This window comes from Oryza sativa, chromosome 7, assembly GCF_034140825.1.
Source record: "Oryza sativa Japonica Group chromosome 7, ASM3414082v1".
In the NCBI taxonomy this organism is placed as follows: domain Eukaryota; kingdom Viridiplantae; phylum Streptophyta; class Magnoliopsida; order Poales; family Poaceae; genus Oryza; species Oryza sativa.
In genome coordinates, this window is record NC_089041.1 from 21,317,908 (window position 1) to 21,422,238 (window position 104,331).

The window sequence follows — 104,331 nt, forward strand, 5'->3', positions numbered from 1 at the left end:
GTTCCATTATGTCAAAGAAAGTTGGAGGAAAGTACATCTCAAGATGACATAGGGTTCTCACAAGTTCTGCCTGTAGTTCATCTAGTCCCTCGGGGTCAATGATCTTCTGGCCGATTGCATGGAAGAAGGAACACAACCGCTGGATCGTGTGTCGCACCTTAGGAGGCAAAATATTCCTTATTGCAACGGGCAACAGCTGTGTGATAAGAACGTGGCAATCATGCGACTTCATTCCAACCAACTTAAGATCTTGCAGTGAAACAAGCCTACTGATTCTTGATGAGTAACCAGATGGAACCTTTATACCACTCAAACATGTTAGCAAATCAATCTTCTCTTCTTTCGAGAGAGTGTAGCAGGCTGGAGGAAGGTAAACCCTGCCGAATTCCGTGGTTATGGGATGTAGCTCCGACCGAACACCCATATCTTCCAGATCTCGTCGGGCGTTGAGACCATCCTTTGTAGTACCTGGGTTAAGCAGTAATCCCATTAAACTCTCGCATACATTCTTCTCGACATGCATCAAATCTATGCAGTGGCGAACTTCAAGATCCTTCCAGTATGGTAGTCTCCAAAATATTGACTTCTTTTTCCACATGCTCCTCTCTTTTGTCTTTTGTTTTTCCACATGCTCCTCTGTTTTTTCCTTCGATGTGCTCTTCTCTTTTCGCTTTCCAACTTTCCTCTTTTTTCCAAACTCGTTGGTTATTCCCATCACTAAGTTGTGCACCTCTGTCCCTGTTAGCTCTGTCGGGGGTCCGGCTGTATCTCTGTGTCCATTGAAATTCTTTCTCATATTCCTATACGGGTGATACCTTGGGAGAAATCTCCTGTGACCCATGTAGACCGTCTTGTGTGAATGCTTCAACCATTTGCTTCTTGTTTCCTCCATACACTCCGAACACGCCCATTTCCCTTTCACAGTTTGGCCAGAAAGGTTGCCAAGGGCCGGATAATCGTTGATGGTACAAAACAGCATCGCATGGAGGTTGAAATACTCTTGTGCATATGCGTCCCATGTTCGTGTGCCCTCATTCCATAGCCTTTCGAAGTCATCGATTATCGGTTCAAGGAACACATCGATATCGTTGCCAGGTTGTCTCGGTCCTTGAATGAGCATGGCAAGCATAATGTACTTTCTTTTGAAACACAACCAGGGAGGAAGGTTATAGTTAACAAGCAGAACTGGCCATGTACTGTGACGACTGCTCAAATCACCAAAAGGATTAATGCCGTCCGTACACATTGCGAAACGCATGTTTCTTGGGTCATTTGAGAATTCCTGGTAAATCCTATCGATTGTCCTCCACTGTACTGAATCTGCTGGGTGCCTCAGCATAGTATCGACTTTCCGTTCTTCGGCATGCCAGCGCACAAGCTTAGCTTGTTCCTTGTTCGCAAACATTCTCTTCATGCGCTCCGCAATTGGGAGATACCACACCACCTTTGCTGGGCCTCCCCTCTTTGACTTACTTCCTTCACCTTCACTCTTTGCTCGTTTGTATCTTGATGCCCCACAGATAGGGCAGACATCCAAGTCAGCGTATTCCTTGTAATACAAAATGCAGTCGTTCGGACATGCATGAATTCTTCTGACCTCCAGGCCCAACGGACATAATACTTGCTTCGCTTCATATGTCGTCTGAGGTAAATTGTTCCCCTCTGGCAACAGATCCTTTAACAGCTCAAGGAGTTCTGTAAAACTCTTGTCCGACCAGCCATTACTAGCCTTAAGCTTCATGAGTTCCAACACGCATGACAACTTGCTGTGCTTCGACTTGCATCCATCATACAACGGCATCTGGCAATCTTCCACCAACTTACTAAACTTCTCATAATCTCTGTCGTTGTCCTCTGCGTCTTCAATGTCATGCAACATTGTAGATAGACATTGAGTGTCTAAATCTATGGTCTCTCCACCTAAAGGAGAAGGTACGAACATGCCTTCTCGAGCTGCGGCGGTGTTCTCTACATCCTGATCCAACACTTCTTCAGCTGCGACATCAGGCGCCTCTTGCTCTCCATGCTTGGTCCAGCAGGTATATTTCTTCATGAATCCATTCATTATCAAATGAGCATGCACTTCATCCTTGTCTTCGATCATCTGTTCATTCTTACAGTCCCTACATGGGCACAACATGTGCATGCTCATCCTACTTTTTCTGTCATTATCCGCAAATGTGACAAATTCAGTGACCCCCTCTCTATACTCGGTAGACGAACGATGCGCATAGTACATCCATCTACGATCCATCTGAAATCAACAACATACGAAGAAAAATAAATGATGATCGATATGTTGAGAATGAATGGAGAATAATGTGTTTTTTACCTTGAATTTTAGCAAAAAAATCGCCCCCCTTGCCCTCCCAACCGATGTGTGAGCAGTACAATGGTCGGGATGGAAAGCAGTTGGCAGTTTGGGGGTATTTATAGAGCCAACACACCTCAAACGGGTTAGATAAAAAAAGCCCGTCAAAGGTATTGCTCATACCTTTGACGGGCTTGTATTCAACGGCCCGTCACTGGTATCATCTCACCTGTGACGGGCCAGAAATTAAAGCCGTCACAGGTGGCGGCCCATCACCTCTGACGGCTTCTAATGTATTGGCCCGTCACAGGTGAGGGGATACCAGTGACGGGTTGGATTAAAAACTCGTCACTGGTATACCTCTGACGGGTTTTCCTTTCGGCCCGTCACAGGTGAGGGGATACTTGTGACGGGCCGCGGCCAGATGCCTCACCGGTGACTGCATCCCGTATAACCCGTCAAAGGTAATGGTCACTACTGACCAATTCGTTTGCCCGTCACAGGTATCCCGTCAGAGGTGTGAGGATCTGGCGTAGTGAACTTTAGTGACAAAACTATCAGTTTGCTGCCACATTAGCGACATGTTTCAATTTGTTGCAACAATAGCGTGAGAAATTATCACAAAACTACAACTTTTACGTTATATGCTGCTACAATACATATATGCCGCACTGTTGCAGCATATAACGTAAAAGTTATAGTCTTGTGATAATTTTGCACGCTATTGTTGCAGCAAACTGAAATATGTCGCTAATGTTGTAACAAATTGATAGTTTTTCCACTAAAGTTACAATTTTCTAAAATTTACTCATTTTAAATTCTTTACCATCAAAATTCAAACCGCTCAATCATATTATTTGCATGCATCGAGACGATACAGCCGAAGAGATGATTATTTTTGTTATCTTTGCGTTAGTGGTGATTTTTCCTTATATTTTTGCTTGAGGGAGTATAGATATATTCATTGTTACTGCTCTTTATGGAGGTTAGTACTCAACGGTCAAAGTTAACAACTAACCCAAGTAATCTACCGTGGATTAATCATAGTAAACCATAACCACTGAACTGGAGCAGCCTGTACCACTACCACTGCTACCACTGAACTACTCCGCTTGCTGCCGCCGCCGCGGCCACCGACGCCCTCGACGACGACGACGGCGGCCACCGTCCGCCGATCCACCAGTGCGGCGGGGCTGTGCAGGGGCGGTTCGCTCGCAACAGCTCGTACGAAGGCACGAAGCCAACCTGCGGCATGTCGCCGCCGCGCTGCCAGCCATGGTGGCGAACGGATCCTCCACCTCAAATCGCTCCAGCTGCGTCGGCATCCTCGCTGGCGTGCGGCCGGACCAGATCTCCGCGTCGGCCTTCTGCTGCGACTCGTCGGAGCCGGCGTACTCCGACTGCGGCGCCTGCGTCGCCATGGCGTTCCGGTACGCGCGGTGGCTGTGCGGGTACAGCAGGCGCGCCATGGTCGACCTCGGCGCCTGCCGCGTCGGCTACCACGACGTCGAACGCATGGAGCGGGAGATGCGCGCCGTGTCAGCCGTTCGCCGTGAGTGATCTATTTGTTACTCCCTCCATCCTAAAATATAAATTTTTAGCATAGTAAAAAGTCAAATATTTTTAGCTTTAATTATTAATAGTAAAAAAATAAAAAAGATCAATTATGTAAAATTAATGTTACTAGATTTGTCATTGGACAACTATCATAATATGTAACTCTTTTTATTTAAAACATATTATTTTTATAGATATTGCTGGTCTTTTTTTTCGAACAGTCAGGCTGTTGACGACGTTTTATATAAAAAGAAGGTGTCTGGTTTTTAGGAGAAAACGAGACCAAACCTTACAATGCGCAGTTAATTAGGGGTAGATATTGCAAGTCAAAGTATCATCTTGGAGACCGTGTTAGAGAAAAAAATACTTATATTTTGGACGGAGGGAATAGCTCGATAAATTTTTGTCTTTTGATTATACTGTGATTTTGTTCGCCTTCCTTTATTGATTCAGAATTTCAGGTAGACTCTGCATCATCCGAATCAGCATTTTTCTTCTTCTTTTATTTTTTTCAGATACTTCACCTTGGTGGAAAATTGTTTCGATCTATGATTTCCCTGTGATGGTGGTGTTCGAAGTGATCGGAATAGCCTGTGTTCTGTTCATTTTCCTCCAGGAATGGGGAGACGGTAGAAGGAGAAGAACCCAGGCCAATCGGCTGCCATAGGTGGAGGTTCAGTTCAGGTATATTTCATCTGGTTTTGTTAATTCGAAAAGTTGTTACAAATATCATAGAATACTCCAACTTGGTTAAATGCAAATATAATGTAGACAAACCAGAGTTCTTGGAGATCTTGGTCGGACTCTTCACTGGTATTCAAATTCCATTTGGTACAGGGTTGTCAACTTCTGTCTGTAGCCGCGGTTGATCGTAGACCACAGAACAAGCAAAATCCAGTTGCCCAAAAGAAAAGGGCACATTTCTACACAAGATGTAGATGCAGTTTTCGTGTCTAAGACTGTTCATTCAGAAATTAATAGGGATATTTTCTCTTGCTCTTCTGATTGATCAAATGGAAAGGATGATACTGATGTAATATTGGAGAGTGCGAACTGATAAATGTGCATATACTGAGATAAAAGTTTTCAGGAAAAAGTGCGCACTACGAACAAACGTGGAACTAAATAGCAGTACCCGAAATTGTGTCTGCCTGTCTTGCTACCTAGTACTATGGTTTACTTTTGAAGCTTTATTCCTATATAATACTGCCCTCCATTTCACATTATATGTCATTTTATCTTTTTTCTAAATCAAATTTAATACAGTTTGACCAAATTTATAAAAAATATATTAGCATTTTCAACATAAGACAAATATATCATCATAATATATCAAATGTTTAATTCAATGAAACTAATCTGGTATTTTAGATATTGCTAAATTTTTCACTAAACTTAGCCAAATTTAATAAAACTTAGGAAGAAAATCTAAACGACTTATAATATGAAATAAAATGGATGAAGTATTTGATTCCACAAAGAATAAAACCCTGTTTAGATCCCACTCTAAAATTTTTCACGCTGTCACATCGAACATTTGAATACCTACATGAAGTATTAAATATAGGTAAAAAAATAAATAATTGCACAGATTGCGACTAATTTGCGAGACGAATCTTTTAAGCCTAATTGCTCCATGATTTGATAATGTGGTGCTACAGGAAATATTTGCTAATAATGGATTAATTAGGTTTAATAAATTCATCTCGCGATTTACTGACGGATTCTGTAATTAGTTTTTTTATTAGTGCCCAAATACCCCATACGACACTTTATATAATACCCGATATGACACGCAAGTACTTTACACCTCTATATCTGAACACCCTAACTAATACACCCGTGAGGGTTTCTGCCTATTTTGAGACCTTCCCAACACTTGGGAGGAAAAGATAATGGTCGATACTGTGGCCCCTAAAGTTAAATTAAATATATATATATATATATATATATATTGTATCTTTATTTGGGGCCATGCATTATCGTGGGGCTTGTACCTGACGTCCTGACCTGAGAAGTGAGAAGTCTCATCGCATACACACTATCGTGACATCGACAGACGCAAATCGAATGATCCAGACTAGCGATCGTAGTGTTCATCTGGATTTTTCACAATTGGGTCATTTTGAAAAATTTATTTTATAAATAGACTCTAAAATAATTTATTCTAAAAATAATTTTTTTAGGCGCCAGAGTCGCTAGCGCTGTCGTCCAACGGGCAGGGACGAAGCTATGTTGTCCCGAGGGGGTTCCTAGGAACCCGGCTAGGAAAGTAAAATTAGTGATTAATACCCCCTAATGACCATGTGGGCACCCCCCTTGCCTCACGTATGTGTACCCCCAGACTGAAAGTTAAGCCACAGAGGCGTAAAGCCCAGCGCGTGCACTGCAGATCACCAGGCCGAACAGGTGCTACTAGGAAGGTTTCAAATTTTCAATGCACTAATGTGTTCATAGCAAGGCTTCTGATGGATTAGATCATACTACCTAAAATAGTAAAATTAAGGACTATTTATCAATGTTGTATAGGTGATTTTTTTGGGATTTTTTTTTATAAAAGAAGTGGACGATAGAACAAGCCAACAGTGAAGGAATATATATAATATATCTAGGCTTGCCTTACTGTTTAACAAACATTAAAAAAATTAAATATTGAGTCATAAATAGTAGAAGGTAATGTATGATGTATCTATTTGACATGATTAGTTCATAAGCTTTTTTAGTTGAGAGCTAACATGGAGGTTGGGGCAATGTATTTTAGTTTTGCTGGTATAATGCATTCACTCATATTGGTCAGTACAGTATTTTTATCATTGCACTCCTCTTTTGATACAATTGGCATCACATATTGATTTCATTTTTTAATATTTGATGGGAGGCGCAATTATTTAGTATAATATATCACTTGAAAATTCTATATGGTTCGATGGGTATGAACACATGATTGAGTGGTGCACCCCCCCTTCAATTCTCTCTAGCTCCGCCACTGCCAACGGGTCGGCGCTGAGGTGGTAGGGAGAACGCGCCTATGTGGCTGCCCCCCAGGCATTTTTTCCTCTCTAGTGTAGAGGAGAAATATATGCATCCTTTATTATTATTATTATTATTATTATTATTATTATTATTATTATTATAATATATTTTTTTCACACTTAGGAGCGCACAAGAATCAACCGTAGAAACATTAAACTTAAATGGACGAAATATGCGACTTGTAGAATTTTTCAAAGCTATATCGAAAAGCCCCTTCCTGCTCTTCGTTGTTTTAGTTTTTCATAAAGTCAAAAAAATAGATTAGATTTCGAACAATCTTAGCTTTTTCTTACATGAAAAAAAGTTAGGGTTTGTGTTTTATTTGTTACATTTGGGTATCATTTTTTAAAACATGCATAATTTTCTCATACGGACTCGGAATCAGGCAAATAATACATCCACTGACATCTATAGAAAAAGTTACATCCGATTCTCCCCGATTCGTCGGGTTAGGCAAAATTAGAACCTCCAAATTCCACTTGCAATATTATGTTTTCGAGACGAGAAGCTTTTCGGTAGAGCTTTGGAAAATTCTACATGTCACATATTTCATCTATTTGAGTTTAATTTTTCTATGATTGGTTCTCATGTGCTATATCAAAAGAAAAATAAAAAAAAATTGGGGGGAGGACGCCAGCTACATTGGCGCTCTCCCCCTGCTACCCTAGCGCCGACCCGCTACGGTGGCAGGAGGCTGGCGCCCTCCCGTTGGACGACAGTGCCAATGACTCTGGCGCCCAAAAAAGACTATTTCCGGGGATAAGTTGTTTCTTAGATCTATTTACGAAATAAGTTTTTCAAAAGAATGAAATCGTAAAAAATCCAATAGCGTTCATCATACGATCGATCGCTGCATTTACCGAGTCCGGCAATGGACAACGTTCCAATTGGAGCCTGTCACATCACTTGACTATTATTGTGTGGAGATTATGGGTACCCCATACCCACACGGCATGGTTATCCGACTAGTTATATGGGATAACTTATATCTATGAAATATGTAACAGATCATGACTTGGGTATTACGTTTCCCTGTATATTATGGAACGGCCTAAAGTCCTGGCTTGATAAGATTGTAAAGTAGATTTAGGAAACCGATACCGTGTTGGTTAAGGTTTCTATCTTGTAATCCTGCCCCCATCCTATATAAGGTGGGCAGGAGGCCCTTTAGGGGGCATGAGATACAACTAGATCGTCAAATCAATACACACCCGGCGGATTCAAATCCCCAAACAGGAGTAGGGTATTACCTCTCATTGAGAGGGCCTGAACCTGTCTAAATCCTTTGTCTCCGCATCCATCCACTTTTAGGGCTCGTGCGCTACCCCTTTTATTATTGCCGAATTCATGTTTCGACAGTTGGCGCGCCAGGTAGGGGTGCGTCGAGTTTCTATCGACAAGTGCGATGGAATCAACTTTATCGGTCGCCGGCTTCGTCTTCGTTTTGGGAGTTTTCGCTTCCTCGTCGTCGACAATTTCGACAAGCTCTTACTCTTTGACTCGGATTCAAACCAGTCAAGACAGTTTCAATCTACTATGGCTGCCACCACCTTCACTTCCGTCTTCCCCAGGATCTTCTTGGACTTCATCACTGCTGCCGAAAATCCGACATGCTCCAATTAGTCGGCTAAGAGATCACTCGCCAATTAAAGCAATCAAGCAAGATACAAGACTGGACAGCCATGGAGTTTTTTCTTTTCTCTAGATCAGCCGTGGAGATATACAATCAAAAGGATGACTAGGTCATTACATGCAAAGCTGACACCATGCAAGCCATATGCCAGGAGATACATTGATCCGTCGCCGTCAACACAATCTTCTGATCAAATCAATCTAAAGATTTCCTGCATGTTTTGTTATCGGCTACGACTTCCGAGTCCTCCATTGGCTGAACTCGCAGCGCCAGAGGGCCCTCGTTTCCTTGTCAAGATGTATATGCCTGCCTGTTAATTACTATCATGTCAGATCGGAATAGGAGCTGACCGAGCAGCATGAGTGCATCGCATCTCGTATCAGGCGTGCATGAGTAGATTCAAATTCAGACTCGCTGATTAATGGATGTTTTAATCCACTCGGACTCAGCATCAATTCTTCCAATTTAATAAAGACATATGGTTATGGGCACACAGCAAGCTATATCAGCACTCGGCAAACATAGGCTCCAAGTCCTTTTTCCAAGACGCGGGATACATAATAGGTTGGTCAACTGCATTAATATTGCTAGGCGTCATCTTCTTCGCCCACGGCCGTGCCGACTGGTTTTTTAACCATCACGGCTGGTGGACTCCGCCACCGTTGATGGGCCTCATCGTCTTCACCGACCAGGCACCTTCGCCACCTTTGATTGGTGTTTTCGCCTATACGGTTGGCGGACTCCGCCGTCGTTGATGGGCCTCGTCATCTATACCACCGGCTTGCTTTTGCCGCCGCCGACAGGTGTTTTCATCGCTATTGAGATGGACTGCTTCGTTCCCACATCGGCTACTTCTGCTGTCACCAAGGGAATACGATAAAGCTAAGTCATCATTTATTTTATTCTTTATATGATATTTTTCCTTTTCCTCTGCCTCACTACACCAATTGGCCTTCCATTGAGTAGTGAGTCGGGGGCTACAGATGTTATATCATATTTTTCATAACATTTATCTTGATTGCTTGCGACATAATCTGAGTACAAAAGTACCTATCGGGTTATGGAGTTCTATCTTCCTATGCTTTCCGTTTGGTTTGCCAATGGATGATTGACTTTGGGCCGATTCCTAGCACCCGGGAGCTTGTTGGATGGACCGAGTAACGCAAGGTGCTAAGTATTATTCGGAATAAATCAAAAGCATAGAGATGAGATAATTTTTTTTTTGCTCTTAATAATTGCAAAAGTACCCGAGTAGTAAATTCTGATCCGTGAAACTTTGTTCCATTAATGACGAACTCATGTCACTCATATGCATGTTTGGGAAGTGCCTAGGCCGACTCCCGATGCTTGGGGACTATGATTAGTCGGGCAGAGTGTTTAAACGTAAGGAGTCATCTGCTCGGGGAAATCAAAATTGACAAGAGGAGAAATACATATTTATAAATATTTTAAAATACTTGCATTTTTCTCGAGTATTATATTTACATCAGATACTACTCATCCTATATGTTTGTTCTGCAGGATCCAAATCCAGATATGCATAAAAGGGATTCATGGCTTTAAGCTTATCTCTTACACTGCAGGAATGGATCAGTCAGAACATCACCACCGGCTTGCCGTCGCCGCCGTCGACTGGTGTCTCCGCCTGCACGGCTGGCCTATTATGCCACCGTTGTTGGGCGTCTACGTCTTCACCGATCGGCCGCCTCGTCCGCCGCCGACTGGTGTTTCCGCCTGCACGGCTGGCCTATTATGCCGCCGTTGTTAGGCGTCTACGTCTTCACCGACCGGCTTGCCTTCGCCGTCGTCGACTGGTGTCTCCGCCTGCACGGCTGGCCTATTATGCCACCGTTGTTGGGCGTCTACGTCTTCACTGACCGGCCGCCTCGTCCGCCGCCGACTGGTGTTTCCGCCTGCACGGTTGGCCTATTATGCCGCCGTTGTTGGGCGTCTATGTCTTCACCGACCGGCTTGCCCTCGTCCGCCGCCGACTGGTGTTTCCGCCTGCACGGCTGGCCTGTTATGACACCAACTGATGCTATCTTCTTCACGGCCGGCTACGTCGCCGTCACCACTAATAGGCGTCATCATATTCAAACGCAAGCTGTCTACGTCTGCTGCCGACTAGTTTATTCACTTCCATGGCTGCATGATTCTGCCAGTGTTGATTGGCCTTATCTTCTTCACCGCCGGTCATCTCGTCTGCTGTTGACTAGTGCCCTCGTCTCTACGTCTGGTTTATACCACTACCACTACTGATGGACATCATCGTCTTCCGTCGCCGACTGGTTATGCCGCCGCCGACTGGTGCTTTTATCTTCACAACTGCGCGTCTTCACTACCGGTTTGCTTCTGTTGACGCCGACTCGTGTTCACTTCATCACGGCAATGCAACTTTGTCATCATGGTAGAGCGACTTCATCTTTATTATCTTCGGCACCGGCAAACTCTATTGCTGCTACTTCGCAAGTTTCGCTACTTCACCAACCACGACGTCTTTGTGAATCTCGACATCTCGGCATGCGATGCCGTGTTATTTTACTACAACAAGTGGCTCTCCAATATTCAGGATTTCTACTTGGACATCTTCAACACATATCTTCAATCAAGCAATAACTATTCGACGACAAGAAGCTACAGTTCTCGACTCTATGTTCAGTTGTTTCCCAACTAATCAAAGAGTCGGGGGCTATACAAATACAAGGCTCAAAATTTGACAAATTTTATGTCAAGCTGAAGAAATCAATTAATCAGCCAACGAGTCAACTCCAGGAGTCATTATCTTCATCTTTGCTTCGGAGCAGACATTCTACTTCAACAACTTCAAATATTTCGGTTTAGACGAGTTGGGCAACAACATCAACTCTCCTCCAAGTAAAGCATCTACAACAGCTATAACATTAATTTGATAGATTATTGTCACTGACATCATCACCAGCACCTCTGCTTCATCGACCCTGACATCTCCGCTGTTGCTAATGGATGATTATGTTTTCGCCGACTTATTATTTCACCTTCACGGTTGACCTACTATGCAAACGCTGATGAGCGTCTTTGTCATTATCATTGGTTGCTACACTGCTATTGACTGGATCATCGACATCGTCATCTTCATCATGTCGGTTGCGTTTGTCATCGTCAACTATTTTCTTCATCTTCATGATTGGTGGATTTCGTCATCGCATTTGATCTGCCTCGTCTGTCACCGACTGATTATTTCGCTGCCATGGCTACACAACTTTATCGCTGGGCGCCTTCATCTTCATTGTTAGTTGATCTGTTTGCCGCCGACTGGTTTCTTCGCCTCCATGGCTATGCGACTTCAGTACTTTTGATTGGTATCACTATCTTCACTACCACCAATATTTTTGCCACCTCTGGTGGGCAATATTATCTCTATATTGGTCGTCTTGTCTCTATGCCAACTGCGTCAGCTACCATCGATGGACAATTGTGACTACAAAGAAGGACAAGCTATATGCTCAGAGGCTTACTAGTTCAAACACAAGTATCATACCTTCAATTTGGACTTGTTCCGGTTACATGCAACATGAATTCATGATCATGGGTCTATTTTCTATGCTCAAAGACTGGACTATTTATTATTCTCCGTAAGGGTTATCAACCGAATACTTGCGCCAGTCGGGATTCAATTTTTATATCTATTTTGGAGTATCCCATAAGGGATAATCACTCAGATCAGAAGCTATTCATATGAGCTACGCTTGGTCTATATTACCCGGAAGATTTATTACTCGGGAGCATGTTACATGCGTCATCCTTTAAAGGGTGTCGAGGGCATATGTTTTGGCCTAGGCCTAATATGTCTGCAGCCCATATTTTCAGGTGTGGCCTGTCACGTTCTTTTAGGGACTTAGGCATCTTTTTGCTTAGGCAAAAGTGCGCGTGATTATGTGCCCAATACCTTAAAATCCTTTTATACCGCAGTTACTCAACTTTTTAGGAGTTGGTACAATGCATTTTAAAAGGTGCCAAACAGTAATGCTTTATATAGCTGCCCGCTGACTTTTTTATATAAGTCAAGGTGCTGTTTGGGTTCATAAAGCAATTGATTGGATACAATATCATTGTTTTTTGCCACGTAAGTGTACACTTTTATTGACCAATATTATGGCTTGGGCTGATTATATATTTTGGTCATTTTCTAGGCGGTTGGTAAATCCTTTATGAGTTTATTTACTCGGATTTTACACCACATATGCCATATATTTTCAGGTGTGGTGAAACCATGTGTCTTTAGGGACTTAAGCACATCTGTTAAAGCAGTGTGCGCATGGCGTATGCCCAATACTTTGGAAATTTCTTTATTCACAACATACAAGCTTCTTTATAGCTGTTTTGCTATGTGAATTTTCAATAATGTAGTCGACTTTAAGTTACACGCATCATATTTTACAAAGCAGTCGGTATATCACTTGGATCATATTATTCAGGGATTCACACATCATATGCTATTATCGAAACCACTCGGTTGGTTAGATTATTTATTCCTTGACTATATGTTTGGTTTGTTCAATTAACCACATAGTCGGGGGCTACACCTATTAGGTGCATCTAGTCGATGCACCTGACTTTATTTTTCAGCCCTCCACAGTCTTCAGATTTGGTAAAAGTACTCGGGAAGTCATGGCAAAGATGATTGAAGCACTCGGCTTTGGAGTAATCTAGTTCGAGAGAAGATTATCTTTTCGACTGTGAAGGTCTCAGGGGCTACTGTGGAGATTATGGGTACCCCATACCCACACGGCATGGTTATCCGACTAGTTATATGGGATAACTTATATCTATGAAATATGTAACAGATCATGACTTGGGTATTACGTTTCCCTGTATATTATGGAACGGCCTAAAGTCCTGGCTTGATAAGATTGTAAAGTAGATTTAGGAAACCGATACCGTGTTGGTTAAGGTTTCTATCTTGTAATCCTGCCCCCCATCCTATATAAGGTGGGCAGGAGGCCCTCTAGGGGGCATGAGACACAACTAGATCGTCAGATCAATACACACCCGGCGGATTCAAATCCCCAAACAGGAGTAGGGTATTACCTCTCATTGAGAGGGCCTGAACCTGTCTAAATCATTTGTCTCCGCATCCATCCACTTTTAGGGCTCGTGCGCTACCCCCTTTTATTATTGCCGAATTCATGTTTCGGCACATTGTTTGCCGTGATGGAAGCGCACTGGATATTATTGCTGAGGATAATGGTATAATGATGTATCCCATTCGAAATACTTATATGTATCATGCGATTCCTAGGTATCGACGTATAATATCTTTTAAGATATTATCCCGTCTAAACATGATAGTGTTGTATAGGTGCTAATGATATTAGTATTAAGGACCTATTTTATTTACAAATAGGACTTCAATGCCAATAACATGGCACTGAGAGCTATATGTAAATATTTTTATATTACAAGTAAATCCTTTTTTAATTAAAAATATTCCTTTCACGAATAGGCTCTCGACACTACTTATTGCTGTCTAGCCTATCTATTTATAAAATAAGTTTTTGTAAATAAAAATCTAAAATATAAAAAATCCCCATTGTTTGCCCTCACGCCGGCCATGCAATGGTCGTCACGGCAGCTTGACGTGGGCCCACCAGCATTTATGCCTGGGTCCCATGATGTCAGGATCGACGACAGCGCAACATAGACGAGTCAAGCAAGCTCCACTCGAGTCAACCAAGGGCCCACCGCTCATCTATCATCTCTTCTCCATTTATCCCTCTTTGCTCGCCGACCACCTCCACCCTCGCGCCATGGCCACGCCACGTGGCCATCTCCCCGCCTGCGTCGCCGCCGTCGCGGCGGCGGCGGCGCTCCTAACCTCCCTCCTACCGCCGCCCGTCGCGGGCCAGCCCCTCGGCAACTTCTGCGGCGACAGCGGCAACTACACGGCGAACAGCACCTACCAGGGCAACATCCGGAGCATCTCCGCCACCCTCCCCAAGAACGCCTCCTCGTCCCGCACGCTCTTCGCCACCGCCACCCTCGGCGCCGTCCCGGACATCGTCTACGCGCTCGCGCTCTGCCGCGGCGACACCGCCAACGCCACCGCCTGCGCCGGCTGCGTCGCCGCCGCGTTCCAGGACGCGCAGCAGCTCTGCCCCTACAACAAGGACGCCACCGTCTTCTACGACGCCTGCGCGCTCCGCTTCTCCAACCAGAACTTCCTCGCCTCCACCAACGGCGACAACAAGTTCCTCATCCTCATGAACACGCAGAACGTGTCCGCGCCGGCCAAGGTGTTCGACGCCGCCGTGGGCGTCCTCATCAACGCCACCGCCGACTACGCGGCGGCGAACTCGTCCAGGCGGTTCGGCACGGGGGAGGAAGGGTTCAACGGCAGCAAGATTTACGGGCTGGCGCAGTGCACGCCGGACATGGCGACGGCCACCTGCCGGAGCTGCCTGGGGGGAATCGTCGGGATGATGCCCAAGTATTTCAGCGGGAAGCAGGGCGGCAGGGTTCTCGGACTGCGGTGCAACTACAGGTACGAGATATATCCTTTCTTCGACGGGGTCTCGCTGCTGCAGCTCCCGGCGGCATCACTGGGAGCGCCGCCGGCGCCATCTCCGGCGGCCGTAAACGTCACGCCGCCGGCCACCACCACCGGTACCAGACGACGAGGTGAGTTGGGTGAAACTGATATACGAAGTAGATCTCATTTCAACAATGCGATATGCTAAACTCAAAAGGGGGGAAAACAGTATCCTGATATCCTAAATGGCCTGAATTTTGTGTTGGTCACGGACAGAGGATCAGTCCATGCATGTGTGCAGCAATTTTAGTTCGATGGGTTTGAATAGAAGTGGTGTTTGATTTCACCGTAGGAATTTGAAACGATATTTGATTCGGTACCTAAGTATGCTATCAGCAATCTAATTATCGATTGGTCCACAGTTCCACAACACTGTTATTGGCTTTGAGTCGGTCCACATGAAGAAACTGAATCGTCCAAATACAGAAAAAAAATTTATTTTTTTGGCAAAATTTGTCCAAATTCTACCTGTTTTTGTCGATAACCGTTCCATTGTCGTGGCTATTGAAAAAACCTCTAGGGACCTGTTTTTGGTGAAAATGGCATTTGTAAACCTCGAGTTGTCCATCGTGACTGATTCCTAGCCATAGAAGTTGTTGTAGAGGCAGGGCCAGTCCTATGATTTTGAGGGCCCTAGGCAAACTCATCACGATGGACCCTCTAAGGTATATATAAAATTTTATGATATATATATATATATATGCTAATTTTACTTGCAAAACAAAAACAAAAACATCCATATATTAAATTTAACATGTATGGTAATTATCAAGAAATAAAATCGATCAAAATAACAATATATTTGTAACTTGGAACTAATATCATTATTCATTAACTTAATGAAGAATAGAACCCCATCATATCCATTGCTTCCCATGAAAAGATACTTCTTTGGGCATTTCTTGATGCAAAATCATCAAGAACGGTATTAAGATCAATAGTGTTCAAGATATCCTTCTCGATTGAGCGCATAGCCAAGCCATTTAACCTTTCTTGTGACATAGTTGATCTCAAATAGTTCTTCAACAACTTCAATTTTTGAGAAACTTCTTTCAGCTGAAACTACAGTCACAGGTACAGTTAAAAGAATTCGATAGGCAGCTGAAACATTTGTATAGCAATCTGCATCCATAACAAACTTTAAAATCTCAGGCGCGGAGACATCGAAGAATCTGGTAAACTCACTTGCAACACCTTTAATTCTGAATAAAAATCATTGATCTCAACATCGGATGAGGTACTCGACTACTAGAATTAGATGCCCCCCCCTACTACTAGAATTAGATGCCCCCCCCCCCTAACATGGCCCCCCACCATCATGGGCCCCCGGCGGTCGCTTCGGCTGCATAGGGCTAGGGCCGGCCCTGTGTAGAGGTTACGAACTCGTCTTTCTTTTTGAAGTTAGATTAGTCTTTCATGATTTGTTTTTTAGTACGAACAACTTAATTTGGAAGAAAATATTTTCTTTGTCATTTTGTGGACTGGTCTGATGTTCACATCTTTAATCGCATGAATCTATGAGTTTCCTTTTAGACTAGTCATATACCAGATGTTTCCATGATCAATTTTGCTAATGATCAATTTTGCTAAACGTTTGTCGCGTGATTTCTCGTCTGAAATTTGACGTTTTTCTGGCCGTCGGATTGTGCGTCTAGATTGGTGGTGGATTTAGCGCTATGAGGCCACGTGGGGAGCCACGTGGGCCGGTCTGGTCCGAATTTTCTGGCCATTTTCTAGCTGTTACGGCGTATTTCTCACTCTCTCTCTCTCTCCCGCCTTCCTTCTCGCTCTCTCTTTCATGCGCTTTCTTTTCTCATTCTCTCTCTCCCTTTCTTTCGATTTTCTATGTAAAAATTGATTTCTTTAACCATTGAAAAAATAAGACAACTAAAAATAAAAAAATAAAAATAAAATTACAGTCCTATATAACTAAAATTACAATTGTAAATTTAGTTGATATAACACGTAAGTGCACTGTAATTTTGATAAAAATATCGTGTAAGTAAATATGCATTTTTTATTTTCTTTAAAATATAAAATTACACTCCTACATAACTAAAATTACATTTGTAAATTTAATTGATATGGCATGTAAGTGCATTGTAATTCTGATTAAAAATACTGTGTAAGTGAATATGTATTTGTTATTTTTTTAAAAACATATAAAATTACAGTCCTATATAACTAAAATTACATTTGTAAATTCAGTTAATATGACATGTAAGTGCACTGTATTTTTATAACAATATTGTGTAAGTAAATATGCATTTGTTATTTTCTTTAAAATATAAAATTATAGATCTATGTAACTAAAATTACATTTGTAAATTCAGTTGATATGATATGTAAGTGCACTGTAATTTTGATAAAAATAATGTGTAAGTAAATATGTATTTGTCATTTTCTTTTGTAGTCCATGCAGTTTCTTTTTTAAGAAGATCAATTCTATGATCCTTGAGGAGGTACCATGAAGTACAAAAAATTTAGTGTAAAATTTGGTACGTACTGTGAGGTACCAAATTTACAATAAAAAATTGATACCTCCTAAAGGATCGTAAAATTGCTCCTTTAAGAATGGTTAGTGTAAGTTTTCAAAAAAAAAAAGATGGTTAGTGTATACTGGTTAATGATGTCAAAATTATTTATACTTGTGTTTCTGTCTTATGTCTTACATTAATTGATGCATTCCGTTTACGGGATGAACAGGGAACACCACTGGTAGGGTTTTAGCCATTGCATTGCCTATAGTCGCTGCAATACTGGCTGCTGTAGTAATTTGCTTTTATATCTGGAAGAGGAAGACGGAACGAGCAAGAAAGCCATCAATAGCAGGTAAGTTCCTGTAGTTCATTCAAATTCCATTAATTTCCAGTACGTGTTCTCAATACACTTGAAATGGCAAAATTAAGTTTTTGTCTATGCAGTGACTTCATTCTCATACAAAAGCAAGAATTCCATTAATGCATTACACCATTATTGTTGTATTTTTTTTCTGAAACAATAGATCCAACAGACCCAGCGGACATAGAAAGTATTGATTCACTTATTCTTAGTATATCAACTTTACGAGTGGCAACAAACAACTTTGATGACAGCAATAAACTTGGCGAAGGAGGTTTTGGTGCGGTTTATAAGGTGCTAATTATACCATTCCATTTTAGTTTTTATATTCAATACTTTACAGTTTCAGCCAGTAAAAATTCTCTATCTGTACAGGGAGTCCTCCCTAGTGATCAAGAAATAGCAGTGAAAAGGCTATCGCAAAGTTCTCGACAAGGGATAGAGGAGTTGAAAAATGAGCTTGTTTTGGTTGCTAAGCTTCAACACAAGAATTTGGTTAGACTCCTTGGTGTTTGCTTGGAAGAACATGAAAAATTACTTGTGTATGAATACATGCCTAACAAAAGCCTCGACACAATTCTGTTTGGTGGGTACTCTTCAGCCTTTTCAACAGTGAATCAATAACTGAAACTTTTTTATGTATAATTTTGAAGTTTTTTCTTCTATGTGACAGATCCTGATAGAAGCAATGTGCTGGATTGGTGGAAAAGATTAAAGATAGTCAATGCGATCGCTCGAGGCTTACAATATCTTCACGAAGATTCTCAGCTGAAGATAATTCACCGGGACCTAAAAGCAAGTAATGTTCTGTTAGATTCCGATTTTAATCCTAAGATTTCAGATTTTGGCTTAGCAAGGCTATTTGGGAATGATCAATCACAAGACGTCACGAACCGTGTTGTCGGAACATAGTAAGTTCTGATGATATTATTGGCTACTAATATATTCGGTAGTACACATTAGTCCTTGACATAACAGAATTTCTCACTGCAGTGGATACATGGCCCCTGAGTACGCTATGCGCGGGCATTACTCCATCAAATCAGATGTTTTCAGCTTTGGCGTTCTGATTTTAGAAATCGTCACGGGAAGGAAAAACAATGTCTCCTACGACTCCGAGCAATCGGTTGATCTCTTAACTTTAGTGAGTACCTCAGGAGAGATCAGCTATATATTACAAACTCTACACCCAAGTAATGTTTTGTATTAATATCAGAGCATTTACATTACCTATCAAAATATGCAGGTGTGGGAGCACTGGTTGGCAGGAACAGTTGTGGAGCTTGCGGATTCATCCATGGCGGGGCATTGTCCTGGAGACCAGATCTTGAAGTGCGTCCACATCGGACTCCTGTGTGTTCAAGAAGACCCCACGGAGAGGCCAATGATGTCGATGGTGAATGTGATGCTTAGCAGCAGCACCGTGTCTTTACAAGCTCCATCTAGGCCGGCATTTTGCATCCAAAAGAGTAGTGTCAACTCAGATTCGTACTCGGAGCCATTCCGTGGAGCTAATCAGTCCACAGTATAGTTGGCCATAAGGCCCGAGGCCCGAAGGCCCGGCCCACGGCACGCCTTTTTGGCCCGGCCCAAGCACGGCACGGCCCGACTTGGGTCGGGCCCGTGCTGGCCCGGCCCGACTGTCGGGCCGTGCCTGGGCCTCCCCACCGGCACGCTGGGCTGGCCCGGCACGGTCGGGCCGGCCCGGCACGATGGGCCGGTAGGCCAGGCCCGGTACATAAAGTACAGGGACTAAAAATAGACATATAAATGTAACTGTCTAAAGAATAGGGACCTTAAATAGACTTATTTTAGCTATTTATATACCCCAGCCCAAAGAAGAGGGAGGTAAAATAGACTTTTTGTAGCTGTACATATGTCACAGCCCAATAGGAGGGAGGAAATTTAGACTTATTCTGAGGAAAAGCACGATGGCCCATCGTGCCTTCGGGCCGGCCCGGCACGGCCCGAGGCGTGTTGGGCCGTGCCTGGGCCGTGAGTGCGGCACGTGGGCTGGCACGGCACGGCCCGGTGCGTCGGTCGGGCCGTGCCGGCCCGACAAGTCTCGGCCCAGGCACGGCCGGGCCTGGGCCGTGCCGTGCCGGGCGGCCCACATGGCCAACTATAGTCCACAGATAGATCGCCTATGTCACCAAATGAGGTTTCGATCACTGAGCTTGAGCCAAGATAAATCCAATGTGATGCTGAATTCATATTGTACCCTTTTTGTTTTGCAAAAAAAAAAAAAAAATGCTGATGTAGGGAAAGACCTACTTCGGCTGTGTTTGGAACTCCAAGTTCCCAACCCCTCTCCCTCGTTTTCCGCGCGCACGCTTTTCAAACTGCTAAACGGTGTATTTTTTGTAAAAAGTTTCTATACGAAAGTTGCTTAAAAAAATTCAAATTAATCCATTTTTTAAAAAGAAATTAGCTGATTCTTAATTAATCACGTGCTAATGGACCGCTCCGTTTTCCGTGAGGGGAGATTGGGTTCCCATCCCTGCTATCCGAACACAGCCGATCATATGTATTATTACACCATCAGACTTCAAAGAAATATTAGCTATGATCCACATATAGTAGGGCACGGTAATATAATATGTATACTAGCAAAATGATAGTATAAGCAGATAATTGTAAGTTGTAACCCTCTGTATGTTACTTCACATACGCATACTCATTCCTGAAGGGTTATTTACATACTTCCTCCGTCATATATTATAAGACGTTTTGGTATCTTCATATCTCATCTAAGTATGAATTTAGACACATATATAAAGCACAAATTCATTGTAGCTCTTTGTAACGCTCCGCTTTTCGTGAGTCGTTAAAAACTAATTCGGCAAAATCCTAATTGCGAAAATTTTCGTTCTTTGTGTGCGAGTCTAAGTTGTGCCAAGGATCTCAATTTAATCCCGTTGTTCCCTCTCATCGAAACCAAAATCCTCCACCTCCAAATTCCTTTTCCGATTCGAGTCTCTGAAATCAAATTCTGAAATTCAAATCCTTCCTTTGAATCCTCGCCAAATACTTCTACGAATCCAGAATTATTCAAATCCCGCCTCGAATCCTTTCCTTGACTCCACCCTATGTTCCCGAGAACAAATACCCAAGTATTCCTTTTGAATCCTTTCCATGACTTCTCCTTGAATCCCCCTTGATATATCCCCAAACCCTCGAGTTCGAATATCAAATTTGAATTCGAGTCCAAACCCTAAAATCTCTCCAATTCTATCCAAATCAGTTTTCTCTGTAAAAGTCTACTTTACCTCCCTGTATTTTGGATGGACCGATTTCCTCTCCCTCAGCCCACCTCCCTCCCTCAGCCGCCTTCCCCCTTCCCACGTGCGCCGCACATGAGCCGCTCGGGAGAGAGAGCTCTCTCTCCTTCTCTCTCGGTTTTCTCTCTATCTCTCTCCCTCTCGTTCTCTCTGTTTCTCTCTCTCTCCCTCTCCCCGGCGTCGATTTCCCGCCGCCGCCGTTTGAATCCGACCACGCCCTCACGTCCGCGCGCGCGCTCGCGCGTGGCCGACCGCCCGGTCGCCGCCGCGTCGGCCCTGCCGCGCCTGCGCCGCGCAGCCGCCCGGCCCCGCTCGCCTTTAGCCGTCATCGCCGCTGTCATCGCTCGGCCCCGATGCCCCCATGCCGCATCCTTCCAAAACCAAGAGACAGAGCTCGTGCTCCTCTCCCTCGTTCTCTCTTTCTCCTTCCTCCCAAAGTGGCAAGGGAGCCAAGCTCTTTTCCCTCCCCTTTTTGCCTTTTTCCCCGACCACAGCCGCTGTCACCACCTGCCGCTCCTTGACCGCAAGCGCCGCGCCAGCCGAAGAAGCTTGACCACCAATGTCGGTTTCCCTCCTCCAAACCGACCTCTCCTCCTCGCCTATAAAGCCCGCGCCCTCCCCTCTCGTTTCGTCTTCGCCTCGCTCGAACCACCCGCGCCATTGTTGCCAGCCGCTAGCTGCTCGCCCCGCGACTGCCTCCTCGCTGCCGCGCTGTGCCAATGGCCGCGTGAGCCTCGGCGTCGGCCTCGTCAAGCTCGGTGCCGCACTGCCGTGGCCAAGAGCGTGTGCATGCACACATCATCCTTTCGGCCTCGTTGCCTCCCTCCTTGCCCGGCCGCGCCCTCTCGGTGCCGCGCCTCCCCGCCGTCGCGACCGCCTCGTCACGACTCCCTCTGCGTCGCCAACGCCGCTCCTCCCTCGCCGGTGAGCTCCCCCACCGTATTCCTCCTCCTGCCGCACAATGCGCCGCGCGCCTCGCCGTTGCTCTGTTTCAGCCGCCGCGCGCAGTCGCGCGCCGTCGTCGGGCCCCAGCTCATCGACCACCCTCACCGACACCGTCCTTGAGCTCCCTAGGGTCTCCCCAAACCGTTCCCTAGCAATGCCGTCACCCGCCATAGGCTTGTCACCATCGCCGCTCGCTCCCGGAGGCCGCCGCTCGTCGCCAGATCTCCACGGCGTCGCTCTGCCCCATCCGACGCCGGAGATGAACTCCTTGAACCCCGGAGATACTCCCACCACCTTGAATTTAATCCTTGTCGCCCCTCCGCCGTTTCCCCTTTTTCTCGCCGCCAGCGTGCGTCGCCGCAATCCGCCGCCTCTGGCCTCTTTCCGGCGAATCCGATCCGGTGGCTCACTTCCTCTCGTCCGTCCCATCGTTCCGGTGTACTCCCTCTCTCTCGAATCGTCGCGATGAGCTCCGGTGAACTCGGCCGCCGTCCGCCGTCCATCTCGGCCGCCCCTTCTTCCTCCTCCCGCCGGCCCGCGTGGCTGCCACGTAGGCGCCACGTCGGCGCCACCTCGGCTTTGACCGAGCCGAGCCGGTCAGCCGCCTCCTTCCTTCCCCCCCTCCCGTGCGCGCGGTCCACGGTGCGCCAACCGGCTGCATGTGGGCCCGCTGCCATCCGATCCACCCGGCGCACCGCCCGCACACCGCACCCACCAAACCCTAGCAACACACCCGCGTGCGCTCTCCCCACCGTGAACCTTGCCGCCGACATGTGGGCCCCACCCGGGACCCCGCGAGGTGCACCCGGTCCACCGGACCGCTCCCTCCCCCTTCCGCGCGCCCTAATGGGCCGCCTTTCCCGCGACCGCGCCGGCCCAAATGGCTTGGCCGAGCCTCCTTCGACCCTTGGGCCGCGTCCTTGCCGCCCGAAAAAGTCTAATATACATCCCTCCATCCTTTTCTTTTTCAGTGATTTAATAAATCCTTTTTCCTTTGTCCCATAAATCAATTCCTTGTTCCAAAATTCCATAAACCATTTCCTTTGGTCCCACATGACAGTGACTGTCAATAATATTCTTGGGAATATTATTTCTACAAATCCCATAAACCATTTCTCGTATTCTAGAAAATTCCGATAAATCATTTCCTTGACCAGAAAATCCAAATCAAACTTCCAAAATTCATATCTTCCCAACCGCTCTTCCGATTGACTCCGTTCCACTTCCAGTAATTCCGTAAAATTGAGATCTATTTAATGGCACTATTAATTAGGCTAAATAGGATCTTTCTTTTGGGTCTTGTGTAGGTTTTCAATTGTTTGCGTATAGCTGCGGTTATCGGATTTTCGTCGATCGCGGGTTTTCTCGAAGATTCGTGAAGCTTCGTGAAGACCTTGAGCAAGGCAAGTCACCCTTTGACCAATTGCTCCTATAATTGGAAAATCATTATTATTTTGTTGGTAACTTGCATTATTAGAATCACACACTTAACTTGCTTGGCCTCGGTTTGCGTGCCAAACCGACGGACCTACCCAGTAGTCGCACTAATTTCCGTAGGTCGTACTACCCTGATTCCTTGTCGCTCCACCCTTGTGGTACCTCGGTATTCGTGCTCTCTGAGCGCGTATACCAAATATCCCACATACACCGTTGCTTGTCAAAAACTTGGGAAATGGGTTTGTGAAGCCTTCGAAACCCGACATGTGGTGTCGGTGTGTTTGAAAATAAAATGAATTGTGAAAACTCGCGATGCGGGGGTTGTGCCTATGTGGCACTGTCCCGTATTCGCATATAAGGACCGATTCCTGTGGGAAACTCATCGAACATAATCAAAGTGCAACCACAAGGTGGAATGGGACACCCTGGCTAAGTAGCTAGTCGGTTCAGGGAAACCTCGCATGCCAATAGTTGGGAACGCCGGGGCGGGGTCGGTTGGAGCCAAACCGGGTTCCTGGTAAGGCAAGAACGCGAAGCTTGCCAGATTACCGATCGAGGTGGTTGGAGTTTGATTTGTGTATGCCTAAAATGGCCTATATTTATGTGAGGATTTGATCCTTCTATGTGGCATGAGGTATCCCTGGGTCGGCTTGGGAAAGGCTTTGTCGCGAACCTCTGACACCGGCCAGTGTCTAGAGTAAGTTCGTGTCTTGTGGGTAAAGTGTACCCCTCTGCAGAGGTTAACAAACTGTTCGAACAGCCGTGCCCACGGTCATGGGCGGATGTGAGGTGGTTCCCGTTGCGTAGATTTGTTTGCCTGTGCTTTGTGAAAAGTTGTTGTGGTGTGGGAATCGTAACCAGAATCAGCCTATGTGGCAGATGGATGACCTGAGTGGTCAGAAACGAATCTGTGTGATTCAGGATGTCTGTGGGCATCATAGACTAGGCTTCCCGAGTGGAAGCGGATTGTTGTGCTGCTGGGCAGCTGGACTCTGGGAGTCCGAGAAAATGAAAAAGGCTCTGGGAGCCGATTAACCAAGTGAAATGGCTCTGGGAGCCGAGAAGTAATGATCCGACCCGGGAGGTCGGTACATTACCAATTGAGTTGTTGAAAAGCATCTCTTAAAGTCGAATCGAGACGCAAGTCTCTTTTCGCCCAAACATAGAAAGAAATAAATCACTTAGTGATTTCAAAATGATTTCAAACAAAAGATTTGCAAAACAACCTTGCCTCTCTTCCAAGCTTGCATTAAACACCTAAATTCCCGTGACTTGCTGAGTACGAAAGTACTCACCCTTGCTCTATAAATATATATATAGTTCCCCCGCCCTGAAGAGAAGATAAGGTGAAGTGAAGATTAGGGTTTCGTCCTGGTTCCCAGCCGTCGCCTGTGGTGTTGGGTGTTAGACCGTTGGTTCCGCTGCTGCTGCTGCTGTTGGTGCTTCCTCGTCCGCGTCGTCGGTTGTATTCTCGGGCTGTCTGAGCTGCAACCTAAGTTAAGGTAAATAAGTCCTCTATTTATTTTAAGGATTGCTATGATTCATATTTGTCACCGTGGGTACCAGCACTATGTCCTGGGACTGGTACCGAGATCGCGGTTTCGTAGGAAGCGGTTCGCGCCGTTTTCCCTACGACACGCTCCTGTCAGGTGCCGTTGTACGGCGGTATCAGATTGGGGTGTGACACTCTTTCTAAACCCTAGAGAGACAGAAGGGGAATAGGTAAGGCTAGATGGTTTTTTTCTTTTCTTTTCTTTCTTTTTTTTTTTTGCTAGGATGACCGAAAGAAGTCATTCAAATATTATTAAGATAGAGGGAAAAAGGGTTACAATAAGGTTTTTCATCGAGGAAGGATATACACCAAAACACATGCCCCGACACCACACGCTGCAAAAACACAAACTATAGAGCGGAAAGCTAGATGGCTTTCCACTTATTCTATTCCTGTCTCTACAGGATTCTTGGTTTTTTTTTTAACTTTTAATTGCTTATTTAATTCAAGATATTCTACGGGATTTCGCTGTTTAGTTTTTTTAAGGGACTTTAATTACTTATTTAATTCTATATGTTGCTAAATTAGTTTGGGTTAAGAATTCAAGTCTGTTCAGATTGTAGCTAAAATAAATCTTACCAAATTTTGACAATTTGACAATATTGCTAAGTTTTGGTAGAATTTCTTATATATTTACCATTATATATTTACCAGAGTTTAGTAAGAAACTAAATGGATACACATATTTGACAACTTAAAAAAATTGTATAGTTTGAAATGACTTCAATTTGAACAACCCCTTCATGACGAAAATTTAGCACGCTTTCATTGTAGTGTCAAAATTCGTTGGAATATTGTAGGTAGTCAGCGTGTTCATATATAGACGTCATGTCTATTTCATTAAACCTCGTCCTTTCTTTCATTCCGGATCAAAGGATATTGTGAACACATGTACTACCGTTTATATAATCATATTCTTTGTCGTCTGACCCGGATCAAAAAACCATCTCCATCATTTACAAAAAAGATTACGCGGGGATAATCGATCACTACCAACTCTCATCTCAACTCATGGCGATGCACCCGTGCACCACTACGCTCCTCCTCGCCTTCCTCGCCGTCGCGCTACCCGGTGGTGCCAAGGCATGGCATTTCTGCGGCAGCAGCGGCGACGTCTTCGCGCCGAGGAGCACGTACCAGTCCAACCTCGCGCTCCTCTCCGCCGGCCTCGCCAAGAACGCCTCCGCCTCCCCGGCCCTCTTCGCCGCCGGCGGGGTCGGCGACCCGCCGGACACGGTCTACGGCCTCGCGCTCTGCCGCGGCGACACCACGAACGCCACCGCCTGCGGCGCGTGCGTCGCCGCCGCGTTCCAGGACGGGCAGCAGCTGTGCGCGTACGCCAGGGAGGCCACCGTGTTCTACGACCCCTGCTACCTCCGCTTCTCCGGCAGGAACTTCCTCGCCGCCGACGGCGACAACTTCGCGGCCTACTTCAGCAAGGTGCGGAACGTGACCGCGCCGGCGGAGGTGTTCGACGCCGCCGTGGTCGCGCTCCTCAACGCCACCGCGGACCACGCGGCGGCGAGCTCGCCCAGGCGGTTCGCCACGGGCGTGGAGGCGTTCCGCGGCTGGGGCGTCCGCGACATCTACGCGCTGGTGCAGTGCACGCCGGACATGTCGCCGGCCGGCTGCCGGAGCTGCCTGGCCGGCATAATCTCGTGGGTGAACGATCCCGACTACTTCAGCGGGAGCCCGACCGGGAGGGTTCTTGGGGTGCGGTGCAACTACTGGTACGACGTGCATCCGTTCTTCCCGGGAAGCCCACTGCTGCGTCTCGACGCGCCGGCGTTTGATGTATCGCCGCCGGCGCCATCACCCGCTCCGGTGGCGGCGGACACGACACCACCGGCGGACAGAGCAGGTGAGTTTTTTTTTGTTCTTTTTTTTTTTGACAGTTGATAGAGATCTAAAATTTTTTTCTTATACTTTCTCTGTTTCACAATGTAAGTCATTCTAGCATTTCCCGCATTCATATATATGTCTAGATTCATTATCATCAATATGAATACGGAAAATGCTAAAATGACTTATATTGTGAAACGGAGGAAGTGGTTAGCTACCAAGAAATTCTTAATATCTCCGGCTCTCTAGATTTGAAGGTCGGCCGACGGAATAACTAAATTGACCGCCAAGGGCATTTTGTTTTCTTGTAGTGTCAGTGACAAAATGGTTTACATCTCAAGTTAGTCTCTGCCGTGCCGTCAACCCTGGATGGATTATATGATTGTGACCGTATATCGTATTTAGAGTTTATGTTCAATAAAACATGCAATTATAGAAATATGGTGGACTCTTTAATCTTTACTCCTACTTATAATACTGTAGTTTAGATAAAACAAAAGGCTATATCAATTACAAACTGGAGTATTTACTAATTTTTATATCCGAATTTTGAGCAAAAAAAAAAGACATAAAAGTGCTAATTATAAGCCTCCAAAGTCCAATATGAGGACAACCCTATATTTATTAATCTTTAATTTTGAAATATTAAATTGAAACCCCAACACTAATTACTTATGATTAATTCCAAAACTCCAAAATATTAAATAAAACACAAAAAAACACAGAAACTATATTACTAGGATGGATTATAAAATCAGTATTTTATTTTATTCTATAATTTGAAATTAATAATTGACAGGTAGTAACTGCTGTAGACTATTCTTTCCATCTAGTAATTCAATATGATTCAAAATGTAGTCACCATATGATTAAAATTTTAATTTGTACATTATTTCCTCTGTTTCGAAAGAGAAGGCACATTTTATTTTGTTAGGACAAGTTTTTGACCAACAATACTTTATTATAATATATTTAGGTGACACAAAATTGAATTTATTATATTCGTATTCGAAAGTACTTAGTTATCATTATGCTTTTATAATATGTATCACATAAGATATCCTAATAGAGCAATTGTTGATCAAAATTTTGTCCTGCCGAAACAAAATATGTTTTTATATTTTGATATGAAGGGAGTACTAATACCAATAACCTGTGGAGCGCATAGTTTAGCGACTAGCGAGTAACTGAAGAGTCATTTTTTCATAACATAAGTTATGTGGTATACACATTTCTCTGTTTTTTTTTAAAATGTTCTAGTTAGTTTTACGAGGTCAAATAAGAAAAGTCAGGCTACAAAGACATCAAAAGAAGAAGATGGAAATATTTTCAAAGCGCGTTAGCCATGCACATCTTATAGTTGTTAGTCAAGCTCAAGGTATAAATTGTCCACTTTATGATTATCATATGGTTGTTAGTCAAGCTCAAGGTATTAGATCGATAAATCTCGTTAGTTACATCGTTTTCCATGGGTTTGCCTCCTCTCATATCGAAAAGATTATCTCCAGTTTTAACTTGTTTCACCATTGTCAACAAAGTTTGGTAGGGGTAGGCACGACCAAACTACACATCGCCTGCATAAAAACCGGATCTGCTACCTCTTAATTTATCAGTCCCGTCACAATCAGTTGCTTAATTGACCAGTTAATGACAAATTTAACGCGGAGGTGTCCTTCCTTGACCATTTCTGCGAGTACTAATACTATTTTCTGTTTGTAAATAATGATTCATGCAGGAAGAAAGAGGACAGCTGTGATAATATCTGCATCAGTCGCTTGTTCCATTGTCTTTGTATTGATTATTTCAGGTTCTGTTTTCATCTGCTTGAAGAGGAGGAAGGCTTCCAAAAACCAGAACAGTGAGTGGCACACATTTTATGTTTCATTCAGAATTAGCATGAGTTTCAGTCTGTTGATGCCATTTTTACCCCAATGCCAGCTCCAATCATCCCAGCACCGAACAAAATCAAAAGAGGAAATTGCGCGATCTTCGATTTACCAACACTGCAAATTGCAACTGATAACTTCTCTAACAGTAATAAGCTCGGGGAAGGCGGTTTCGGTACTGTGTACAGGGTAAATAACCATAGTATGTAAGATAAAAAAAAAATAGACCTGACTACCATTTTCTCTTCTTCTCTATAACAGGTTCGTTTTGCAGGGAAAGCTTGGTAATGGGCAAAAAGTAGCAGTGAAGAAGCTGTCACAAGCACAGTACACCAGAGAGGGACTGAACCAGCTGCACAATGAACTTCAGTTGTTGGCTGAGCTTCAGCACAAGAATTTTGTCAGATTACTGGGTTTTTGCTCGCATCAGGATGAGATGATGCTTGTTTATGAGCACATTAAGAACGGGAGCCTTGACATCTTTCTTTTTGGTACTTTCCTTCCTCTATGGCTGCTGATCCAGTATTTTGTCTGGTGACACACTGCAAACTGATCTCTTTTGAAACTTATGCTTACATTTGAGCACAAAATTGTTAATTTTCCTCTAAAAAGCTATACTATAACCAGCTATGCCAAGGGATTGACAAGAATTAAATGAGTATTGTATAAGTAGTGATGGAGTGTGATGGATAATCCAAGCACTGTAGCATTTTCGGCAAACGAGTTGCTACAGAAATTAGCTAATACTAGAATGTACAATTAACAATCTCCATTTACATGATTGTAGTAATTTTTTTAGATATGACATGATTGTAGTATGGCCTTCCATATATTGTATATGATAAAAAATGTTTAATTCAAATAATTTATTTTGTTGAAACAGATACTAGTAGGGCGAAGACACTTAACTGGGAGCAACGGTACAATATCATTCTTGGAATCGCAAAGGGAATATTGTATCTTCACGAAGATTCAAGCATAAGGATCATTCACCGTGATTTGAAAGCGAACAATATATTGTTGGATGAAAACATGAACCCAAAAATTGCAGACTTTGGGTTGGGAAGGCTACTAGGAGGTGGCCATACTCAGACTAAGACGGCTACAGTTGTCGGAACATAGTAAGTTCACAAACATAACTGAAACTTGAATGAGATAAATGTAAGTTTCCCAGTTCCAAAGTGTAGACTTATTGCTGATCTTCTACATGCAGCGGGTATATGGCACCAGAGTATGCGCTATTTGGGAAGGTATCACCTAAGATCGATATTTTCAGCTTTGGTGTTTTGGTTCTTGAAATTGTAACCGGGAGAAGGAATAGCGGTTTCGACACCACATACAACGCAGTGAATCTCCTGACAGAAGTAAGCCCTATTTTCAGCTCTACTTGATTTAGAACTTTTATGGTGGCCTCTACTGCTTGATAATCTGAAGAGACTTTCAAGTTTCAACTGAAAAAAAAATGACTACATTGATATAACAGGTGTGGAATTGCTGGACAAAGGGGACGGCACTGCAGCTGGCTGATCAATCACTTGATGGATATTCCGACAGCAAAGTGCTACGATGCATCCACATTGGTCTTCTTTGTGTCCAAGAGAGCCCCATTGACAGGCCAAGCATATCTTCAGTGATTCTAATGTTAACCAGACGCAGAATAAAACTCCAGCAACCGCGGCAACCGGCATTCTTCTTTGGAGGGGACTTCAGTTCAGTTTATCAACAACAACACAGACATCGCAACTACATGTATGATAAGAGTGGCGTGATTGTTGAGGATAAATTCTCTGTAAATGATGTCACCAATACTGATCCCTATCCTAGATGATCTGAAACTCAGAATGTGACTGCCAGAATAGATTGGTGTTCATTATTTGTACGAATTCTTTCATAATGGAAAATTTCACTTGTATGAAATTGGTCAAACTAAACTACGAATTCTTTCAGTTGAGAGAAGTCTTTGATATCATTTTAGTTGAGCTGATCAACAGTTTCTTGAAGTCTTCGACGCTGAGGCTGAGGTCAGAGTCGGCAGACAAGTCACATCACAGCAAATTTCTTCTGCGATGATTGTCTCTGCAGGTTCTGGAGCAGTTGAGCACCGAGAAGCTGGGCCCCACCTGTCATTCTCAGCCAGCACCACACGGTCAATTGGTCAAACTAAAGCCGCACGTTACATAGCTTGCGGGACAACTTTTCTCCAACCCACAGGTGACGAGTGACGACGGGTCTCCGCGGTCATGGCGCGCCACCGCGTACGCTGCCTCCTCGCCGCCGCGCTCCTCCTCGTCGCGCCGATGGCGGCGGCCCAGCCGTGGCAGTTCTGCGGGCAGAGCGGCAACTTCTCGGCGAACAGCGCGTACCAGTCCAACCTCCGCCAGCTCTCCGCCACCCTCCCCAAGAACGCCTCCGCCGCCCTCTTCGCGGCCGGTAGCCTCGGCACCGTCCCGGACATCGTCTACGCGCTCGCGCTCTGCCGCGGCGACGCCAACGCCTCCGCCTGCGAGTCCTGCGTCGACAACGCCTTCCAGGGGGGCCAGCAGCTGTGCCCCTACAACAAGGACGTGTTCATCGTCTACGACCTCTGCTACCTCCGCTTCACCAACCGCAACCTCCTCGCCTCCGCCACGGACAACGGGAGCCCCATGATGCTCATGAACGCGCAGAACGCGAGCGCGACGGCGGAGGTGTTCGACGCCGCCGCCGCCACCCTCCTCAACGCCACCAGCGGCTACGCGGCGGCGAACTCGTCCAGGCGGTTCGCCACGGGGGAGGAGGCCTTCGATGCCGCCGACCCCACCATCTACGGGCTGTCCCAGTGCACGCCGGACATGTCGCCGGACGACTGCCGGAGCTGCCTCGGGGGCATAATCGCGTTGATACCTCAGTACTTCGGCCGGAAGAGGGGCGCGAGGGTTATCGGGACGCGCTGCAACTACAGGTACGAGGTGTATCCTTTCTTCGCCGGAGGCTCGATGCTGCGGCTCCCGGCGCCGGCGGCGCCGGCGGCGCCTCCGCCTGCACCTGGACCAGCAAACATGACCCCACCGGCGCACACCGGAGGTGAGTTGCAGATTTGCGGTCAAAAATCAGTTTCGTTTGGAGTAAATTTATAGCACTCCCTCCATTTTTCAAATTACTTGTCGTTTTACCTTTGTTGTTAGTCAAAAATTTGTATATTTAAGCATCGATGTGTAGAAAATCATATAGTTTAACATCACACTATTTATGTTTTTAAGATTTACCATGAGAAATACTTTCATAATATATATAATTCACATGTTAAATTATATGAATTTCTAAAAGTTAATGGTGAAAGATAAATGTTTAACTTAAAATAAAGCTAGAACGATGAGTAATTTAAAACAGATGGGGTGTTGGTATTTAGCACAATAACAACTCCTCATAATTAGTTTTCCATCAATTTTGAGAAAACTAGGAAAAAAAATTTACCGAAGATACCAATATAGTAGTAGTTTTGAGTAGAGAAAGAGAGAAACTTACAATCAGTTCGAAGAAAAAGGAAGAAAGAACCCCTAAACTAATTTGCATGTCTTTAAATTGTTTTGTGCTGTCTAGGTTAGAAATGCTACTGCGTTAAGAATTGTGGCTGCTCTGCAGTAGGGCTGAATTGCAAATTTTTTAGGTAAAGACAAAAATGTCTTTATCAGGGAAATTGGTTGCATGGGGATTACTGAACATTGGTCAGAGAAATCTGGTTGCTATGACATATTAATATAGATAACCCTGTGCTCTTTTTGCCCTTTTTTGGATAGATCTGACATTTCTGTTGTCCTGTTTCTTCACACATTTATTCCATGTAGAATTGGTAATAACTGCATTTCCATTATGCAATATATATGTGCCTTAAACATGTAAAGTTCAACAACGATTTTGGTTTCCTCCATGTATTGCCATTTAAGTAGGAAAAAACATGAGAAGATGAAACCATATTCTAAAATGCCATTTTTTTACAGTGAAGAAAGCCCTGTATAATATATTGAAAAGTTTGCGATGTGCTGTACAGGTCAAAAACTGAAAAGTGTTGAACTGTAGCATGTACCTTTTTGAACAGAAACTTAATTATAGTGGAAATGTATCATCATATTTAGGTTATGAATTAGTCTCGTTAAGTTCATATCTGTCTGAAATTGAAATCACTTGCTTGCAGAAAGAAAGAAAAATAAAAGTGGAACAGCTCTAGCCATTGCACTGCCCCTAGTTGTTGTATTGCTGGCTATGGTTGCCATTTGTTTTTCTGTTCAGAGGCGGAGAAAAAGATCAAGGTCAAAACAGCAACATTCATGTAAGTTCAGTAACAATTTTGATTATTATTATAGGGAAATAGTGATTCCCTTTGACAATTCGAATTTTATTCTTCCCTACAATTTTTAGTTGGAAATGACGTCACATTTATTTCAGTTACATCGCATCAAAATTTTGTTGCCCTCTTTTGATAGATTCAATGCAAATGGGGGAGGACATTGAAAGCGTAGATTCACTTTTTATCGATCTATCAACGCTGCGTGCTGCGACAGGTAACTTTTCCGAGACAAATAGGCTTGGTGAAGGAGGATTTGGTTCGGTTTATAAGGTACAATCATATATATCTCTCACTTCATGTAATTATGTTCGCGTTCTGCTTCAATAAGTGAGTGCCTACACTTATATGCAGGGTGTCCTTCCTAATGGTGAAGAGATAGCTGTAAAGAGGCTCTCTATGAGTTCAGGACAAGGAATAGAAGAGCTAAAGAATGAGCTTGTTTTGGTCGCCAAACTTCAGCACAAGAATCTTGTTAGGCTTGTTGGTGTTTGCTTGCAAGAACATGAGAAATTGCTTGTGTATGAATACATGCCCAATAGAAGTATCGACACCATTCTATTTGGTACTATTCTCTACTCAGAATTCAACAAATTACTGGTAAAACTGTGGTTTACTAATGGTATTTCTTGTTCAACTGGCAGATCTTGACAAAAGGAGGGAACTAGACTGGGGAAAAAGATTTAGGATAATAAACGGAATTGCTCGAGGATTACAATATCTTCAAGAAGATTCTCAGCTGAGAATAATTCACCGGGACCTCAAAGCAAGCAATGTTCTATTGGACTCCGACTATACTCCTAAGATTTCGGATTTTGGTTTGGCAAGGCTATTTGGGGGTGATCAAACAAGGGAGATCACACGCCATGTTGTCGGAACGTAGTAAGTATTGTCCATATTAACCCAATCAGATACAAATATAGTATGTCAGCATGAGTAATTTTATTCTCTTACTGCAGCGGATATATGGCGCCAGAATATGCGATGCGTGGGCACTATTCTGTAAAGTCAGATGTCTTTAGCTTTGGCATATTGATGATAGAAATTGTGACAGGAAGGAGAAGCAGTGGTTCACTCAGCTTTGATCAATCAAACGATCTCCTAAGTCTTGTGAGTCCTTGCTCATTTCCTGGACTCTTCTACAAATTTAAGTAGCTTACTTCTTCTTGCAAAAATCTGAATCATCTTTGCCAATATGAATATATGATGCAGGTATGGGAGCACTGGACCATGGGAACAATTTTGGAGATGATGGATCCCTCTCTTACAAGCCATGCTCCTCGAGACCAGATGCTCAAGTGTATTCACATTGGGCTACTGTGTGTTCAAGATAACCCAGCAGATAGACCTATGATGTCAACAGTGAATGTCATGCTTAGCAGCAGCACAGTGTCTCTTCAATCTCCATCCAAGCCATCATTTTTCATTCCCAAAAGTGACACAGACTCAAATATATACTCGGAATCACACCCACTAACTTCCCAATCGACTGCCTCGACCGGTAGGTCGGGAGGGATGTCAGTTAATGATGTGTCAATTACAGAGCTTGAACCAAGATAAGGAAACCAAATCCTTCGAATTTAAGATAAGAAAATCAGTGACAACGGTAATTGAATTGTTACTTTTAAGAAACAAACTTCAGGGAGAAGGCCATAAACTTGTAGGAGAAGCATTGAATTCTGAGTGCATTTCTCCATTGGCTGAGTCAATATTTTGGTTGGTTTTGTTTGTTCGTACAAGCCACCCTTGTTTATTTTATAGTTTGAAAATTGGTTGGTTGCACATCCAGTGACAAAAATTTATGTAGAAGCTATACACACAAAATAAAAATTTGTTGCAAACCTTTTACTGATGCTAAGGTGGCATACTGCGAATAAATCTAGCTTTTCAATTTCTTCAGATAGTGGTAAGACTGAAATTACACACGACCTCTGCATCAACCAGGCATGTACACAACTTAGAAAAAAAAACCTAAGACAAACATAAATATATTATGTTATCTTATAACAATTTAGGCCAATCCCAATATGAGTTTCATTCTCATTAAACGGGGTGTCATGTCAATATTATTTATGATGTGGCAAGAAATTAATGAAATGGTCAGATGATAAAACCATGTCGACATTGTTTTTAATACAACTTGTATCTTGTATGTATTGTCTATGAAACAAGAAAAACAAAACAATAAATTGTATGAGCTATTTTAATCAACTATATACCTTTTTGCTTATGTGGAACTTTTGGAAATATAAAAATAATATCTTCCATTGAAAATGGCATTACAAAAATATATGGTTAGTCACATCCAAAATATATACAGTCAAGACAAGCCAAGACAAAACCATAAAGTTTTATATATCTACTCCAAAACAACGTTTTGAGGAAGGACCCAACGCTTGCTTACATCTGCCATCGAAAAAAAGACTGAGATGATACCGTCAACAAAAAAAAAAGTGACAAACCAGCACCGAATTTGCCAAATCGAGATAAACTACATCAGGATTTTCACCCTGAATTAATCACTAGTATTATGTGCCATGTCCGAATAAAATGAACACAATTGGTTGTATCCACTAGAACCGACTTTAGCAATTACCAACCAATCTTTCTGACCAAAACAGAAGATGCTACCCGCATGGCACAAACACATACCAAACAGTGCCCATGTGCAGCCATTAGGGACGAAGCGCTAGCCTCCTGGATCCTTCTCTCCTTAGAGTAGGTAAATAGCAGGCTATAAACCAGCTATAAACATATTATAAAAAGATAAAGAAAGAGAGAAAAAAGAAGCGGGCTACAGATCTGTAGCCAGCTGCAGCACGGACTCTAAGACGTAATATGTGTATGACAGATGAACCAGATATTAATAGTATAGTAAGCAACTATTGTATGAATTGACTATTACATTAGCTATAGATGATTTGGAGCTCGTAGTGGGCTATACTATTAAACTTGCTCTTAAGGGCTTGTACGGGTACTCCCTCCGTTTCAGGTTATAAGACGTTTTGACTTTGATCAACGTCAAATTGTTTCAAGTTTGACTAAGTTTATAAACAAATATAATAATATTTATAATACTAAATTAGTTTCATCAAATCAATAATTGAATAAATTTTCATAATAAATTTATCTTGAGTTAAAAATGTTACTAGAAATTTGGTCAAACTTAAAGCAGTTTGACTTTGACCAAATCAAAACGTCTTGTGACCTAAAACGGAGGAAGTACTTTTTTTTCTTCTAAATATAGGTCTGTTCAGTTTGATAATAAAATGAACCTTTTCGGAATTTGATAATGTTAAAATTTTGGTAAATCGGCAACATTGCCAAGTTCTACTAGGATGTGCTCAGTATAGGCCCTATTTAGTTCCTAGGGAAAAACTTTTCACCTTTATCACATCGAATATTTGGACACATACATAGAGTATTAAATATAGACAAAAAAAATAAAACTAATTATACAGATTGCGTGTAAATTGCGAGACGAATCTTTTAAGCCTAATTGTTTCATGATTTGACAATGTAGTGCTACAGTAAATTTACTAATGACGGATTAATTAGGCTTAATAAATTCATCTCGTAGTTCACAGGCAGAATCTGTAATCTGTTTTGTTATTAGTCTACATTTAATACTTAAAATATGTATCCGTATATCCGATATGACATACCAAAACTTTTCCTACCACGAACTAAACAAGGCCATAATATTATCAAAATTCTATGGACATTACCAAAATTAGATAGCAAACTACATATAGCTACATAATTATTAATTTTATCAAATAATGATATAGTTTAAAATACCATCAATTTAAACAAGCCTATAATGATACGTAACTTTTTTGCAGGTTCGGGGGAAAAATTAAAAAGATGGAGCACGTTTCCCTACATGATAAAATCGATTGGTTTTCACCGTCCGCTTTTTGTACGAATTTGGTCGCAAGTTACTAGAGTTCGGCTCTTCTGGTTCCTATCATCTCCTCCCTCGTTTTCCGTGCGCACGCTTCTTAAATGTCTAAACAGTGTATTTTTTGCAAAAAATTTCTATAGGAAAGTTGGTTTAAAAAAATCATAATAACCCATTTTTAAATTTTTTTTAGCTAATACTTAATTAATCGTGCACTAATCCATCACTCTGTTTTCCGTATGGGAGGTAAGGGTTCCTAACCCTCACCTAAGAACATTTTTCTCTGAGGGCCTCTTAAAATCAATTTGATGCGGTAATTTTTTTTTGTCAAAAGTTTTGATAGCAAAAAATTTGACATTGCAATTTTACAAGTTGGTGTTTAGATGTATGGTAAAGTATTTTCATTTTACCATTAAAAACTGATTTGTCCATATTAATGGCACCTTATTAATTGCTGTTGTCTCTGCACTCTAGCAATCTCTCTTGCTGCTGCTAGTGTTTGTGCCGGAGCGAAGGAGGCCCTTGTAGCTTTCCATTCCCGGCCACCCATCATCGTCGGAGTTGACGTCGAGGGGGGCCATGCCTATCCTGAAGCACTACCGTTGTCGGATCTAATAAAGTGGTACGGGAAGTTGGTGAAAGGGTCTTACCCGCCGGCGGGGGAAAGTGAATCGGCCTGCGACATGAAGTCCCTCGTGCCGGAGCCGTCGCCGTCCATCTCCGGCTAGGTCTTGGACTGGTGCGGCGGACGAGTTCGGCGGAGGTGGAGGCGGATGCGGGCATGAGTGGTGGCAGCGACGGGTGAGATCAGCGGAGGCAGAGCCGGCATGAGCGGCGGCGCGAGCGGAGCAAGGGTGAGAGAGCGAGCGGATAGGGAAATTTTTGGGAGCGGATGAGAGAGAGAGAGCGAGTGAGGGGCAGTGCGCGTCCCGCATGGGGCCCAACGCTTTTTTGCCAAATTTGCTGCTCTGGACTCCCAAATGATAAATGTCAATTTGTCTACTTTTTACTACTAGTGTTTAGATCTATTTTGCTAAAATATTGTCCAAACCGACAAAAAAAAATTACTATTTTAGTGGATCTAAACAGATCCTGAATTTTCTTTGTTTGCTGAGCTGATGAAGAAGTCCGAGGTCAAACAAGAGACAAGTCACATCACTTCAATTTCTTCTTCAATTTTGTCTCTGCAGCTTCATCACCTTGAGAGCAGTAGGGGTCCTATACGTCAGTCACAGCCCGCACCCGGTCAAACGAAGCGACAGTACTTAGCTTGACGGAGAGCATCTCCGCAGTCCGCAGCCATGGCCACCTTTGCGCGCCACCGCGTCCTCCTCTGCCGCCTCGCCGCGGCGCTCCTCCTCGCTCCGGTGGCGGCGGCCCAGCCGTGGCAGTTCTGCGGGCAGGGCGGCAACTACTCGGCGAACGGCACCTACCAGTCCAACCTCGCCGGGCTCTCCGCCACCCTCCCCAAGAACGCCTCCGCGTCCCGGACGCTCTTCGCCAAGGACAGCCTCGGCGCCGTCCCGGACATCGTCTACGCGCTCGCGCTCTGCCGCGGCGACGTCGCCAACGCCACCGCCTGCGAGTCCTGCGTCGCCACGGCGTTCCAGGACGCGCAGCAGCTGTGCCCCTACGACAAGGACGCGTTCATCGTCTACGACCTCTGCTACCTCGCCTTCTCCAACAGGAACATCCTCGCCGCCGCCGCCGACGACGACGGGAGCCCCAGGTTCCTGATGAACACGCAGAACGCGAGCGCGCCGGCGGAGGTGTTCGACGCCGCCGTCGCCACCCTCCTCAACGCCACCAGCAGCTACGCGGCGGAGAACTCGTCCAGGCGGTTCGCCACGGGGGAGGAGGCCTTCGATGCCGCCGCCGCTACTCCGACCATCTACGGGCTGTCCCAGTGCACGCCGGACATGTCGCCGGACGACTGCCGGAGCTGCCTCGGGCGCATAATCGCGCTGATCCCTCGGTACCTCAGCCGGAGGAAGGGCGGGAGGGCTATCGGGATGCGCTGCAATTTCAGGTACGAGGTGGGTCCTTTCTTCGCCGGAGGCTCGATGCTGCGGCTCCCGGCGCCGGCGAACTCGACGCCGACGGCGCCAACCGGAGGTGTGTTGCAGACAAAGGGGATCCACTTCTTTTGCAGTAATTTATCTTGGTATTTAATTAGCGCGACAACATCTGCTCATAATTAATTTTCCATCAATTTTGACAAAATGAAGACAACCAAACGACTATTGAAGAAGAAAACTCTAAACAAACTTGTACTATGTCTTCAAATTGTTTCTGCTGTTTAGGTAAAAAATGTTACCGCGTTAAGAATTGTGGTTTGCTTTGCAGTACTGTTGAATTGCAAAAATAACAAAATAAAAATGTGGGGAAATATAAAAATATCTCAATCATGGCAACTGGTTGCATGGGGATTACTGGTCAAAGGAGCCTGGTACGCTGGTAGCTATCACATATTATAACCCTGTACACTTTTCTTCCTTTTTTGGGTTGATCTTGACATTTCTTTAGTCCTGTTTCTATCGGATTCTTGACCAGAAACGGCGAAAAGCACGTCTTACTCAACATTTCCAACTGCAATGCATTTATTTACCAATAAATAATACTAGTATGATGTTTTCAGGAATACTTTTAGAAGTACTTTTCCTTATCACTTGATCACGTCTCCGTCACTTTCCATAAATTTCCCCACAATCTTTCATATTTTTATTTGTATTCAATTATCCTGGTTGTCTACTTTGCCGAGATTTGTGGATACCACCAGTAATAATAAAAAGAATTGTAGATCTGATCACTCCAGCGCCAGAGCTAGGTGAATATGGTTTCATCTTCTCGTGTCTTTTCCAATTGAGCCTGATTACTTGGTCAGTTCACACATTTATTCCAATGTAGTGTTGGTAATTAACTGCACTTCCATTATGCAACTTGTATGTATGTGCTTTACATGTAAAGTTCAACAATGATTTTGGTTTCCTCCATGTTTTCCCGTTTAATTAGGAAAAGACACGAGAAGATGAAACCATATTCTAAAATACCTTTTTTAACAGTAAAAAATAGTCGTTTATAATATATTGAAAATTGCTTGACTTTACTAGCTTTGCGGTGTGCTGTATAGGTCAAAGTGTTGACCTGCACTAAATAAGTTTCTGGTGTGACTTCGTAGCATGTACCTTTTTGAACAGAAACCTTAATTATAGTGGATATGTGTCATCATATTTAGGTTATGAATTAGTCTTGTTAAGTTCTATACTTCTATATGTCTGTCTTCGCAACAAAAACAAGTTTTATCTGTCTGAAGCTGAAATCACTTGCCTGCAGGAAGAAAGAAAAATAAAAGTGGCACAGCTCTAGCCATTGCATTGCCCCTAGTTGTTATATTGTTGGCTACGGTTGTCATTTGTCTTTCTGTTCAGAGGTGGAGAAAAAGATCAAGGTCAAAACAGCAATCTTCATGTAAGTTCACCAACAATTTTGATTATAGTGAGAGGGAAACAGTGATTCCCTTTGATTATTTGAATTCTTTTATTCCCTAGAAATGAAAAAAGGGTTTCATAGTTGGAAATGTCGACGTTATATTTCAGGAAAAGTTAATATTTCAGTTACATTGCATCATAATGTTGTTGCCCTCTTTTGATAGATTCAATTCAAATGGCGGAGGACATTGAAAGCACGGATTCACTTTTTATCGATCTATCAACACTGCGTGCTGCAACGGGTAACTTTTCTGAGAGCAATAGGATTGGTGAAGGAGGATTTGGTTCAGTTTATAAGGTGCCAATGCAATCATATATATCATTCACTTTATATAGTGCATAACTATGTACAGCTTCAATAAGCGAGTGCTTGCACTTATGCAGGGCGTCCTTCCTAGTGGTGAAGAGATAGCTGTAAAGAGGCTCTCTATGAGTTCAGGACAAGGAATAGAAGAGCTAAAAAATGAGCTTGTTTTGGTTGCTAAACTTCAGCAGAAGAATCTTGTTAGGCTTGTTGGTGTCTGCTTGCAAGAACATGAGAAATTGCTTGTGTATGAATACATGCCCAATAGAAGTATCGACACCATTCTATTTGGTACTATTCTCAGAATTCAACAATTGCACAAGCACTACTAGATCTGAACTGTACATTTCCTTTCCAAAATGTGTTTCTTTACACCCCCCCCCCCCAACCTTCTTGAATCAGGTCTTCAACCCAAGCCAAACACTTGGAATTCACATGCCCTTGTCATCATGAATATATATTAGTGGTAAAACTGTAGTTTACTAAGACATTTCTTGTTCAATTGACAGATCTTGAGAAAAGGAAGGAGTTAGACTGGGGAAAAAGATTTAGGATAATAAATGGAATTGCTCGCGCATTACAGTATCTTCATGAAGATTCTCAACTGAGAATAATTCACCGAGACCTCAAAGCAAGCAATGTTTTATTAGACTCCGATTATAACCCTAAGATTTCAGACTTTGGCTTGGCAAGACTATTTGAGGGTGATCAAACAAGGGAAGTCACAAGCCGTGTGGTAGGAACATAGTAAGTATTGTCTAAACTAACCCAATCAGATACAAATAGTATGCTGGCATGAGTAACTTTATTCTCTTACTGCAGTGGATATATGGCACCAGAGTACGCGATGCGTGGCCACTATTCTGTAAAATCAGACGTCTTTAGCTTTGGCATATTGATGATAGAAATTGTGACAGGAAGAAGAAGCAGTGGTTCATATAGCTTTGATCAATCATATGATCTCCTAAGCCGTGTAAGTCCTTTTTCCTGGACTATTCTACAAAGCTAATCAGAATGATCTCCTAACTTGTTACAAAAATTCTGAATCATCTTTGCCAATATGATGCAGGTATGGGAGCACTGGACCATGGGAACAATTTTGGAGATGATGGATCCCTCTCTTACAAGCCATGCTCCTCGAGACCAGATGCTCAAGTGTATTCACATTGGGCTACTGTGTGTTCAAGATAACCCAGCAGATCGACCTATGATGTCAACAGTGAATATCATGCTTAGCAGCAACACAGTGTCTCTTCAATCCCCATCCAAGCCATCATTTTTCATTCCCAAGAGTGGTACAGACTCAAATATATACTCGGAATCATACCCACAAACTTCCCAACCGACCCATAGGTCTGGGATGATGTCAGTTAATGATGTGTCTGTTACAGAGCTTGAACCAAGATAAATAAATCAATTTTCTGAATGAAAGATAGGAAAATCAATTGCAAGGACAATCAGATTGCTATCTGTCAAACTTACAGGGAGAAAGCCTTCGATAATTTGTATTACTGAATTCTGAATGCATTTCTCCATTGATTGAGTCAATATATTATGTTTTAGTTTATTCGTTAATTGTTAGTACACGTCACATTTGTTTACGATTTGGAAAAGGGCTATTCATCAAGTGACAGAAATTTCAATGCCTCCCACTTTTCTTATCCTTTGGATGAGATCTAACTATGCTCATCATTCCCACAACTTTTCTCATTGTTTCTTTTTATACAGGTTGAACAAATTAATCTAACCATACAATAAATTTCAAAATGACGAACCTATACAAAAATGTAAATACAGAATACTGAGGTAACGTAAACCCAAGTACATAAACAAAATTGCAGTGAAGTTTAACTAAAATTAGCCTTGCAATTTTTGGTGACTACAAGATAATAAAACTTCAAGCAACCAAAATTTAGCAAAACCTTGTCAACAAAAACTTTACCCTTTTCTCCATGCGCTTCTATTAAAAAGAGCAATTTTACAGTGCTTGAGGAGGTTCCATGAGTTACCAAAAATTTAATGTAAAATTTGGTACCTCATATTACCTAGGTAACAAATTTACAATAGAAAAAGTAAAACCTCATGTAATCTCTTCAAGGACCGTAAAATTACTCTCTATTACAAAAGTTTACAAATATTTTGAAATCACTGGTTTGTAGCACAGGAACTCAGGCTCCATGGAGCCACTGAACCACAAGTTTTCAGTATATTTTGCTGTCTTTGATTCTTTTGGTAATCAGTCTGGTACATTGCGTTATATACTTATGAAAGCCTAACCTAACCTGGCAAAGAATGCTTCAGCGGAATGGCAGATCCCACACAGCGAGCACAGTTTCACCGTTGCACACTTCTACAGTTACTTGCCTTGCACCGACGCCGCCGTCGACGTACCAGACGACGTGCCCCCCGAGCTGGCACCGGCACCGCCGGTGCCGCCGTTCCTCCTGGCACAGAACGCCGGCTTGGACGGCGCCCTGAGCGACACCGTGTCGCTGCCGAGCATCATCACCACCGACGACATCACCGGCCGATCCGCAGGGTTCTCCTGCACGCAGAGCAGACCGATGTGGATGCACCGCATCACGTCGCTCCACGAGAAACCGCCGCCCATCACCGGGTCGACCGCCTCCGACACCGCCCTCGCCGTCCACTGCTCCCACACCTGCACAAAAACGAGTAATCCAGTCAATTTTAGCTAAGCAATCACCTCATTTTTCCATGAACAGACGAGTAGGATCATATGGTTAGTGCTCACAAGGGTTAAGAGGTCTTCGGATTGCAGGGAGTTGTAGCAGTCGTTGTTCTTCTTCCCCGTCACGATCTCCAGCACCATGACGCCGAAGCTGAACACGTCGGACTTGAGGGAGTAGTTGCCTCGCATCGCATATTCCGGTGACATGTACCCACTGAAATACAACAGCGTAAAGTACTATTCATTAACTGACCATCCAAGCAACAGCTTTCAACAAATTGTTATGTTCTCTGTATTTGGGTTACTGCCACTGACTATGTGCCGATGACGAGGTTGGTGACCCCCTGCGTCTGGTCTCGCCCGAAGAGCCTCGCGAGCCCAAAGTCAGAGATCTTCGGGTTCATGTTCATGTCGAGCAAGATGTTGCTCGCTTTGAGATCACGGTGGACTACCTTGAGCTGCGAGTCCTCGTGGAGGTATTGCAGGCCACGAGCAATGCCGTTGATGATCTTGTACCTCTTTCCCCAATCAAGCTGTTGACGCTTGTCGGCGTCTGATATTGATAAAAAAACATGTTGAGAGTGAATGATCAGCTTGATGTTATTGAACTTTGCAGAGAAAATGGTGAAGATATTTAGCTAAAATTGAGTGGATTAGTAAGTTTGGTGGTACCAAAGAGGATCTGATCGAGGCTGCGGTTGGGAACAAACTCATAGACGAGAAGCCTCTCCTCTTGCTCCAGGCAGACACCGACAAGCCTGACAAGATTCTTGTGCTGGAGCTTTGCAACCAATGCGAGCTCGTTCTTCAGCTCTCCCACTCCTTGTGCTGAACTCTTCGATAATCTCTTCACTGCTATTTCATCGCCATCAGGCAGAGTACCCTGTTCAGACCAAATCAATAGTAACACTTAGTAATGAATATATTTTTAGTGATACTTTCTTCAGTTATGTTAGAGTCAGCACCTTGTACACTGCACCAAATCCACCTTCGCCAAGCTTGTTGCGTTCTGCAAAACACCCTGTAGCAGCTCGTAAAGTCGAAATGTCGATAAGCATCGACTCCACACTTGAAATATTCTCCGATTCAGCAGAGTTGCTGGAATCTGTTCAAGTATAAATGCCAATGTAAGCTAACAACTTAATTTGTTTCAAATTCTCCTTGAAAAATTTTGCAGGGCATACATGGCTGAGTTGCTCCTGATCGTAGCCTCTCCATCCTCCTCCAGAAGCAGAGCCAAACTAGAATGTTGATTAGCACTAAAGCTGCTATAGTAGGCAGCAAAATTGCTAGAACCAAGCGAGGAACATTGTAATCTTTCCCTGTGAATTGACAGATGTAGACTAATTTCAGATCAAATGAGTAAGTTGCAACTAAACACATAATCAATAGCATTACGCAAGCAACGTGCAAGAGCTGCCAGAAGCTAATAGGCAAGTACCAACATCGCCTTTCAGTCATTTTCAATCTCATTTGCCATATTCTTGTCATGTATATTCAGAAAACTGAAGGAAAAAATATTTTTTTATTCTGTCAAGATCATTTAAACAAGAGTAAATTTCGTAAAGAGTAAATTGTATTGGTGGTACACAAACTTGTTAGGTGGGTACAATTTATTACATAAACTTGTAAAATCCTCATTTCAGTACACAAACTTGTCTATTTCGTGCGAACGAGGACCAAAATATCATTTGCTTGGTTTTTTTCATCTTTTTCTACTATCACTATATCATATTCTATTTTTTTTATTGAAGAGGTGTATGTCTAATAGCAACCTTCTCAGATATATGTTTACATAATATCCTAATTAGCCCCTAAATCAATAAGATTAGCTATATATATAATGTCCTTTTCGCCTTCCTCCGGACGCACTAGACAAGTTCATGCACCAACATGAGCATTTTATAAGTTCATGCACTAGATTGCACCCACCTGACAAATTCGTGTACCGCCAATGCAATTCACTCTTTCGTAAAACTACAGATACTTTGCACGATTTATCACAAAACTACAGATTAAGAACTTGTTTCACAAAAATACAGATTCAATGTCTTCGTTTATCACAAAACTACATGTACTTTACACAATATATTATAAAACTACATATTTAAGAACTTGCTTTACAAAACTACAGATTTAATATCTTCATTTATCACAAAACTACAGGTTTAGTGTCTCCATTATCACAAAACTATAGGTTTTAAAACACTAAATTTGTAGTTTTGTGATAAATAAAGACACTAAATGTGTAGTTCTGTGATAAACGAATACACTAAATCTATAGTTTTATGAAACAAATTCTTAAATCTGTAGTTTTGTGATCTATTGTACAAAGTACTTGTAGTTTTGTGATAAACGGAGACACTAAATCTTTAGTTTTGTGAAACAAGCTCTTAAATATTTAGTTTTATGATAAACTAGCATGGTGGCTCGCGCAGATTACGTGGCTAGCATTATTATATTTTCTCTCATATAATAGCATATATGTTTTCTTAATGTATTATTCAAATATATTAAAATGACAACATAATTTTAAATTTTGTACTAACTTTACGAAACTACTAATGTGTAATATTCATATTGTATTTTATATACGTGATAGTTATTAATTATTCTTAATATTTTTTAAATTCTGAATTTTCGTTATCTGTAAATTGTATTTCTATGTAGACTCTAGGCTCTTCTTCCAATATTTTTTTATTTTTAATTCTGAATTTTTGTTATTTCTAATTGCATTTCTATGTGGACTCTAAACTCATCTTTCAATATTCTTTAATTTTTAATTTCGAATTTCAGTTACTTCTAAATTATATCCCTATATTGACTTTAGAATCTTCTTCCCATGTTTTTTTTTAATTTTGAATTTTAGTTATTTGTAAATTGTATTTTTATATGGACTCTAAACTCTACTTTTAATTTTATTATGTTTATTCCGAATTTTAGTTAGTTTTAAATTCCTATATGGACTCTATACTCTACTTCTAATATTTATTATTTTTAATTCCGAATTTATATTATTTCCTAATTGTATTTCTGTATGGACTCTATACTCTACTTCTAATATTCCTTATTTTTAATTCCGAATTTCTATTATTTCATAATTGTATTTCTATATGGACTCTATACTCTACTTCTAATATTCCTTACTTTTTAATTCCGAATTTCAGTTATTTATAAATTGTATTTCTATATGGACTTTGTTTTTCTTTTTCTCCGATTAATATGAGAATTTCTATGCCGTGAGAGCGAACGTGGAGGCTCCTTTTTCTATTCCTTTAATAAGTTAACTAGCATGGTGGCCCGCGCAGATTGCGCGGCTAGCATCATTATATTTTCTCTCATATAATAGCATATATGTTTTCTCATTATATTATTCAAATATATTAAAATGACAACATAATTTTAAATTTTGCAATAACTTTACGAAACTACTGATGTGTAATATTCATATTTTATTTTATATATGTTTTAGTTATTAATTATTTTTAATATCAAATTTTAGTTATTTGTAAATTATATATATTTTCGGTCTGCTAGTTGACGAAGCGGATTGCATGAAAAGATTTATGTTTGTTAATCTGCTGATGAAGTGGATTGTAGTAAAAAGATTACTGATGTGCTAATTTGCGGCGAGAAAATCATGCGATTACTTTTGTTATTTATGTTTTTCTAGGACATGTATTTATTGAGATGACATGTATTGTGTACAATTAAAAAAGGGATAAGTCAATTACCGTGATATGGGCATGCAGAAATTCTCTCATACGGATTCCAAAGAATCATTATCTGTTTACACACTATCATTATAATATCCTTTGTTTTTTTTTCTATTTGTTCTGTATAGTTATTAATTATTCTTAATATTTTTTAAATTCTGAATTTTCGTTATATGTAAATTGTATTTCTATGTAGACTCTAGGCTCTTCTTCCAATATTTTTTTATTTTTAATTCTGAATTTTTGTTATTTCTAATTGCATTTCTATGTGGACTCTAAACTCATCTTTCAATATTCTTTAATTTTTAATTTCGAATTTCAGTTACTTCTAAATTATATCCCTATATTGACTTTAGAATCTTCTTCCCATGTTTTTTTTTAATTTTGAATTTTAGTTATTTGTAAATTGTATTTTTATATGGACTCTAAACTCTACTTTTAATTTTATTATGTTTATTCCGAATTTTAGTTAGTTTTAAATTCCTATATGGACTCTATACTCTACTTCTAATATTTATTATTTTTAATTCCGAATTTATATTATTTCCTAATTGTATTTCTGTATGGACTCTATACTCTACTTCTAATATTCCTTATTTTTAATTCCGAATTTCTATTATTTCATAATTGTATTTCTATATGGACTCTATACTCTACTTCTAATATTCCTTACTTTTTAATTCCGAATTTCAGTTATTTATAAATTGTATTTCTATATGGACTTTGTTTTTCTTTTTCTCCGATTAATATGAGAATTTCTATGCCGTGAGAGCGAACGTGGAGGCTCCTTTTTCTATTCCTTTAATAAGTTAACTAGCATGGTGGCCCGCGCAGATTGCGCGGCTAGCATCATTATATTTTCTCTCATATAATAGCATATATGTTTTCTCATTATATTATTTAAATATATTAAAATGACAACATAATTTTAAATTTTGCAATAACTTTACGAAACTACTGATGTGTAATATTCATATTTTATTTTATATATGTTTTATTTATTAATTATTTTTAATATCAAATTTTAGTTATTTGTAAATTATATATATTTTCGGTCTGCTAGTTGACGAAGCGGATTGCATGAAAAGATTTATGTTTGTTAATCTGCTGATGAAGTGGATTGTAGTAAAAAGATTACTGATGTGCTAATTTGCGGCGAGAAAATCATGCGATTACTTTTGTTATTTATGTTTTTCTAGGACATGTATTTATTGAGATGACATGTATTGTGTACAATTAAAAAAGGGATAAGTCAATTACCGTGATATGGGCATGCAGAAATTCTCTCATACGGATTCCAAAGAATCATTATCTGTTTACACACTATCATTATAATATCCTTTGTTTTTTTTTCTATTTGTTCTGTCCATTTTAACTTTTAATTTTTCTTGTCCGTTTGCATGACCTAATCCTAATACACTTGGTGTTTTGTTTTTTTCTCTTATTTTCTTTCGATTAATGTGAGAATTCCTAAGCCGTGAGAGCGAACGTGAAGGCTCCTTTTTCTATTACTTTAATTATATAATTATTATATAATAGATAGATAGATTGTGCAAAACACATATAGTTTTGTGAAATTTACTCTTTAAACAAACATTGCTTCTAACTGCTAATGCCGTAGCCAATACAGTGTGTTGCCTTCAGAATGTGCCTCTGTATTGGAGCAAACCTACAGGCGCTGACTGAAGAACAAAACCACAGGCTGTATGATGATAGGAACATTGTGAAGGGCTAAATGCCAACAAATGTGACATCTTATCTACTTGGTGCACTGCATCTCTAATCCCACTTGGCCTACGAATTCCATTCTTTAATTTTATTGTTATTTTTTTGTAGATACACTGAAGCTGACATACTGAAAATGAAATGACACTGTCCCTATACACCACCCCCACAAATAAACAACACAGATAGATCACCTACCGATTATGGCTGTGTTCGACACATGGGGTTGGGAACCCATCTACTCCGCACGAAAAATGGAGCAGTCTATTAACGAGGAACAGGGGTTGGGAACACCCTGAAACAAACGCAGCCTATATGTGTATAGTACTCCACAATGCTAGCAGTGTTCGTTAACGACTCTCACAAGGTTAACTACCAGTTGAATTAATCAACGGAAGATCAATCACATCAAACCAACTTCAGGGGACTTCGCTAATCATTTTTGTCACCAATGGATGAACTAAACAATGTTTCAATCATTTGAAAGCCATCACGCACGTGCAAAATCTAGAGTAAGCAAAAAGAAAAAAAAGAAGCATGCTTTGACTCACCTTCTCCGGCCGCCGCCGCGGCAGCGGCGGGCGGTGATGCTGTCGGAATCGGTGGCGCAGTCAGATGCACCATCACCAGGCCATTGAGGAAGGGGTTTACCTCGTACCGGTAGCTGCACCTGACTCCAAGAACCCTGCCGCCGATGCGGTTCGTGAACAACCTCGGCAGCTTGGCTATGATGGCGGCGAGGCAGTCGCCGCACTGCGCCGGCGTCAGGTCCGGCGTGCACTGCGCCCAGCTGTACACCTTGGGGAACTCCGACTCCCTGTCGAGGACGGCCTCGCCGGACGCGTACCGGCGGGTGGAGTTGTGCGCGGCGTAGTCGGCGGTGGCGTTCACCAGCGCCGCCACCATGCCGTTGAACCTGCCCGGGTCCGACGTGACGTTCTGCAGGTTGACGCGGCTCGTCGAGGCGGCGTTGTCGACGGAGGAGAGGAAGGGGACGTTGGAGTAGTAGAGGATGCAAGGGTCGTAGTAGATGGCGGCGTCCTTGTCGTAGGCGCACATGTTCTGCACGTCCTGGAACGCCGTGGCGAGGCAGCCGGAGCACTCCGTGGCGTTGGCGTCCCCGCGGCACAGCGCCAGCGCCGACACCTGCTCCGGCACGGCGCCCACCATGGCGGTCGCGAAGAGGTCCGGCGACGACGAGATGTTCCGGGGCAGCGCCGCCGCGACGGCGTCGAGGTTGGCCTGGTACGTGCTGTTGGCCGTGAAGTTGCCCGTCGTGCCGCACACCTGCCACGGGTACGCCGCGCCACGCGGCGCCAGCGCCAGCAGCACGACGGCGGCGGTGAGCAGCATCGAGAGGCAGCCAGCGCGATGCGCCATGGACACAGCTGACACTGTCAAGAGGTGGAGGCAGGCGACTTATGTAGGGAGACCGACGCGAGACCGGAGTTCGCCGGGGAGAATGGGCCTCACCTTCCGACACGGAAATGCCGACCTCAGCCAATTGGCAATGCAAGTTGCTGTACGTTTATCTGATGACGAGAACTTGACAAGTACCAGCGGCAACGCAGAGGAAATGAATATTCTCAAACGACAAACAGCGCAACTGTAATGGCGGGCGAGAGCTACTGATCATTGTCTCGGTCAAAAACCGCCAATTGCGCGTTTTTTTCCTGCAAAAGAAAAAAAATTGTTAGTTAAGCTCAGGCTCAGAGTTGCCGCGCAAGGTTCGTCCGTCAAAGAAGGGAAAGAGGAATTGTACGTTGCATTCTGCCGGCCGCGGCAATGCTCGCAGTTGTAGTCGTCGTCGTTGCCGTGCTGCTGCCGCTCGCCGCGGCGCAGCAGACCATGCAGTTCTCGTCATGCGCCAGCGGCGCCTACGCGGCGAACAGCACGTACGAGGCGAACCTCGCCGTCCTCGCGGCGGCGCTCCCGGGCAACGCGTCCACCGCGGCGGCGGCCGGCTACGCCACGGCCACCGTCGGCGCGGTGCCCGACCAGGTGTCCGCGCTGGCGCTGTGCCGCGGCGACGCGAACGCCACGGCGTGCCGCGCGTGCGTCGCGGCGTCGTTCCGCGTCGCGCGGCGGGACTGCCCCAGCAGCAAGGACGCCACCACCTACCAGGACGGCTGCATCGTCCGCTTCTCCGACCAGCGGTTCCTCGACTTCGTCGGCGTGAACTCGCCGGTCAGCGAGCTCTACTCCGACGCCGACAGCAACATCACGGCCGTCCCGGTGGCCTGGTTCAACGCCGCCGTCGTCGCGCTGATGAACGCGACGGTGGACACGGCCGTGGCCGCCGGCAGCGGCAGCAACAACACCAAGAAGTACTTCGCCACGGCGGTGGAGGACTTCGACCCGAAGCACTACCCGAAGATTTACGGGATGGCGCAGTGCGCGCCGGTGATGACGGCGGCGCAGTGCCGGAGCTGCCTCGGCGGCTTCGTCTCGTCGATCCCATGGTTCTTGAACGGGAAGCCCGGAGGGAGAGTTCTTGGGATTTGGTGCAACCTGAGGTACAGCGTGAAGCCGTTCTATCAGGGCCAGCCAATGCTGCAGATTTCTGCGCCGCCGGAGCCACCGCCGCCGGCCATGCCTTCACTTGCTGCTCCGCCGACTAGAACAGGTAAAAGAATTGCCTTCTTTTTCTTCTTCTTCCATTGAAGAAACGATACTTTTTTCTCGCAAACTTTGACACTGCACATATCAATTCAACTTCTCTGAATGTCTGTTTGTTGTATGCAGCGAGGAGAAGGAGAGTTGCAGGGATCTCTGCAGGCGTCGCTTGCTTCGTTGTCTTGATGTTGATACTGTCAGCTTATGCTTTCATTCGTTTCAAGAGAAAGAAGGCTGCAAAGAAAGACAACTGTAAGTAACTGATGAGTAGCTTGATGTTTGTTCAGGAACTGTTTTCTTATTTTACATTTATTGATATGTATTGCATTAAAAAAAAAACACAACAACAGTATTGAAGAAAATGGCAAGAGGAAAATGCACGATCTTTGATTTGGCTACACTGAAAGAGGCAACTGAGAACTTCTCAGAGAAGCATAAGCTTGGAGAAGGCGGATTTGGTACTGTATATAAGGTACTGTTATGCAAGCAAAATGAAGAGTAAAATTTGCAGGTCCTTTTTCTTATGAGAAAGAGTCTGTTTCAGGGAAAATTACCAGACGGCCAAGAAATAGCAGTAAAGAAGCTCATAGAAAGTTGTGGGCATGGACTGAATCAGCTACACAATGAAGTGCTGGTGTTGGCAGAGCTTCAGCACAAGAACCTTGTTAGGCTACAGGGGTTTTGCGTCCATAAGGATGAGATGTTGCTTGTTTATGAATACATAAAAAATGGGAGCCTCGACAACTTTTTATTTGGTATTCTCCCTGATTTCCTCTCCAAGTAATACTAATCCTGAATTTTGTTCAATGTTAATTGATTTCGTGTTCATAAGATTTCCCATTGCTTTATCAAGTTTAAGAAACTGTTGCAACCTGGAGATTGGAATTATATTTTTGCAAATTGCAACATGCATGGTCAAAATGTTTGCAGTACTAAATGGTTTTTCCATACAGTTATACAAGCAGAACTGCAAACCAAATAAGTAATCACTGTTCTAACAACGACGTTGCAAAAAGGACCATAGCTAAGACTGAAAAATTCAGTAAACATTTTCTCAGGATTTCTTTCTAAGAACCAAGTTGCAAAAGGATCATAAAGTTGTTCTCTACTTATCAATCAGAGTCACTGCCTGATACAAACTAACCACTTTGTTGCAGCACATGCTAGTAGAGGAAATGCACTAAGTTGGGACCAACAGTACAACATCATTTTTGGAATTGCCAAGGGAATAATGTACCTTCACGAGGACTCAAGCATAAGGATCATCCACAGAGACCTTAAAGCTAACAATATTCTGCTTGATGAGGATATGGATCCAAAAATTGCAGACTTTGGACTAGCAAGACTGATAGGAGGAGGTCATACTCACACAAAGACAACTAGAATTGTTGGAACATAGTAAGCTTATGTATTCAATTCAAATCGCTGGGACCAAAATGTGTGCTTCTATGCCTAACTTCTCATCATCTGCAGCGGATATATGGCACCAGAGTATGCAATACATGGAAATGTGTCACCAAAGATTGACATTTTCAGCTTTGGCGTGCTGGTACTTGAAATTGTAACCAAGAGAAAGAACTGCAGCTATGGCGATGGCACCACTGACACAGTGAATCTCCTAAGTGATGTAAGTGCATTTTTACATACTACATTGCGGTATCCACATTCCCATTTCTAAAACAAACATAATTGAAGAAATATATTCAAAAGGAAATCTTTAATTGCTCCTTGAAGGTATTAAGAGGTAGTATGTCCTAGTGTTAATCATGAGGGACAAGAGATGTGAGGATCAGAATAAAATGGAAGCAAAATTAACTATAGTATATACTTCTAACTCTCAATAACTTCAAGGAACATGAAAAACTCCTTCAGAAAAGATTGAAAAACTGATAAGAACACCTGACAGGTATGGAGTTACTGGACCGAAGGTGTGATTTCACAGGTAATTGACCAATCACTTGAAGGGCACTTTCGAAACCAGGCGCTAAGATGCATCCACATTGGGCTGCTGTGTGTCCAATCAGATCCTGACGACAGGCCGGACATTCCATCAGTCATTTTCATGCTGACCAGGGATAACATGGAGCTTCAGCCACCAACAGAGCCTGCATTCTTCTTCAACGGAAACTCGAACTCAGCTTCTCAAACATCTGACCAGCGCGTCTATGTGTACGATCGGTCTGGTAAGATCTATGAAGAGGATATCTCTGCGAATGGGATCACACTTACTGACATATATCCTAGATAACCCTTTTAGTTTTTAGTTTTTCATAGATAAGTGAAATGTGTATGCATCTAAAGTGATCAAAGGCGAACTTCGCTAGTGTTTGGTCCTTGAATTCGAAGTCAGATGCAGATATTCTGCCTATTGAGGTAACATTGTAATTTTATATGGTCAGTTATCTCATCTTATTTGCAGACTCGAGCTATTAGTGATCTTCCAGAGTATCGCCATATCATCGAACACCTTGTCTGCACTAGGTTGAGTTCTAGATTTGTAGCATTCAGACCAGCTATAATCAACGAAACAGGCAACCTGGAAAGAAAAAAATATCACAACAAGAGATATTCATATCATATCCTACGGAATGCAAAACCCGCACCTGCTCTGCTCAGCCTGTCCCGGCATCCCGGGCTCCCACGGCACGCCGCCCTTCTTCTTGCTCATGGACGTGGCTCCAACTCTCCTCCTTGTCTAGTGATCTGCATTTCCAGTGGTGCTGCCGATAGCCCTTCCGGTCCACGGCGGCGCATCACCCCGTCGCCTCCCTGGCGAACGGCGAACCCCCCCCCCCCCCCCCCTCTTGGCCCTCCTCTCCCTCCTCGCCGTGCTCGATCGATGATATCCTAGTTGGTAGGCCCATCTTACAGCCCATGAAAATTAATCGGAAGGCCCATTTGACAGAACAGCCCATACGAGTAATGGGCCACTTTTGATCGGAGGAGGATATTTCTGAGGTGAAAAAAAAAGAGGAAAAAGTACACCAGAGGTCCCTCATCTTGTCATCGATTACAAAATCGTCCTCTAACCGCAAAACCAAATATATATCATCCTTCAACTTACGAAACCGGATCACTTTAGATCCTCAGGCGGTTTTGATTCTGGTTTTATCCGACGTGGCAGTTGAGTCAGCGTGGGCCCCACATGTCAGTGAGATCTGAGTCTCTTCTTCCCCTTTCCCCTCTCCTCCCCTCAGCCTACTCACGACGCCTTCTCCATCAGCCGCGTCGTCGCGACGGCGCCTGGCTCGTCGGGGAGGCCGGGCGGTGTGGGAGGGCGGGTGCGGGAGGCCGTGCAGCACTGGCGGAGGTGGGTGGCGCGCCGTCGCTCTAGGTGGAGAGGCGACGAAGGACAGCGGCGTGGGATGGCTGGCCGCGCATGTGTGGTGGACGCCAAGGCTGCAAAGGGTTGTGCGGTGAAGGCCATTGCGAATGGTGGCCCTGTCCTCCCTTCCCCCACCTCATCCCTGCCGTCACCGGAGGAGCCAAGCATCAGATAGGGATAGTGACGGCAAGGTGGCCTAAGGCCTGAGGGTGCCGCAACAACGAGCAGCAGAGACGGAAGAGCGAGGACGTCATCGTCATCATGTTGCCCGTCGCAATGGGGGGAGGCCCTCTCCTCCCTTCCCCCACCTCATCCCCGCCACCCCCGGAGGAGCCATGCCTCGGGATGGGGATGCCGACGGCGAGGTGCCCTGGGGCCGCCACGGCAACGAGCAGCGGGGACGTGAGCGCGATGGGAAAGTGAGGACGCCGCCGTCGCCATGGGGGGAGGCCCTCTCCTCCCTTGCCCCACCTCATCCCCATTGCCGCCGGAGGAGCCAGGACTCGGGATGGGGATGCCGACGGCGAGGTGCCTTGGGGCCGACACGGCAACGAGCAGCAGGGACGGGGAGTGCAACGGGAGAGTGAGGAGGCCGCCGTCGCCATGAGGGGAGGCTCTCTTCTCCCTTCCCCCACCTCATCCCTGCCGCCGCTGTTGCCTCTTGCTTCGTTGTCGTCACCGCTGCCGCCGCGTCGCCCGTTGTCGGTCGCCAGCTGTCGGACCTCCTCCTCTCCCGTCTCGGCTCGCCAGCCTCTTGCCCATCCACCGGCCGGACCTTCTCCCACCCACCGGCTAGCTGCCCATTGAGGAGAAAAGAGAGAGAGAGAGAGGGGAGGAAAGGAGAGGAGGGGAAAGAAAGGGTGTGACGTGGCATCCTGACATGTGGGGCCCACGTGGGTCCCACGCTGACTCAGTAGCCGCGTCAAATAAAATCAGGGTCAAAACCATCGAAGGACCTCAAGCGAACGGTTTTGTAAGTTGAGGGATGTCATATATCTGGTTTTGTGGTTGGAGGACGATTTTGTAACTCGATGACTAGTTGAGGGACCTTGGGTATACTTTTTCCAAAAAAAATCAATTTTACCTCTCTCAGTCTCGACTATGGGCTTATGTAATCCAATTCGCATCCGTCGATCACAAACCCACCATTGGCTTTCGCCCCCATCGTGCTGATGCTCCTAAAGTCTCACCGGAATTTCGCCCCAAGACTCCAACGCCATGCATGCCATCCATAGCTAGCCAGTCTGGCGGAAAGGAAATGTTTGACTCCACTTACGCGTTCAAGTCGCCGCAACGTGCTAAATGATGTCGCACCGACTAGACTACGCCACTCGATTTGACGTCGGCCGCCGCAACTCCATTTTGGTGTTCCAATTTACTTGACAAAAAGAAAAAAAAATTCTCCCCTTCCCCCCTTTGCTGCGATGATGCTCGCCGGCTATGGCATCCTCGCCGTTGTCCTCGTCCTCCTGCCGCCGTCGGCCACGCCGGCTGGGATCGCTGACTGCGACCTCGGCGTCGGCAACACGTACGTGGGCAACAGCACGTTCGAGGCGAACCTGAACCACCTCGCCGCGGAGCTCCCCGGCAACGTCTCCACGGCGCATACCGGCGGCTTCGCGGTCGCCACCGTCGGCGCGGATCCCGACCAGGTGTTCGCGCTGGCGCTCTGCCGCGGCGACGTGAACGCCACAGCCTGCCGCGCGTGCGTCGCGGCGGCGTTCGTCGACGGGAAGAATGCTTGCCCCGGCATCAATGGCGTCACCGTGTACGAGGACGCCTGCGTAGTTCGCTTCTCCGGCCAGAGGTTCATGGATTTCCTCAGTCCGGATCAGTGGCAGGTCACCGAGATGATGTACGGACAATCTACATATCTCCCTTCTTTCGATCTCTTCCTGCTAGAATCAGATAGACTAATTCGAGTAGCTCGTTACAAACAGTTGGGTTCCCGAGCAAGCCTCGGAGAGCGTCAATGCGCCGGCGGTTGGCTGGTTCAACGCCGCCATCGCGAAGATCCTCGCCGCCCTGGTCGACCACGCCGTGGCCACGGCGACGGGCAACAACTCGACCACCAAGAAGTATTTCGCCACGGGTGAGGAGGACTTCGACCCCAACATCTACGGGTTCGCGCAGTGCGTGCCGGACCTGACGCAGGAGCAGTGCAAGGAATGCCTCAACACCTTCCTTTTTCAAGCAAAACAAGTGTACTTTGGCAAGAGCCTTAGCTGGGTTGGTATGAATTCGGTGTGGTGCAGACTGATGTATAGTGTGCGGCCGTTCTACGGAGGCCGGGCGATGCTGCAGCTGTCGGCGCCACCACCACCAGCAGCCGAGGCTCCGGTTCTATCTCTAGAGCCTGGAGCAGGTATGGAGTATGACCTACTCTGTTCTTCATTTTTCCTGAAGAAAAAAAAATAACAGAAGTTACAGTGAAATCAAGGTTTCCCCAATTGAAGTTCATGTTTGGTGTTTGCAGGGAAGAAAAAGAGTGCAGCTGGAATCGCTGCCGTCGTCGCTTCTTCAGTTGTGGTATTGTTGATCCTTTCATTTTTTGCAGTTGTTCTCTTCAGGAGAAGGTCCAAGGTTACTGAGACTGACCACCGTGAGTAGCATACAGCCTCTGTTCAGTAGCTCGAATTTACTGTTCACTGACATAATCCTTGTCATATGGCAACAGAGTTGAGGAAGATAACAAGAGCACAATGCTTGATTTTTGACCTGCCAGCTCTGCAAGAGGCAACGGATAACTTCTCGGACAATAATAAGCTCGGAGAAGGTGGTTATGGTATTGTATACAAGGTAAGGTTAGCACCCAAAAATGTAAGAGAAATGTTTGAAATGTATTATGCATTAGTGATCAAACGAAGATTAAATTGCCTGCACCAATTGTGTTCAGGGAGTACTCTCAGATGGACAAGAAGTAGCAGTGAAGAAACTTTTGGGAACAAGTGAGCATGGATTGGATCAGCTACAAAATGAGGTGTTGTTATTGGCAGAGCTTCAACACAAGAACCTTGTTAAGCTACAAGGGTTTTGCTTGCATCAGGGGGAAACACTGCTTGTTTATGAATACGTCAAGAACGGGAGCCTGGATAACTTTCTATTCGGTAATTTCCCTTCTAATTTATCATTTCAGAAGCATAATCATAACTCTATCTTCGTTTGTCAATGTAAAAAAAGATTGCAGTGCTGATCTACTTTGCAAGTACAAAAACTCCCCCTTTTCTGTATGCACAGACATATTTATAATAGTGGAGTCGCTGTACTATAAACACTAACATCAATAAGAATAAACTGAGCAATGCACAACTGCAAGTTAGTGTGGGGTACTGAATATGTACTGTAGCATTTCTGACAAACAAGTTACATGGCTAAGAATAGAATTTGACGTATTATAGGTGAGTGATTATGATTAAATTAAACATTTCATCTCAACAGATACCAGTAGGGGAAACACACCAAACTGGGAGCAACTGTACAACATCATTTTTGGAATTGCCAAGGGAATATTGTATCTTCACGAGGACTCAAGCTTGAGGATCATTCACCGAGACCTGAAATCAAACAACATCCTACTTGGGGAGGACATGGAACCAAAAATTGCAGATTTTGGATTGGCAAGGCTACTAGAAGAAGGTCATACTAATACTCGGACAACTAGAATTGTTGGAACATTGTAAGCTCATGTGCATAATAAAACCTTCACTCATAGAGATATTGAATGTGCAAGCCTAATGCTTATCCTCTGCAGCGGTTATATGGCACCTGAGTACGCAATACACGGAAATGTGTCAACCAAGATCGATGTTTTAAGTTTTGGTGTGTTGGTCCTTGAAATTGTAACAGGGAGAAGGAACCTCAATTCTGACGATCATGATCGCGGGAATCTCCTTAGTGATGTAAGTGCTCAATAAGGTTGAGCTTGCTCCTGTACATATATACTTTTAGTGCATTTACATACTGCAATATTCATGATATCATACCCGAAAGTACTCTATATCAAGTTTTAGATAACAAACTAATTTCAAATCGTCTAACAGGTCTGGAATTGCTGGACAAAAGGGACGGTTACACAACTAATTGACCAATCACTTGAAGAGCAATTCCGAAGACAAGCACTGCGATGCATTCATATCGGGCTGCTGTGTGTCCAGTCAGATCCTGATGACAGGCCTCACATGTCATCTGTCATTTTCATGTTGAGTAGGGAAAACATGAATCTTCAGCCACCGGCACAACCTGCATTCTTCTTTGATGGAGACTCAAACTCATGTTCTCAACCCTTTGAGCAACCCGTGTATAATCGGCCTAATGCAATCTATGAAGAGGATATCTCCGTGAATAGGATGACAGTTACTGACATATACCCCAGATAACCCTTCCCCCTCCCCATTCCTAATCCCCCCTTTCCCAGTGGCGCAATTGTCACCATTGTTTGTCAACTTCATTGAACCATCTGCGTATGGTTTGATCTGCACCTTAGAAGGCACATTTAAATATTCTAGTTGTTGTCATTACATTATATTCTTATATGGCCAGTTATCTTATGTTCTTTGCACACTCTGAACTAATGTTCCTAAACATGGCATATCATCAAACACCTTGTCTGCAGTCTGCAGTAGGTAGAGTTCTAGATTTGTAGCATATAAATGAACAACTAACCATCGAAACAGGTAATTTGGACACATTAACAATATAATGTATAGCAGTGTAAGGCCTTGTTTGGGAGAGGGAGCAATTATTAGAAATCGTTGTTTTTCCAACTTTTGGCTTAGTTAATTTTCTAAAGTATGTAGTCGCTGGTTCTCATAGTTTGAGCACAGAATATGGACTATTTAGGCAGCTAAGTGTATTTGCATTCCCAAATTTTCCATTGCACTCTAGGAGTTTGATGGAGTTTATTGTACATTTTATTCTGCATTGTGTAGAAAGGAATTTTATTCAACAAGAGCGAACGGAATACACTTAAAATTCTTAACCAGAATCTAAATACAATATCATCCTTATTTTCTCAGCACAGTAATACGGGGCTATTCTTCAATCCCACTTTCATTATTGAGCTTCTGGTAAGCTACCTTCGGTCTTCAGTAAAATATGTTCATTGAAGAAGTCTTGCTTGGTGGGAGTACGCAGTTTCCAATTCCTATGAATGATTGAACAAACGCTAATAAGATAACAATTAACAACACGAAATAAAAGTATGCATAAGCGTGTGAACTCACTCGGTGCCTGGTTGACGATGGAAGCAGCACCACCAAAGTCACACGAGCCACTTGCCCTGCCGGCAGTCTGGTAATAGTCATTGAATGCATAGGTCGCATGCGCCACCTTGGTGTTAGGATCAAAGCACCGTCCACCAGGCTGGATGGCACTGCAGTCTGCGCAGCTACTGCATGCATAGTCTAGTGCTGCCTGTAACCGCATGTCCCCGACCTCTGCGTTCGCCACGCACCAACTCGGGTTCGGGTCACAGATGCCTAAATCCCAACAAACAATTCATATATAGAACATGTAAAACATAATAAGATGGATATCACAATATGAATTGAATGCACAATTGCAAAAGCTTATTGATCTTAAAAGATGGCCATTGAATGGAAACTAACTTGGTGATGGCTTGTAGACGATGTAAGCAGCACCGGCAAAGTTGCACGCGCTACTTGCCTTGCCATTACGCTGGTAGTAGTCATTGAATGCATAAGATGCATGTGCAACCATGGTGTTTGGCTCATAGCACACTTTTCCCTGTTGGATAGCACTGCAGTCCGCGCCGTTACTACACGCCCAGTCCAGTGCTCCCTGTAGCCGTGCATTCCCAATAGCTGCATTTGCCACACACCAGCTCTCCTTTGTGGGACATGTACCACCACCATGAAAGTCAACATCGTACACCTTCGTCCCATCCGGATAGAACAGGCCGAAGTTGCTCTCTATAGATGGCCCACCCTTCTTGTTCTCGTTGAACAAAGCGAATATGTACGCAGAAACATCCTCCATATTGGAGGCCCCGAACAAGACTCGCTTGGCAAGGCCATTGTTGTATGCTTGAGCGTTAGCTTTAGTTGCCACCGAGTCCCCATCAGCATTGGCTTCTGTGACCCCTGAGCGGATTCTACCACCAGAGGGGTGGCCTGATTCTGAAACTCTGATGGGCACCCGTCCTCCTGCTTGGGCTAACGAGGCCCTCTCGTTACTACCAGAAACCTTGTTTATTGCATAGTAAACTGCATCTAGCTCGGCATCAAAGAGACTGTAATATGTGACGCCGCTCACCGGATCGAACACACCAGCATTGGGACGGAACGTGGCGTACTCGAGGGAGATTCCGGTAGAAGGATCCGCATATGCAAAGAATGGGTAGAGATTTACCATAAAGTACGAGTCAGTCTGCTGCAAGAAGTCGATCATGGGGCTCATCACCGACTGCGCGATGTCATCCCGGAAAGCGCCTGCGGACGGCGGGAATGACACCTCGACTGAGCTGAACGTGATCGGGGTGGACACCCTTATGGCATCGGCGAGGCCCAGCCTCGCCAGCGCCGCGTGCACGTTCCTCATGGCCGGCACCAGCTGCTGGGTCAGGTGAGGCGCCTGATCGAACACCTCGTTCCCCACGGCCACGCCGTTGATCAGCGTGGCCGGGTAGTAGGGCACCACGCTGCTCTCCACCCACCTCTGTGCGTAGCTCGGATCCCAGCCGGCGGAGCCCAGATCGGTGTTGGGTAGCGCCACCATCACCTTGATGCCGGTGTTCGCCAGCGCCCTCAGCACCGCCGGGTCGGCGTCGAAGATCCTCACCATCGTGATGCCGTTCGCCCTGAGAAGGCTCACCACGGATTGCGGGTCCATCAGATTGTCCGCGTCCCTCCCGTAGCACACGCCCAACTCGCCCGCATCTGCTGTGTGCAAATTAAGAACAAACAAACGACGTCGTTGTGATTGTTAATTACGAAAGTGAGATTAATTACCTTTCAGCCTTAATTTGTAGTTTGTACATCTCTGATCGAGTTAATTACCTGCATGGGAGAGAAAGAGCAACGGTAATGCGGTGGCTAAGAGAACGCGGAGGAGGTGATGAGTGAGCGCCATCTCTAGTCCTGTTTGGCGCCGTGGCAGACTGAGGATAGTCGAATTCCACTGTGTGACTGTGTGAGCAGTAAATTTATAACGAGCAGTATATATGGCCGTCGTTTAGGAGCTAGCGCGATACAAGGAAAATAATAGTACCTCCCTTCCAAATTAGTTGTCGCTTTAACTTTTTACTTGTAATACTATTCATCTTATTTAAAAAACTAGTGCAAATATAAAAAATATAAGTCTTACTTAAAAAGTACTATTGAGCAAGTCATAAACAAAATAAATAATAATTTCATACTTTTTTTAATAAAACGAATGATCAAAATGTTACAAACAAAAACTCACAACGATAAGTATTTTGGGACGAAGGTAGTACAATTTTGATATACATGTGTTGCCACATTTTCACGTAAAATAAGTTGAATTTGTCATTGTTCGATCAATCATCTATGTTCGTGTATCCCGGCATATGCTTTGATATGCCGCCTTCATTGATTTTTCTCGGTTGACTATCTTGTGCCGCACTGCCGCCTACGACCCTGCGTCTAGCCTGTCTGGTTGCACGTGCACCACTTGAGATTTTCTTCTTGATGATAAGAATGCCAGAGTACTGGGTTTTTTTTGGTGAATATATTAATGTATGGTTGTGAGTTTGGTTGCATTTTATTAATAACTTCATCAGTTTCAATATATAAGTATATCTAGGATTTCAGTTTTGTTCAATAATATAAGCATTTGTACCACTATTTACACTACATTTTATCACATAAATTATTTTCCATTCAATATTTTTCCCCATCTTAATCCCAACCATCCTCCCACACCTAAGTCTCTAACCCTCTCTTTTTTGTTGAGAGGCACCAAAATCTTTTCTCCTCAATTTTAATCTCTGTGAAATAATTTAGAAATACTTATATTTTAGACTAGAAAGAGTATAGCATCTAGCGTATCATAGTATTAGCATTCCAGGTCACGGATCCCAATGCCTGAAAATCTAAAGTCTTGTGTGTAATGGGCCTCTTTTCATCCAAGGGGATATTTCTAGCCGAACAAATATTGATTATGGCCCATCGAACAGAAAATCCCATGTATAAGGTGAGTAATCTTAGAGATATGTTGGCCTGCATTGAGCGGAATAAGTTCACTTAAGGTCCCTTAACTTGTCAACGAATGCCGAATCGGCGGAGGCCGGTGAGAGGGGATGGGGTGGGGAGGGAGGAGCGTCACCGGCCAGGCCTCTTCGCGCACTGGCCACCGCTGCTGAGCCCGCGGGTGTCACGGTCCGCTAGTGAGCGCACGCAAAGGGGGACGAGCAATGGTGGGTGCGTGATGGAAAGGCGGCAGAGGTAGAGGTAGCGGCGCTTGTTGGTGGCAGTATCCCGGAAGCCGACCTCGCCTTCCTCAACCTCCACGGTCACCCGTCGCCACCACCACCTTCCTCCGCCGTCACCCACACTGATTCCCGCCTCCCCTCGGCCTCCCCGCAATCCTCTTAGCACCTCCCGTTGGTCTCCCCCCCGCCCCTAACGCCATCGTCATCTGATTTCCGTCACCGGGAAAGGACGAGCGCCCGGTGCCACGGTCCTCCACTACTCCACCAGCCTCGTCGGTGTGCCGCTCGCTAGCCTCCTCCACATATGTTGTCGTGGATGCTTGACTTGCCAATTGGGACAAGGACTGGTGCGGTGAACGTGGTTGTGGCTGGCGGGGAAGGAACACGGCGGTGGCTCTCGGCCGCTCCTACGCCCACAAGCTCGCCGAGGTTGAACGCTTCCCCGAATGCCTCCACCGACGCTCAGATCCTTTCCGCCGGCCGCCACTCCTCCCCAATGCCGCCGACCGTCGCTCTTCCCCAACGCTTGAGACTGGCGCGGATCTTCTTCCACCCTCTCTATCTCTTCCCTCAAATTCTCCCCACTGCTACCACCGACAGCATTCCTTGGAACCACCCGTGCTCCAACCCCAGCGCCGCTACAGCCAATGCCACTTCCCAGCGCCCCTATTGGGGAAGGATTGCGACCTTGCACCATTCAACCCCTATTGGCTCCGGAGGAGGTAGGGCCTCTAGGGGCCTGCCGCCAACGCCCTGCGGAGCCCATCTCCACAGGGAGGGCCCTGATCGAACGCCTAGGAAGCTGACCGAGCCTGAAGAGGGCAGTCGGCTCCGAGAAGTTCGGAGCCAACCAAAGGGCCTCGGGGATCTCGGAGCCCAGTCAAGGCCCCCGGAGCCCCAGAGCCGGTTCAAGGGCCTCGGAGGTCCAGGAGCCAGCTCAAGTGTTCCGGGGCTCTTGCCATGGCTCCGGGCCCGGAGCCTAGGGAGGACACCGGGAATGAGTATGGGGTGCCATAAAAGCGCACTACTCATCTCCCATCCACCACCGATGTTACGGCACGACTAGCGATGTGAAGGCCGATGCTAGCTATTACCCGAGTAAAGGCTAGCATCATGCTAGCGCCATACCGCTCCCCTTGATGGGCACCGCCAACTCTCGGCCTGGTGAATGGACCCTCGGACCATTCGTCGGCCCACCTCTCAGCCACCTCGGGGTAGCTACGGAGATAGGGGTAGGGTTGTAATTTCCTTTACATACAACCTAGTATAAATATGTAAATGTTACCCTCGGAAGGGGGGATAGAAGCTAGACAGACACTTATTGCACACTTGTGAGTTCTGTTCCAACAGCCCCCTCCTCTTCCGCCCATAGCCAGTGGAGCCATGCCCCCTCATGTCACCCATAGGCTATAGCTGCCAGAGCCGCGCCCTCGAAGCCACCCTCCCCCCTCCCCCTACCTAACCAGGCTGAGATAGAGAAGGAGAAGGGGATGATATAGAGAAAAGGGGATGAGGTGGAGGAAGTTGGGGCCCACTGACACGTGGGTCCCACTATTTTTAGTATGTATTATTTGACTGACATGTGGGCCCATATATTTTATTTTATCTTTAAAATTGTTAAATTTCACTTCATATATGCCATGTCATACGAAGACTAAGTCAAATTAGCCATGTAGGCGTCACGTCAACTAAAATCGCCATCTAAACCATCATGGGACCTATATTACACCGGTTTTAATAGTTAAGAGACCCGCTGTATTTGGTTTTTTGGTTGAAGGATGAAAATCGAATTCATTGACAAATTAAGTAACCTCAAATGTACTTATTCCTTCATTCCGATGCTCCATGTAATGCACGTGGGCTTGTACAAAAATTGTGCAAACTTTTCATGATTCTTACATTGTCCGTACAGTAGCACAATCCTCCTTTCAGAGTGGGAGCCACTAATCAGCAGCGCAAGAAGTTCCATATCCTGGACCGATCGAAGCTCTCTCTATGACAGGTTCTACACTGACGCGGTCGACTCGTCGGACGCGACGCCGGGTTTAGCGCCGCCGTTCCTGGCGAAGAACGCCGGCTTGGAGGGCACCTGGAGGGAGACCGTCTCGCTGTCGAGCATCATCACCACCGACGACATCACCGGCCGATCCGCGGGGTTTTCCTGCACGCACAGGAGCGCTACGTGGACGCACTTCCGCACGTCGCTCGCCGAGACGTACCTGCTCATGGCCGGGTCTACCATCTCATCCACGGTTCCGGCCATCCAACGCTCCCATATCTGCATCATTTTTGTAGTGCAGCATCACACATAGATCAGCCAAACTGCACTGTAATCTGCAGAGTGCAGGTTATCAGATGTTCAGAGATATGAACTACTATGTTGTATGTTCACCGTGTTCAGGAGATCTTCAGATTGGTGAGAGTTGTTGTAGAAGTCGTTGTTCTTCCTTCCCGTCACGATCTCCAGCACCATGACGCCGAAGCTGAACGCGTCTGACTTGACGGAGTAGTTGCCACGCATCATGTACTCAGGTGCCATGTACCCACTGCAACAGCAAAGATAATTTGAAGTCATGATTAGTCACTACTTAATTACTGGATGACTGAACAACTACTACAGTTTATGTTGTTACTAACTATGTGTCGACGACACGGTTCGTGACAGCCTGGGTCTGATCTTGACCGAAAATTCTCGCGAGGCCAAAGTTTGAGATCTTGGGGTTCATGTTCGCGTCTAGCAAGATGTTGCTCGCCTTCAGATCACGGTGGACTACCTTGAGCTGAGAGTCTTCGTGGAGGTATTGCAGGCCTCGAGCGACGCCGTTTATGATCCTGTACCTCTTTTCCCAGTCAAGCTTCTCGCGTTTCTCAGTGTCTGACAATGATCAAAGAGAAGGTGTTAATTAATAGATCAATGCGATGATATGACATCAATCTTTGCAGAGAAAACAGAGGAGAGAATTGGTAATGTAGACTCAATTAGTAGTAGTATTGTTACCAAAGAGGATCAGGTCAAGGCTCCGGTTAGGAACGAACTCGTAGACAAGCAGCCTCTCGTGTTGATCCAGGCAGACGCCTACAAAGCTTACGAGGTTCTTGTGCCTCAGCTTGGCGACCAGAGCAAGCTCATTCTTCAGCTCTTGAACTCCCTGTGTTGAGCTCTTTGACAGCCTCTTCACTGCGATTTCGTTGCCGTCTGGAAGAACACCCTGTGAAAAGATTCAAAATATGCTAATTAAATTAGTTTTGGTTTGTAATTCAGAGACTTGTTTTTTTTTTCCCTTTTTCAGTACCTTGTACACCGCTCCAAATCCACCTTCACCAAGCTTGTTGCTCTCTGCAAAATCCCCAGTTGCAGCTCGCAGAGTAGAAATGTCCATGAGCATGGAGTCTACGCTGTCAACGTCATCTGCTTCAGCGTAATAGTTGGCATCTGCATAAACGTCAGCATCACAACAATTGGATAAGTTTTTTTTTTTTGCATTGTCAGCTGAAATGATTAAAATGGAGAATTTTGTAGGACGTACTTGTCTGCTTTGCTTTTGTTATTACTGGACGCTTCCTCCTCCAGACACAGAAGCAAACGACAAGGTTTACGGCTGCTATTATAGGGAGCAGTATTATAAGAACCAGGCGCGGAACCTTGTACTTTGTCTCTGCGAATTGACCAATTCACAAATTTCCAAGGTTATCATGTTAAAACATGTCGAATTGTATGGACAGATTCCGTACTACTGTACTGTACTACTCCCCTTATTTCATGCTGCAAGTCGTTTAATTTTTTCTTAGTCAAATTCCTTTAAATTTAACAAAATATATAAAAAAAATATATTAATATTTTCAATATAGAACAAACATATTACTAAAATATATTCAATGTTAATGTTGCTAAATTTTTCTACAAACGTGATCAAACCTAAATAATCATTTTAGATAATAGAAATGACTTACAACCTACAAGTACTCAGAAAAAAATTAAATGACTTAAAATATAGCTTTTTCTTGGAAATAATTTTTGCCGGGTTTTCTTGGAAATAATAAACGTGTAGTTGACTAATTGTGCAATAATGTCAGTAATGCCGCCCGAAAGTAATACACACTTCGACTCACCTCGTCCCGGCGTGGCCGCTGAAGGCGTCGCGTTGACCGGCGGCGCCGGAGACGGCGCCGATGTCGCCGGTAGCCGCACCATCGTCGTGCCATTGAGGAAAGGCTTGGTCTCGATCCGGAAGCTGCACCTGACGGAGAGGGTCCTCCCTCCGATGTCGTCCTTGTACGACCAAAGCTCCTGCGCCACGATCTTGGCGAGGCAGCTCCGGCACCTCGCCGGCGACAGGTCCGGCGTGCACTGCGCCAGGCTGTACACCTTGGGGAGCGCCGCGTCGAAGTCGGCCTCGCCGGCCGCGTACCGCCGCGTCGAGTTGTACGCCGCGTAGTCGGCGGTGGCGTTGACGAGCGCCGCCACGAGGCGGTTGTACCGCCCCTGCTCCGACGTGACCTTGTTCTCGTTGTTCACCGTGTACGCGTCGATCCTCGCCGGGTCTTCGCCGCCGGCGCCGCCGGAGAGGAAGTTGATGGCGGAGTAGCTGACCATGCACCGGTCGTAGTAGGTGGCGGCCTCCCTGGAGTTGCCGCACGCGTTGGGCAGGTCGGCGAAGGCCTGGGTGAGGCAGCCGAGGCAGGAGCTGGCGCTGACGTCGCCGCGGCAGAGCGCGGCGGCGGTGACCTGCTCCGGGACGGCGCCAACGTCCACGGCGGTGGCGTAGAGGTCCGGCGACGACGAGGCGTTACCGGGGAGCGTGGCGGCGATGAGCTGGAGGTTGGCGAAGAACCTGCTCTTGGGCGTGAAGGTGCCGAAGTCCTGCCCGCACACCGGCCATGGCTCGCCGGCAGCGCGGGGCGCGAGCAGCGCGACGGCGACGGCGACGGACAGGATGAGACGGCGATCCATCGGGGTATTTCCGGCGTGCGCAAAGAGGAGCTCAATCCATGTTCGTTCCCACGGGGATGGACTATAGTAGTGAGTAATCTCCGTCCAACACGGCAGAGAGACAGAGACGACCATACAAGTCGTCCCTGATTCTTGAACCAACTTTGTCGCTTAACAATGGATACGATTGCATCCAGCTAGTCGAGATATAGAAAATCCATGTCTCCTTGCACACACTAGTACAACCAAGATACCGGTTTAGCAGTGAATTTGAATATAGCGTAGGGAGTATCTCTGCTCAAAGTTTTTGAATTGAGCAAATTTTATAGTTTTTAAGAGGTGCCATGAGATACCCAAACTTTTAAGTACAAATTTAGTATCTAGTCGTACCAGAGATACCAAATTTTGGGTCTTCCGAATGGACGCGTGAGTTCTAGCTGCCTAACTGGTGCAGCCGCGCATGCCCCCTATCTCGCCTCTCCTCAGCGCTAACAACGCTGATTAGTGTTGATGTCATTAATTAGCGATACTGATAATTGTTAGTATTAGTTTTTTATTTAACTCTGATTTGGAAAACTTTTAACCAGATTTGAAACTTTCAACCCAGATTTGAAAACTTTCAATTCAGATAAAAAAATTTCGACCCAGATTTGAAAACTTTCAATTCAGATTTAAAAACTTTCAACTTAGATTTGAAAACTTTCAAGTCAAGATTTTTTAAAAACTTTTAACTCAGATAATGAAAAAATTCAAGTCAAGATTTGAACACCTTCAATTTATTTTTTTCAAAAAAAACAACTTAGATTTTGAAACTTTCAAATCTAGATTTGAAAAAATTCAAGTCAAGATTTGAAAACTTTCAACTCGGATTTAAAAACTTTTAACTAAAGATTTGAAAATTTTCAATTCAAATTTAAAACCTTTTGTCTAAAAATTCAAAACATTTAACTCAAATTTGAAAACTTTCATATCTAAATTAAAAAAAATTCAACTCAATTTTTTACCTTTAATAATTTTTAACTCAAATTCAAAATTTTCAACTAAAATTGAAGATGAAAGATTTCAACTTCTAAAATTAAAAAATCACGAAAAAGGAAAAAATAAAAAAAAAGCGGACGTTAGATTTTTTATGGGAAAAATATACGGATGTGGACACTGTCCGCACGCATACGCGCCAGCGCTAGGCCTTATAGGCCTGAAACGCGCGCCGCCAACGCGCAAGCGCGAATTAGCTATCGCGCCAAATTTTATATTAGAAAACGAGATTTGCTCCGGTCCAACAAAAAGTATCTCGAGATGCCGGTACCTCACTGTACCAAATTATTTCCGATCGTTGGATCTAACTGGACAGGATGGATATTGTTAGATCCAACGATCAGAAACGATTTGGTATCACGAGGTATCGGTACCTCGAGATACTTTCTGTTAGACCGGAGCAAATCTTTTAGAAAACATAGTGTCTCCCGATACTTTCATAAAAACTGTATAATCACTCTTTTGAATTTGTTTGAAATTAGCAATTAATTGTTGAAATCAGGGAAAACGTATTCAAATTTCAAGGTGAACACGCTTCATTCGGGCCACCAACTGACCAACCTCCTCTATCATCGATTCATCGTAGCGGAAAGAAGTGACAGTAGTGCGCAGGCGGCTATGGAAAAGGAGGCGATGGAGTCGCAAAAGCCAAAGACCAAAGACTAGTCGATGACTTCACCGGCCTTGGGATTCACAGGCTTCCAGTTGCAACTTGCATGGCAGCGATAATCACGCCCAATGTGCAATGCAATTCGCAATAATCCAAGTATTGCAACTTGTAATCAAGTGGCAATGTTGCATCGCATCAGTAGCGAATTAATTATCCACAAATTTGCAAACTTTGCAAGTTTGTAGGCGACTGGCCAAGTGGCCAGGCATGCTAATTGGACTCGTCAAGGTATTCGGCTCACCAGTGGTCATCCAAGACCGTGACATGAATGGGCATATGGCCATGAAAAAGAAAAGAAAAATCAAGCTCCAAACTTACCACTAGCAAATTAGCAATATGGAGCTATATGGAGTCTGTTTAGCATAGCTCTAACTCTAACTTTAACTTTTCTGAAATTGAAGCCCAGTCAAACAGTTTCACCTCCATTCAAAAATAAGAGTGGAGTCAGCTGAAGCGCTTTTACAAAACGAACTAGACGGGTGAAGCCGGCTTCATCCTGTTTCACAACTCCACTTCAGAATCAATTTTTAGAGTTACATTTAGTTGTTGTAGCCCTATCGAACAAGTCCATAGAGGATAAAAATGGATTGCTTCCATTTATTCAGTTTTAAGAAAGGATTTTAAACATATGCTCAAAGCTCGTGTTTTACATTCGTTTGAGAATTCCAGGGCAACATATATATAATTATTTTACAGTTGACTAAAAATAATTCGAATTTTCAGTACAAAATTATAGTAGAAAAAAGTATATGATAAATAATAAAACAAGCAAAAAACTACACTTCACAATTTATTTGAAATCCCATGATGACTTTTATGATCCAAACTAGCTAGAAAAAAATGAATGTTTATACTAAAAATTCTTTCAGAACTATTTGCCGGGCGAATCACATGTTAATGACTAGATTTAGCTAAACCAGATCAATCACAGTTATAGCCGTGTTGCCCACAGGATGGAGGAGAGGAAGCTGATTCTCTACCCAAAAAGAATGCAGGTTCTGCTGGTGGTTGAAGCTTCATATTTTCCTTGGTCAACATGAAAATAATAGATGACATGTGTGGCCTGTCATCGGGGTCTGGCTGGACACAAAGTAGTCCAATGTGGATGCATCGTAATGCTTGGCTTTCAGAGTACCCATTGAGCGACTGGTAAATCATTTTTGTAGCAGTCCCTTTTGTCCAGCAATTCCAAACCTGTTAGGCATGTTGACAAACTTAAGAGATTATTACTTTCACGTAAAAATCATCAATATAGCAGTGTTCACAATACACTAAAAGTAGAACCATATTGGTGTGAGCTAAGGTTATTAAGCACTTACATCACTAACGAGATCATGATCGTCAGAATGCCAGTTCCTTCTCCTCGTGATAATTTCGAGGACCAGCACACCAAAGCTAAAAATGTCGATCTTGGTTGACACATTTCCATCTATTGCGTACTCTGGTGCCATATAACCACTGCAGAGGGTAAGCATTACACTTGGAAACGTACATCCAATTAATATGTGCTATTAATGAAGGTATTATTATACTTATGAGCTTACAATGTTCCAACAACTCTAGTTGTCTTAGAATGAGTATGACCTTCGCCTAGCAGCCTTGCTAATCCAAAGTCCGCAATCTTTGGTTCCATATCATCTCCAACTAGAATGTTGTTTGATTTTAGATCCCGGTGAATGATCCTCAAGCTTGAATCCTCGTGAAGATACAATATTCCTTTGGCAATTCCCAGAATGATGTTGTACTGTTGATCCCAGTTTAGGGCATTCCCTCTACTGGGATCTATTGGGACAAATCTTCAACTTAATCATAATTACCCACATTCAATAGAATTCAGAAAGTGGCAAAGTGCAAATTCTGGTCTTAGTTATGTGATTTGTTTGCTGGAAATGCTACAGAACATATTTAGTGATACTGAGGATATTTACTTATTGAGTATATATGTTTGTCATTTGTGAACAGATGAATGAGAAGGCAAAATTACCAAATAGAAAGTTGTCCAGGCTCCTGTTCTTGAGGTATTCGTAAACAAGCAGAGTCTGCTCCTGATGCAAGCAAAATCCCTGTAGCCTAACAAGGTTCTTGTGCTGAAGCTCAGCCAACAACTTGATCTCATTGTATAGCTGGTCCAATCCATGACCAGTTCCTAAAAGTTTCTTCACTGCTACTTCTTGTCCATCTGAGAGCACTCCCTGAACATATTGTTTTTCACAGGGAGCAAGCAATATAATCCATCTTTTGGAAAGTAATGCACAATCCATTTGAAAATTTTCTCTTTGTATTTTTGCGTGCTAACTTACCTTGTATACAGCACCAAAACCACCCTCGCCAAGCTTATTATTCGGCGAGAAATTCTCGGTTGCCTCTTGCAGTGCAGAAAGATCAAAAATCATGCATTGTGCTCTCGTTATTTTCTTCAATGCTGTTGCCATATGACAAGAATTATGTGAGGGAACAGTACATTTTTCAGCTACTGAACGGAGATTATATATGCTACTCACGGTGGACAGCGTCTGTAACCTTGGTCCTCCTCCTGAAGCGAACAAATGCGAAAACTGAAAGTATCAACAATACCACAACCGACGAAGCGACGCCAGCAGCGATTCCTGCTGTACTAATTTTCTTCCCTGCACACACCAAAACATGGATTTCAATTTGCAAAACCTTGATTTCATTGTTAAGTAGGAAAAATGAAGAACAGCAGGTCATACCTGACCCAGGCTCTGGAGAAAGAACAGGAGCTTCGGCTGTTGGTGGTGGCGCCGAGACCTGCAGCATCGCCCGGCCTCGGTAGAATGGCTGCACACTATACATCAGTCTGCACCACACCGAATTGACACGAACCCAGCTAAGGCTTTTGCCGAGGTACGCTTGTTTTGCATAGAAGAGGAGGTCCTTAAGGCAATCGTTGCACTGCGCGGGCGTCAGGTCCGGCACGCACTGCGCGAACCCGTAGATGTTGGGGTCGAACTCCTCCTCACCCGTCACGAAATACTTCTTGGTGGTCGAGTTCCCCGTCGTCGAGGTCACGGCGTGGTCGACCATGGCGGCGAGGATCTTCGTGACGGCGGCGTTGAACCAGCCAACCGCCGGCACATCGACGCTCGCCGAGGCTTGCTCGGGATACCAACTGTTCGTCACGAGCTATTAGTTTATCTGATTTTTGCGAGAAAAGAATGGAAGGATGGATTGTGCGTACATCATCTGTGAGACCTGCCACTGATCCGGACTGAGGAAATCCATGAACCTATAGCGGGAGAAGCGAGCTACGCAAGCGTCCTCGTACATGGCGACGCCGCTGTTTCCAGGACAATCTTTCTTCCCGTCGACGAACGCTGCCGCGACGCACGCGCTGCAAGCGGAGGCGTTCACGTCGCCGCGGCATAGCGCCATCGCAAAGACCTTGTCGGGATCCGCGCCGACGGTGGCGACAGCGAAGCCGGCCGGAGCCACGGAGACATTGGGGGAGAGCGCCGCGGCGAGGACGTTCAGGTTCGCCTCGAAAGTGCTGTTGGCCACGTACGTGTTGCCGACTCCTTCGTCGCAGTCAGCGATCCCAGCCGGCGTGGCCGACGGCGGCAAGAGGACGAGGACAACGGCGACGATGCCATAGCCGACGTGCATCGCCGCAGCAGAGAGGGGAGATGCTCACACAAAAGATGTGGACTTGCGCCAGGCAACGGATCTGCTCTGCTCGCCCACTCGGTGCGACGCATCATTAGGCACGTTGTGCTGAGTTTGAGCGCGCAATTGGAGTCAAAAATGGCTGCCGCATGCACAATTTCTTGATTTTTTTTTCCAGCGTTCAACATTTGCCAGTGTTCTAAGTCGAACATAATGCGTGGAATAAAGCAACAGCTTGTATCGCCAGCGGCACGTTCTTGTCACACTCTTTGACTACTGAGACATGATCCTCTACTCCCAGTATATTAAAAGAAAGATATCTGCTCCGGTCCAATAAACAATGGATCTCCTCGTATACCTTTTTCTTCCAAATTCGATGCAAATAGTTGTGAAAAAATCTGAAAAAAATTGACAATGTAGAGTATAATGATACCTACTAGTCCACCAAAATTCATGTTCAAATTCGATCTACAAATCGAGAAACAAAAAAGACAAATTTAGATATAAACAGTACGCTACTATTCATACGCTGAATTTGTCTTTTTTATATCTCGACGTGTGAGTTGAGTTTGGTCTTAAGATTTTGTGAAGTTTTATATATGTGTTGTATGAATGTTGTCAAATTTTTCCAGAATTTTTCATAACCGTTTAGATGGTTTTTGAGCAAACGAGGGAACATCCCCTCGAGGGATTAGAATAGTTTCCCCTGACAATGTCTATCCTGTCCAATCTAACGATTTGGTACCGTGAGATACCGATACTTCAAGATACTTTTTACTGGACCGAAGCAAATCTCTAATAGAAATTAATCTAGTAACTTATTTTCCAGATGGAGGGAATACTTTCATCTCATCCTCTTATGCATGTACTGCATGGAAAATCAAGTTGACAGACCAAGTCTGCTTGGGGAGTTTAAGATTTTAAGAAACAGCTGGTAAGAAGCTAGCTAGTGAGAATCTGGAGAAGCAAGAAAACATATCTAGAGAAGCTAGGAAACATAGCTTCTGACTTCTATTTTATTTTCTGAATTCTACAACTACGGATTCTCAGAATCTGGGTGAAAATATAAACTGTTTGAGGGAGTTTCTAGCAGCTGGAGATTCTACGAGAAGCTGCAGTTGCCAGAAGCTCCCCTAAATAGGCATGTTCTAAACTAGGATTGGCTTAGCTATTTCCTCGATTTTCATTAGCATTTTTTCATCTGCTGCGAAAACTTTCTTTTATAGAAGTTGCTTTGAAAAAAAATCAAATAAATTAGTTTGCTTAAATTTTAATAATCAATATTTAGTTTGGCTAAAGGATTGGCTTGGCTATTTCCTCGTTTCCAATGCCATTCCTCTAGACCCGATGATCTCCCCCGACCCTTTTCTCCTAGACATAAACCTTTATTGAACGAGCAATTTTACGGTCTTTGAGAAGGTACCATGAAGTACCACTTTTTCTATTGTAAATTTGGTACCTCTTAGTACCTAGGTACTATGAGGTATCAAAGGTACTATGAGATATTAAATTTTACACTAAATTTTTGATACCTGATGGTACCTCTTCAAGAACCGTAGAATTGTTTCTGTTGACGACTCTGAATCCGATTTCATAATAGGCTGTGTTTAGTTCTCCTCCAACTACCCCTAACTTCCAACTTTCCATTACATCACATCACATCCAAAACTTTCTAACACACATAAAGCTTCCAACTTTTCCCAAACTTTTAACTTTTTTTAGTAACTAAACACAGCGATAGTTTCTCTGGAATTCAAAAAGTAATTAATGTGATTGATGGTTTTGTCGTCGCCGCCTTTCAGACCTCACCCCGCGCGCGCGTGCGCACTTACGGGCTACGTACGGCGGCCGATGGTGCCAACTGAACGGTGCAAATGGAAAACACACCATCTCCAAGCACCAAGCTAGCCATCGTAATGCGAATACCTTCATGGTTTACGCACAAACCGGTCCAACCCGTCAACCAAACCATCCCGATCCCCTTTTTGCGGCTGTACAGTTGTACGTGGGGAGGCCATATGTGTGGATCCTGTGCATAATCACCCCGTTGAATCCACCCCCTTCGTTTCTCGAAAGAAATTTGAAAATATACTTTATTTTTTCATATATTGCATTTATATACCTGGCTGTGACTAATTTACAAGAATAGACCCAATCCACGGAACGGTTGCGCGGGAGCGAGGACGAGCAGCCGGTCCCGCAGGCCGGGGATGCGGTACCACGCCGGTCCCGCGGGCGTGGTGAGCGCGGCAACGCTCCCGCATGCCAGATGTGTGGGACCGGCGCTCCCACATGCCGCCCCCATCTCGGTTTCCCGAATTGGATCCGATATCCTCTGCACGAAAAACGGAGCAGACTATTAACATATAATTAATTAAGTATTAGTTATTTTTTTTTTCAAAAATGAATTAATATGATTTTTTTAAACAACTTTCGTATAGAAACTTTTTATAAAAAATACACCGTTTAGGAGTTTGAAAAGCGTGCGCGCGGATGAGTTGGAAAAATTAGGGGAAGAACACATCTCTAAGAACACGCGACCTGTTCGGTTCCGCGCGTTGGAACCGCGCGACAGCGTCGGTCCCGCGCCGCCATTCTGCGGCACCGCCGCGTTCACTCATCCTACCATGGGCTCCATGGCTCCCGTGCATCGGCTCCGCGGTACCGACTCGGTCCCGCAGGCCAGTTGTGCGGGACCGGCTCGGTCGCGCATCTCGGTTCCGCGCGACCGGCTCGGGTTCCGCTCCCGCATCCCCAGTCTGCGGTTCGTCCTCGCTCCCGCGCATCCGTTCAGCGGATTGGGTATATTTTTGTAAATTAATCGCAGCCAGGTATATAAATGCAAAATATGAAAAAATAAAGTATATTTTCAAATTTCTTTCTTCGTTTCTCTCCCTCTTCCTTCACGGCTGCGCGTGACGTGCGGCGTATAGTACGAGTCTCCGCCGTTAGAGGCCGTGATTCCCATTCCCCGCACGCGCCGCCACGCGACGAGTCCACTCGTGGCCCGCGCGCGTCCCTGTCACCCCCTGTGCGCTCGACGAGCCGCATCCATAACCCGTCGGTTCAATCTGATGGAGGCCGGCGTCCCGCGCACTTGCGTTTTCCCGCAAACGCGATCGCTCTGTTCGTTTGCTCCAGTATGGCTGCGTTGCTGCTCCTATGCTCTGCTTCTCTCTCGTGTACAGAGGAGCAAAGCGGTAAACGGTCTAATCCGTGAAGTCAGTGGTACGTCTACGGCCGTCGACTCCAATAAGCACCGAATAGTGAGTAAACAACAATCTTAGCTGCGAGAAACAGCCAACGACTTGAATGGTCGGACGACCAAAAGTTTACTCTCATTAACAAAACCGAGCTCGATACAAGTACAAGTGTACAGACCACCCGTTCATCCGTTCCACCGTGCAGTCACGATGGCGGCTAGCCGTGTCGCCCTGTCCGTGCCAGTCGCCGCCGCCGTCGCGCTGCTGCTGCTCGCGCTCCCCCGCGCCGCGGTGTCGTACCCGTGGGGGTTGTGCAACGACACGGCCGGCGAATTCCCGGCGAGGAGGAGCAGCTACCTTGCCAGTATCAACCTCATCGCCGCCACCCTCCCCGGCAACGCCTCGGCCTCGCCGGACCTGTTCGCCACCGCCGAGGGCGTCGGCGCGCCGCCGGACCAGGTCTCCGCCCTCGCGCTCTGCCGCGGCGACGCCAACGCCTCCACCTGCCTCGCCTGCCTCACCCAGGCCTTCCTCGACCTCCCCAACGCCTGCGCCTACCACAAGGTCGCCGCCATCTTCTACGACTCCTGCCTGCTCGCCTACTCCAACGCCACCATCGCCGCCGGCGACTTCTCCTCCGAGAAGATCCCGATTTACGGGTTCTACAGCAACGCGAACGCCACGACGGAGCAGGCACGGTTCAACCGCCTCGTGGCAGCGCTGGTGAACGCCACCGCCGACTACGCGGCGCGCAACTCCACGCGGCGGCGGTACGCGTCCGGGGAGGCCGACTTCAACGCGGAGTTCCCCAAGGTGTACAGCTGGGCGCAGTGCACTCCGGACCTGACGCCGGCGAGCTGCCGGAGTTGCCTCGCGCAGATCATAGGGACATATATTGGGTTTTTTGAGAACAGGGTCGGAGGATTCGTCCGCGCGGTCTGGTGCAGCTTCCAGTACAGTACCACGCCCTTTCTCGACGGACCGATGCTTGTAAGGTTACAAGGAACGTCAGGTGCCTCGCCGGCGCCGTCGCCGGCGGCCGTGGTGCCCGCAGTTAACCAGACGCCGCCGGCGGCGACGCCGACGCTTGAAGGAGGTGAGTCAAAGCGCCTTGGCCTTAAATGGTACTTACTCCATTTTATATTACAAGTTGCTTTCACTTTTTTTCTAGAAAAACTTAGTAATGTCTACAACTCTAAATTAGTTTGATTAAATCTAACATGAATATATTTTGATGATATGTTTGTTTTGTGTTAAAAATATTATTATTTTTTCCGTATAAACTTAATCAAACTTTAAAAATTTCAATAGAAAAAATCAAAATAACTTATAAAATTAAACGGAGAGAGTAGATTATAATTGAGTTACTTTTCTTGAAAAATTTAGATTAAGGCCCTGTTTGTTTCAGTTTAAGATTATTGTAATCTAAATTATTGAGTCAGATATTATAAGCTGGATTATAATAAGCAGACATAGAATAAGTTGATAGCTGTTTATTTCTCTGGATTATTAGCTGGTTGTTAGGTGGTAGCCATCTAATAATCTAAAAAAAGCACCTTTAAAGTAGATTACTAGATTATAGATTGTAATAATCTATCATAATAAGTTATCTGTTTAATAATTCAAATTATAATAATCTTAAGCTGAAACAAACATTGCCTAAATATAATTTTGTGACACTACTTAGCCTGACATTTTACTTCTAAAAAAAAATAATCCAGGGAGGAAGTACAGCGTCCCTGGATTGGTTCTTATAATTCTGCTGCCTACAATAGCAGCAATAAACGTTGTGGTTGGCCTCTGTTTCTGGAGGAGGAGGAGGCGACCAGTAACAGAAGCAAAGCGAACATGTATGTTCTGCAAAATTCTCCAGTTTACTATACACTTCAAGCGACCTTAGATGAACAATAGCTTATCCATTTTTTTTTTTGTCTTTGGTAGATGCCAATTACTCCACTGAAGCAGAGGACATTGAGAATTTAGATTCGATGCTCATCGACATCTCCATTTTGCGATCTGCAACTGGTGATTTTGCAGAGAGTAACAAGCTCGGTGAGGGCGGATTTGGTGCTGTGTACAAGGTATGAAAAAAAATGCATATATGTCAGTGAATCACTATCAAATTCTCTCATTATTAAGCTTACTGTTTTGTTTCATGTTCATAGGGTGTGCTCCCGGACGGCTACGAGATAGCAGTGAAGAGACTGTCGAAGAGCTCAACGCAAGGGGTGGAAGAACTGAAGAACGAGCTGGCTCTGGTTGCGAAGCTGAAGCACAAGAACCTTGTCAGCCTCGTCGGCGTCTGCTTGGAGCAACAGGAGCGGCTGCTCGTATACGAGTTTGTTCCAAACCGGAGCCTCGACCTGATCCTTTTCGGTACAAACTAAGCCATGTTTAACCTCAGTTTTCCTCTGTTTCTTATGCAAAGATTGGTACCATCCATTAACCTGATCTTTTCTGTGTGATCAATGTCAGATACTGAGAAAAGTGAGCAGCTGGACTGGGAGAAGAGGTACAAGATCATAAACGGGATCGCTAGAGGTCTGCAATACCTCCACGAAGATTCTCAGCTCAAGGTAGTCCACCGCGATCTCAAGGCGAGCAACATCTTGCTAGACGTGAATATGAACCCCAAGATTTCAGACTTTGGCCTCGCGAGAATTTTCGGTCGAGATCAGACCCAGGCTGTCACCAAGAATGTCATCGGCACATAGTAAGTCTATCTAAACTAGCACATATAATATAATTCATATTTCTAGCTATCATCTAGTAGCAATTTGCTGACTGTAAAATTACCGTGCTGTTCCAGTGGATACATGGCTCCTGAGTACCTGACACGTGGGAACTACTCTGTCAAGTCAGACGTATTCAGCTTCGGCGTCATGGTCCTTGAAATCGTGACAGGTAGGAAGAACAACCACAGCTACAACTCCCAACAATCTGAAGATCTCTTGACCATGGTGAGTTATCTGAATATCTTATCACCATCATCCTTGATCCTTCTCGAGAGAAGCACATCGAGTTGCATTTTGACTCATGGGTTTTACTGCAAAAATGGTGCAGATCTGGGAGCAATGGGTGGCCGGGACGGTGCTGGAGATGGTCGATCCGAGCATGAACAGCTTCTTCTCGGAGAGCGACGTGATGAGATGCATCCACATTGGGCTCCTCTGCGTGCAGGGTGACCCGGCGAACCGGCCGGTGATGTCGTCGGTGGTGCTGATGCTCGGCACGGACACCGTCGAACTCCATGCCCCCGCGAAGCCGACGCTCTTCGCCAGGAAAGGCGGCGGCGACGAATCCGGCGTCGCGTCCGGCGGCATGTCAATCGTGTCATTGGAGGAGCAGTCGTAGAGACGGTAGTCCAGTGTTGCTTATTATCAGAGCGGTAGAGCCAGAGGCCTGAAGAGGCCAGTGCAGAATCCTACGAGAGAAGATTGTGCTACACTGTGCTACCGTACCCATGTGTAGCGGCAATTTAGAAATGGCTGCCAGATCTTCATCGGAGTGATCATGAAAAGATCAAGCGATAATGAAATTGTGTCAAATTACGATCAATATGAGAGTAAACTTTAGATCTTTTTCAACTGATGGCGAAATGATAAACGAAATTGTGTCTTTTCGCTTTAACTGAAACTACATCTACTTATTACATAAGTTATTGGCTAAAAAAACCAAGTACGACATAATGAAAGAAAAATGATGATGAGCATATGACATAACGACACCAATAAAAGGAAATAATTAACTTATTCAAAGTTTAAGTCTATTGCTAAATCTTCATCTAAAATTGAGACGATTGACTCTAAATTTTGGAATGCAGCGGGTAAAACTTCCGTGTTCTCGTCACACATTTATAGTTGGCCCACAACAGACGGTAAATTAATTCCAGAAGTTTAAATTGAAGCAAGCAAAAACTTTGAGCTTATTCATATTAAACTTGCAATCTTCTATGTTATACAAGTTTACACTACACCTACACTTGGATATTTTTTAAGACAATACTACATACATTTTGCTAGTGTGTAGTTGAGTTCTTATAGAAAGTCAAGCCCATTGGTTTCTTTTGGTTTTGCGCAAGCGGGTTGTGGGCATTATCTCCTTATCCTGGCTCCATGGAAGATGTGATTGGAGCTTCTTCCGGTGTTAGCTTCCAGTGGCTTCGTCTTTCATGCTGGTGACTAAGGAGTACTCCAGATCCACTTGTGAGGAGGTCGTGCCGATCGTCATCTACATCTCCGGTGAGTAAAGTTGTAAGATTAGTTAGGTTGCGCCTGTTGCCATTCTTTTTTTCGAACGGTCAGGCCGTTGCCAACGTTTTATATTAAGAAGATATCCTATTTTAAGGAGAAAACATGATCAAACCTTACAGTGCTCTTACAGTGCTCAGTTAATTAGGGAAAATTGAGCGAAAACCACAACTACAACACCACACCAACAGCTAACCTATCCTAAGTTACCATGACAGAGTTCGACACACGGCATCAAACAAGCTTGCCATTTGAGATGACACTGCAGCCTACACATGTTATCGTTGCCAAGCTTGCCACCCAAGCGACACAACAGCTTCAACTTCATTGCGATGCTACCCCAACGGCAAAATAAACAAACAGAAACGACATCCACGAAGGACATCATCCCAAGCTACCAAGGAACCACTCCTACACACAGCTAGCATCAACAATCCAATAAAGAAATTGCAATGTGTCATCGTTGCCAAGCTTTGTCGCCCCAGCAAAGCAGCTCCGACTCTACCCACAACAGTAACCAGATAAGAGTGATGAACACCCAATGTAGCAAGGAACGAAGCCAAGGTAGTGAAGGCCTCGTCAAACACCCTAGGCTGGAAGAGCTTCGGAGACATTGCAGGAGTCCACCAAAAGCTACCGTTGTGCGCAGAGGGTTCTTGGTGTTATGAGGGGTCAATGCCAGGACGACGCCTCCAAGGAGGGGAACGGCGCCAAATGGCGTCACCGTCGTCATGCCAGCCCATGGCCATGGCAAGGCTTTCGCCAGTGATCCCCTATCAAAACCCCACACAACCATCCTGCACAACGACAATCACCGGACCACCACGCCATCCCTTCAACGCCCAAGCTCAGTCTACCACCCCGCAGGTCAAGCTGGCAATAGAGAGGACAAATTCTTCACTGCCTAACCGCTTCCTGCGTGCTGCCGTAAGCCACTGAGGTCACCATTGGCGGCCAGCCACCACCGCTGACAACCCGGTCACCACCACTGGCTTCCTCCTCGTGCAGCACCTCCACCGCCTCACGCCGCCTGCCATCGGGCCATGGCTGCGTGTGCGGCCAACACCACCTCGCACTGGCCGCCGGCCTCGCCTTCCTCCTACGTGCCATCCCAAGCACCGCCGGGCGGGGGCACGAGGCAGAGCAGGAGCCGGCGCCGTCGCCGCAGCGGCCCCAACCCACGCCGACCGGGGCACACGCATCGCACCTTTCACCGCCCGATTCACCTCCGTCGCGCCGCCCACCGCGCCGGTCGAATGTGCTGGTTGGCCGGGAGGCCAGATCCGGCCACAGAGGCACCGGATCCACCGCCCCAAGCTGAACTGCAGTCTCCACCTCCGGCCGTGCCATCGTCGGCCTTCTCCGTCCTCCTCGCGCTGGGGTCAGTTCTTCCGAGCTGTTTGGGCCTCGCCGCCGCCTTCCTGGCTCGCCGCCGGCCAGCTCCGGCAGCAGTGAGGTGGAGGAGGGGAATGAGGGTGTGGCGGCGTGGCGGCTAGGGTTTTGCCCCCGAGCCGCCCGCACGAGAGAGACGCGGGGACACTTTGACCGTGTACTTTAACTTGAAACTGGATATCGCTTGTTGCCATCCTTATCTCTAGCAAGTAAATTTTGCAAGGTTTTAGTCCATCGTTGTGAACCTTCAACAATAGGAGAAGTTGTGGGAGAATGCCAGCGATAGGTCAACCGTCGGGGGGGAGCAAAAATCGGACGCTCCCCTCCCCCACATGCGCGTGATACGTGACGCCTGGGCCCTACCACGGTCTCTGACCCCACCTGTCACGTGTCTGCACCAAAAATATTTCACCTTGTTTACTCACAATATTTCACTATGTATAGATCTAATGTTGCTGTGAATTAAAACATTCTTTTGCAACAAATCACCCACATATTTTGGAAACTCTCTATTAAGGGAATTCGTTTCATTTTTTGTTTCACAAAAAATGTTTCACCTAGTGTACTCACAATGTACATAGATCTAATGTTGCAATGAATTGAAACATTCTTTTGCAACAAATCACTCACATATTTTGGAAACCCTCTATGAAGGGAATTCGTTTCATTTTTTGGTCTACCAAAAATGTTTCACTTAGTGTATTTATAATGTTTCACTATGTATGGATCAAATGTTGCAGTGAATTGAAACATTCTTTTGCTATTTGCTGAAACATTGTTTTTATATAAGGTGAAACAACACCCGATTTAAACGATTGAAACATTTCCGATCTACTTAGTGAAACAATTCCGATATACCTAGTGGAACATCGTGCAACATTTAAAAATAATTCAATAATAAGCTAAATGTTTTTTTTGTTGGAATATATCTATGTGTGGTCTTGTTTTGAAGATTTAACTGCAACGAATCTAATGATGCAATCGGATCATGATTTGGATAAATAATTTAAGAGAATAAATAGTTTAAAGTGTTTTTACACGTATGCGTCGTGCTGATGTCAGCGCCTGATTTCCCCAAATCATCGGGTGATTTTCCCAAATCATCGGGTGTCCGATTCTAAGGTGGTGTTTAGATCTAGGGACTTAACTTTAGTCTCTATATTTAAACACTAATTTAGAGTAATAAATATAGACTACTTACAAAACTAATTATATAAATGAAAGCTAATTTGCGAGACAAATTTTTTAAGCCTAATTAATCCATAATTAGAGAATGTTTACTGTAGCATCACATAGTCTAATCATGGATTAATTAGGCTCAATAGATTCGTCTCGCGAATTAGTCCAAGATTATAGATATGTTTTATTAATAGTCTACGTTTAATATTTATAATTAATTTTCAAACATCTAATGTGATAGGGACTTAAAAGTTTTAGTCCCATCCAAATAGGGTCTAAGTTTCTTCCTTCGCTGTGTTCTGTCCGATTTACCATGGATGCCTCAACTTCCATTCAGTGGAGACCTCGTTCGGGTTTTCTCCTTGGCTCTACCTTCAATAGGTTGCCATGAATTTGTCGTCTCCACCGCCGTCGATGTAGTCGCATCGGCTGTCTAGTGGATGAAGTAGATAAAGGACTTGATTGCTAATTCCTTTTAGCATATTTTGTCTATGCCCAGCTTTGATGAGGGGTTTCTCCGTAAAACTGGATGCGCTCCCAGTTTGTTGTCATCAATCTATTAATTAATTTATTAATTTGCCCATCTTTTAGCTCACTTGCTTTCTTCTGTGTTTTTTCAATAATGTGTCGTGGTCAGTACCGGCGGCTGCAGGAAAGGTAACCATTAATTATGATTTGGCAAGGTCATATGCATGCATGCGTGCTGACCTGCCACACGGGTGTTGCTTATCCTGTGACTCGTTAATGACAAGGACGTGCCCCAAATGGCTTTGCAAATTATTGCTTTCCTTTTCGCCACTACGCGAGTACGCCAGGGTAAAAAAACATACGTAGGCAGTGTTCCTTACATTAGGTTGGAACTAATCTTTCAAACACGTGAAACGGGACAGTGAATTAACGTACAATTAGTTAAGTATTAGTTTAGAAAACTTTAAAAAATAGTTAATATAATTTTTGAAAGCAAATTTTCTATTGAAATTATTTTCTACTTTCTCCGTTTCATAATGTAAGTCATTCTAGCACTTTTTATTTTCCACATAAATATTTTTTATTGAAATTATTGATGTTAATGGATTTAGATATAAATGTTAGAATGTCTCAGATTGTGAAACGGAGGAGAGAGTAGAAGACATACCGTTTGGTGGTTCAGGAAATGGGTGCGCTAAAATGAGAGAGCAGAGGTTGGAAGACAGAACAAACAACATAGCCGTAGTGTGATTTGCAGTATGGTGGACAAGATTTCAGTACTACTAAGTAAACTGTGCAGCCGGCCAGTCATGTTTGACTCCAATTTCGAGCTCAAACCTGACGGAATCTGCCATTTGACAAGCGATGTGTTGCAATTCGCACAGAGTTGACAGTTGATGGCGCAAGGCTGCTCACATGAGGCCATTTTTTATTTTTTTGGGCGTAAATAATGCCGTTAGTTGAGGGAAAGAATCACTACCCGCATCTTCTGCCACGATGCTCGCCGCCGGCTATGGCGTCCTCGCCGTCGCCGCCGCCGTCGTCCTCACGCTGCCCTCGGCCGTGCGTGCCGCGCCCTCGAACATCTGCGACATGGGCGTCGCGACGTACGCTGCCAACAGCACGTTCGAGGCGAACCTGGACCGCCTCGGCGCGGAGCTCCCCGCCAACGTCTCCGCGGCGCGCGCCACCGGCGGCTACGCGGTCGCCACCGTCGGCGCGGCGCCCGACCTGGTCTACGCGCTCGCGCTCTGCCGCGGCGACGTGAACGCCTCGGCCTGCGGCGCGTGCGTCGCGGCGGCGTTCGCCGACGGGAAGCGGAGCTGCCCCGGGATCAAGGGCGCCACCGTCTCCGGGCCCGGGGACGGCTGCGTGCTCCGCTACTCCGGCCAGAGCTTCATGAATTTCCTCAGCACCGAGCAATGGCAGGTCTCAGAGATACTGTACGGACACCATCTATATCCCATTCCCACCATTGTTTCTTCCAAGCATATTATCATTGGTAGAATTAATCACTAATCAGAGAAACTAATCACTACTAGCTCGTTACAAACAGTTGGTATCCCGACCATGCCACGGACAGCATCAAGGTGCCGGACGTTGGCTGGTTCAACGCCGCCGTCGCGAAGATCCTCGCCGCCCTGGTCGAGCACACTTGGGCCACGACGACGAGCAACGCGACCGCCAAGAAGTATTTCTCCACGGGTGAGGAGGAATTCAACCCCAAGATCTACGGATTCGTGCAGTGCGTGCCGGACTTGTCGCCGGAGCAGTGCAAGGAATGCGTTAGGACGCTCCACGATCAGGCGAAAATCCACTACATGGGCAACAGCCTTCCGTGGGCTAGTACTTATTCGGTGTGGTGCAGTCTGATGTATAGCGTTCGGCCGTTCTTCGGTGGCCGGGCGATGCTGCAGCTCTCGCCGCCGCTGCCGCCGGCGGTCGATACTCCGGTTGGTACTCATGAGCCTGGAGCAGGTTCGACTTTATACTTCGGGTTTTTTTTTTTTTTAGAGTTCCAACTTCTAAATTTAGCTTTAGAAGTTAGGTTTAGAGTAGAGTTGTGGAGCGGTCTAAACTTAGTTTTACCTCTCTATTTTACTTTGTGAGAACATTCCACCCAGCTCCCCTCCTATTTTAGGTGGAGCTGACACAGCCAAACAGGCCCTTCTTGTTTTTCCATGAAAATTATTTGTCCTAATTCATTGAAGTTCATGATTTGGTTTCTGCAGGGAAGAAAAAGAGCGTAGCAGGACTCGCTGCAGGCCTCGCTTGTTCAGTTGGGGTACTCTTGATCCTTTCAGTTCTTGTGTTCGTTCGTTTCAGGAGAAGGACCAAGGCTGCCGAGACTGACCACCGTGAGTAGCATTAGCATATAGTCTCTGTTCAGTAGCTGAAATTTGCTGTTACCTGATATGATCTTGTCAAATGTCAACAGCTTTAAAGAAGATAACGAGAGCACAGTGCATGATTTTTGATCTGCCTACACTGCAAGAGGCGACCGAGAACTTCTCGGAGAACAATAAGCTTGGTGAGGGTGGTTTTGGTACTGTATACAAGGTAAGTTAGCTTGTAAAATTACAAGACAACAGTTTGAAATGTACTGTGAACTAGTAATCTGTAGAGTATTTGTCTGAAAATCAATGTGTTCAGGGAGTACTCTCAGATGGACAAGAAGTTGCAGTGAAGAAACTTTTAGGAACAACTGGGCATGGATTGGATCAACTACATAACGAGGTCCTGCTATTGGCAGAGCTTCAGCACAAGAACCTTGTTAGGCTACAGGGATTTTGCTTGCATCAAGAGCAGACACTGCTGGTTTACGAATACATCAAGAACGGGAGCCTGGACAACATTCTATTCGGTAATTTTCCTTCCCAATCAACGCTTCAGAAACACACCGATAACTCTGATTTTTGAATAGAATTTTTCAGAAACATTCTGTTCGGTAATTGTCTTGGGAAACATTCTAGTATTTGGTAATTTTACTTCATGCCAAGTATGTAAAACAAAAAATAGAATAAATTGAGCAATGCACATCTTCAAATTAGTGTGAAGTACTGAATATGTACTGTACTGTACTGTACCATTTCTGGCAAACAAGTTAAAAAGCTAAGAACAAGATGTGCATCCACTTCCTTAACTCTACTATAGATGCGCGATTATGATTAAGTTGCGCTATTTTGTCCTTATAGATACCACCAAAGGAAATTCACTCAATTGGGAGCAACAGTACAACATCATTCTTGGAATTGCTAAGGGTATACTGTATCTTCACGAGGATTCAAGCTTGAGGATCATTCACCGTGATCTGAAATCAAATAACATTCTACTTGGTGAGGACATGGAACCAAAAATTGCAGATTTTGGATTGGCAAGGCTGCTAGGAGAAGGTCATACTCATTCTAGGACAACCAGAGTTGTTGGAACATTGTAAGCTCGTGCATTATAAAGCCTTCATTGATGGTAAATATTGATATATCTATGTTTCCAAGCCTAATGGTTATATATATTTTTTTTGCAGCGGTTATATGGCACCCGAGTACGTAGCAGACGGAAATGTGTCAACCAAGATAGACATTTTTAGCTTTGGTGTGTTGGTCCTTGAAATTGTGATGAGGAGAAGGAACTCCGATTCTGGTGATCATGATAATGTGAATCTCCTGACTGATGTAAGTGCTTAACAATACTGACCTTTCTCCGGTATGCATTTGTATACAATGTTTAAGTTTCAGACCGGTAATCGGTCTATTTCATATAACAAACTAACATCAACGTGTCTAATAGGTCTGGAATAGCTGGACAAAAGGGACAATTTCACAATTCATTGACCAATCGCTTGATGGGTACTCTCGAAGCCAAGCCATGCGATGCATCCACATTGGGCTATTGTGTGTCCAGCCGGACCCTGGTGAGAGGCCTCATATATCATCTGTCATTTTCATGTTAACCAGGGAAAACATGGAGCTTCAGCCACCAGCACAACCTGCATTCTTCTTTGGGACAGAATCGGCTTCCTCTTCTACATCATGTGGGCAACGCAGCTATGTGTATGACCGCTATGGTTTTGCTAGCGTTTCTGTAAATGATGTTACACTCACCGAGCCATATCCTAGATGACTGGTCTTACTAGGAGGTCACAATGCGAATGGGTAAAAGTCAGAGTACCGTACTGTGTCCATACACACGTCTTAACTTTGTCCAAGGAATCTAATATTGTCGCGAAGAGGTGGGAATAATCTCCAGTTGCTCGGAGCGTAACACTAATGAGTGGGCCCTGTAGACATCTTCCCCCGCCTTGTCACTAACCACGAGACACGTGTCTGCGTAGAAGACAGTGGAACGACATCCAGCTACGCTCAACCCCGTCAGCTCCTCCAGTGGGCCCAGTAAAGTCCTGTAAAGGCCCCACCGGCGGTCAGCATGCAATGGGATTAACCATACCTAATTCCTGTTTGTATGCCCCCTCCTACAAGAGGGATGGCAACCAGAGGCGGAGTTAGGATTATGTGAAGAGTAGGGCCTAATCATTAGAGTATGAACTTCTTGAACGAATTTTAATAGGAAAATTAGTAAATTCCTTGGTATTTTTTTTGCCAGGTGTGGGGCCCAAGCCCAAGCTGCCCCACACCTGGCTCCGCCCCTGATGGCAACTATGTATTCCCCCCAGACTATAAGGGGAGGGCTAAAGCCATTGTAAACGGGGATCACATTCTGAAAATCTACTAAGTTCAGAAACTCTCATCATCTCTAGAATAGATAAACCCAATTCTTTATAAACATTGCAACAAGGGATCTAGACAAACACATAGGAGTAGGGTGTTACGGTTCTGAGTGGCCCAAACCTGTATAAGCCCCTCGACTCTTGATTGATTCCCAAACTCTTTTGTAAACATTGCAGTAATGGATCTAGTCAAACCCACAGGAGTAGGGTATTACTCTTCCGAGCGGCTAGAGCCTGTATAAACCCCTGGACTCTTGTTTGATTCTCGCGTTCCTAACCTCAGATCCACACACTAGCACTTTGTCCGAATCACAAAGGAGTGCCTTTCCTCCCCGCCAGAGGAGCTCGGGCTCCGACAAGTATGATACAACCTTGATCAAATAAAGAGCCATTAGTTTGGTTCTTAAACCTAAGTGGATTGGAACAACCATATCGATTAATAAACATTAGCAAACCAAATATTGGGAGAATGAAAAAAAGGTAAGAGAGAAGGCATTGAGAGAGTAGAGAGCTACCAATAAGACCAAGTGTATATGCGAAAGGGGTTGTACTCTAGGCATTAGTTACGGTGCTCAAGTAGCACCTCCAACTCTCCAAGGGAGCGAATTCCAATCTTAAATAAAAGAAAAAAAATATTATGGGGTTTCCCTCGCTGTTTCCAATAAAAAGAAAAAGACCAATGTGTTATCATCTAGAATGATGTTTCCATTATACTCAGTTTAAATAATATGTAGTCCGTTGCATGAATGATAATTATTGTCAATAATGAATTTCAGGCTTAAATAAAAGAAAACAAATATTGTGGGGTCTCCCTCGCCTTTTCCGGTAAAAAAAAGAGACCAATCCGTTAGCATCTTGAAAGAGTACCTCAGCACTAGTGCCGCAACCGTTGAATATTCTCTAGAATGGCACAATTGCTTACCTGTATCGGTGACTGACTGAGTGTGCATAAGGGAAAATGATGATAACCACAGCACATCGGCCTCGGCCACAATAGGTTGTGCTGATCAAGCGAAATGGGTAGCTCCAAAATGAAAAGCAAATCCTATCAAATGCATGGGCCATTTATTCCATGATAGAACTTGATGAATTATTTTTAATGTAATTCCTCAAAATGTTATTGAAAGATATTGGAAGGTAGTAAGGTGGTGTTTACATCCAGGGACTTAACTTAAGTCCCTGTCTTTAGACACTAATTTAGACTATTAAATATAGACTACTTACAAAACTAATTACATAAATAAAAGCTAATTCACGAGACAAATTTTTTAAGCCTAATTAATCTATAATTAGAGAATGTTTACTGTAGCATCACATAGGCTAATCATGGATTAATTAGGCTCATTAGATTCGTCTCGCAAATTAGTCCAAGATTATGGATGAGTTTTATTAATAGTCTACATTTAATATTTATAATTAATTTTCAAACATCCGATATGATAGGGACTTAAAAGTTTTAGTCCCATCTAAACAGGGCCTAAGGTAACAAATTTTACATAATAAATTTTGGTGTCTCTTTATGACTCTTAATGAACGTAAACCACCCATACAGATCTGATGCATGAAAATGCCTTGGATACATGAGTGCGGGTGAATTACATGTTTCTCATATGCCGAAGGAGTTTGATGTACAATATGTCTCTGGAATGTGTATTTGCGGTATTTCCTTCAACAGGGGTGAACTATTTATTTAAAATTCCCTACATGAAATAAAATTAATGTTACCCTTATTTTTCTTTGCAGAATAATGTGGACTACAGGAGTTATTCTTTGATTCATCCTCATTGCCCAGCTGCTTCCGGTTTATTACAGTTTGTTCTGTTCAAGTGTTGTTTGGTGGGAGCAAGCAGTTTCCAATCTATGTAAACTATTGAACAAACACCAATAAGGTAACCATTTACCATTTGAGACAAAAGATTGCAATTTTTCTTAGAGAAATTCTATATTATTAGAGGTGGGAGACATTAATTAAATATACTAAATTTGAAATGAGCATGGACTCACTTGGTTGCTATTTGACAATAGTAGCGGTGTGTCACGGCCCGAACTAGACCCGACCGGAACTAGCCCGTGACGCTCCAAATTAACCTGTTATTCGATACCAGTCCCAGGAAACAGTGCTGGTATCACAGGGAGACAGAATATTACAGCAACAGAGGTATCTTTATTATAGAGTAGAGGTACAGTCATGTTGGGCTGCGGACAGATCCCGAGCTCACAACTGCATTACAAAAGGGAAACGGAAGCCAGGACTTGGACCAAACAACACAGGCGCGACTTGGGAACTAGGCCGAAACCCTAAAACTCATCGTAGCCGGCTTGCTCCTAGAAGAACTCCTCATCAGCCGGTTCCGCTTCATCTTCTTCAGCAACTGGGGGGGATTATTTATATAGAGCAAGGGTGAGTACGGGAGTACTCAGCAAGCCATGGGAAATAGGTGTTTAATGCAGGCTTCAAGGAAAGGCTGTTGTTTTTGCAATTGATTTTTATTTGGACCCTTTTCTAAAAACAACTAAGTGAGTGCTTCTCAAACGACGCGGATGAGACAGTGCGTCTCGTCCGGTCGGAGTATGTGCAATGTATCAGTCTTTAGAATTGAATCAAGGTTGGCACCCGGCTAATAGCTTTTCAAACGGCCACCCGGGCCAACAACTTTTCAAACGGCCACCCGGGCCTAGCTGATCCCGTCAGCTGCTGATTTTTCAAACATCGAACCCCTTTCCACAACAGCAATTTCACAAGCAGTAGTCAAACAAAACTACGCTAGGAATCACCTCACATCCGCCCATGACCGTGGGCACGGCTGTTCGAACAGTTTGTTAACCTCTGCAGAGGGGGTACACTTTACCCACACGACATTACTAACCCGGATCACCCAGCCCATGGAGATCAGCCACGTCGGGAGACCTCCAAGCTTTCATGACAAGGCATTTCCAAAGCTGACACAGGTTTACCATATGCCGACGAGAGGGGTCCCAGACCAACAACAGGTTAGGTCCCAGACCATACTGTGCCAGGAAGCCCAGGGGTCCTCCCCGACACCACCCCGGCGAATCCACATGTCTCTCGGCATCAAGGCTCCCCTGATAAGCTAGTTACTCAGCCAGGGGTGTCCCATTCCACCCATGTGGTCGTACTTGACTTATGTTTGGATGAAATTCCAAGGAAACGGTCCTTAAGTGCAAGAGCGGGAAACCATACTCCCGGTACGTTCCCCGGTCCGCGGTTTTGGAAATTCATTTAGTTCGCAAGCACCGACCCAGGTGTCGGGTTTTCCAAGTCTTTTGTAAAACCCAAGTTTTACCCAAGATGTTTTTTCAGATTTTAAGTTTGAAGGCGACCGTCGATACTCGTGCAGAGTGCACGATTTCCGAGGCGCAACTGGGTGGTTACAAGGGAACATGGTATGACAATTAACAGAGGAAGGATCAAATGCAACAAGCTAGGTAGGTCCGCCAATCTGCCTTGCAGACGGGACAAACAGATTAAGTGCGATCCTATCAATGCATAATATTTTTCAAGCAACATAATTAAGTTTCAAATATAGGCTCAAGATGTTCAAAGGTGGCTTGCCTTGCTCGAGATCTGGAGCTTGATCCTCGAAATCCTCGCACTGCGGGTCTTCGGGCTCCGAAACTACACGCGAAACGGGACAACTCAACAAACGGTGAAAATAAAGCCCTATTAATGACCTCTAAGCATGCCATTAGATAGATCTCGAGATTTGAGGAATTTTGGAAGTTGAACGGAGTCAAACGGATTTACGGTTGGGAAGATATTGAATTTCTAAGATTGTTGGATTTTTGGTCTAAAGGAAAAGGATTTAATTAAATCCTTTTTGAAAAAGAAAATAAAAGAAAAGAAATGAGGGAGGGAATATAGACTTTTCTCGGGCGGCTAGGGTGCGGCCCGAGAGAATTGGGGCGGTCCGGCCGAGCTAAATGGGCCGGCCGGCCCAAGGCGGCTCAAGGTGGCCCAAGGCGCGCGCTCGCGCGGGAGGGAGGAGAGAGAGAGCCGGTGGACCGGGCTCACCACGCGTGGTCCCGGGTGGGACCCGCTTGTCGGTGATTCGGTTCACCGTGCGGATCAAGCACGCGGCACGCGCGCGCGGGCGGGGCTGGGACGCGGTGCACGCGCGCGGTTCGCGGAGGAACGGATGCGGCCGGCCCACGCGCAGCCTCACGGCTCGCGGTGGAACGCGCGCACGGGAGGGACTGACCGGGGTCGGCCCGACCCGATCTCGGCCGAGCTGGCGCCGACGTGGCGCCTACGTGGCTGCCACGCGGGCCGGCGTGAGGTAGACGACGACGCCGGCCGGAACGGACGGCGGACGACAGCGGCGAGCGGCGGAGCGAACCACGGCGATACAGGAGAAAGCGAGCACACTGGGTGGTTGCACGAGACGAGGGGAGACGAGCCAACGGCTCGGATTCGCCGGAGGATGCCCGACGGCGGTGAATTGCGGCGGCGGCAACCGGCGGCGGGAGAAGGGGGAAACGGCGACGAGGTCACGAGGGGCCGATTCTCGGCGGCGAGAGCATCTACGCGGCTATGGGAATCCGATGCTAGCGTCGGATTGGGCGGAGCTACGCCGAGCGAGGCCGGCGACGAGCGGGTGCTACGGAGCTCGGGCGGCGACGGCGGCGAGCACACGGCGAGCGACGGCAACGGTCGGGGTTGCGCCGGCTAGTTACGGGGAGGCTACTCGAGCTACTACCGAAAACTAAGGGGGGGAGATGGAGCGAGGAGGAAGAACGGAGGGAGGCACTACCGAGATGAGGAGGGGCGCTGTGACGAGAGGCCGACGGCGCGGGAGTAATCTCTCCGGCCTCGGGCCGGGGAAGAGGAGGAAGACGAGCGCGCCCGGAGTCCCCTTCCGCGTCCTTGCTCGTGCCGGCTCCTCCGACACGCGCAACAACGAACGGCGACGGCGAACAGAGCACGGGAGGCGGCGGCAATGGCGTGGAGGCGAATGGGAGAGGAAAGGAAAGGGGGAAGCTCGGGTTTATAGGATGGCAATGTCGGTTTGGGAACCGACTTAGGGCGGTCAAAGGAGAGGGCTAGCGCTCGGCGGTCGCGGCCAAAGCGGCGACAGGGAGGAGGGAGGAGGATGACGCCGGCGGGAGGAAAAAGGGGAAAAGAGGGAGAGAAAAGGGGGCTTGTCCCCTTGCCTCTTCGGGAAAAGGAGGAGGGAGCGGGGGTGACGCGGCAGAGGGAGGAGGAGCTCTGCCTCCGTCCCTTGGCAGCTTGTGCGCGGAGTGGCGGGGGCCGGGCGATGACGACGGCGATGACGGCGGGGCGGTGTGGAGCGGAGCGGCGACACGAGCGACAGGCACGGCAGAGGCTGACGGCGGCGGCGACCAGGCGGTCGGCCACCACGGCACGCGCGCGCGGGAAACAACGGGCGGCGCGGACGGCGCAGGCGCGGCACGCGCGCTGGCTCGCGGGGTCGAGCGGCTGCGCGGCAGGGCAGCTGGGCCGGGTGGCGCAGACGGCGCAGGCGCGGCACGGGCGGCGACCACGCGGCTCTCGCGCACGCGCGGGCAGAGCGAGGGAGGAGGGCTCGGCTCGGCGCGGCTCACTCGCTCGCGCGTGCAACGCGCGGGTGGAGCGGGGCGGAGGGAGAGGAGGGAGAGAGAGAGAAGGAGCGCGCCGGGGGGAGAGGGCCGGGGGAGAGGGGGAGATGGGCCGAGATAAATTCGGCCCATCGACCCCGGGGGAGGCAAACTAGACTTTTGCGGAGGAATTTGATTTGGAAGGGTTTGGATTCGGAATTGAACTCGACGATAGATCGGGGATTTGAGATCTTGAGATGGCACGAGCACTAGACAACAAGCAAAGAAACAAATTTCGCAATTAGGTTTTTAAGAGATAATTTTCCCGCTAGGCGCCACGACGGAACGGGCGCTACAGACCAACCCCCCTAACAAGAATCTCGACCCCGAGATTCAGTACCTAAGGGAGCAGCTCCGGGAACTCGGCGCGGAGAAGATCTTCTCGCTCCCAGGTTGCCTCATCTTCAGAATGGTTGCTCCATTGGACTTTGTAGAACTTGATGGTCTTCCTTCGAGTCTGACGTTCTGCCTCTTCAAGAACCTTGATCGGTCTTTCCTTGTAGGTCAGATTCTTTTCCAGCTCGATATTACCCAGGGGGACTTGCTCTTCTGGAACTCGAAGACATTTCTTTAACTAGGATACGTGGAACACGTTGTGCACATCTGCGAGACCTTTAGGTAACTCAAGCTGATAAGCCACTTCGCCACGTCTGGTAGTTATGAGGTAGGGGCCGATGTAGCGGGGTGCTAACTTGCCGGACATCCCAAACCTTCTCATACCACGGAGGGGTGATACCCGCAGGTATACATGATCTCCTTTTTCGAACTCAAGGTCACGCCTCCGATTGTCAGCGTAATTTTTCTGACGGTTCTGCGCTGTCTTTAAACGTTCTCGGATTAGCTTAACTTGTTCTTCTGCTGACTTGAGTATGTCAGGATCGAATACCAGCGCTTCGCCCACCTCATTCCAGCACAAGGGAGTGCAGCACTTTCTTCCGAACATTGCCTCATTTGGCGACATCTGAATGTTGGCCTGATAACTGTTGTTGTATGAGAACTCAGTATACGGCAAACAACGATCCCAAGTGCCTTCGAAATCCAGGGCAGACGCACGTAGCATGTCTTCTAGGATTTGGTTTACCCTTTCTGTCTGACCATCGGTCTGCGGATGGTAGGCCGTACTAAAATTTAGATCGGTTCCGAGGGCTTCGTGCAACTGCTTCCAGAACCTTGAGATGAACTGAGTGCCTCGGTCTGACACAATATTCTTGGGACAGCCAAATCTACATACGACATGGGTCATGTAGAGTTCTGCTAGTTTCTTTCCATCAAAGGTGGTTTTCACTGGCACGAAATGAGCTGATTTCGTAAGTCGGTCCACGATTACCCAAATGGAGTCGTACCCGCTAGGGGTTCTTGGCAAACCGGTGATGAAATCCATTCCGATCTCTTCCCATTTCCACTCGGGAATCGGTAGGGGTTGCAGCAGACCAGCTGGCCTCTGATGTTCTGCCTTGACTCTTTGGCAAATGTCACACAAGGCTACGTATTCTGCGACATCTCGCTTCATTCCAGCCCACCAGAAGTATGCCTTGATATCTTGGTACATCTTCGTACTTCATGGATGAATGGAGTAGGCGGACTCATGAGCTTCCTTTAGGATGAGATCTCTTAACTCCTTCTTGGCCGGTACACAGATGCGTGGACCGCACCAAACTGTGCCTTGTTCGTCTATGGAGAAATTGGTGTCTTTCTTCTCCTGTATTCTTTTTATTAACTCTTTTATCCCTTCGTCATCTTTCTGAGCTTCCCGGATTTGCGACTCTAGGGTAGGCTGTACTGTCAAGCTGGCAGGGACACCTGACTGTACCACGGTCAGCCTTAACTTCTCCAATTCTCTGCACAGGCGATCTTGGTTAGGCCGTATTTGAGCTACATTGCAATAGGCCTTGTGACTTAGCGCATCAGCGACCACGTTAGCTTTACCGGGGTGGTACTGGATTCCAAGATCGTAATTCTTGATTAGTTCCAGCCATCTTCTCTGCCTCATATTTAACTCGGTCTGAGTGAAGATGTACTTAAGACTTTTGTGATCGGTGTATACTTCACATCTGTTCCCGATTAAATAGTGCCTCCAGATCTTAAGAGCATGAACCACGGCTGCCAACTCGAGATCATGGGTGGGATAATTGACTTCATGAGGCCTGAGCTGCCGGGATGCATAGGCCACAACCTTTCGTTCTTGCATTAGGACACATCCTAAGCCTTGTCTTGATGCATCACAGAAGATCTCGAAATCTTTTCGGATATCTGGCAAGGTGAGAACTGGGGCAGTGGTCAACCTTTTCTTCATTTCTTGAAAGCTGTCTTCACAGGCTGTAGACCATTGAAATTTCTTTTCCTTCTTTAACAGCTCGGTCATAGGTCTGGCTAGCTTGGAGAATCCTTCAATGAATCTTCGATAATATCCAGCTAAGCCAAGGAAGCTGCGAATCTCTGACACATTCTTGGGCGGGTTCCAAGCAAGTACAGCTTCAACCTTGCTGGGATCTACTTCGACACCGTTGGAGGAGATCACGTGTCCAAGAAATGCTACTCGGTCTAACCAGAATTCGCATTTCGAGAATTTAGCGAATAGTTGATGATCTCTGAGCTTTTCCATTATCAGCCTCAGGTGTTCGGCATGTTCTTCCTCGTTCTTGGAGTATATCAGGATGTCATCGATGAACACCATGACAAACTGGTCCAAGTAATCCATAAAGATTTTGTTCATTAAGTTCATGAAGAACGCTGGGGCATTGGTGAGTCCAAAGGACATCACTGTGAACTCATATAGACCATAACGCGTTGAGAAAGCGGTCTTCGGGATATCTTCAGATCTGATTTTTAGTTGGTGGTAACCTGATCTCAAGTCAATTTTAGAGAAAACTCTTGCTCCTTTAAGTTGATCGAACAAATCGTCAATCCGTGGCAACGGGTACTTGTTCTTTATAGTTACTTCATTCAGGGCTCTATAGTCGATTACCATTCTCTCAGAGCCATCCTTTTTCTTAACCAGAAGCACTGGGGCTCCCCAAGGGGATGAGCTAGGTCGCACATAACCTTTACTCTCCAATTCTTCGATTTGTCTTTTAACTTCTGCTAACTCATTAGCTGCCATTCGGTAGGGTCTTTTTGCAATTGGTGCGGTGCCTGGTGCCAGTTCTATGGCGAACTCAATCTCTCGGTCTGGTGGCATACTCGTTAATTCTTCTGGAAATACGTCGGGATATTCACAGACTATGGGCACCGACTCCAAGGAGGTGACTTGTAAACAGGTTAGGATAGACCGACTTGCGGTAGGAGTGTTAGAGGTAAAGCGGACTTGCTTTCCTCCAGGTCCTTGCAAGGTGATGGACTTTTCGGCACAATCTATCTGTCCTTTGTGCTTAGCCAACCAATCCATCCCTAGGATGATGTCTAAGCTTTGTGAGTCTAGGACTATCGGTTTGGATAGGAAGTCAACTTCCTCAATTCTAAGGTTAACTTCCGGGCATATTTGAGTTGCCCTTATATTCCTCCCAGGGGAATGTACTATCATTGGTACACGTAAATTTTGGGTTTTCCAACCATTTCTTTTCACAAAAGCTTGTGATATGAAGGAATGGGAAGCTCCCGAATCAAACAGAACTATTGCGGGTACGGAGTTGACAGAGAACATACCCATCACAACGTCTGGAGCATCCTGAGCGGTCTCAGCTTGAATGTGGTTCACCCGGCCTCGACCAAAGTTGTTGGAAGCACGTGAACCTTGTCCACTTGCCTGAGAGCTAGGACGAGACTGAGCTGCCACTGGAGTAGGAGTCCTGGCAGTGCTGCCATTAGCATGCCCTGAGTTGGTGTTGGTAGGATTCTAAGGGCACTGTCTGGCATAGTGACCCATCTGGTTGCACTGGAAACACTGAACTGCTGACGGTCCCTGCGGTGTCTTGAAAGAGGTAACACTGTTTGGCGCAGTATTGCCACTAGGGGCACGCTGCTGTGGCTGAGGTGCCGGACGGTTCATCTGAGGACGAGGGGCGTAGCCTGGCTGGCGGTTAGCCTGAGTGACCGACTGGTGGTATTGCATGGGTTGACCGTAGCGAGGGCGAGGTGCGCCTCGGGAAGAATTTCCCTGATGGTTAGACTTGCGTTTCTTGTATTCTTCGGTAGCCTCTTTTCTGGCATCATCAAGTAGAAGTGCCTTGTTGATCATATGTTGAAAAGTGGGAAAGTCATGAGCGAGCAACTAGAGTCTCATTCCAACTGCGATCCCTTTCAAGAACTTCCTGATCTTCTTCTTGTCTGTGTCCACTTCTGTCACGTCCCAAAACGACTCTAAAATACATCCTCTAAATTATGCCTAGAATAATTAAAATCCGTGTGAAAGCCTCCAACAATTAAAATGTGCAAAGTTAAAAGTCAAATAAGGCTTGGAGGATTTTTGTATATTTCCTAAAAGCCTAAAATGCGTAAATAAATTTTAGTGGAATTTTCAGAGCACAAATAATAATTATTAAGAAATAAACAAAGTTAAAATGGTTTTATAAAAAGAAAAGCTCTAAAAAAATCCCCTTTCCCTCCCTCTCCCTCTTGGGCCGGCTCGGCCCATCTCCCTCCCCCTCCCTCTCCTCTCCCCGCGGCCCATCCGGCCTTCCCCCGCGCGCGCGCCGCTGACGGGCGGGCCCCCCCGCCACCCTCGCTGACGGGTGGGGCCCACCCGTCATCCCCTTCCTCCCGCCGCCTCGCCCGCGCCCTAGCGCCGCCGCCGCCGCGAATCCCGCCGCCTCCCGCCGTCCCCGCGTGCAATCAATAGGGGGGAATTATTCCCCGTGATTCCCTCTCCCTTTCCCCCCACTTTTCCCTCTCTCTCTCTCGCGTTCAAACGGGCGGATTTGCCCCCGCAAATCTCGCCGGCGCCATTGATGGCGGCCGGACCTCCCGCGCCTATTCCTTCCCCGCCGGCCGCCCTCTCCCCCTTCCAACCCTATATAAACCCTCCCCGCGCCTCCTCCGTCCGTTTCCGCCTCTCGCCGCCCTTCCTCCTCGACGGAATCGAGCTCGCGCCGTCGCTCTCTCTCTCCGCCGTCGCCGTCGAGCTCCGGTCCGCCGTCGTCGTCACCCCGGACCATCTCCCACCCCGGCGTCGCCTCCTTCGGCTTCACCGCATCCTCGGCGACCTCGTCCACCCCTCCGTTTCGCTCGCCGACCGCCGGAACGCCGCCGTCCCCATCGACCCGAGCCGCGCCGCCGCCTTCCTCCACTACGGCTGCCTTTCCGTCGTCGCCGTCGACCTAGGGTGAGCCGTGGACCGCCGCTTCTTTTCCCCCGTCCCTTCCCCTCTCTCGGCCGCCGCTCCGCCGTGCCTATGGCCGCTGCCGGCGACCATAGGGGCGCGGGCGCGTGTAACACCCTGAAAATTCGACCGACAAAACCAAAACTCTAAAAATACGGATTTTCAAAAACTTTTTAAACTAATTGCATCATGCCAATCTTATTCGTCTATTTTATCTGGAGTTGATCTCGAAGATTATTAATCGTGAGTAAAGAATAGCTAATTAGAAATAAACCTTAAAAACAAATTGGTAAAATAAATATAAATTAAAAATAAAGATTAGGTGTGGATAGTAATAAATAAAATATTATCGCGACCATGTTTGGATCAATTAAATTTCATTGCGATGGAATAAGAATTAACCCTAATTAAAGCTCAAATAAATTATATAAAAATAAAATATGAGTAATATTAATCTAGGGTGAATTCATTAGTTAAGATAACACGAATATTGAGTAAAATGCATATATGTAAAATTAGGAATTGTGGAATCAAATTTAGATGGAAAATACACTAAAATCGGGATAAATAGGAAAAGTCACTGTTCATTGCGCCTAAGGTGTTCGATGTGGTCCCTAGCCTTCCCCCTCCTCTCCCACCTCTGCCCCTAGCCGCCCCGAGACCGTCCATCGCGGCGCCGCTGCCGCGCCGCGTCGCCGTCGCGTCACCGTCATCACGCGCCGTGCGCCATCGCCGTCGCCATCGTTGCCGTCGGCCTCGCGCCCCGTGCCGCCACCTCGAGCCCCGTGCCGTGTCACGTCCTGATAAATTCATCCCGAAATAAAAATCATCTTCTAAAAGGAATAATAGAATTAATTAAAATTCGAAAAGAAATTGGCAAACCCTAAAATACGTACAAGAAAAATTCAAATGTGGCCCGGAGAATTTTTGTTAAATTCTCCTTGGTCTAAAAGGAGCCCTCAAATTTTAGTGGAATTTTCAGAGCACAAATAATAATTATTAAGAAATAAACAAAGTTGAAAAGGTTTTATAAAAAGAAAAATCCCTAAAAGTCTTCTTTTCCCCCCTTCCTCTCTTGGGCCGGCTCGGCCCAACTCCCCCTCTCTCTCTCTCCTCTCCCCCCCCGCGGCCCATCGGCCTCCCCCGCGCGCGCGCCGCTGACAGGCGGGCCCGCCCGCCGCCCTCGCTGACGGGTGGGGCCCACCTGTCATCGCCTTCCTCCCGCCGCTCCCGCCGCTCGCCCGTGCCCTAGCGCCGCCGCCGCCGCCGAATCCGCCGCATCCCGCCGTCCCCGCGCGCCATAATGAGGGGGGAATCATTCCCCGCGATTCCCTCTCCCGATTCCCCCGCTTTTCCCTCTCTCTCTCCCTCGGATTCGTTCGGAGTTAATCCCGCAAGTTTCGCCGGCGTCTTCAAGGGCGGCCGAGATCTCCGCGCCCGTTTCCTCCCTCTCCGGCCGCGCTCTCCTCCTCCCGGTGCTATATAAGCGTCCCCCGTGCTCTTCTCCTCCGTTTCCGCCACTCGCCGCCTCTCCTCCCCGTCGGAATCGAGCCCGCACCGTCGCACCTTCTCTCCGCCGTCGCCGCCGAGCTCCGGTTCGCCGCCGTCGTCGCTCCGGACCTCCTCCCCACTCGGCGTCACCTCCATCGGCTTCGCCGCGTCCCCGTCGACCTCGGCCACCCCTCCGCTTCGCTCGCCGACTGCCGGAGCACCGTCGCCCTCGTCGTCCCGAACCGCGCCGCCGCCTTCCTCCGCTTCGGCCGCCGTTCCCGTCGTCGCCGTCGACCCGGGGTGAGCCGAAGACCGCCCTTTCGCTTCCCTCTCCTCTCCGCTCTCTCGGGCGCCGCTCCGCCGCGCCGGTGGTCGCCGGCGGTGACCATCGGGGCGCGGTCGTGCCGCCTCCCGTCGGCCGTGCCGGCGAGGCCGCCTTCGGGCGCGCCCTCGCGGCTGCCAAGTGGGCCCGGCCGTCAGCCGCCTGCGCCCGCGGGTGCGGCTGACGCGTGGGACCCACGGCGCCGACCGCCGCCAGCCGCGTGCTCCCGGTCCACCGTGGACCGAGAGGCTGACGCGTGGGCCCCACTCCCGTGGACCCGGTCCGCGCGCCCTCTCTCTCGGCTGACGCAATAAATGAGTTTTTAATTAAAATTTAAATGAAGAAATTCGCAAATATCCATTTAAAGAGCATATAAACTTCAAATGGCCATAACTTGGCCATTTGAACTCGGAATTGGACCGTTCAAGTCTCTAATTTTTCCTTAAGAAGTAAAGAACCCATTTTTGTGCTTTGTTTCTGTTGTTGTATGGAGTTTATTAGAGTAAAAGCCTTTTTCTTTTCCGTTGGTCGTGTAGACGCTGCAGCTTCGGAAGATCCGCTCTTCGTGGAAGTCGAAGCCGTCGGTTGGGAAAGCGAGCAAGGCAAGTCACATCATCCTTGAGCATATTGAATCCCAGTTTACAAAATTATTTTTAATTTAAATTAATGCATTATCGCTTTATTTAAATTCCCGCGTTATCACTGTTTTATTTAGCCATGCCTATTTACCTTTGTTATGACCATACTATTATTGTTATTGTTATTATTACCTTGTTCACCCTAGAATAAACAAAACCCCAACTAGTGGACACTCTATTTATGGTTCCACTAGTATGAATTTAGGTAGATGCTTCGCTGATTAATAGGACAACATTAGGTGGTTTTATAACTTTAGACTTTGGGAATTCTCATATCATTTGGACACTATGGAATGGTTGGCTTATGTTGGAATTGGACACACACCTCCCCCTCTTTTCAAAACCCCCAAAATGGTTTAGGCTGGGCTCGAGGTGCGTGGTTGGGTTTTGTTAGTCGTACCTCGGGTACTATAAGGATTAAGCTTGGGCCTCTGTTGCAAAGCACTACCGTACTTCCACATGTCTAATGGGTAAGGCTTAGTTTGTGGCTCAGTCTAGTCATAAACAAAAGTACACGGATTGGAGATGGATGAAGTCGGGTGTCGATGGACATTCTCCAGGGCAAATGAAGGCTACACGAGCTGCGGCCCGGTAGTCGAGATGTCATATGGCAGAGGGTTGGTGCCCTGCTGCTAGGGGCTCAGTTCTGCCTACCTGTCCCGGGTATCCCGGCCGTAGGTGGGATTGGGTCGGTACTCTTGTCTATGGCTAGGATGGGTTGGAAACTATGTCACGTCTTTCGTCCGTATACCGTGGTGGTATGTGGCACGTGGTCACACGTGAGGAAGATGTGTCTTGTGGGTAAAGATGTACACCTCTGATCAGAGTAAATCTATTCGAATAGCCGAGCCCTCGGATATGGGCAAGCCTAGCAATGTACCCAAGTCAGTGTTTCAATTCTTAAAATTTGCTCAACAACTAAAATGTGGAATGGTTGGCCTGGGTTGGCTTGGGACGAGCTGGGACCCAGGGTCGGGTTGCCAGTTCGGTCTGAATCATCGTAGGCCTTGGGTTAAGGCAGGTTCGTGAGGGTTCACGGCCTTGTTTAATAATACTGTGTAGCTCTAGGATCGTCTTTATAAAATGGCTTTGGGCAACTAAGTGACTTTTAAATGCTGCTTTTCAGCAAAACTTAACCCCTATATTATTACCCCTTGTACCCCCTTGCATTAATCATGCATCTGTCGGTGTGGCTTGCTGAGTACTGTGGTTGTACTCATTCTTGCTCAATCTTTTCCCCCTTCAGTAAGAGAAGCTTTGGAGAAGAAGTCTTAGGTGGAGTCTTGGCTTATACCCCAGTTGAGCGCCTGTGAAGATGGAGCCGTAGGCCCGCTAGTCCGCTGCTGTTTATTTTTGATTGTCAGGCCTGAAGCGCCTTTGTAATAATGTAATTATTATCGATATAATAAAGATGTGTCTTTTATATCATGTTTGTGTGGTGTACCCCGGCTTTTCCTGGGACGGGGATTAATACACTAGCGTTCGGGAAAAGGCAATTTTCCCGGTCGCGACAAGCTGGTATCAGAGCCATCTCGACTGTAGGATAAGCCAAGTGGATAAAACCTAAGGACATATTTTATAAATAAAACTATTTGCGAAAGTTCCTCTTTTTCTCCTTCCCCTAATGCTATTTGCAAAAGGTTTACCCTTTTCTTCCTTCTTCAAATTTCAATTAGTACTAGTTGGTCAGCTTTGTGAAGAAGAAGACATCGTCAGTTGTTTGCCGAAGCTCCGGAAGACTGCAAGATCCGCTAGCGAAGCAAAGGAAGCAGTGAAGCCAGCTGTGAAGCAGGAGTGAAGATCTTGGAAAACCCATCGCAGAACCTAAGCCACCCTCTAGGGTAGAGTCGTTTGTCGTGTGTTTCCTTGCTTGTGTGTGTAGCGCGTGGTTTGCATCAGTGGGGTGTGATGTAACCATGCTAGGTTGTTTGCTTAATCAACTTGCAGAATAAGTGAAACAAACAGCACATCAGCAAGAAGAATTAGTTCCTTTAAGGTCTTGTCCCTAGTTCTGGTCTATTCTTTTCTTGTATGCTTCCCCTCTCAACCTCTACCTTGTGACAGATGGATAATACTGGTAACAAAGGCTATGGGAATGATGGATCCGATGACTCAAGAACCCAAGCCAATGGGAATGAGAGAAGCACCA

At 45.6% G+C, this 104,331-nt stretch overlaps 12 protein-coding genes across 17 annotated transcripts; 8 read left to right on the forward strand and 4 right to left on the reverse strand.

Moving 5' to 3' along the window:
* The first annotated feature begins 14,309 nt into the window (after positions 1-14,309).
* LOC4343475 (cysteine-rich receptor-like protein kinase 6) lies at positions 14,310-20,163 on the forward strand. Of its 2 annotated transcripts, XM_026026720.2 has the most exons (8): positions 14,310-15,191; positions 17,809-17,934; positions 18,107-18,237; positions 18,319-18,529; positions 18,617-18,854; positions 18,937-19,087; positions 19,190-19,468; positions 20,072-20,163. In XM_026026720.2, the coding sequence occupies exons 1-8, from the start codon at positions 14,321-14,323 to the stop codon at positions 20,132-20,134; spliced, it is 2,070 nt and encodes a 689-aa protein (XP_025882505.1). In that variant the 5' UTR covers positions 14,310-14,320; the 3' UTR covers positions 20,135-20,163. The 2 variants fall into 2 exon arrangements, with proteins under 2 accessions (XP_025882505.1, XP_025882504.1); XM_026026719.2 differs by lacking the exon at positions 20,072-20,163 and having other exon boundaries at positions 19,190-19,810.
* A 5,878-nt stretch (positions 20,164-26,041) lies between these two features.
* On the forward strand, positions 26,042-30,803 carry LOC4343476 (cysteine-rich receptor-like protein kinase 10). Its single transcript, XM_015789973.3, has 7 exons — positions 26,042-27,019; positions 28,736-28,858; positions 28,939-29,075; positions 29,161-29,377; positions 29,770-30,007; positions 30,100-30,250; positions 30,370-30,803. Exons 1-7 carry the CDS (start codon positions 26,170-26,172, stop codon positions 30,712-30,714), a joined length of 2,061 nt encoding a protein of 686 aa, XP_015645459.1. The 5' UTR covers positions 26,042-26,169; the 3' UTR covers positions 30,715-30,803.
* A 290-nt stretch (positions 30,804-31,093) lies between these two features.
* LOC4343477 (cysteine-rich receptor-like protein kinase 6) lies at positions 31,094-35,059 on the forward strand. The gene is made up of 7 exons (XM_015791343.3): positions 31,094-31,949; positions 33,058-33,192; positions 33,347-33,480; positions 33,562-33,772; positions 33,852-34,089; positions 34,167-34,317; positions 34,420-35,059. The coding sequence occupies exons 1-7, from the start codon at positions 31,127-31,129 to the stop codon at positions 34,765-34,767; spliced, it is 2,040 nt and encodes a 679-aa protein (XP_015646829.1). The 5' UTR covers positions 31,094-31,126; the 3' UTR covers positions 34,768-35,059.
* A 3,304-nt stretch (positions 35,060-38,363) lies between these two features.
* Positions 38,364-42,470, forward strand: LOC4343478 (cysteine-rich receptor-like protein kinase 6). The gene is made up of 7 exons (XM_015791345.3): positions 38,364-39,226; positions 40,445-40,579; positions 40,764-40,897; positions 40,984-41,194; positions 41,413-41,650; positions 41,726-41,876; positions 41,973-42,470. The coding sequence occupies exons 1-7, from the start codon at positions 38,413-38,415 to the stop codon at positions 42,309-42,311; spliced, it is 2,022 nt and encodes a 673-aa protein (XP_015646831.1). The 5' UTR covers positions 38,364-38,412; the 3' UTR covers positions 42,312-42,470.
* A 499-nt stretch (positions 42,471-42,969) lies between these two features.
* LOC4343479 (cysteine-rich receptor-like protein kinase 6) lies at positions 42,970-50,941 on the reverse strand. The gene is made up of 9 exons (XM_026026718.2): positions 50,799-50,941; positions 50,510-50,709; positions 49,588-50,430; positions 44,780-44,917; positions 44,561-44,700; positions 44,268-44,478; positions 43,911-44,148; positions 43,659-43,809; positions 42,970-43,565 (listed from the first exon to the last, which is right to left on the reverse strand). Exons 3-9 carry the CDS (start codon positions 50,414-50,416, stop codon positions 43,260-43,262), a joined length of 2,013 nt encoding a protein of 670 aa, XP_025882503.1. The 5' UTR covers positions 50,417-50,430; positions 50,510-50,709; positions 50,799-50,941; the 3' UTR covers positions 42,970-43,259.
* On the forward strand, positions 50,768-54,091 carry LOC4343480 (cysteine-rich receptor-like protein kinase 6). The gene is made up of 7 exons (XM_015791344.3): positions 50,768-51,662; positions 51,782-51,904; positions 52,003-52,124; positions 52,197-52,407; positions 52,810-53,050; positions 53,126-53,279; positions 53,559-54,091. Exons 1-7 carry the CDS (start codon positions 50,822-50,824, stop codon positions 53,898-53,900), a joined length of 2,034 nt encoding a protein of 677 aa, XP_015646830.1. The 5' UTR covers positions 50,768-50,821; the 3' UTR covers positions 53,901-54,091.
* A 2,237-nt stretch (positions 54,092-56,328) lies between these two features.
* LOC4343481 (cysteine-rich receptor-like protein kinase 6) lies at positions 56,329-59,540 on the forward strand. The gene is made up of 8 exons (XM_015791002.3): positions 56,329-56,832; positions 56,918-57,342; positions 57,454-57,579; positions 57,655-57,776; positions 57,874-58,084; positions 58,416-58,653; positions 58,729-58,876; positions 59,018-59,540. The coding sequence occupies exons 1-8, from the start codon at positions 56,402-56,404 to the stop codon at positions 59,351-59,353; spliced, it is 2,037 nt and encodes a 678-aa protein (XP_015646488.1). The 5' UTR covers positions 56,329-56,401; the 3' UTR covers positions 59,354-59,540.
* Positions 59,541-59,897: 357 nt separating this feature from the next.
* LOC4343482 (glucan endo-1,3-beta-glucosidase GII) lies at positions 59,898-62,113 on the reverse strand. Of its 2 annotated transcripts, none has more exons than XM_015791007.3 (4): positions 61,994-62,113; positions 60,584-61,873; positions 60,200-60,454; positions 59,898-60,120 (listed from the first exon to the last, which is right to left on the reverse strand). In XM_015791007.3, the coding sequence occupies exons 1-4, from the start codon at positions 62,064-62,066 to the stop codon at positions 60,062-60,064; spliced, it is 1,677 nt and encodes a 558-aa protein (XP_015646493.1). In that variant the 5' UTR covers positions 62,067-62,113; the 3' UTR covers positions 59,898-60,061. The 2 variants fall into 2 exon arrangements, with proteins under 2 accessions (XP_015646493.1, XP_015646492.1); XM_015791006.3 differs by having other exon boundaries at positions 60,584-61,876.
* A 3,081-nt stretch (positions 62,114-65,194) lies between these two features.
* On the reverse strand, positions 65,195-68,496 carry LOC4343483 (cysteine-rich receptor-like protein kinase 6). 3 transcript variants are annotated; one of them, XM_026027034.2, is made up of 7 exons: positions 67,498-68,496; positions 66,915-66,986; positions 66,681-66,820; positions 66,386-66,596; positions 66,025-66,262; positions 65,780-65,933; positions 65,195-65,665 (listed from the first exon to the last, which is right to left on the reverse strand). In XM_026027034.2, the coding sequence occupies exons 1-7, from the start codon at positions 68,450-68,452 to the stop codon at positions 65,393-65,395; spliced, it is 2,043 nt and encodes a 680-aa protein (XP_025882819.1). In that variant the 5' UTR covers positions 68,453-68,496; the 3' UTR covers positions 65,195-65,392. The 3 variants fall into 3 exon arrangements, with proteins under 3 accessions (XP_025882819.1, XP_066168226.1, XP_015646485.1); XM_066312129.1 differs by having other exon boundaries at positions 66,915-66,989; XM_015790999.3 differs by having other exon boundaries at positions 66,915-67,043.
* A 2,098-nt stretch (positions 68,497-70,594) lies between these two features.
* Positions 70,595-73,714, reverse strand: LOC4343484 (cysteine-rich receptor-like protein kinase 10). Of its 2 annotated transcripts, none has more exons than XM_015791005.3 (8): positions 73,222-73,714; positions 72,734-73,152; positions 72,524-72,649; positions 72,323-72,444; positions 72,007-72,214; positions 71,567-71,804; positions 71,342-71,480; positions 70,595-71,216 (listed from the first exon to the last, which is right to left on the reverse strand). In XM_015791005.3, the coding sequence occupies exons 1-8, from the start codon at positions 73,644-73,646 to the stop codon at positions 70,944-70,946; spliced, it is 1,950 nt and encodes a 649-aa protein (XP_015646491.1). In that variant the 5' UTR covers positions 73,647-73,714; the 3' UTR covers positions 70,595-70,943. The 2 variants fall into 2 exon arrangements, 1 of the variants encoding a protein (XP_015646491.1); XR_001547515.3 differs by having other exon boundaries at positions 70,705-71,216; positions 71,342-71,463.
* A 3,326-nt stretch (positions 73,715-77,040) lies between these two features.
* Positions 77,041-80,436, forward strand: LOC4343485 (cysteine-rich receptor-like protein kinase 6). The gene is made up of 7 exons (XM_015791003.3): positions 77,041-77,945; positions 78,571-78,699; positions 78,791-78,930; positions 79,015-79,225; positions 79,325-79,562; positions 79,659-79,809; positions 79,913-80,436. Exons 1-7 carry the CDS (start codon positions 77,060-77,062, stop codon positions 80,201-80,203), a joined length of 2,046 nt encoding a protein of 681 aa, XP_015646489.1. The 5' UTR covers positions 77,041-77,059; the 3' UTR covers positions 80,204-80,436.
* Positions 80,437-85,020: 4,584 nt separating this feature from the next.
* LOC4343486 (cysteine-rich receptor-like protein kinase 6) lies at positions 85,021-88,320 on the forward strand. The gene is made up of 8 exons (XM_015791004.3): positions 85,021-85,580; positions 85,694-86,115; positions 86,370-86,495; positions 86,576-86,697; positions 86,791-87,001; positions 87,333-87,570; positions 87,662-87,809; positions 87,925-88,320. Exons 1-8 carry the CDS (start codon positions 85,135-85,137, stop codon positions 88,255-88,257), a joined length of 2,046 nt encoding a protein of 681 aa, XP_015646490.1. The 5' UTR covers positions 85,021-85,134; the 3' UTR covers positions 88,258-88,320.
* The last annotated feature ends 16,011 nt before the right edge of the window (positions 88,321-104,331 follow it).

Bases quoted from the DNA above. Each gene is read 5' to 3' on its own strand.
- LOC4343480 (XM_015791344.3), top strand. From the start codon at position 50,822: ATGCTCGCAGTTGTAGTCGTCGTCGTTGCCGTGCTGCTGCCGCTCGCC. The intron at 51,663-51,781 runs GTAAAAGAATTG...TGTTGTATGCAG, and splicing joins TGCTCCGCCGACTAGAACAG to CGAGGAGAAGGAGAGTTGCA. The intron at 51,905-52,002 runs GTAAGTAACTGA...ACACAACAACAG, and splicing joins GGCTGCAAAGAAAGACAACT to TATTGAAGAAAATGGCAAGA.
- LOC4343484 (XM_015791005.3), bottom strand. From the start codon at position 73,646: ATGCACGTCGGCTATGGCATCGTCGCCGTTGTCCTCGTCCTCTTGCCG. The intron at 72,650-72,733 runs GTATGACCTGCT...TGGTGTGTGCAG, and splicing joins TTCTCCAGAGCCTGGGTCAG to GGAAGAAAATTAGTACAGCA. The intron at 72,215-72,322 runs GTAAGTTAGCAC...CAATATGTTCAG, and splicing joins GTTTTGGTGCTGTATACAAG to GGAGTGCTCTCAGATGGACA.
- LOC4343482 (XM_015791006.3), bottom strand. From the start codon at position 62,066: ATGGCGCTCACTCATCACCTCCTCCGCGTTCTCTTAGCCACCGCATTA. The intron at 60,455-60,583 runs GTTAGTTTCCAT...GTTGGGATTTAG, and splicing joins CGTCTACAAGCCATCACCAA to GCATCTGTGACCCGAACCCG. The intron at 60,121-60,199 runs GTGAGTTCACAC...AATCATTCATAG, and splicing joins CATCGTCAACCAGGCACCGA to GAATTGGAAACTGCGTACTC.
- LOC4343483 (XM_015790999.3), bottom strand. From the start codon at position 68,452: ATGGTCGTCTCTGTCTCTCTGCCGTGTTGGACGGAGATTACTCACTAC. The intron at 67,044-67,497 runs GTGAGTCGAAGT...GTCAATTCGCAG, and splicing joins AGCGGCCACGCCGGGACGAG to AGACAAAGTACAAGGTTCCG. The intron at 66,597-66,680 runs GTACTGAAAAAG...ATCTTTTCACAG, and splicing joins GATTTGGAGCGGTGTACAAG to GGTGTTCTTCCAGACGGCAA.
- LOC4343476 (XM_015789973.3), top strand. From the start codon at position 26,170: ATGGCGATGCACCCGTGCACCACTACGCTCCTCCTCGCCTTCCTCGCC. The intron at 28,859-28,938 runs GTGAGTGGCACA...CCCCAATGCCAG, and splicing joins GGCTTCCAAAAACCAGAACA to CTCCAATCATCCCAGCACCG. The intron at 29,378-29,769 runs GTACTTTCCTTC...TTGTTGAAACAG, and splicing joins CCTTGACATCTTTCTTTTTG to ATACTAGTAGGGCGAAGACA.
- LOC4343475 (XM_026026720.2), top strand. From the start codon at position 14,321: ATGGCCACGCCACGTGGCCATCTCCCCGCCTGCGTCGCCGCCGTCGCG. The intron at 15,192-17,808 runs GTGAGTTGGGTG...CGGGATGAACAG, and splicing joins CACCGGTACCAGACGACGAG to GGAACACCACTGGTAGGGTT. The intron at 18,530-18,616 runs GTGGGTACTCTT...TCTATGTGACAG, and splicing joins CCTCGACACAATTCTGTTTG to ATCCTGATAGAAGCAATGTG.
- LOC4343479 (XM_026026718.2), bottom strand. From the start codon at position 50,416: ATGGCGCATCGCGCTGGCTGCCTCTCGATGCTGCTCACCGCCGCCGTC. The intron at 44,701-44,779 runs GTATGCCCTGCA...ATACTTGAACAG, and splicing joins ATCAGGAGCAACTCAGCCAT to ATTCCAGCAACTCTGCTGAA. The intron at 43,566-43,658 runs GTGAGCACTAAC...GTTTTTGTGCAG, and splicing joins CCGAAGACCTCTTAACCCTT to GTGTGGGAGCAGTGGACGGC.
- LOC4343486 (XM_015791004.3), top strand. From the start codon at position 85,135: ATGCTCGCCGCCGGCTATGGCGTCCTCGCCGTCGCCGCCGCCGTCGTC. The intron at 85,581-85,693 runs GTACGGACACCA...CGTTACAAACAG, and splicing joins TGGCAGGTCTCAGAGATACT to TTGGTATCCCGACCATGCCA. The intron at 86,116-86,369 runs GTTCGACTTTAT...TGGTTTCTGCAG, and splicing joins TACTCATGAGCCTGGAGCAG to GGAAGAAAAAGAGCGTAGCA.
- LOC4343485 (XM_015791003.3), top strand. From the start codon at position 77,060: ATGGCGGCTAGCCGTGTCGCCCTGTCCGTGCCAGTCGCCGCCGCCGTC. The intron at 77,946-78,570 runs GTGAGTCAAAGC...AAAATAATCCAG, and splicing joins GACGCCGACGCTTGAAGGAG to GGAGGAAGTACAGCGTCCCT. The intron at 79,226-79,324 runs GTACAAACTAAG...GATCAATGTCAG, and splicing joins CCTCGACCTGATCCTTTTCG to ATACTGAGAAAAGTGAGCAG.
- LOC4343477 (XM_015791343.3), top strand. From the start codon at position 31,127: ATGGCGCGCCACCGCGTACGCTGCCTCCTCGCCGCCGCGCTCCTCCTC. The intron at 31,950-33,057 runs GTGAGTTGCAGA...ACTTGCTTGCAG, and splicing joins CCCACCGGCGCACACCGGAG to AAAGAAAGAAAAATAAAAGT. The intron at 34,318-34,419 runs GTGAGTCCTTGC...TATATGATGCAG, and splicing joins CAAACGATCTCCTAAGTCTT to GTATGGGAGCACTGGACCAT.
- LOC4343481 (XM_015791002.3), top strand. From the start codon at position 56,402: ATGATGCTCGCCGGCTATGGCATCCTCGCCGTTGTCCTCGTCCTCCTG. The intron at 56,833-56,917 runs GTACGGACAATC...CGTTACAAACAG, and splicing joins TGGCAGGTCACCGAGATGAT to TTGGGTTCCCGAGCAAGCCT. The intron at 58,654-58,728 runs GTAAGCTCATGT...TATCCTCTGCAG, and splicing joins ACTAGAATTGTTGGAACATT to CGGTTATATGGCACCTGAGT.
- LOC4343478 (XM_015791345.3), top strand. From the start codon at position 38,413: ATGGCCACCTTTGCGCGCCACCGCGTCCTCCTCTGCCGCCTCGCCGCG. The intron at 39,227-40,444 runs GTGTGTTGCAGA...ACTTGCCTGCAG, and splicing joins GCCGACGGCGCCAACCGGAG to GAAGAAAGAAAAATAAAAGT. The intron at 40,898-40,983 runs GTGCCAATGCAA...GCACTTATGCAG, and splicing joins GATTTGGTTCAGTTTATAAG to GGCGTCCTTCCTAGTGGTGA.